The sequence below is a fragment of the Dromiciops gliroides genome, chromosome 6 (genome assembly GCF_019393635.1).
Source record: "Dromiciops gliroides isolate mDroGli1 chromosome 6, mDroGli1.pri, whole genome shotgun sequence".
In the NCBI taxonomy this organism is placed as follows: Eukaryota; Metazoa; Chordata; class Mammalia; order Microbiotheria; family Microbiotheriidae; genus Dromiciops; species Dromiciops gliroides.
In genome coordinates this window covers 91,166,287-91,310,465 of record NC_057866.1, presented here as the reverse complement: position 1 = coordinate 91,310,465, position 144,179 = coordinate 91,166,287, and the positions used below count along the sequence as shown (strand labels likewise).

The window sequence follows — 144,179 nt, the reverse complement described above, 5'->3', positions numbered from 1 at the left end:
CCCTTCTTGGACTATGTCAGTGACCTCGTAATTTATCTCCTTGCTTCTGCTTTTTCCAGCCTCTAATCCCTACCTCCCAGATCAGCCCAGATTATTTTAGTAAATTCATATTTAAGTATATCACTCATCCATTCAAGAGACTTTAATGGCTCTTCTTGCCTCAAGGATAAAATGCAAATTCTTTTGAATAGCTTTAAAGCCTTCACATTCTCATCCTAGTCTGCCTTTCCTATTTCTGTTTCTCAACTATTCTATTCTACGGATACCTTGTCTATTTGCTTCTCCTTGAATCACAAAACCACAGAATTTGAGAGGGGCTTCAGTAGGGATCTTATCTAACCCACAGAAGTGTTCATCTGGCCTCTTAACATCTCTTAAAGTCAGCCCATTATGGTTTGGGACAATTCTAATATCACCAAGAAGTTTTTTTTCTGAAATCAAACCTGAATTCCTTTCATTGAAGTGTCCACTCATTGTTCCTGATTCTCTGAGGTCATATAAAAGGAGTCTAATCTTTCCTCTGCATGTGGCCCTTTAGATGTTTGAAGATAACTATTGTGTCCACCATGAGTCACCATGTCAAAAACATGCCCAATTCATTCAATTGATGTTCATATAACATTGACCTAAGTCCCTTCACCATCCTGGTTGTCCTTTCAACACTTTCTAGTTTATCAGTGCCTTTCTTTTAACCATGGTGCCCCAAATAGATGAGGTGTGAAGAAAGAGGGTCTACCACCTCCCCACTGCTGGAAACCATATCTTCCTTAATGCAGCCCAAGAGCACAGTAGCATTGTGGGTTTCGATGTCACACTGCTAATATAAATGAGCTTACAATCCATTAAAATCCTCAGATCTTTTTTTTAAAGAACAATTGCTTTCTAGCCATGCCTTCCTTATCTTATTCTTTGACATTAACTTTTTGTGCCCATGTATAAGACTTTACACTTATCCCTATTGAATTCCATTTTATTAGATTTGACCTAATTCTTTAGACTGTCAAGATCCATTTGTATCCTTTCTCTGTCATTCTGTATCCTGGATAAAATTCCCCTCATAACTTTATATCATCTGGAAATCAGATAAACATGCAGTCTATTCCTTTATCCAAGTCACTGATAAAAAAAATATTAAACAGCATAAGAACATTAAGTTACTACAAAGAAGACTTGCTACTATGTTGACTTTGAGCCATTAACAACTTTTTTGAGTCTGGCTATCTGACCAATTCTGAATCTAGCTAATGATATTATTATCAAATGTGCATTTCTCCCTTGTTTCTACAAGAATAGTATGATATACTTAATAAAAACTGCACTGAAATCCAGTGAAGCTAGATTTCTATACCTATACTATACTATAGCTATACCATTAACCTCATTTAGTAATCCTGTCAAAACAAGAAAACAGGTTAGTCTGGCATGACCTCTTATTAATGAAGCCACACTGGCTCTTTGTAATAATTATTTCCTTTCTAGAAGTCTCTCAACCATTTCTATAATGATTCCCTCTAGAATATTCCTGGAAATTGAAGTTGTTTGCTGCTTTATAGGTTGTTAAAGTCTGTTTCTGCACTTCTTTGAAAGTTGGGACATTTTCCCTTCTCTAAACTCGTAGTGCTTCTGTTTTCCACATTCTTTCAAATATAACTTTTAGTGCCTCTGCAATCACATCTGTTGGGTTTTTTTTCCCTCCCCAGTAACAAAGGATGTAATTCTTGGAGGTAGCTAGGTGGCACAATGAGTAGAACAGAGGACCTGGATAAAATGAAATAATACTTGTAAAGTGTTTTAATCTTTATCTGCCTTAGTTTCCTCACCTATAAAATGAGAATTAATCATAATAAGTACTTGTACAGTCCTTTGCAAAACTTGTTCATCCTTCATTTTCAAAGAGGACAATGACATCACAGGTAATGTCTTAACTCATATATGAATTGGATTTAAATGAGGTAAAGTTGCACAAAATTGTCTGACTCACTTTCTCTTCTAGAGTCTTTGAAGTCCAGTGGTTGGACAAAAGTCAAGACAACTGGCAACAATTCAGGATGCAGTGTAAAACCTTGGTGTCTTTGGTATCTGACCAAACTTTAAGTACTCCACCTCACCTATTTCATCTAGCTTCATGGTGTAATGGAATGTACTAAATTTGATCATTGACAATGCTATGCTAAGGTTTAGTAAAAAATCCAGCAATTCAGTTAAAGAAGAAGAATCCAGTTTTCCAGACCAGAATCCAGCTTCCTCCTGATGACATCTTACCACTCCAAGAAGACAAGAGAACTGAGAAAAGACTTACAAAGACTTAATTATTTTTTTACTGTTTCATCTAGGAACACCTGTTCCTAGAAGAAACAAAGGGGGGAATGTGATGAAATAATGGGATTTAGCAGATACTCGAAGACCCACCTGGAGATTAATCTATACTGATTGAATCAAGTGAGAGTGATTGACTGCTAATTAAGCCTACTTCAAGTTAATTGGATTGTAATCACACCTGGCTATCCCTTAAGAAGGCATTGTTCTCAGAAACTAGACTGTGAACTCAACTTGAGAACACCTTCAAAGACAATGGATTTGGATGACGCCAACCAATCACCTTGAAGCAGTGTGTAAGGACCGCCTCTGTTCCAGATGTATAAAAAAGCTTCCACAAACAGCTTGCAAAAGGGAGTTCCTGATTAAAGCAGGCTCGTGGAGGAGAACTTCAGGAAGAACCCAACCAGGCTGGAACTCTAGGCTAGACTGGAGCTGAAGCTTCTGATTTAAGGCAACCACAATTTAGATTTTAAACATCACAATGGTCATTGGAACAAATTGTTCTCATACATGCTTGGAAAACTTAAACTGCTTTATAAATGCTAGCCATTAATTTTGTTGTTATTACTATTCTATCTAGGTCAGGTGACCTGAACTGATCAAGGACAGCTCAGGGGTCTCTTCTTATCTCTTTATTTATCTTGGGTTTTAACTCCCCCTTAAAGATTTTTAATCTGTTATTTCTAGTGCATAAGTCATCATCCTTGGCAAAACAAAAGCAAAAAACAAAAACAAAAAACCAGAAGGAAAATAAAAATTGAGCACTACCCACTGAAAGGTTATATAACATGTACATATATACAGGTGTGTTCATATATGTGTGTGTTATGTATGTGCATGTTCATGTGTATATGTGTGTGTTTATGCATATGCATACATGTGTTGTTGTTGGTCCTTCGTTCTTGAAGAAGACCATGACAGATGTCATGACTTGCAATGAATTAGATTTAAGTGAGGGAGGGTTGATGTGTGTGTGTGTATAAATGCACACACACAGAGTACTTTCTGTATAATGCACTTCCAGTATAGTGTAGCATATAGAGTACTTCCTGACATTTTCTCTTTGTTATCCTTCTCTAGTTGACAACTGAACAGAAGACTCATTCCCCTTCATCTTATGCTGAGTAGAGTTGCAAACAACTTAGTCTCTTTTTTCTTTCCTCCATTTTTCACTCTGTTTCTCTCCCTGTTAGAACTTGGGAAAGTCTGTGTGGTCTCATGTCAGAATAGGACCATTTTATTTGGGTGAAGCAATCCATTTCTATATTCATTTCATAAATAATTGTGTGCATTATATGTTTAAAATTATGGTTAAGGATCCTATTTTGTCATATACAAATTATTTTTGGTGGATTTTTGTGCTTGTACAAGGCTGGTAACTTCTCCAATAGAACATATGTTTGATAGTCATCATTTAATCTCTCTTTCTGGGGCAAAATTGTTCATTTCTGCACTAAGGGTTAGTCATTCAGGCCTCCTATTGGTCCTGTTGTCTGACTTTCAAGACTTTTAGGACATCTTGAATAACAGGGCTTTGTATATTATCCTATAGGAAATGGAAAGCCCTTTCATTTAAAGAAAATTATTTTCAGGGCAGGTAGATGATATATAGTCATACCCAAGCATTCAGAAATTACAGGAAGGGTGAGTAGATGTCATAGAGATAAATCAAGTTAACAATAGGTCAGATTTGGTAATAACTGTCCAAAGGTAGAATAGGCTAGCTCAGGAGGTAGTGAGCTCTCTGTCACTAGAGACTTTCAAACAAAAGTTAGATAATGTTGAGGAGGTAATTCCTCAGGTCAAGTTTGGACAACATGATCTCTGAGGTTTATGTTTCTACAAAGGGGAAAGCAGACACCAAATGTGTTTAGATGATAAGCTCTCTGTTCTGAGCTGTATTCTGTGAAAGACCCTCAAACCTCAGCATCTGGCTTTGATTTCAAATTTCTGAAGAATCAAAAATAACTTTTACTTAGTGTCTGTAAAGAATTACTCAATGAAATGAGCAGAACCAAGAGGACATTGTACATGGTATCAACAACACTGTGTAATGATCAACTCTGATAGACTTAGCTTTTCTCAGCAATACAGTGATCCAAGACAATGTAAAAAGACTCATAATGGAAAATATTCTCCACATCCAGAAAAAGAACTCTGGAGTCTGAATGCAAATTGAAGCATACTATTTTCACTTTTGTTGTCTTTTTGTTTGTTTGTTTTTTTCTTGTGGCTTTCCTCTTTTATTCTGATTCTTCTTTCACAACATGACTAATGTGGAAATGTGTTTCACATGATTGTAATGTATAACCTATATCAGATTGCTTGCTGGATTTGGGAGAGGGAAAGGAAGAGAGGGAGAAAGAAAAATTTAGAACTAAAAATATTAGAAAAATGAATGTTGAAAATTATCTTTACATGTAATTGGAAAAATAATATAAACAACTATTTAAAAAAAGAATCACTCAAGACAGGATTGGTGACTTAGCATTTCCATGAACATAGTTTGCAATGTCTCTTCTGTCTAGAAAACCATTCCTTCTATGACAATGATTCATTCCCATGGGGGTCAGTTCATAAAACCTTTGTATTATTCAGTTTTCTGGAATACCAAATTGACATGAAAGAATATTGGATTGAGAATCAGAAGACCTGCATTCAAATTCTAAATATGCTTAGTGATCCAAGGAAAGTCACTTCTCTCTGACATCTAAGGATCTCAATTTCTTCACCCATAAAATGAAGTACTTAGACAAGACCATCCTTGACACTTTTCTGAATGATATTCATACACACATTACATGTGTACATAGGTATATGTATATGTATACACTGAGAGGTTTAGAAGCAATTATCTGCAGAATTTCTGAAGTTAGTGATAGAAAGGTCCCACGTATATGAAAATATTCATAGAAACTCTTTTTGTGGTGGTAAAAATCTAGAAGCAAAGTGGATATCCATAAATTGCTAAGTAAGTTGTTTTATATGAATGTGATGGAATTCTAGAAACAATGAAGATGAGAAATTCAGAGAAATATGAGAAGACTTGAATGAGCTGATGTAGAGCAGAATGAACAATATGAACAATAGCTACAATATTATAAATGAAAATTACACTAAATCAAAGTCAAATACCATGTAATTCTAATGACCAATCTTGGCCAGATTTTTAACTAAGGAAATGCACCCCTACCCCAATTATCAATGGAAAGATAAATTGGCTGGTTTTCCTTAACTGTTTTTCTTTGTTGGAAGAGAAAGCTCATGGGGTGGGTGGATGGGTGGGTATATCTGGAAATGAATTGTTTCTGAAAGCTTAAAAAGAAATACTACTCTAATATCTAAGATCTCAAATAACATATAAACAAATTTCACTTGCACTGAGAGTCACAGGAAATATTCTTTTCTGATCCAAGACAGAGAAGTCATACCAAAGTGTTCTGTGTACAACAGTGAGAGCTGTCAATCTAAAGAGTAAATGTAAATCGGAGAAACAAATTTGAAATTTCTAGACTTATGGATGTGAGGTAGGGGAGGAGCAGTTAGGAGGAAGTTGAACAAACTATATTGTGTGATAAGGTAAGGAAGAGGATCAGATGTGGAATCAAAAGGCAGAATCTAAGTATCTGAATTAGATTAGTCTAAGCTGTATCTTAAGAAAATTCCTTTCTAGAATATCCTCAAATGGTCATCTAATCTTTTCTTGAAGACTTATAGGTTATCTATCTATCTATCTATCTATCTATCTATCTATCTATCTATCTATCTATCTATCTTTATTTTAATAATAAATATTTTTATTTATAGCTTTGGGTTCCAATTTTTATCCTTCTTTCCCTCCTTCTCCTTTCTCCTCCCTGGGGTGGCAAACAATCAGACTTGGATTATACATGTATGATTATGCAAAATATTACCATATTTGTCATTTTATACAAGGAAACTTGATTAAAAGAAAAAAATGAAAAGAAGTGAAAAATACCATGCTTCGGTCTGTGTTCCATCAATATCAGTTCTTTCTTTGGAGGTGGAGAGTATGTTTCTTCAATAGTCATTTGGGATTGTCTTGGATCATTGTATTGTTGTGAATAGTCAAGTCATTCACAGTTCTTCATCAAACAACATTGCTGTCTCTGTGCACAATATTCTCTTGGTTCTGCTCACTTCACAATACATTATTTCATACATGTCTTTCTAGGCCTTTCTGAAGTCATCCTGCTTGTCATTTATTATAGCACAATAATATTCCATCACCATCATATACCCCAGTTTGTTTAGCCATGCCCCAGTTGATGGGCGTTCCTTTGATTTCTAATTCTTAGGCACCAGAAAAAGAGCTGCTAGAAATGTTTTTGTACAAATAGGTTGAAGACTTATAGTTAAAGAGAACCTTAAGCCTGCTGTGGTATACTACTCTACTTTGATACAGCTCTAATTGTTAAAAAGATTTCCTTAACTTACTAGCTGTGTGACCCTGGGCAAGTCACTTAACCCACATTGCCCAGAAAAAAAAGAAAAAGAAAAAAAAAAGATTTCCTTACCCCAAATCTATCTCTTTGCAACTTGTACATATTGCTCTGGCTTCTGAATTCTGGGGTAAAGAAGAACCAGTCAAATCTATACCTGACATGACAGACTTTCACATATTTGAACATAGGTATCATATTTTTGACTAAGTCTTTTCTAGGCTAAACATCTCTAGTTCATTCAATCTATTTCAATATGGCTTAATCACCTGTCCCTTCACTAACTTGGTTGCTCTCCTCTATGATATAATGCAACCTTCCCATGTCCTTTAATAAACGAAACTTGATTCAGGAGCTTCCTCATTTTTAATTTACATGGATGGGATGAAATCTTAGGCGAATCTCCCTAAAAAGGCCAGTTCTCTCTTCTACTGTTATGCCTCCACCAGAATTTCCTTTGGAAAATCCCCAAATATAGCTTACCTCTAGTTTGTCTCTGGGTTTCCCCAAATGTGTATATCAGAGTCCCAAGTTTCTACAAGTTTACAACTCAAGTTAACACATTTATATAATGTAAAGGATAGTCTTTATTTGACCCCATCAAATTGCAATACTGCAGAAGACTTAGCACAGGTAAGGTAAGAAGGCACTTAACTGACATCTGTTACCTGAATTACTCTATTATCTGTCACTATCACTTTTTGGTAATTCCTTTAATAAGGAATTTCCTTAATAATAAGTCACATTGACCTAATGCTTGTAGGCCAGCTCACATCTCAAAGGGTTGTTGTGAGGACTGTAGAATCACAGAGTTAAAACAGATTTTTGATGCTATCTAGTCCAACCTCTTCATGTTACAGGAAAAAAATTGCAAAAAAAATCATGAGAACCAGAAACCAGAGAGAGAAAAAACACAACACGTTCACAATTGTCCATAAACAATCAACATATTTCTCCTCCCTCCCTGGCATAGCACATTTTCCACAAGGGTCCTGAGGCCTTCTGATTCAAGTCCACCCTATGCGTTATATTCCCTTCAGAAGAAAATATCTTGAGATCACCAGTGGAGCAACACCTTTGACATTAGGGTGATTCTCTCCTTATTCCTCATTTAGGTCCCATGGAGTCTCCTTCAGATACATCCTATCACCTTCTGAATGGAAACATACTTCAGAGGTGCTCAGTTGGCAGCTCCCTTCCCATCAGACCTGCATCATCTAAATAACTCTCTGTAATATGAACTCACCAAATACAGTTCCATAGCATTATCAATTGAGACCTAGAAGGAACTTCAGAGGCCATTTCCTCTAGTCTTCTCACCTTAAAGATGAGAAAATTGAGATCCCTGGAGATTCAATGATTTGTGCCAGGTCACATAGGAAATAAAGGTTTGTGGGATTTGAATCCATTTTTTCCAGAATGCAGAGCAGCCAGGTCTTTTGTTCCCTCATATCATGACTTTAGTCCTCTAGTACTACTCCAGCTATGGGAAAGAGGGGGGTGATCAGAGGGGTAATCTTTTTTTTTTCTCTTTCTTTAAGAGGTATGTTGCTCAGGTATGCTTCTTTCTCAAGGCCAGTTTCCCAAATTCTCAAACTTGACATTACTCTTGTAGCAGCCCACAAGGCTAGCAATAACAAAGAAAGGGAATAGTTCAAAGGGATCCTACTTATTTGGGGTTGAAGTTCCTGAGATAAGTGATTTGCTAATTAGTTGAGGAGAAAAATGTCCTTTACAATCCACTGAGAAGTGTGTGGCACAACAGAAAATAGAAAGAGTACGAGATTTAATACCAGAACTTGTTGTCATTTATTATTTTTTCCTACAGTCATGTCCGACTCTTCATGACCCGTTTTGGAGTTTTCTTGGCAAAGATACTGGAGTGGTTTGCCATTTTATTCAAATACCACCTCTTATTATCCATGAAAGTTGCTTTGAGCCTCAGTTTCCTCATCTGTAATACAAAGGAGATTGAACTAGGTAGTATCTAAAGTCTATTCTAACTGTATGATCCTCCAATCTTCACAACAGTCCTTCGAGATATGATCCTGCCTGCAAGCACTAGGTCAATGTGATGTATTTTTAAAGCAATTCCTCATTTTAGAAATTACATAAAAGTGACAGTGACAGATAATAGATTAATTCATTTAATTAAATCCAACAAGTGTCTGTTAAATACTTCCTACGTGCTAAGAATATGCTGGGAACACCAACCAAGATTCAACCCAGACCCTGTCTCTTAAGGAATGTATAATCTAATGCACTAGGGGGAGGGTTAAGTATATACAGAAATAACTGTGATAGAAGGGATAGCCAGATCAGCATAAAGCACAGGCATAGACAAGATGTTATATGAAAAATTAATTCAAGATGGGAGTTGGAATGTTCAGGTGGAGTGGAGGACCATAGCTGAGTTTTGAAGGAAGAGAAAAAATTCCAATAGATGGAGATAAAGTGGAAAGTTCATTCTAAGTATGGAGGATGGCATAAATGGGGCACCTTCACATTTTATTTGTTGTTATAGAAACCTATATAGGAGACATCTTCCCAAATGGACTTTAAGGTCTCTGAGGGCAGGAATTTAGCCATCTTAATATAACCCTGAGAGCCAGGCACAATGTTCACATTATTGGTGCTCAAAACATTTCCAATGATGACTGGATGGATAAATCATAAACTGATTCTGACATTCAATATGATCTCAATCTATCTCATACCAATCCCCCTTTAGATACATACATCAGACTATTCTTCATCCCCTGTTCTCTGTCATTTTCTACCTTTGTTTCTTGCCTTGGGAGAATTCAGAGATAGGAGAGCTCTTCTAACTGGGGTGGGTGGAATTGGGGAGGCATGATAGAGGAAGTAGCTTTGGAGCTATTCAAAGAATAGGTATGTAGGTATGACATGCATTGATGGAGATATAGGGGGGTAGCTACAGGAGAAAGGACTTCCAGGTAGAAAGAACAGTGTGCAAATAGTTGATGTGGTAGAAGAGTTTGGGATGAGCAGGGGCAAGAGGGATTAGGTTTGTTCTGCTCAGCCCTTTGGAGGATAGAAGAAAAAAACCTAATTTTTTTTTCCAGAAGTAGAATGGAGTTCCACCAAATGTAGTAAGCTTTCCCTCTCTGGAGGTCAATAGCTTGTGACCATTTGCCATTCGTGATCTAGAGGTGATCCTGGCTCAGGTATAAGTTGGACAAGATGTCCTCTGAAGTTCTTTCCAACTCTGAGACTGTAATTTTCCAAATGGGGAGTAATTTGTATTGGCTGGAGGACAGGGTGGATGAAGAAGAGGAGCAAAAGTCAAGGTGGAGGCAAATCATAGAGAATGTTAAACACACTAGATGAATAAACATTCTTCCAACTTAGCAGCTCACCAATTTTCCTTTACTAAATTCAGTATCCATATTTGGGAGTGGGCAGTTTCATTTCGCTGATGCCAACCGGGGAATAACAAAGTATCATGGGACCCTAGCAGGAATGAACATTCCAAAGAAACTAGACAAACAATCACAACAATCTAGTCAGGAGATGAACCTGGGTACTCTGACTTCAAATCCATCACTTTTTTCCCACCATACCATGCTGCCTAAGTAGAGAAAAACCCTGACTTTACTGCTTTTTAGAAAGTTTTGCAATTATTTCATAGCATCATAGGATTCAGATTATTCAGTCAATAAGGAGGTATTTAAACATAGACTTTGTTCCAGATGATGCTAAGAGAGTTTGGGAACTGGTAAATGTTTAACAACTAACTCTCTAAAAAGAAATGTACTAAGGACATACTTTTAGGTTTAACCTGAATTATTCATATTTTCTTCATCACTTTCTTAAGTCTAGACAATCAACAAAGCAACCAATTGAAGCTTTATTTGTAACCTTTGCTGATTTCCAAGGTGGTAATGTTCACACTGAAAATTTAACAATCAGCTCTGGCTAGGCCATTTGGAGATGGCTTCAGTATGTTCCTGCTTCATTCAATGTGAAGAAAGTGAGGCTTACACTTAGAGAAGGCCCATGACTTGCCCAAGACTGCCAAACTCATAAAATGACAGAGCTGGGATTTAAGCCCTGGCCCTCTGATTCCAAAAGTCATGTTATATTATAACATAACTTTCTACCATAACATAACTATTTTCTTTGGCAAGTCTAATTGGAGGTCTCTTTTCAGGGCTGGGCTTAGGTTTCTGATTTTCAACTTAGCTACCACATTTGATGACCAAAAGCCAAGTCCAAGGCCCCTATTAGCAGGAGGAAATTCTACCCTCAGCCTACCTCAGCTATTATTAGGAGACCCAAATTCTGACATTTCCTCTTCTGTTCCCCACTAATAGTATAGGGTCCATCAACTAACATCACAGGGTACAGAGTATTTAGGAGATGCCTGGGTGATGACATAGCCCACACTGACTCACTGACAACACTGCTCTCTTGGCCTAGTTGGGACCTTGCCTGTTTGAGGCCTGTAAACGCCCAAGCCTTACTTACTCAGGCTTCAACAGAGGCAGAGCCACTGGGAAGGGAGCAGCTGGGGTCTGAAGGCACAATTTCAGAGTCTTTTTCACAAGGGATCCCCAAAGAATTCCTTGAACAATATTGTTTAAGGAGGGCCAAATGGGCCTTTGCATGTAACTGGAGGATGTTTTGGGGAAGGAGCAGAATCAACCCTGGACAAATTGGAAAATGAAGTGCCAAGAGTTGGTACTAAGGTGTTTACCTTTTTCTCTTGGATGATGGTTTCAGTCTAAACAATGGCCCAGCTCCAGGGAACACATACTCTTTTCAGACATGATATCATCACTATTCACAACAGCATGGTAAGGTCCTTAATGGTGATGCCTTGCAGGTATACATAGTATGGTGGGCTTTTCAAAGCACTTTCCTGTACATTCTCATTTGAGTCTCCCAATTATTTTTTAAAATATTTTAAAGAAATATTTATTTGTTTTTAACTTTCATTAAAAAAATAATTTAATTCCAAATTCTCTCCCTCCCTTCCATCCCTCCTTTACTCATTGTGTAGGTAAGAAATGTGATGATATCAATTATGTGCATGAAATCATGCAAAATGTATTTCCATGGCAGCCATGTTGAAAAAAAAAAGAAAAATAAAGTAAGTGAAAAAATTATGTTTCGACCTACATTCAGACTCCATCAGTTCTTTCTCTGGAAGTGGAGAGCATTTTTCATCATAAGTCCTTTGGAATTGTCTTGGATGATTGTATTGATCAGAATAGTTAAGTCTTTCACAGTTGATTATCCTTATACTATTACTGTTACAGTGTACAATGTTATCCTGGTTCTGCTCACTTTACTTTGCATCAGGTCATATAAGTCTTCCCAGATTTTTCCAAAACCATTCTGTTTGTCATTTCTTATAGCACAATAGTGTTCCATGACAGCCATAAACTAAAACTTGTTCAGCCATTCCCCAATTAATGGGCATTTCCTCACTTTTCAATTCTTTGTCACTAAAAAAAGAGTTAATATAAATATTTTTGCACATGTAAGTCCTTTTCCTTTTCCTTTGCTTTCTTTGGGATAAAGACCTAATAGTGTTGGGGCAGCTAGGTGGCACAGTGAATAGAGCACCGGCCCTGGAGTCAGGAGTACCTGAGTTCAAATCCAGCCTCAGACACTTAACACTTACTAGCTGAGTGAGCCTGGGCAAGTCACTTAACCCCAATTGCCTCACTAAAAAAACAAAAAACAAACAAACAAACAAAAAGACCTAATAGTGTCAATGTTAGGTCAAAGGGTATGCACAGTTTGATAGCACCTTGAGCATAATTTTAAATTCTTCAGAATGGTTGGATCAGTTTACAACTCCACCAACAATGTATTTGAGTCCCAATTTTCCAACATCCCCTTCAACATTTGTCATTCCCCCCTACCCCGTCAGATTAACCAATTTGATGGGTATGAGGTGATACCTTAAAGTTGTTTTAATTTGCATTTATCTAATCAATAGTGATTTAGAGCATTTTTTCGTATGTCTATGGAAGAAATAAATTGATTTCTATTCTATTTCTAAATTTCTATATTCTATATTTCTAAATCTACTGATGCCTGTTCATATCCCTTGATGATTTATCATCTGAGGAGTGACATACATTTGAGTCAGTTCTCTATATATTTGAGAAATTAAGCCTTTATCAGAAAAACTTGCTGTAAAAATTTCCCCCAGTTTCCTATTTTCCTTTTATCTTGAATGCATTGGTTTTATTTATGCAAAACCTTTTAAATTTAATGTAATCAAAATTGCCCATCTTATATCCCATAATGCTCTCTATCTCTTATTTGGTCATAAATTATTCCCTTATCCAGAGCTCTGACAAGTAAAAATTTCCATGATCCTCTATTTTGCTTATGATATGACTCTTTGTTTCCAAATCATGTACCCATTTTGACCTTATCTTGGTATATGGTGTGAAGATATTAGTTTATGCCTAGTTTCTGCCAAACTGCTTTCCAGTTTCCCCAGTAATTTTTGTCAAATAGTGAACTCTTATCCCCAAATCTTTGATATTTGGATTTATCAAACACTATAGTCATTTACTACTTTATATTGTATACCTAATCTATCAGCTACACTACTCTATTTCTTAGCTAATACCAGACTGTTTTGAAGATTACTGCTTTATAATATAGTTTGAGATCAGGTACTGCTAGGTCACCTTCCTTCACCTTTTTTCCTCTTGATTACCTTGATATGCTTGACTTTTTGTTCTTCCAAATGAATCTTATTATTTTTCTACCTCTATAAAATGCCTCTGGTAGTTTGATTGGTATGGCACTGACCAATAGCCTTTCAAGGTGAGACAGACACAGGCTGGACTTTATTATGCCTAATTTGAAAAGAAGGAAACTATCCTAAAGAGATTGGTTGATTTTCCTAATAATGCATAGCCAATATTATAATGGAATCATATAATTTAGTGCTAGAGAGGATTTTAAAAACCGTCTAATCCAAACCCTTCCTTCCATAGTTGAGGAAACTGAAGGCCAGAGGTGGGAAGAGACTTATGTAGCAAGATTATTTAGGTAGTAGAGGCAGAAATTCATAAAATATTCTATGACAGAACTGGGCTTAGAACCAAGGCTTCTAGTCACTGAAGGCAATGCATAAACATTATAATCAATGGATAATGGATAATCAATTATGTGTGTGTATATACATACACACATATATACACATATGTACACACACATATATAAAATTGTATACACATATAATTATATACATTGTATAATAATATATTGTATAATCAATTATAATCAATCTATCAGAGAAGCAATGGTTTCAGTGTTAAAAGAAGTTTAATTGGGGCAGCTAGATGGAGCAGTGGATAGAGCACTGGCCCTGGAGTCAGGAGTACCTGAGTTCAAATCCGGCCTCAGACACTTAACACTTACTAGCTGTGTGACCCTGGGCAAGTCACTTAACCCCAATTGCCTCACTAAAAAAAAAAAAAAAAGCTTAATTTCCCTCACAGTTAGATAATTGCTGATGGTATAGACTTAAGAAAGTGATGGAGAAAATATTAATAATACCGATTAAACTTTATACAGATTAAACAATGGGATTGTTGAAAGTTTATTAGCCATCCCTGTTCTCATCCCTCTTGAAGTGAGTTCTCCTGTAGAACATTACGTCAAGAATCAGATCCTACTAATCCTTTCTCAGACCTCTCTGAAATTTGCTTTCCCTAACTGGAAAGCCAGTATGGTATAGTGGATAGAGTAGAACTGGTGTTAATAAGGCCTAGGTTCAAATTCTACTTTTGGCCCTTACTAGCTATGTGACCATGGATTAAATCCAATAAATATTCATTAAGTGCCTACTGCAGGCCAGGCCCTATGTTAAGCCCTAGGGCTACAAATAAGAAAAAGAAAGACAGTCCCTGCTCTCAAGGACCTTATGATCTAATGGGGGAAGACAACACACAAAATGAGAAGTTGTTTAACCTCTCTCAGACTCGGTTTCCTCATATATGAAACAGAGCTATTAATATCTGTAATACCTGCCTCATAGTATTACTGTAGGCTCAATTGAGAAACTGCCTTGCAAATTTTCAAACACTATGAAACTGTCTTTTATTCTAGGGTACATGGAGTCTGTGCACCTTTTCCTTCCTTATCTAGGAATAGTTTGAAGGTGGATACCTCCCAAGATTCCTGTCTCTTTTTTTTTACCTCAGCAACTAGTAGAAAGAATCATATTGGTTAGAATTTAAATTTAGCAAATGAAGACTTTGGGTCAAAAGCAAAAGATTAAAACTATCTCAGTTCCTATACAAAGTGGTAGGGCTTCTCCCATAGAAAAGGTCACCTCAGGAAGGAAAAGACAAATGTGATTCTTTTTATCAGACATGGAGAAGCCTCAGAACCTATGTAGTTCCAAGACAGATCAGGACCAGGGAGCCTCAGAAAATTTTCATATGCTTTTGATAAGTGTGCAGACATAAGGAAGATTAACTTAACCAAACCTCTAACTATTTTGGGGTTTTTCCACCCCAGTGAAATTTGCAGAGTTCAGCTGAAAAACTAAATCAAGCCATCAGGGAAGTGGTACAGGGTGGGATCAGAGTCCCAGGCAGTAAGGAGCACGTTGTTTTGTCAGTTTGCTCCATTTTCTGGATATTTCTTAGCACCCAGTGCTTGGCACTGTGTCTGGCACATAGTAGGTGGTGCTCAATAAATGTTTGTTGACTGACTGACACTGATCTTGGTTTGGGGGAATAAGGTGGAATAAAATTGGAAAGGTGTGTGTGTGTGTGTGTGTGTGTGTGTGTGTGTTTGTAAATGTCAAATGGAGGACTTTACGTTGTTGTTGCTTGAACAGGACCATGATATTGGGAGATTATGATATCATGAGTTGGATTAAACGAGGGAGGGAGGGCTGTACAAAGTCATCAGCTTCAGTTTGCCTGAGGCAATACCCGTTCAGTGATTAAGGCTAGGTAAGAAATGAGGCAAAGGGTGGCCTCCTTTACCTAGTCAAAATGAATGAAGGAAGGAAGGAATGATCGAAGGAAGGAAGGGAGGGAGGGAGGAAGGGAGGAAGGAAGGAAAAAAGAGAATGAGAGAAAGAAAGAGGACTTTAGATACTGAAGGTAAAAAAGGAGCAAATGAAGTTTATTAAGTAGGGGAGTAATGTAGTCAGGCCTGTACTGTAGAAAAATTACCTTGGCAGCTGTACGAAGGTGGGATTAGAATGAGAAAAGACTTGCTGTGGGCTGACCAGTTAGAAGGCTACTGCAGTAGTCAGTTTGAGAAGTGATGAGGTGCTGAAATTGAGTCATAGCTATGTGAGTAGTGAAGAGGGAATATTTATGAGAAATGTTGTGAAGGTAGAAAGGATAAGATTTGGATATGTAGGGTAAGTGAGAATGAGGAATCTAGGAGGCTAAAAGATTCCAGACCCAAGTGTTTGAGAGAATAGTGGTACCTTCAACATAGATTGAAAAGTTTTGCCAAGGGGAGGGTTTGAAAGGAGGGAAAGATAATAACTTCTTGATTGGACATAGGATCATAGATTTCAGTCTGGAAGAGATTTTAGAGGTCATCAAGTCTAACCCCCTTATTTTACAGATGAGGAAATTGAGGCTGAAAGTTTGTTCAGGATCACAGAACTAGTAAGTTTCTGAGGTTTAATGTGCCACCTATCTGTCTGTGAGAATGAAATGCCTTCTAGACATCAAGTTCACCAAGTTCAAAAGACAGTTGATGTTATGGGACTGTAGCTCAGGAGGGAGACTGGGGTTAGATATGTGGATCTGGATATCTACGTTTGTTGTTGTTCAGTCATTTTTCAGTTGTGTCCAACTCTTCATCACTCCATTTAGGGTTTTCTTGGCAAAAATTCTGCCATTTTCTTCCTACTTCATTATACAGATGAGGAAATTGAGGCAAACAGGGTGAAGTGACTTGCCCAGGGTCACACAGCTAGTAAGTGCCTGAGGCCTGCTTTGAACTCAAGAAGAGGCATCTTCCTGACTCTAAGCTTGGCATTCTATCTACTGTGCCACTTAGCTTCATTGAAGCCATGGGAACTGATGAGATTACTCACCAGGGAGATGAGGAAAGGAAGAAAGTGTAATTAGTGCAGAGGTGATGGCCTGAGACAGAATTTAGGAATAAAGGGAACCGTTGCCCTGGTGAGGATGAAGAACAGGGTGAGGGGTTGAAAACATGGAGTGATAAAAGTTTGTGATCAGATAAAAGCAATTCAAAGTTGATAAACATGGACTGAACACTTGTGGGTGATGGCAAGATCAAAGGTATGACCATCTCTGCATGTAGCTGAAGTGGAAAAAGTCATAGGTATTGAGTAATTTTAAGAATTGGGAAGTTAGTGTATTTAAAAAGATCATTAATATGTATATGAAATGCCCACAGTACATGGGCAGGAGTTGAGGTTAAAAGAAAAGCTACCAGGCACTGAACTCACTGGGGAAGAATTTAATTGATTGATTAATAGCTAGCATTTATATTAACATTTTTAGGTTTTCAAAACACTTTACATATATTATCTCATTTGATCCTCACAATAATACAGGAAGGCAGGTGCTAACCTTTTTCTCATTTTACAGATGAGGAAATTAAGTCATTATGAGAGCAGTTAAATGACTTGTCCAGAGTCTGCTGCTAAGAATCTGAGGCAAGAAGGAGAATGCTCTAGGAATTAGTAGGTGAAGATCATTAGGATCTGGACTGGGTGATAAGTTTGAAATAAGTACATCTTGGGGAGGAGGGTAGCTAGGTGGTGCAGTGGATAGAGCACTGGCCCTGGATTCAGGAGGTCCTGAGTTCGAATCTGGCCTAAGACACTTGACACTTAATAGCTGTGTGACCCTGGGCAAGTCACTTAACCCTCATTGCCCAGAAGGGAAAAGAAAAAGATAGAAAAATGAGTACATCTCAAAGGAAGAGGGGTACCATGAAGGGGACCCCATTTCACTTTTGGATTGCTCTAACAATTGACATTATATAAACTTATAAAACTTAATTAAGTTTATATAAACTTAATAATGTTATTCCTAATATGGGGCACTCAGAACTGAACTGGATACTCTAGATGTGGTCTGACCATGGCTGAGCACAGTGGGACTCTTGCCTCCCTGGGTCTGCATACCATGCCTCTCTTTATACAGCCTAAGATTACATTAGAATTTTTGACCGACATTTCACAATGTTGACTCAGTCCACTAAAACCACCAAATGTTTGCCCAAGTCTTGAATAGACATTTAGAACCACACACCGTAGTTAGAACATAGTTCTTTCCAGGATAATAATATGTCACCAGCCTCTGAAATGAAGCCTCTTCCTATGTGCCTAGTCTTTGGCTCTTGTCCAGCCATACCCTGAGGAAGAGGAGGAACCACAGAGCAAGACTGACAGATAAGGAAAGGTGAAGTAGCCAGACCAATACAGCTAGAGTCAGAGAGGAAACTTGGGTTTCCTAACACCCAGACTCCATTGATTTGTTTGGTAATCTCTAACAAAGTCTTAATGGCTTATAGAGATCATTTCCTAGTCCTTCCCTTACCTATGGCTCCAAAACTTGTCTTAAAGAAGGAGATTTGTGGAAGTCACATTGCTTTAACCAAAGAGTAAAATATCTACAACAGGCAGTTGGAAGAAACCAATTTTCAGCAGGGTAGGGAGGAGAAGCGGCAGAGGCTAAGTTTAGTGACTCATGAATAATAATAATAAGTTGTATTTATATAATATTTTAAGGACAACAAAGTGCTTAGAACCCTCTCAAGAAAGGCTGTCCCTTTTTTCAAGAATATCTTAAAGAAAAAAAATCAGGGTTTGGTTAGATTTGATGGCAATTCTGTAATTATAGCATTCTCTTTCTCATCACTACTGATTTTATTGAGGAGGGTTTGATATTTAATATGCTTATTTAGCACACTGATATTTAGTACATTTAATACAGGGAGGCAGTGGAGAGGTTGGACAGAGAGAGAGAGAGAGACCTCAGACAGGAAGATAATTCAAATTCTGACTGAGGCATACTGGTTCTATGATCTTGGGCCGGGCCAGTCTGAGCAGATACTAATCTGCATTGGTAAAGGTAGTTTCCTCATTGGGAACTTAATGAAATCATGTGTCTGGTTTAAAAAAAATAAGGTCATTCTTTTTTTGGTTTGTTTGTTTTGTTGTTGTTTTGGTTTTCGGGTTTTTTTTGCAGGGCGATGAGGGTTAAGTGACTTGCCCAGGGTCACACAGCTAGTAAGTGTCAAGTGTCTGAGGTAGGATTTGAACTCAGGTCCTCCTGAATCCAAGGCCAGTACCTTATCCACTGTGCCACCTAGCTGCCCCAGGTCGCTTGGAAATAGGAACATTTCCAGTTGTTTCAATCATGTCTGACTCTTTGTGATTTCATTTGGAGTTTTCTTGGCAAAGATTCTGGAGGGTTTTGCCATTTCCTTCTCCAGCTCATTTTACAGATGAGGAAACTGAGGCAAACAAGGTGAAGTGACTTGCCCAGGGTCACACAGCTAGTAAGTGTCTGAAGCTGGAATTGAAGTCAGCTCTTCCTGACTCCAGGCCCAGTTTGGTCTTCCATTCACTAGGCCACCTAGCTGCCCCAAATAGGAACATTTAGAAAATTCATTATCAATAGGAAACCTTTCTCTTGTAAGCCCCTTGCAGGCAGGAACTGTTTTCATTTCTGTCTTTGTATTTTTGGTATGTAGTACAGTGCCTGGCCCCTAGTAGAATTTTTTAATTGATGCTTTTTTAATTAAAATGAATTAATTGGGACAAACCACAATGATTGCATGCCTCTAGGATACCTCCCAGCCTTTGATTCCTTGCATTTATGTCACAAAGCTGAGTCAGTTGTCAAGAAAAATCCAAGAATTTGGGTTCTATGTTGTCTAGACTGAATATCTACGTGAATCTAATCCCTCAGATAAGTATTGAAGTTTTGACCTCATTTTGCTGAATTAGGCACAAAGCTAAAGACACGAGTTTCTTGCTGATTACAGAAGGCTGACAAACTGCTATGTGTTTGTGAAGCCAGTGTAATTTACGAGAGGAGATTTTTGTGATTTCCTCATCCCCTTGGAAGGAAGAGGCAGAAAAGAGCTGCTCTGTGTGTATCTCATGAATACTCATTCCTGAGGATGAAATTGGGTACCGCCCTACAAACAACAAGTGGCCTTCTGCCCAACACCCCTTCTCTCATCCAAACACTGGATTCAACCTTGAAAATATTGGGGGAAAAACAACCTAATAACAAAGCCAGTAGACCATCTTAAGGAAGTAAATTGAGTAGAAAGAGAACAGGACTTAGAGGCAGAAGACCTGGGTTGGCATTTGGGTTTGACCTTTACTAGGTCTGTGACCTTGAGCAAATGTCTCTATGTTATGGGCATCAGTTTCCTCCCAGTGAGCATGATAATCCTTGCCCGGCTGAGTGCTGCCCCAAACCACCAAAGATGGTGTGGTAGCTAACGAAATAATGTCTAGAAAGAATGTTATCATTGTAAGTCATTGTAGAAACAGGAGTTATTGGTATCTCAGAGTCTCATATGTGTGACCTCGGTGGCAGACATCAACAACACAAAGAACAAGTCCCCTTTCCTAGACTCCCCTAATAGAATGTAGGTTCCTCGAGAGAAAAGATTGTTTCATTTGTGTCTTTGTATCCAGTGTGTGGTATATAGTAGGGTCTTAACAAATGGGTGGTGATTGACAGATGGATTGATAGTCCCTGGCACTTAGCTATGTGAGAGTGGCAGCTCACATCACTTTCCAGATACTTTTAAAGTGACTGTGCCCTTCAGGTGAGGAAATCAAAGAGTAATAGAACAAGAAAACCTTAAAACTCTTTCCCTTTAAATACTTCACTTGATGGATAGGGAAACTGAGGTACAGAGTGGACTCAAGGTCATACAATGAGTTTGTGGGTGATGGAGCCAGGATTTGAATCCAGTGTTGTAGAGGTGAGGGAGCAATAGATAGAGAATTCAGAGATGGATGTTAGAGCATCTTCACAGATTGGAGAAAACAAAAGGTTTTCCTGGCTTAAGGTAATAATTCACTGGTAGGACTTTCCTTACTTGGTGCTTTCCTTTTTCCAATAAAATTAAAGGTTCAGACTTTAAAAAAAAAAAGGGATGATATTAATACTTCAGATGGTTTTATCTAAAAAGCCAGTATAGAAGCACTTGATCTTCAATCACAGATGTCTGTCAGAGCTGGAAGGCCTTCTAATTTAACATTCTCATTTTGTGGAAGAGGGAGCTGAGCCTGAGAGGAAAGGGGTGACTTACTCAAGACTAAACGTGGAGTTAATGGCACATCAAAAACTCAGGCCTTTTTACTTCCAGCCCAGGGCTCTTTCCATTATACCAGGCAGTCTATAGAGATAACAGTTCTTTCTAGTTCTTATGATTTTCTAACTTTCTTTCTCACATCACTCATTGATTGACACCAGCTGAATGATGGATTTGCCATCCAATATCATTGGTCCAGCCTTTGAGGCCATGGCAACTGAAAACAAGGAGAAGAAGAAACATTGACTAAGTGACTTAATATGCTTAAATCACAAGACATTTTAGAAGGTGACAAGTGCTATGTGTCTTCTTTGTTCTTCGTTCCACTCTTGTGTGTTACTTCTAAGACTCCCCACTGAGTGCCCAGCCCTTGCTTTGGGCCAGTTTAGGAAGTTCTTGGATGGATGGGCTAACCAGCTGTATCAGCACTGTTTCTTGGCTTCAGAGGCAGAGTTTGCACTGAGTTCTATAGGTTGAGTATGTAAAATAAAAAGAAAGAGCCAAATATTTATAATGTGCCTAAGCAACAGACATGGGAGTCAATGAGAATAATCCATCAACTGGGCCCTGCTGGCTGCACCTTGGAGTTAGATACAAGGAGACTCCAATTCACTGCTTGCCAAGTACTTAAAATTGAAAAGCATAACATTAGCTCAAATTTGTTAATGTGATTATTGGGCCATGTTCCACTCTTTCTCCAAATTCACCTCCTAGTTTTATAGAATATGTGAAAATGGTCTTTCTAAATTGATGGTCTCATATGTTGTGGGCAAAAATAAAGAATGAGGCCCAGCTAGGTCAGACCAAGTACATGTAGATTTGTTAGAAAGCAACGTGGAACCTGATAATGTCCAGATCTTCCTTTATAGGTTAGCCAAAGCCAGAAAATCATAGAGTTGGGGAAACCCAGAAGTGAATGAATGGATACTCAGAGGTCATCTAGTCTGACCTACCCTTGAACAGAAATCCTTTCTATAATATCCCCAACAAGTGTGTTCATCCTCTGCTGAAGACTTTCAGGAATGGAGAACCCATGATCTCCTGAATCAATCCATTCTCTATTTTTAGTAGCTCTGACCATCCCTTCTGTCCAGTCTTTCTGCAGTGTCTTACTATGTTATGGAGGTGATCCTAACTTTTTAAAGGCGATAGCAGGGAACAAATTCTGGTTGGTTCATCCAAGATAGAAAGACTTCATGACTAAGCCTGGTGATAGATGGTGTGTCTCTGGCATAAAGACCATCCTGGATTGAGGCAGAGGATGCCCAGTGGATAGAACACAGGGAATCAAGTCAGGAAGACCTGAGTAAAAATCTAGACTCAAATACTTATTAATTATGTGACCTTGGGTAAATCACTTTACCTCTGTTTGTCTCAGTTTCCTCAATTGTAAAATGGGGATGATAAAGCACCTACCTCCCAGGGTTGTTGTAAAGATCAAATGAGATAATATTTGCTAGGTGTTTTACAAAACTTAAAGTGTGTTTGTGTGTGTGTGTGTGTGTGTGTATCTATATATCTATGTGTAGCTATCCTCTCTCTCTCTCTCTCTCTCTCTATATATATATATACATATATTATTATTATTATTATTATTATTATTATTAACTAAGTTTGGAGAAGCTCATGGACAAGTTGACTGACCATGGGGTGATGAAAGTTTGATGAATTTTTAGCCATAACAATTCTTGAAGACTATCTTGTAAGCCCCATGAAAGTTTCAATCTGTCAATGGAGGGAGAAATTATATACCTTTGAAATATAACTATTAGGCAATGCTTCCTTTTATTGGTCTAAAATCTGCCTTCCTATAACTTCTACTGACTGCTCTTAGTTATGTCCTTTAGGACCATGTGGAACAAGTTTAATCTCTTCAGATATTTGGAGACAGGAACTATGCTCCTGCTATTTCATTTCTTCTTGGTTTTAAAAATCCCCAATTCCTTCTACTGATCCTTATATCATGTGTTTGGGTTCTATTACCACCTGGCACCATCCTGTTCATCCTCTCTGGGATGTGGTCCAGAGCATTAATATCTTTCCTAAAATATGGTATCCAGACCAGAGCACAGTGCTCCAAAGAGGGTTCAACCAGTGGATAGAGGACCCTTTAAAAAGAAGGGTATCATACAAATGCCCTTGTGTACAAACTCAGAGAACAACATGATGAATCACTGAAAACCAACTTAATGCTAACTTACCCTGAAAAGGGGGCTTCAGCAAGGCAGACATTACCATTTTCTTCAAATGGATTAATCCCAGAATACTAGAATATCTGAAGAATTGAAATTGAGGTTCATGTAAAGGACAAGGAAAAGGCACATGGTAGATATGAACAGGGTGATACATATGACAAATGAGGAGAGGTATGAAGGATGCCCTCACAGAAATATATGAGTGAAAAACATGTCCAGAGGGAAGGATGATTGATGAATAGCCCATGTGCTTAATTGGTATCTTCCCATGTCAGAAGAAAGTGCAGCAGCTTCCCTGAAAAGTGGGTGGGTTCCCTATGGGGAGTTTGTGGGAGAATATGGACAAAGGTTCAGGGAATGGGCAAGAATAGACTGTCACCATGCCTTGTACATTCATGAGATTACAGGTGATTGAGTATTAGAATCTACTTATTATTAGCCTAATGACCCATTTATTTAGCTGGTGGAGGCAGCTTATAATATAATAGTTTCTAGCTATTAACACATGCTTCAAAATGGTCCAACAATTACACTTTGTATCCTAAAGCTCAATGTTCTTTTCCCCCCTTCCATATCTTCCTTCATATTCTAGGAGACCCTACTGAGAACTATCAAAATAAATAAATCATTTATCTAGACTATCAATGATTCCTTGTTACCTACCCAAATGAAGTCTAAATCCCTTAGCCTGGCAACTAAGACCCTCTGTGATCTGTCTCCCAAATTTCTTTCTAATTCGTCTTCCACTACTCCCCTTCCCAGCACCTTGCTGCTAGTAAGTACTTAAAAACTTTGTTGAATCAGATTCACAAATCTATTAAGTCAACTGACTACTTGCCAACTTCCCAAAATACTCTGTACATCACCTGCCTTCGACTGCACCACTCCCTCAACTCAAAATCCTCTTATCTCACATCTTCTCTTATCCAAAGCCTTACTTTTTCTAGGCCTAAATTAAATGTTACTTCCTCCATGAAGACTTCTTTAATTCCCCCTGATAGGATTGATCTCTCCTTCCTATGATCTCCCATAATACATTGTACTTCCCTTAATGTATTCATTGTATTCTCCTCTGCATGACAGGTATCTATGTCCATGTTTTATCTCCCCTCTCAGACTATAAACTCCATGAGGGCAAGGACTATGCCTTATTCTGAGAACCCCTCCAGCTAGCACTCAAAACTGATTCTGATGCCTCATCAGAGCATGAAGGCGAGCAGTGCTAGCAGAGCATCAGCTCTGGCAGGTGCTGCCAAGGTGAGAAGGCTTTGAGTATCACGGTCAACACCTAGCATAGTGCCGTGCACATAGTAGGTGCTTAAAAAACATATGCTGAATTCAACTGAATCGAGCCTAGGCCTTGTTGAAGGATTGAGTGTACATCATGGGGGAACCAACCTAGCTAAATTGGGAGAGGTTTATCACTTTTTTGTTTGGTTGATAATCTCCCACAGCATACCACAGCAGGTATCATTTGTACGGATGGGGCAAAACCACAGCAATGAAATCAGACGTCTTTTGATGTCACTAAGCCCAGGGCCTGCATAAAGAATGACCTATATGACTCTTTCTCAACAAACAGATGAAGAATAAATGAGATTGAACATTAGATACACAGTCCTAATTAAACCATCCCTGATAATTAAGGGACCTTAGTTATGACATAAAAGTGTGTATTGGGAGAGAAAGGATAGATGCATTTTCACATAAGCAACTCTTCACGCAGGGTGGCTTGTTGCTGGCAATACCCTTTAGAGCGATTTTGGAAACACAGCTATTTATGACCCATCACACAGCAAGAGATGCCCAGAGATGCAGATGCAGACCCAGACCTCGAGGACATGAATCTTGTCAGCCACATGGCTACAAATCTAACTGGGCCTGGTTTTTTGTAGCAAGAAACCAAGGAGATAGTAATTTGGCTCTCTAGCTCTGGAAAAATATAGAGTAGTACTTATTAATCATCAAACTAAGCCCAGAGGAAGACAAGCTTATAGATCCTTGAGAGACAGGAACATTATGTTCAGGGAGAAATTGCTGTATACCAATGGCTCAAAAAAAAAAAAAAAGAAAGAAAGAAAAGCCAATGTTGTTTTCTGCCTTGTGTCTTCTGGTCCCTTTTATGAGCCTATTAAAAAATAACACAAATTCCATCATGTAGCATCTTAGTACATCTACGTTTAAAAATTTCCCTTTCATGTGGTTTCCATTCCTGTGAAACTAATCTGTTCCTCAAAATCTCCTTGTCCTTTGACCCCTCTGCACATTTTCACAGGCCATTCCCCACTCCTACCCTGAATAAAGTCTTTTCACATTTTGTCCTCTTGAAATCTTTTCCTACTTCCATACCAAACTTAGATGCCCCCTCTTCAATGAAGCCTTCCTCCACATTCTCAGTTAAAAGTTATTTCTTTGCTAGATCTAAATTCCCTTGATACAAAAAAAAATTAATGAAGTATCTCTTCTCATTCTTACTGAAAAACTAGAGATGTGTGTATTGGATAATAGTTCAATTTGATGGATTCTGAGCCGGTTAGATGTCCTGACTCAAAGCGAGGTTGTAAATATTCAATGTCACAGTGATAAGAGGTTACTGGTGGAGTGCCCCTGGAATCCATGCTTGGCCATGTAGTTTTTATGACTTTTATCAGAGACTTAAATAGAGCTATATGCGGCATGCTCATCAAATTGCAGATGACACGAATCTGGGAGGGACAGGTAACACAATGGGTGACAGAGTCCAGGATCCAAGATGATTTTGGCAGAGTAAAGAATTAGGCTGAATCGAATTAAATGATATTTAGTAGGAATATATGTAAAGCCTTCTATATGGATTCAAAAAATGAACTTCATTAGTACAGAGTGAGGGGAGCATGGTTATAAATTAGGGTTTTTTCTGAAAAATATTTAGGTTTCTTGGTGGATTGCAAGCTCAATTGAGTCATCAATATTATAGAGCAGTTATATAGCAGTACCGGACTTTAGTAAGAAGGACACAAGGTGGTGATAATAGTTCTAGATTCTACCTTGGTCAGACTACATTGGGAATACTAGATTTAGTTCTGGCCACTACAGTTTAAGAATGATATTGGTAAATTTGGGGCAGCTAGGTGGTGCAGTGGATAGAGCACTGGCCCTGGATTCAGGAGGACCTGAGTTCAAATCCGGCCTCAGACACTTGACACTTACTAGCTGTGTGACCCTGGGCAAGTCACTTAACCCCCATTGCCTCACCCCCCCCCAAAAAAAAAGAATGATATTGGTAAATTGAAGAGCATTCCCAGGAGGGCAAGTAAGAGTTTCATAGGTTCATATCTTAGACAAATTGGTTGAAGAAACCGGATATTTAACCTGGAAAGGAGAGGATTCAGAGAGGGCATGATAGCTTTCTTCAGGGATTTGAAAGGTTACCCTGAGAAAGAGGGAGTAGACTTGTCTTTATTTTTTTTAAGGCAGAGATTTTGAACACTATCGTGTTCAGCCTCCCCACTCCCAATTCCGTTGACCTATGAGCCAGCAGACACAAACCAGTTATTAATTAGAGTCCAGTGATACTCCTCAGTTGAAAGCTTTTCAGCCAGTAAAGCTCAGTTAACATTTATGAGTCATAAAATAACACATTTTTCCTTCACATTTCTTGGTTCCTAAGCTGATCTAAAATAACGTGTTTTTTTCAAAAATTTTGATGTTTATTAATATAGGGTCCCCATTTCATTAAAGTACCAGCAAACATTTATTCTTAATGGGAAAAAGTACTGATTTTTTCTGCCCTTATCCTAATTGCATATAAATCTTAGCTGAAAGTTATTACTTTCTTTCTTTAAATACTTCAAAAATTTGTGATCTTTCCAGTAGAGGCCTTTCTCTGCTCTCTGCCAAACACAGATCCCAGCCCTGACATGATTTATTGAAGGGCTATCATTACTTGTTCTGGCTGAAAAATCCCTTCACTTGGTGGCCAGTCTTCTGAGGATGAATCTCTCTGTGCTAAGCTAGTCTAGTCCATGGACAACAAACACACAATCCATCACTGGACCTGTGCTATTTAGCCTTTCCACCCTGGTGGGACTTGAAAATGCTTGCACTCTGTGGGCCTTTCTTTAACAGACACATCACAAAGAGGCATCACAGAAGGATTCTTGTCATCATATTGACTCTCATTGGAAAAGGCGGGGGGAGGGGGGCAGCTAGGTGGTGCAGTGGATAAAGCACTGGCCCTGGAGTCAGGAGTACCTGACTTCAAATCCGGCCTCAGTCACTTAACAACTTAACTAGCTGTGTGACCCTGGGCAAGTCACTTAACCCCAATTGCCGCACTAAAAAAAAAAAAAGGAAAAGGCACTGATATCAGCAAGAGAAATACATCTCATAACTGCTCTATTTAGTCAGCATCAGCAAGGCATAGGCTATATAGCTCATGGGGAGCAGTAGAGAAAGTAATTAGGCACTGTTTTCATATGGCAATGATTTGTTGGGTGGTAGTGAAAAGGAGAAATAAGTTAGGAGGCCTCTGACTTCTGACTGCCAGGGTCCCATGCCTGTGAATATAGAGAAATACATCAAAGGAATTGTCTTCAAGTTCCATTGACTTTTCCATGGGATGCTGTGCTTAGCTCATATAGGAATTCCCCTGTCATCCACAGCCCCAATGCACACGTCATAAAGGGCTGGCTTCCAGTCCTGATTCTGACACATACTGGGCAGGTCATTTAACCTCTCAGCCCTCAAAACAATTCTTTATGACTACTAGTTGCAGATGAGGTGCCAATCTGCATGGAGAAAAGGGTTCCCTTACCAAGAGGGTCCCTATACTCATGAAGTCACAGGACCAGTTTCCGAGCTCTACCATTCCCTAGGTAAGATAAATTGACAGAGCATTGGAAAACAAGCAAGAGAGAAACCCTCTAGATTCCAGTGTACACTCTCCCCTACCATCAACCCCCCTGAACCCTTCCTTGGCCTTATCTACCTATATATATATATCTACATATATCTATCTATATATATCTACCTATATATATACATATATATGCATATAGATATAATATGATACAATATGTGATATGATTGATGTGATGATATAATATATATAAATATACACATACATATATACACACACATATATGCATATATAATATATATGGAAAGAGAGAGAGAGAAAGAGAACGAACTCTGTGCCACTTCTCTAACTTGTGACTGATAGATGGGTCCTTGGGTGTATCTGTGTGTGACTATCCTCATAGGTTTTAGGGTACCCTGTGGGTATGTATTCATAAAATTAGAACTCACAAGGCCCCTCAGTTAGATTACCTTTAATAGTCAGTCAATAAATGCAATTAGCAAAAAAAGCAATGCTATTTGATGAGAAGATAGAATGGTAAGAACAGCAGTTAGAAAACATTCCCCATAAACCTAGAATATACCTTCCCACAAATATATACATCTGTGGGTCATATGAGCACAGAATAAAATGATCCTGTGGCACAGATGTGGAAAATACTTGTGGCTAAGGCAACTTTCACATCAAGTACTGCAGAACCTTGATAATCCTTTCTCTCCACAAAACGTATACATTTTGCTCCTGTGTTAGGCAAAGAATCTCTGCTGAGCTGGTTGCTCAGCTGGGCTCTAGGGTCTGCTCACTCCTCTTTGCAGTTTAACATTTAGGGGCCAGGGCTAGTTCTTTCTGCAATTCATGGTTGACTCTTCTCTGCAGACAAAGAACACATGTGGCCAAGGTAATGCCCAGACCAGAAATTTCATGACCTTCATGCTCTTCTGGGCTGGGAGAGGGTGGGTACTGGGGGTTAGGGGTGGGGAGGCAGGGAGGAGGTCAATGTTGGTGATGTGTGAATTGTTCTGTGGTTAGGCTAGGCTGGGCTTGTTCCCTATGGGGTACAGAGTCTTAGCTAGATGGGATGAACTGCTGGACTCCCAGGAATTGCTACTTGATGAGTACCATTAGTCTCCACCATCTCCAGCCTAAGGCTTATATGAGCACTAAATTCTACCATCATATTTCAGCTGGATGCTACTGTGCTCATTCAGAAAAGACAGAAACCCTTAGCTTAGGATTGGCAAAAGTCTTTCTAATTTGGCACGCTCAAAGCCTCAGCTCCAAGGTTTGCTACTTCTCAAGCAGGAGGACAGACTTGCATAGCCTCTCCCATTTGACAACCCTTCCTGGTTCAGAGCTAGGTTCCCTTGCTGAGGGACTTCCTACTAATTTACAATGACCATCAGTACATCTCCCAAGGCATCTAGGTGGTTCAGGGGATAGAATACTAGGCCTGGAGTCAGGAAGACTTGAATTCAAATATGACCTCAGACACCTATTAGCTATGTGACCCTAGGCAAGTCATATAACCCCTCTTTACCTCGGTGTTCTCATCTGGAAAATAGGAATAATAATAGTACCTACCTTCTAGGGTTAATGTGCGAACAAATGGGACAATATATGTAAAGTACTTCATATAGTGCCTAGCACATGGTAGGTGCTTTATAAATGTTAGCTATTATTTCTGCAGGCCAAACTATAACCAGACAGTAGTCATTTGCTTGACAAACACCAAGCAGTTTTCAGGCTTCAGGGTTTCCCAATTTAAAAATAAATAAGGCTAGTTAGAAGTCTACAAAGTTAGCAAGCTGGAAAATCTAGCCAGAAAGTTTCAGATACAGATGGGAAACTAAAATATACCAATAAGGTCCTCAGAAGATCATCTCATTTGCAATAACAGATGGATGGGCAAGGGAAGAGACCTGTTAAGATGCCGGTGAGAAATTAGAAGGAAATGAATCAATCAATCAATATTAATTAAGTGCCTACTATGTGCTAAGTGAATTAGCATGATGGCATGAGTGGAGGAGAAGCTGGAGATGTGAAATATACTATGGAGACAGAAATGACAGAATCTAGGAACTAATTGAATGTTGGAGAGAGGAGATTCAATGATGACACTCAAGTTTCAAGCCTGTGGGATAGATAAAAGAATGCATTCAACAGGAAGTGAGAGGGGGAGGGGGAGAGATGGGAGAGATTCGGGGTTCAGTTCTGGACGTGTCGAGTTAGAGGTGTTGTCGAAACATTAACATGAAATGGAGGTGGCCACCAGGCAGTGAACAATGTGGAATAGAGAGATTAGGTCTAGAAGTAGAGGTTTTGGAGGTATAGACATAGAGGTGATCATTGAACCCATGAAAGTAGAGAAAGATTATGGAAGAAGGGATGAGGGCCTAGGACAGAGACTGGGAGGACACTGGGAGGATATGGTTCATGGCGGGAAGGGAGGAGGGGAAGGGGGAAGAAAGGAAATCAAGAAGAAACTGACCTCACCACCACCACTAACAAAAATAAATCCAACTTTGTGAATTTGGATACGGAAAAGACCACTTAGAGCCGGAAGGACAGGACTTCAGAGATGTGACTGGAGGAAAGATTTTTGTGCTCTTGATCCAAACATTTATTCAGCTGCTGGGTGGAAAACTACAAATGTTTATTTTCTGTGGTGAAATGAATGCAAAATTCTCATACTTTGATTCTGAAGATTTGACTGGACTGCACTTACATTATCTTAGTTGGAAAGCCACCTGACAAATGATATTTTTTTTCCCAAGGCCTCTGGCTGGGGTCTCTTTGCAAATCTGACCTCAGTATGGACATCTGTTCATCGCCACTGATCCCCACAGCTGCTCTGATCTCATGGACATCAGTCCACACCAATCAATCAAGTTGTTGAAAGGAATGGAGACATTCCAATAGTAACGATGATAAGAATAATTACTTATTTTATATCACTTTGAAACAGTATAATAGATAGAATAATAAACTTACTATCAGGAAGACCTGAAGTTGTCAGGTCAAGTAGAGGAACATTTAATATTAAGTGCTTATTGTGTACCAGGCACTGTGCTATTTTCAAGGGATAGAAACAGAAGCAAAAAGAATTTATAAAAAGACATTTTCTCTCCTCAAGGAGCTTATTTTTTAATGAAGAAGACAACACATAAAAACCTGTGTTGGGGCGGGGGGTAAAGTGAGGGAGAAAGAAGTCTGAAGGGTCAGGAATGGGGCTCATCTGGCTGATCTGGGTAGAGGGCCTTAAAATAAAGGTTCTGGGAGGAACTGGATTCAAATCCTGATTCAGACACTGTGTAACTCTGAGCAAACCACTTAACCTCTATAAACATCAGTTCCCTTTAACTGTAAAATGGAGGAGTTGGACTCCATGGCCTCTAAAGTCTCTTCTGGCTTTAAATCTATAATCTTAGGACAACATCAACCATTTAATCTACAGTCATTTATTAAACACTTACTGTTTGCTAAATACTATATTTAGCCCTGGGAATACAAAGAAAAAAAATAATCAGTCCCTGTTTTGCAGGTGCTTATATTTGTTTATTATTATTATTTTTGCAACAAACATTTATTTTATTTTTTCCAGTTACATGTAAAGGTAGTTTTCAACATTCATTTTTATAAGATTTAGAGTTCTAAATTTTTGTCCCTCCCTCCCTTTCCTCCCCCTTCCACAAGACAGCACCGAACATGGTATAGGTTATATATGTTCAATCCACAAGTGCTCTTTTTATCAGTTCTTTTTATGGGTATGGATAGTAAGCTTCATCATTAGTCCCTTGGGATTGTCTTGGATCATTGTTTTGCTGAGAGTAGTTAAGTTATTCACAATTGCTCATCAAACAATACTATTGTCACTATGCACAATGTCTTCCCAATTCTGCTCCTTTCTCTATACATCATTAGTTCATATGAGTCTTTCCAGGTTTTTCTGGGATCGCCCTGTTTGTCATTTCCTATAGCATAATACTATTCTACTACAATCATATACCACCACAGCTTCTTCAGTCATTCCTCAATTGATGGACATTCCCTTGATTCCCAATTCTTAGCCACCACAAAGAATTACTATAAATATTTTTTGTATAATTTCCCCCCTTTTCTCTTTTTCATGATTACTATTGTTAACTGTTTCTCTCTATCCTTCAAAGTCCCTTTTGAGCACCTCTATGGCCTGAGACCAATTCAAATTTTTTTCTTGGAAGCTTTAGATGTAGGGAACCTGACGTTGACATCTTCCTCTGAGGGTGCACCTCGATCTTCCTTGTCACTGAAGAAACTCTCTATGGTCCTCACCTTTCTCTGTCTGCTCATCTTGCCTTTCTTTTACTTGCCTTTTAGCTCCTTAAAGTGGGGCACTGTTTCCAGGTTGCACTATCCCAACCTTCAGGAGGTCCCAGGTGGTATGATTTAAGGAGGAACAGGTTCTTCATTCACCTGGCCTGTTCCCTGGTCCATAGATGACCCCCCCCCCCCACTTGCTAATCAACCAGCTTTGTGTGTTGTGGTTGTCAGCTCTGATGAGCCTGTGCCTCTCCCCTACCTGGGCCACTGCCACTAAAGCCTACCTCTTGGTTCCTAGCAGGGGTGAAAAACCCAAGTTCTACCTCAGCACCAGTAGAGACCCCTGTAACCTCCCCTCTTCCAAGGGCTCAGCCCTCTCACCAGATTGTGAGTTTAGTTCCATATGACACTGGCACTGCAGCTGATTCAGAGGCTCTGGGGGTCTCTTTCTCTGGTGAGGCCTACCTGAGACTGCATCTGTGTTGGCATGACTGGGGTTGGTCTCCACTCCTATCTTAGCACAGCAGCTCCCTCCTTCTGACCTTCCAAGCCATCCTTGGTTGGAAAATGATCTCAGCACATTCTTCTGTGGATTTTGCTGCTCCAGAAATTGTCCTATGGCATTATTTGGATGTTTTTTGGAGCAATCGTGTAGTGAGTTTGAGACCTCACTGCCTTTCTTCTACCATCTTGGCTCTACTACATTCTGCTTTAACATTATTACCCTGAAAGAGTTTGAATGTAACTAAATCCAGGCGCTTATATTTGAATACAGCCTATAAATCCACGTGTACATAAAGGATGCATATTAAATAGATACAAGGATAGTTTAGAGAGTAAAAGTGGGGAGGGAGCATGGAAGTGGGAACATTCTCCTTCTAAAAATGAACCAAGTTTTAAAGGAAGTGAGGGAGACTAAAAGGCAAAGGGGAGGAAGGAGAACATTCTAGGCATTGGAGAAAGCCATTGAAAAGGAACAGTGTAATTTGGCTGAAGCATCTACACCACCAACGGCCAACGCTGAGTGGCCAAAATGAATTCTTGATCAAGCCTGCTTTTCTTCACCATATGAGTTTATCTGGGGCTCTGAATTCTCCTAATATACCTATAACACGACTCAACATTACCAGATATATCCTTTCTTGACATGGAAAAGCAGAATTTTCTTGTATTAAAAATAGACATACATAAAAAAAAAATCACTGGTTCATAACACCAATTGTCATTCATGTGAACAGTCTGACAAGGTAAGTTGCAGGGCAGGTGCTTGTTTACACTGGTAGAGGATGTTTCATCACTGGGACTTCACTTGAAATGTTTCCTCACAACAATCCCATTGAGTCTCTGCTGACTCCAGTCTACTCTCCACTGAACTGTCAATGTGATCTTCCTTATTGTTCCTCACACAAGACATTCCATGTCTCAATTCTTGCCATTTTGACTGGCTGTCCCAAATGCCTGGAATCCTCTCCCTCCTCATCTCTGCCTCTTGGCCTCTCTGGTTTCCTTCAGGTTCCAGGTCAAATCCCACCTTCTACCAGAAGCCTCCCCATTAATGCTCCTAGTACTTTCTATTTGTTGACTGTCTCCACTGTAGCATGTCTGGAGCTTGTTTGCATGTTGTTTCCATCATTGCTGGGATCTCCTTGAGAGGTTGGCCTTCTTTGTCTCCCCAGTGTTTAGCACATAGAGCCTAACACATAGTGGGAACCTAATAAGGGAACCTGAGGAACAGGTAATGGAACTGGTTGGTCACATAGCTAATGAGTGTCAATGTAGGGGCTTCTAAGACGAAGCCTCTTTCCAGTGTCCTCGCTGTATGCCACCCATTTTGCCATTGAAATTACATTAAACCCCTAGCATACTTATCCAGTTCCCATACTGGCAACCTCAGTTTTCCCCTTCATGTTGTTTTTCAGTCATGTTTAACTCTTGTTGACCCCATTTGGGGGTTTTCTTGGAAAAGATACTGGAGTGGTTTTCCATTTCCTTCTCTGGCTGCTTTTATAGATGAGGAAACAGATAAACAGGATTAAGTGACTCGCCTAGAGTCACATAGCCCATAAGTGTCTGAGGCTGGATTTGAGCTCATGAAGATGAATCTTTCTGATTCTAAGCCCAGTGCTCTGTCTATTGAACTACCTAGATGCCCATTCCCTACATAGTATCTCTGTACTGACTGAAGAGCTCTCTAACCCATTTCCCTGCCTCCAGTATCCTTTTACAATCCATCTTATCTACAGTTGTCAGAATTGCCTTCTGAAAAATTGCTTTATATATCTTTTCTGCTCATAATCCTGTAGTGACTTCTTGTTGTTTACAACAGAGGTATCAAACACCCATGCCTCTCACAATACTCTGGAGTGCACTGGTACCAGATGAAAATGCAAGTGGGTAATATTTAACAAAATAAATAAAAATACAAAAATAAAAGTACAGAAAACCACATATTGACATTATCTGTGTTTTGTTAAGTCAATATGTGGCCTGCAGGGATCCTTATGTAGTGTTTAGTGGCTCTATTTCTTTTGAGTTTTACACCACTGTTCTACAAAACAAAAAAGGAACTCTTTAGATTGTGTCCTGGGCCTTTAAGATGGAGCAATATGTGATATGGAGAAAGAAGAGGCCAGGTGACTGATATCTTTGTCCTGAAGGCAGAAGGGACAGCTCTGGCCAGTGTGGAAATTGTCTGATCACTGAGAATCCAGGCAGCTGGTAAATTAGCTTTGTCCCATCCTTCTCTTTCTGTCCAAGAAGAAGATTAAGGTACAATGTAGAATTTTTCTGTACTTTAAAGTTGTTTATTTGTTTTAAATAGGACTTTAAAAAACTATCTCACTAAAGATAAAATCTGATCTATTTTTAACTGCTTCATTGTTGTTCTTAATTGTAAAGAAAGGTTATGGGAAGAAAGAGCAATATTTAGTTTAAGGATATAGAAGTACAAAAAAGTCCAAGGTTTGAGCCTTTGTCCAAAAATGGAAGACTTTCTTCTGACTAGGGTCAAAGCCAAGTTGAAAGAGAATATGATGATTATAATTCCTTGACTTAGGACAAATTTTCCAAAAGGCTGAACTAAACTGAATCTGGAGTTTTCCTTTTGCTCTTCAAACTAAAATGAGTCACAGTGCCATTTTGTTGTCTGGGGGCAGAACTAGGATGTTTGGTCCTGTGGTCTAACAGTCATCCTCTCTCCAGGCATCTTCAAAGAAGGCATCTCCACAGAGATGGAGTCAAGGGACTAGGGAAGGGATTTCCCAATGGGAGATAAAAAGGGTGTGGCTAATTCAAAATAACAATACTCTCATAAATCAAAGAGCATTTCCATTTCATTTAGAGAGGATAGAAGAGACAGTCAATAAAATCATTTCATCCTCCTCTTTCAATACACAAAAGGCTACAATTTTTCATAAATTCCCATGTCAGTGGAAGGGAGCAATTCCTTGGGAAATTGTTACTCAATATCCAAAACACTTCCGTAACATCAGCTGTGCTATTTTGTTTCTCAGTTCCATCTCTTATACTTCCCTTGACATGGTCTTCTGTCCATTTGCTACTGTTGCTCCACCCTGCTTCTATAGTTAATATTCATTCACTGAAGCTCTGTCCTTACTTATAGCCCTCTGCTTCCAAAGCTGCCATTTTCTGTTTCTAGGCTGATTTGCTGTTGTCGTCTTGCTTAAGCTGTCATTTGCTTCTGTGGCTGCTTATATTTCCTTGGGACAGGGGGAATATGATGACTCTTTTGGGGAAATAATCATAAACCAACATGTCTCAGGGCTAATCAACACATTTTTAGTTATTTTTGTTAACTGATCTTATACTATACCCAACCTATGCATAAAAGAATTGCAGAGGGGGCCATCAAAACAGTTTAATTATTGTACCTTCTTCATAGAAAGGTATCCATCTTTCACTCCTTACTGAGTCAAGAAGAGGAAACAACTTTAAATTACCTCGTTCCCCTCCCCAGAGTTTAGGTTGTATGCCCACTTCTGGTTGAGTCTTTCTAGGCTGGGGATATACACACATACACACATACACCTTTACTTTTATTTTTTCTTTTTGACTCCTGCATGTCCCCTGGCACTAGGTGCCAGGGGACATGCCAATTGTCCTAAAGTTTTGATAAGCTTCAAGAAGGCATTGAGCAACCAAGGAGGAAGAGGGAGATGAATTAGTGACCTTTGCCCCTGTATTTCTTTTATCACAGCAAAAAGTCCCTGGCCCCCTTACACATGTTTTCATGCCAGAACATTCTCTTCTTCATGGCCTTTAGGGATGGATATTGGTATAGGCAAAGTCCCATGTCTTGGGGTGAAGGTTTTTCAAAGCCCTCCAGGGGACTGTAACACACAGGGGAAGAAAGAAACAAGTACACAAATCTCAGGCTTTATCCAGAGCCCAAATATTATTTGTACCCACTCTGCCTGTCCTCCTCTACTAGAGCATAAGGTCCCTGTGGGAAAGTATGTAGTCCTGTATCCCCAGCATAAAGCCTGAATGCATAAGTTTAATGAATGTTGGAGAAGATGAAGATGGAGAAGATAAAGGAGAATGAGGAGATGGAAATGGAGGAGATGGAGAAGTGTACAGAAAACTAAGATTATCCTGCAAGCCCTACAGAAATTTAGGAAAGAGATGTAGCCTTTACCTGAAGATAATGCTGGCTATAAAATGTGTCCCTTTTAGTCAAAACAGTTGTATGTAAAGGTATAGCTAAGATGTAATACAGTAACAAGAGATGCCAGATGGCGGAGGTGCCATCTTCATGTAACCTTGCTTTCCAGCCAATCCTGGTGGGTTTTACATGCTGACACTTAGACATGACTCCAGATTGGTTAAGAGAAATGCTAACACAAGGTTGTGTGAGTATGTAAGGTGGAATTGGTATAAGAGCTTTGGAGGAGACACATTCTTTGAGAGGGACAGGGAGACAGAGAGACAGAAACAGAGAGAGAAAGGGGGATAGAGGTGGGGTGTGGAGGCTTTGGAAACAACAGACATATAGGGGAAACTGACTCTTCAACATGTGTCTGATTTTCACCTTGCCTCACTAGAAACTGGGGAATTCCCTTGGGTGAGATTGAGGCCTCTTTCTTGGTTGAGCTTAGATCTCATCTTGCTCCCATTTCAAGAACTCATATTTTTCTACTACATTCTAATCTGTACATTTTTTCTAATTTCTTTTTGCTTGGAGAGGTGAGTTAACTCATTATTTACTATTTGGGTTTTTTTTGTTTGTTTTTGTTTTTTGGGGGGGAGGGTTAATATTCCCTATTTATGATGGTTTTTTTATATAACCAGCACCCTGATGCTTCATCTCCATAATAGTCTGTTGGTTGATCTGCCTGCCTCGAGTCTCTTTCCACTCCAGACAATCCTCCACTCAGCTTCCAAAGGGATTTTTCTAAAGAACAAGTCCCACCATCTTACAAACCCTCCCCTCCTCAACAAAACACTGCATTTCCCAATTCCAGGCACTTTCACTGGCTGTCTCTCATGCCTAGAATGCTCTCCCTCATCACCTCTGCCTCCCAGCTTCCTTGCCTTCCTTCCTTGCATTTCCTACCTTTTATAGGAATTTTGTTTCACAATCGTTCTTCATTCTAGTGCCTTGTTTTTGTTGACTATTTCCTATTGGTCCTATATGAAGCTGCTTTGACCAGCAATTCTTTGCATGTGTCTCCTCCATTAGAATGAGAGTTCCTAGTGGGCAGGGACTGTCTTTTTTTTTTTCCTTTCTATTTCAAGCACTTGGCACAGTACATGGCAGGTGATTAATAAATGTTTATTGTCAGACTGATTGACTGCATGTAGACCATTGAAAAACAGGTTGATCATGTTTCACTTATCTTGGGCTTTGCTCCCTACCATTTTAATTTTTTACCTCAAAGACAAAAATTGTTCTTATTGGAGGAGAAAACAAAAGCAAATCAAAGATTAACTTGTTCAGCCTTCTCATTGCAATGCATTATTATCCTCTCCACCAATCTCTCCCTAACCAACCTTCTTATGTGTTCTTCCTTTTAATTGTTTTAAAAAAATAAAATACCTGTTTTGGTTGCCCTTAGCATTGATCATCAGCTCCCATTCATTCTGAATTTTAGCACTTCTGACACAATTCTTCCAGGGCCATACTACCTATTTATAGTCATTCTTAGTTAATTACAATTGATCCTATTTCCTAATTGTGTCTTTTTAAAATATGAGTTTGTTTGAGTCTCCTCTCTCTCCTTGGGTTGCTTTGCTTTTTATTTTTTTATTCTAAATCAACTATATGCTTATCTTCAGAATTTCAATCTTAAGAGCTTCCCATCCCCCTTTCAAAATATTAGGCCACTGGATCCTACCTCTGAACCCTTTAAAATCTTCCCCCAACTAGGGTATACAAGAGAACATAGAGGGTTTTATTTTTCTGTATAATAAACTCTATGATAGAGTTGTGTATTGGATTATTTCTGAAAGATCTCAGGTTTAGGATCAAGAAAAGAATGAATACTTTCAGACTATAATAACACTAATTGCACTTTCACTAACATCATTAAAGATTGCAGTAATATTATTGAAAAATCAGACCCCAGTAACAATTGTAGTCAGAGTGAACAGATTTCTCTTCCATCTCTGTCTCTCTGTCTGTCTCTGTCTGTCTCTGTCTGTCTGTCTATCTCTCTCTATATATATATATATGTGTGTATGTGTGTGTGTGTGTGTGTGTGTGTGTGTGTGTGTGTATACACACTGTCTCTGTCTCTCTGAATGTTTCTCTGTCTCTGTGTCTCCCTCTCTTCCTCTGGCTCTCTCACCACAGAAAAATCCCTGCGAATATGTAACACTAGGAACTGAACACAATAATCTAGATGAGGCCTGACCATATCAGAATGCAACTGAATTCTCACCTCTCTCTCATCTGGACACTCTGTTTCTCAGCTCTGTTTAATTATCATATCAGCTTAAACAGTTGTCATATTGCACCTTTGCTTCATGATAAGCTACCAGTCCACTAGAACCCCTAGATCTTTTTCATGTAATAAGAAATGCCAAATCTTTGCTACCCCCCAAATTAAAACATCTGACAAGATTTCTCACACTATCTTTGTGGACAAGACATAAGGACATGGACTAGATGATATTACATATTGAGGTGAGTTTGGAATTTGTTGTATGAATAGACCCAGAAAAGTCTATACTGGGCTGATATCAGTTTAAAAGAAAATCTCTGGCAATAGGTCTCTGTACTTGGCTCTGTACTGTTAAATGTTTTTACTAATGACTTAGATATGGGCAAAAATGGTTTGCTTATCATAACTATCTTCTCTTATCTTGTACTTGTGAATTTGATTTCTTTTAATCCAAGCATAAGGCTAAATTTATTTCTACTAAATTTCATCTTATTAGATTCTGTTTAATCTTCTTCAATACCTTTTTGGAGTGTACTTCTGTCATCTGCTATAACAATGATGTCTCACAGCTTTGTGCTGTTTGAAAATTTGATAAGTGTACCATTTATTTTCATCCAAGTTTATGAAAATGTTGAACAGCACAGAGCCCAGCACAGATCTCTCCACCAGAGACATTTCTTTAAATTGACATTAACTCGTTATTGACTACTTTGGGTCACTTCATGCAAAAAATTCCAAACCCAATGAACAATAACATCATCTAGTCCACACTGTCCCATCTTGTCCACAAAAATAGCGTGAGAAATTCTGTCTAAAGTTTGAAAGATTGTGGCAACAGGGCTCCAAAAACAAAGTAGAGGCCTATCAATTGATAAGGGCTCAAAATTGTGGTATATGAATGTAATGAAACATGACTGCACTTTAAGAAATTATGAATCTGAAGAATTCAGAGACATGTATAACTTTTATGAAGTAATGCAAAGTGAAATAAGACAACCCAGAAAACAAATAAATGACTAAAACAGTGTAAATGGAAAGAACATTGGACATTGTAATTATGAGTAAATTTAGATCCTGAGAATAACTGAAAAGAAAATGCAGCTCCCTCCCTTTTTTTTTTAATTTTGTGGGGCAATGAGGGTTAAGTGACTTGCCCAGGGTCACATAGCTAGTAATTGTCAAGTGTCTGAGGCCAGATTTGAAATCGGGTCCTCCTGAATCCAGGGCCAGTGCTTTATCCACTGTGCCATCTAGCTGATCCCAGCCATGCTGATTTTTATTGTTTCCCACTTCTCCTTTGAGATGTCCACAAACTATCCTTTAATGACAAATTCTGGAATTTTTTCAGAACTTGAAGATAAACACTCTGGTCTATAGTTCGTAGACTCTTTTCTTCCCTTTTAAAAAAAATTTAAATCAAGATAGCATTTAGCTTCCTTCAGTCCTGCAGCCCTCTCCCATTATCCATAAACTCTCAAAGATTACTGAGAGTGGTTCAGTGATCATGACCTCCAGTTCTTTCCCTATTCTTGGTTTGAGTTCTTCCAGGCCTGGTGGTATGAACTCGTCAGGGCCAATTAGATGCTCTCTATTCCCAGATTAGTTTCAGGTCCTGATTGCTATTTCTATTCTGTCCTTTCCAGTTCAAAGATTATTCTTATCTGCAGAAATTACAGAGGCACAAGAAGAATTCTATTGCTCTACCTTCTCTCTATAGTCTTGTTTTAACAGCACAGTCTCCCAGAGGAGCAACGCTGTCCCTTTCTTTGATCTGCCTCTTTCCCCCAAAGTTTCTTTTTAAAAAGCCCTTTTTTGTTGACCTTAGCATTCATTACCAATGTCAACTCCCTGTGAGCTTGATTGTGCTCATTGGACTATGCCATCATTTACATCCATCCAATCTTCCCTGCTCAAGCTTGTATTTTCTACATCTTTTTTTTAATCAAAGTTGAGAGATGTATCCTTTGAGCATACTCATCAGGCTCTTTAGGCTGCTGCCCCTCTTCTTCCTAATCAGAATTACTTCAGTTTGCACCTTAAAAATGTGTTTCTTGACAGCATCCCTTCCCTCCTGGGCCAATTTTTTTTTTGCGGGGCAATGAGGGTTAAGTGACTCACCCAGGGTCACACAGCTAGTAAGTGTCAAGTGTCTGAGGTCAAATTTGAACTCAGGTCCTCCTGAATGCAGGGTCAATGCTTTATCCACTGCACCACCTAGCTGCCCCTCCTGGGCCAATTTTGATAAACTTTTAGACTCTGAGATCCCATCTATCCTTCCTATTACCTCTAAAAAATCACTCTCCCTAAATCTAGGATTCATGTGAGACTGCATCAAGCTTTCCTCCTCTTCTCTATCAGGAATTCTAAGATAAAAGAGTCACTTCCACCCAATGTTCCCATTATTTCTATCTCAGCAACAAGTTCTTCCTTACAGATCTGAATCAGGTCCCGATGAACAGTTCCTCTTTTTATTGTTTTCTCTGTGTTTTAAAAGATGAAATTATCATTAATGCGAGCCAAGAATTTATCAGCTGCTCTTGGCAAAGAGAGCTCTGGCAGATGTTCAGATAATTGATGTTCATGATCATTGCTATATCATGTCTCCATGACTCATTTTTTATCTGTTCCTCAAACTCATCTATTGTTACATAAGAACAACAACAACAACAACAGCTAGCATTTATATACTGTTTGCCAAGTACTTTACAAATATCTCATCTGTGCAGAAAGAGCACAGGCTCTGGAGTCAAGTGACCTTGGTTCAAATTCCACCTCTGACTTGGGGAAATCATTTCAGCTCGTCGGTCCTCGGTTTCTTTCAATGTAAAATGACTCTATAGAAGATGAGTTTGTACATTTTCCTCATCTCTCCTCTATACTCCATCACCACTATCAGCTGCTTTACCACTGCACCCTAAAGACCACTGGGTCTTTCTATCTCCCTTACATCTGCTCCCTCCTATATGGTCTCCCTCTATTGGAATGTGGGCTCTTGTCAAAACAAGAATGTCTCCCTTTTCTGTTGGTATCCCAGTGCTTTATTAAGAGATTTATTAAGTGCCTAATAAATACATTTTTCTTTCATTTAGATTGCTACACTATCCCATTTCGTTAATTTTGTTCATTTGAGATATAGCAAAGATGGCAAAAGGGAGTTTGGGGGTTCTATGAACTATGACTAACAGAGTTACATAACATTTAATTTAGGCCTAACTGAGAGAGTAGGGAAGGTATTGTCAAGGATGTAGCTCTCACTGACTGTATGATAGAAAGGCTTTGTCACTCATTCCTCCAGTGCTTTCTGTGTCCAAGACACCATACTATTAAAATTTCCCTGTTTGTCATTAAAACCCTCTCCCCATCATCTGTCTCTGTCTCTACTTCCTTCCCCCCATTTTCATCTGTCCATTTTTTCTTCCCTCCCTCTCCTTCCTTCCTTCCTTCCTTCTTCCTGTGCACACAGTTATGCCACAGTAGTAAAAATGAGTCTGAAGTTTCAGACTGTCTTCTTTCTAATGCTCCCTATAGGCAGCCCTTCAGAGTTGGGGAGTTTATACTGCCAATAGTTGATGACTTCTTATCCCCATTGCTAGACAGCCCTACCTCCCTGATTGTGATAAATGGGGGTGGCCCACATTGAGTTTTGTTGTACATCCTTCATTTTTGAAGAGGACCAATGACATCACAGGTGATGTCTTGACTTGGAAATGAATTGGATTTGTGAGGCTGAGTTGCACAAAGTCATCAGCCTCACTCTCTCTTCCTGAGTCACTGAAATCCTGTGGCAGGACAAAAGTCAAGACAACTGGTGATGGTCCAGGATGCAGTGGATGAGCTTGGTGTCTTCAGTGGCTGACTAAGCTCTAGGGGCTCTATAATGCCTGCTTCAGGTGCCTTCATTGGCCATTGGAACAAAGTGTTTTCATTGTCTCCATGATGGGGGTGGTGGGGTGCTTGGGATAAACATCCCCTTAACTCACTGACAGGTTTGAGGCATGTCAGTTCCCCTCAAACTGGTTTAGCCAGTCTTCCTGAGACAGGCTACCAGGGTGTGGTCATTGCACATGCCACAGCTTCTTGGAGCCACAGGTGAGAATTGGGTAAAGGGAATGAGAGTATTATAACAATGTCATAGTAGACTATGAGGAGATGGGGGGCAGCAGATTGAGATTAAGAGCCAGGCCAGAGTGAAGAGTATGTGAAAATATTGGGGGAAGGGTCGAGGGGCCATCATAACAAAAAGCCAAATAAGTGATTGGAAATTTATAGCACACAAGTCCTTCAGGGCAAAGCAGGGTAGGAGAACCAAAGCCCAACCAGGCCTTCAGCAATCAGGAAATCAGTAGGAGCTGAAGGAGTAATGGGAAGTGGGGGAGTAGTGGGGACAGACAGTATCATGAAGAGTACACTGGCAGTGGGGCTCAGGAGGCTAATCATGCCTGTGGAAGTTTGATCATATCACTCCTCTCTGGGACTCAGGGTCCTCATATGTAAGAGAAAACGTGAGTCTGGGTAATGGAACTCCGAGGTCCTTCCAGATCACTTCTAGCTTCTAAGGGATTTCTAGCTGTGTAACATGCTAAGATTCTCTGATGCTTCGAGATCCTTCAATGAAAAACGTTGTTTATAGTCAGCTGGCCCCAGATAGTATGGGTTTTAAGTCTATCCTATTTGTATGTGGGCCTGGCAACCCAATCTTCATAATTCAATACTAAATATTCTTCACTAACATTATTTTATCTTCAACTGACTTCAGCAATGGCCTCCTGACCCACAATGGGTGTGACACTATGTGAAGTCACTGGATTTGGGGAATGTTTGGCTGAGCTGTAGCTTAACAGATTCTGTTAAAGCATTCTGCCATGAGCTTGGACTAAAGGAATTCAATTATTGGTGTCCTGGGCCCCATCCAATCAGCCCAACCATTTCTGCAAAGTGGCAGATTTACCAAAGCTAAAACTCATCAAGAAACAGCCCAATTAACTCCATTAATGTGTATTTCTCTCTCCTGCCACAGCTCCTGAGCTGTTTTCAATCACTATTATCACTGGACTGCCTCCTGGCCCCTGAAAATGGGGTGCCATTAGCAGCAAGTAAGGATTATAGAATCAGAGTATTTTCCAATGATTGTAGGTAAGTCAGAGGAGTGGGGAAAGCACTGAGTTTTTAATTCAAGCGACCTAGATTTAAATTTTAGCTCTGCCACTTACAAATAGTTATTTTCTTTCTCTTGGTCTTAGGTTCCTTATTCATAAAATGAAGGGGTCAAAGCAGATCAGGAGTTTTTAACCTGGAGTCCATGAACTTTATGTGTGTGTGTGTATATACACACACATAGGTATTGTTTATGTGTGTATACATACACACATACATATACATATATGCATGTGTATATATTCACATATATATTTGCTAACAATATTTCCCCCAAAATGGTTTCTTTTGAAATCCTATCCATTTAATAAAAATTTAGAAACATTATTCTGAAAACTGCCAAAGGGATCCAACACAAATGAACTTTGAGAATCCCTGGACTAGAAGATCCCTAAAGTCTCCTCTAGCTATAATATTAGTCATTTTTTCAATCAATCAGCAGGATTTATTAAGTGATTTCCATGTGCCAGGCATTGTGCTAAGTCCTGGGGCTATAAAAGAAAAATATAAAATACTTCCTCCCCTCAACTAGTTTACATTCTATCTGAAGACACATGTCTATAATAAACATTCATAAAATATATTCAAGAGAAATACAAGACAATGGTGGTGGTGGAGAAGGTCACTAGCATCTGGACATATCAGGCAAAGCTTCCTATAGGAGGTGGCCCTGGAGCAGAGTGTTAAGGGGAAAATAAAATAAAAACAAAGAATTCTTTTTTTTTTTCATTTTTTTTCAGGGCAGTGAGGGTTAAGTGACTTGCCCAGGGCCACACAGCTAGTAACTGTCAAGTGTCTGAGGCTGGATTTGAATTCAGGTTCTCCTGAATCCAGGGCCGGTGCTTTATCCACTGCGCCACCTAGCTGCCCCCTTAAAACAAAAAATTCTAAGAGGCAGAGGTGAGAAGGGCATGCATTCCCAAACCCCAAAGTAGGAGATAAAATCCTGTGGCACCTGTAAAATAATCTAGTTTAATTCTTTCATTGCCTTGGGACAACAACTGAAGCCCAGAGAAGGTCACATACTAAGACTATGGCAGAGCTGGAAGGGGAACCAAGATCCCCTGGTTACTAGCCCAGTTTTCTTCGCATGACACTGGGCTACCCCCATTGATTTGCTCCCTGGCCTCATCTTTGCATGATTTGATCTGGAGATGTGATTCAGAGAGACTGATGCTTTTTTTAGGAATCCAGCCACGTCCTTTGTCAGGCCGGCTGGGTGGGGACCTTTCAGTGGCAAGGCAATGTGTTTTCACAATGCGGTAAAACTCCCATTACTCACTGGTGGTGAACAAAGGACATTGAGTCTAATGAGCTTTGTCTGTGGTGTGTGTATACGCAGCTCTTTATTACAAGCCCTGTCTGGGCCATTCCATGTCACATATTCCACACTCATGGCATTTGATCCTCTATTGATCTCACCCATGGCCTCCTCACCCTTGGAAAAGTTGTGAGTGAGGCAGATAAGCCAAATAAATGCCTGGCATGACAGAAAGAACACTGATTTGGGAATTATGATTTCAGCACTGCCACTCATTAGCTACCTCTGGGTGACCTTGGACAAGTCACCTTCCTTTTGGGCCTCAGTTTTCCTCCCTGCAAAATAAAGGAGTTAGACTAGACTATTTATAGCAAAAGTATCTTCCACTGCTAATAGTTCCAAATTCTGTGTGTGTGTGTGTGTGTGTGAGAAAGAGAGCAAGTTTGTGTGTCCATGTATGTGTTTGGGGTGTAGGGTGGGGTGGGGATTCTGGGGGAATAAAGGGAAAGAAAAAGGAAGAGGAAGAGAGATGAGGAAAATGAGGAGAAAGAAAAAGGGAGATGGGGCATAATGAGATAGACCCAGAATAAGAAAATGGGAAAGCTAAAAACAGAGGAGGAGAGAAAGGGGGAAAAAGAGAAGCTCAGTAGATTTTGAGCCTGCTGCTGTTCAGAGGTCTCAATCATCATAATAAAATAATAGTTATTATTACTGATATTTACATAGTCTTAAGGAATTTTTAAAGTGTATTCTAAATATTACTTCCTTCCGAATATTCTTACCTCTTCCTTAGGATGAGATGGAGGAGGCCTTACCATTGACCTTGCTACTGCTTTCTAAGGTCCTGCAGGCCTTTACTTCACCATCAGCCTCAACATGCTGCAGTCCCCCAATGCTGTCACTGACCTATTTATGTAACCTAAGCTCCCATTGATGTATCCATAGGATGGCCATGATTTTCTATCTTCTCTGTAGCTACAGTTTCTTTACATGTTGTCTTCCCAGTTTGAGATCAAATTCTTTGAACCTGGAGACTTAAATGCAACTTCTTTCTCTAGCCTTTAGCACAATGCTTGGCACATAGTAAGCACTTAAAAAAATACTCATTCATCCACTGACCTTTGGACCTTTGATCAGTAGTTATCCATTATTCTTAGGTTTATAGCTATTCCACTTCTTAAACTTTTAGTCTCTCTACTGTTAAGGAGAACTCCAAAGTTTCCTGGTAGAATAGAATTATTCTCTGGGCAGAAGTGACAGAGCAGAGCAATATCATCACCCCTTAATGGCCAGATGGAATTAAACTAAGGCATTCATATTGTAGAGGGAAGAGCATGGAATTTGAAGTGAGAACATGATTTCCAATCCTGGCTCTCCTATTTATTACCTGTGTACCCCTGGGCCAATCATAAACTCTCAAAGCCTCAATGGAGTTTTTGCTAAATTATCTCTATACTCCCTTTTCACTCTTTCTCCTAAGATCTCCATGTCCCCTGACCTAAAAGAGCCTCACCCACCCCTCTCCCAAGTAATTTGCAACAAGGCTCAAACCCTGTCTTCCCTTGGGATCAGATGTCAGCCAGAGCATAGCATGTGAACATCTGTTTGTTTTCACCAGGCAGGGTAGATTGGTTAAGACTGGAACATGAAGTCCACAGCTGGGGAACCCAGTGCACTCACACTCATCATCCATCCCCTGATTAGCATCTAGCCAAACAGCTGTTCAATGCAGCAGGGCGTATGGTGCTCAAATCAGCCAATTAATTCATCTCAGGTGGTGACAAGGTGAGGCCCACCATCCACTTTGATTCTTTGTGGCCAAGAGCATCCCACTGATTATTACACATTTTTCATCTTGGGGAATCATCAGTCAGCTGATGTTTTATAAAAATTTGACCTCCCATTTCCATTGTTTCCTCACAACAAGGTGTGTGTGTGTGTGTGTGTGTGTGTGTGTGTGTGTGTGTTGGAGGGGTGTTTCTGGGGGTGAAGAAGTACTTTTACAATGCAGACAGCAGGAATGGGGGTGAGATCAGAGGAGCACCTTTATGCAAGATTTTCATAGGGGCATCATACCTTATGAGAAAACTACTGCCTCTTTTAGTTAACTTCTCAGAGGCAGTTGTGCCAGATGTGTCTGATTCATGTTGCCAAGTGCTGGCTCTTTTTGCTCACCTGTCCCTCTGTGAGTAGTTTCTCCTGGCATCCTGATGACTCTGCTGATATCTGAGCAGGGAACCTGTTGCTTTAAAAGAGCCCCCAGGGGGCAGCTAGGTAGCACAGTAGATAAAGCACTGGCCCTGGATTCAGGAGAACCTGAGTTCAAATTCAGCCTCAGATACTTGACACTTACTAGCTGTGTGACCCTGGGCAAGTCACTTAACCCTCATTGCCCTGGAAAAAAAAAGAAAGAAAAAAAAAGAGCCCCTAAACCTCTTTATTTCAATAGTGCTTTTGAATGATGACCAATCTATGATTTCATAGCCAGTGAAAGCAAGCATGGCTGGGAGGGAGAGGGGGAGGAGAGGAAAGGAGGCATAGAGAGATCCAGAGAATGGATGAAAGAATAAGGCATTTATCAAATGCTTACTATGGACAAAGCACTGGAAATTCGAATAGAAAAGTAATCCGACCCCTGCTTTCAAGGAGCTCACATTCTAAAGGGGTGTGGTGATGGGTTGGGGAAGGTTTCACCTGTAATTCAGAATGGAGAGGTCCCATTGCCCTTAGGGTACATCAGCAAGGTGGATGATAGGGCCTCTTCATTGATTGTCATCTCCACTAAAAAAATAATATGTTTCTGATGTTGCACCATTGGGCAGTGCCAAGAACCATGGTGGCAAGAACTTTCATTGGGTCATCAGCAGTTGTGGCTGTAGCCCTCTCAGGAGAAGTGACCAGGATGCATCTCCATAGATGTTGCTTCCCAGGATGCTGGCTGAGGGCATGGGGCTGGAAGCATTCCTGTTCCTAAAGCTTTTAGATCTAGGTCCCAGGCTGTCTCCATGAGGGTATGAGGGGAGACGGTTACCAAGGTGATGCAGGTCTGTGTGTGTGTGTGTGTGCGTGTGTGTGTGTGTGTGTGTGTGTGTGTGTGTCTGTCTCTCTCTGTCTCTCCCCCTCCCTCTCCTTCCCTCCTCCTCCCTTGCTCCTTCAGCCAGATTGGCCTTCCCTGTGCCTAAAATTTGATGGGCATTTGGTGGGGATACCTGGCACCTTCTCTACAAGACTTGCTTCTCTGAGTGATGGCTGTGAGGGCAGAGCTGAAAGCAAGGCAGGTGGTCTGGGGCAAAACTTCTTAAACCCCATATGGGGTCACTTAAAATTTCTTGCTCAAAAAGGGGTCATTAGTGGAAAAAGTTTAAGAAGCCCTGGTCCTGGAGGTGGGGGTGCTGCCACTCCCAGGGCTCTTTTGCCTTTCTGGAGTGAGCAACAAAGGCAGAGAGAGACAGAAAGGGACAGAGACATCTTCAGAGCATGGTTAACTCCACAGAAGGCTAGGAGAATTGGGTAAGAGGAATGAAGGCTAAGGGGGATCAGTTCTTGAAAGAGCATTAGAATGGTCATTCCCAAAGTATTTGACTCCCCATCCAGAACCCGCAAGCAGCAAGGTGCGTTTCTTCAGAGCTCTCATCAGGTAAAGTAGAGGAGTAGACCACATGTCCCTGTCCATTGCCTGGCAGGTATTTGGCAAGAATTTTGAGCCAACAGAGGAGGAAGAGGAGGAAAGGGAATTCCCTTTGGATAATGCCTTGAATAATTTCCCAAAGTAGTACAGGAGGCCCAGAAAGGCAGTGAGCTTACAGTGAGAGTCTGGGCTCTCTATTTGTAGCAGGGACTTTGTTCATCCTTTGAAATGGTCAGAACTGGAATAAGGCCAAGGCGTGCCTATGTGGAACCAGGGCGGAACCAAGGAGCACATATAGAGGGGAGCTCTGCCTGTTATAACAATTAGAGCTGGCATTTATATAGGTATCATTTTATGAATGCAATGCCTTTTCTATGCATTCTCTCAGCCCTGAATGTGCAGCTGGGGAGCTCAGTGTACTCACACCAATCATCTCATGATTAAATGTCTAGCAAAACATCTGTTGGGTGCATTAGGGCAGATGATATGCAGACCAGCCAATCAATTCATCTCAGGTGGTGACATGTGAGGGCCACTATTGACTTTAATTCATTTGGGCCAACATCATGCCATTGATTATTATAAATTTTCCTTCTGGGTGGATAGTCAATTGGCTGCCAGTTTATTATAGCAATAGCTCACGTTTCCATTCAATCCTTAAGGTTTACATCCTGTTTCCCTCACAAAGACTCTGTGGAGTGGGTTTGGAAGAGGAGCTGTGATTTAATTGGTATTAGGAACTCCCAGCCTGGAAATTTCATCTACAAATGCAAATCTGAGCCCACTCTGCAACTCATAGTTTTGGAGAATTGCCTGGTGCACTGACAGGTTAAGTGATTTATCTGGAATCATAAAGCCAGGCTGTATCAGAAGTAGCATTCAAATCTAGGTGTCCCTGACTCTGCAGCTGACTTTCTATCCACCTCATCTTGTTTCCTTCAAATATGCTTGAGCATATAGCCACAGCTCCAATGGACTTTCACTGAATGAGATATTGATTTTTTTAAAAAATTGCTAACATTATTTTGACAGCCTGAGATGACTATCACAGAGACCCAGAGTGGAGGGGAATCTCAGATGCTATTTAGTTCAAAGAAGGCATGGAATACACATCCTTTTTGCAATATTCCTGACAAGTAGCCATCCAGACTCAACTTCAGGAATCTTAAGTAGATTTTGGATTCACTTAATAGTAGTTCCTGGATCTACTTAATAGTAGGTCCTAGATTTACTCAAATAGTAGTTTCTGGATCTACTTAAGAGTAGGTTCTCATTAATGGAGAAATAATTACTTGCCTACTAAAGAAGACTTTTATACAGCTCTAATTATTAGGGTTCTTTCTCTTCTGTTGTCACAGTTTGCCTCTAGGAAGTTTCTACCCATTGTTCCAGGTTCTGCTGTCTGGACCCAAGCAGAATAAATCTAATTCCTCTTCCTTATGATAGCTTTTCCAGTTCTTGAAAATAGCTACCAAGTCATTTTTGAACCTTCTTTTCTTCAGTGAAACATTCTCATTTCTTTTTTGCCCTCTTCCTCCTCTTTTTCCTCCTGATCAGTTACCATCATCATAGCCTACTACTGGCATTGTACTAAAGATACTTTCCATGAATCTACAGATGACCAAAAGGGCAGCTAGGTAGGGCAGTGGATAGCACTCCCAACCCTTAAGTCAGGAGGACCTGAGTTCAAATCCAGCCTCAGATACTTACTAGCTGTGTGATGCTGGGCATGTCACTTAACCCCCTTTGCCTCAGTTTCCTCATCTGTAAAAGTAGCCAGGGAAGGAAATGCCAAACCATTTTAGTATCTTTGACAAGAAAACCCCAAATGGGGTCATGGTGAGTCAGACACAACTGAAATGACTCAACAAAAACAACAGAGGATCACCTAATAATCAGCTTATCAAAACTCATATTCAATTACAAACAGCAATCATGTTATGTACCTGTGTAATAATCTGTCATGCATAAAACTTTTATGAACATTAGTAGAATGGCACTTTGTCCCAGGACCATCTCCATCTAAATTCCATGAAGATAATACCTGCTGACACATATAGTGCTTTACAATTTATAAAGAGCTTGAAATACATTGTCTCATTCAATCCTTACAATAACTTTGTAGCGTCAGTGCTCCTGGTATGGAGCTCTTGTGTCAGAGACCTTGTCCTGACAGGAAGGCTCTAGGGACACTCTGAGGCCCTCTCACTTTTCTGGCTTATTGCCATCACCCAGGTACAGGCTGTGGATGTCAAGATCTGGCACTCCCCAAGGGCTAACAAATCACTCATAAAGCTTCAGAACAGAGAGCAATTGTATTCACCCAGTAAAGAACCCCAAAAGGACTCACCTCAGAGTGCATAGGTAGTCAAGACATGCTCCCTTTGGTACACACTGGAGCATCCTTTCCCAGGAACCTATAGGGTTCCCATAACCTACAAAGCTGCCTCGAATTGGGCTCAAGCAAGAGGGAGGCTAGGTTTGACCACATTCCAGAGGTGCACTGCCTCATGTCGACTTTTACTGAGGAACTCTTCTTCCACGTTGTACCCCAGTGGCAACTCCCTTTTTGTTGTCGATGTCCCTTGGTCCTAGAAGGTCCTTCTCACCACTGCTGCTGTCCCTCATCTAGCTAATGATGCTCATTACTTCCTCTCAAGAAACATTGTGTAGCAACTAGATCATGACTCAATTACTTTGGAACTTCAGCTGACTATGTTCTTGTCCTTTCCTACCTTTGAGGTATTGACTACACCTGGCCCATTTCAACATTCTTTTGTTTCATGCTGAATCTCATAACCCCTGTGCGTCATATGGAGGACCTCTTCAGGGATCTGCGAGGACAACCCTTTCTTGGATCTATCAAGTAGATCCCTGTTTTCTACTCTGGGGTGGTTCAGGTTGGGTCTATTCTACTTAGCTCTTTCTTTCTCCAGAGCTTGAAGAGTGTAAATCCTTTTTAAGTCAACATCTCCACTGAGCCATTTGGGATTTGGAGAGGCACTCTCACTTTCCTTCCAATGCCCATTATCTTCTGGGGCAGCTGTACTTAGTTATGCAAATTACTTCCAGGCTGCTCCTGGGAGATCTTTAAAATGGAAGAGGGAAAGTTGTGGCTCAGAGCAATAGAACCAGTACCTCTCTACAAATATTAACATCTCCATTTTACAGAAGGAGAACTGAGACTCAGATAGGTTAAATGATTTTTTCTAAGGTCACATAGCTAGTGAGAAAACCAGAACTGGAACCCAGGTGTGCTGACTTTAAATTCTATTCCCCTTGTCACTGCTCAATGCTGAGTCTCTTGTGAGGGTATCCCAGATCGAGAGAGCAATGGGGATGGGATAGGAATGAGCATTCTGTGTTTATTATCCAATGAGGAGATTTGTCTGACCAGAACACAGGACATTAACTGACCTTTGTGGATCCACAGGGAATTCACAAACCATTTTAAAAAAACATATATAGAAGATGGAAACAAGGGAAGGTAATAGAGATGACAACAAAAGCATGATGTGTTTCCTTGAGAATAGTAACAGGAATGTTTCAGCTACAGGGCAGATGGAAAGACCTTAAGGTCCTTAAGGTGGGGCAGCCAAGCAGATGCTAATGTAGCTTCATTATTGATTTACTTGGCAAACCTTTTATAAGCTGTTATTAGATGATTATTGTCATGCAATCAATCAGTCCATCATTTTTTTGATCATGCATTTCCTTGATGACATCCTTTATTTTATTTCCTTATAATTCTTTATTTGTCCTGTGTGATGCCTGCTCACATTCTCTATGCATATCTCCATTTCCTATGGGAGGCTATTAAATTCTACAGTTTGTAGCCAGTCAACAACAGAAAAGTGAATACTTTACAAAGGTGATCACCACTCTCATAGCGGAGAGTGAAGGCAGAGTCTGAGTTGAAGAGGATTTCCCAATAGATAATAAAGTGTCTGAGATGCTCCTCTTGAAGGAACATCTTTAGCTGGTTGCATACAGCCTAGAACACTGCAGAGGCTCTTAGATGAGGTGACTACTCAAAAGAGGTTGGCCCAGCCATTCACACAGGAAAACCTATGTGGATGAAGAATAATTATTGTTCAGATTCTGACATCCATTTATATGGACAAACTACAGAACTTGGCCAAGTGCTTTATATGGACAAGTTGGGTTCTTAAATAAAAAATAGCAAGAGAGTGGGCTACAGTGACTTTGAGAAATTGCAAAGATTCTTTAATAGCTCCAAACTTGAAATGCATATCAATCCTTAAAATCCTCATTATTGATATATTTTGTTTTATATTTCCTACATTTCCCCCCTGCATCCTTCTTCCCTGTCCCCAAAACCATCCCAATTGACAAGGATTTTTTTTTTAAAGGAAGAAAGAAAAAAACAGCAACATTTATAGATATTTTAAAAAATCTGATGTTCTTTGCAAAGTTCCTTGCTTGTGGACATCTACTCTACAAAGGACATAGAACAGTTTTCAATTCACATTTCTTTTCTGAGACCAAGCTTAGCCTTTATAATTTAGGAACATTCAATTTCAGTTAGTTTGGAGTTGGTGTTCTCATTTATATTATTGCAGTCATTGTATATATCGTTTCTCTAACTTTAATTCACTTCTCAGTTCATATAACTATTTCCATGCTTCCTTGTATTTATCATGTTTGTATTTTTTAATACACTAATATTCCATTCATTCATGTGCCATGATTTGTTTAACCATTCCCAATTGATGGACATTTACTTTATTTCCAGTTTGCTACCACAACATTTTAAAAAATGCTTCTAAAAATATTTTGCTCTTTACAGATACTTTCTTTTATCAATGGCATATATATATATGTATATATATATATATATATATATATATATATATATATATGCTTAGTGGTGGTATCTCTGGGTCAGAGATAGGCTTTTGTTTGCTTTTAATACAAATATGCCAGCGTTCACCACCAAACAGTAATACAATTAGGTGGTTTATGAAATGATTAAAAGATTGTCCCAAAGATAAGTCATTGTGAGAAGAGAATGAGTTCTTTGAACTACAGACTGGTGAGAATGTTTTTTGAGTCCTAGCAAAATTCTAGAGTCTATTAGTAAAAAGATGATTACTGAACATCTAGAAAAAGAAGGGGGTAGTATGGGGTCCCTGTAGCTTCATTAACAACAGGTCATGACAGGCTAGGATCATTCTACTTTTTTTGGCAGTGTTACTAAACTGGTAAATCAGGGAAATAAGGTAAATGCTATAGATATATAGGGTTTGCCTAACATTACCAAAGCATTTGAAAACATCTTTGATGATATCCTTGTATAAAAGATGGATATGGTGGACTTGATGAATAATACAACTAGGTGGATCTGAAATTGAATGAATGGCTGGCTCCAAAAAGGAGTCACGAGTAGGTCAGTATTAATTTATAAGGCCTCTGATGGAATGCCCTAAGAATCTGTGCTTGGCCCTCTATTTTTAAACATTTTTTATATGTGACTTAGACAAAGGCAGAAATCATGTGCTTATCAATTCTGCAGCTCATACCAAGATGGGAGATATAGCTGACATACTGGGTAACAGAATTCGGATTCACAAAAATCTTGACAGATTATAATCTAATAAAATTACACCTGCATTTACATTCAAAATCTTATAAATGAATGGTTTGTTTTTGTTTTTTTGATGAGGCAATTGGGGTTAAGTAACTTGCCCAGGGTCACACAGCTAGTAAGTGTTAAGTGTCTGAGGCTAGATTTGAACTCAGGTCCTCCTGACTCCAGGGCTGGAGCTTTATCCACTGTGCCACCTAGCTCCCCCATAAATAAGGTTTTTTTTTTGTTTTCTTTTGTTTTGTTTTAGTGAGGCAATTGGGGTTAAGAGACTTGCCCAGGGTCACACAACTAGTAAGTGTTAAGTGTCTGAGGCTAGATTTGAACTCAGGTCCTCCTGACTCCAGGGCTGGAGCTTTATCCACTGTGCCACCTAGCTCCCCCATAAATAAGGTTTTTTTTTTGTTTTCTTTTGTTTTGTTTTGTTTTAGTGAGGCAATTGGGGTTAAGAGACTTGCCCAGGGTCACACAGCTACTAAATATTAAGTGTCTGAGGCTGGATTTGAACTCCTGACTCCAGGGTCGGCACTCTATCCACTGCACCACCTAGCTGCCCCTGCCATAAATGAGTTTTAAAAGGTGAAAGTACAAAATTAAGTAGGTAGAGGTATGCTTAGACAGGAGTTTTAAAAAGAACTGAGAATTTCAATGGACCATAAGTTTGGTTTGATTCAGCAGTGTGATACGGCCACCAAAAAAAGGGTTACATAAACTTGGTCCCTGCATTGATAGAGGCATACTTGGAAAGACATTGATAAACTAGGACATTGTGATTAATTTGTACCACATTTTAGTAAGGACATTGACATAATTTAGGTATCCTAGTGAACTGAGTGTTGGACTTGTAGTCAGGAATCTCTCTTCAGATACTTATTAGCAGTGTGATCCTGGGCATGTCTCAGCCTTAGTTTCTTCAAATGAGATGATCTATGACAATAAGGATGATGAAGATGATGGCAATGATTATGGTGATGACGATGGTGGTGATGACAATGACTCAGCATTGGCAGTAACTTCCGAATGAGAGATTTGCTTTCAGACCCTTCACAGACACAGGCTCATGTGGCTTTACCTATAAAGCTTGCCTGTAAGGTGAATTGGGGGATGGATGAGAAGAGCTGACTCCCCCCCCCCCCCCCGCCCAGGCCACATTATGGAGGAGACAAAAAACAGGGCTGTACATTCTCTTGGCTCCAAACCCTGAAGATTCCCCCTGCCCCTCATCCTACAGCAGCCAAGCCCAGTCTAGCCTGGTGTTGCCCAACTCATAACTCCTGGAAAAGATCAAGTCCTTCTCATCCATCCCCTTATGGCAGTTGCTTTTGCACTCTTGTTATTGTCCAGTCACTTGGTACTGGGATCCAGCCTGTGTCAGGAATGGGCGGTGGCTGTTTGGTTCCTGGAAGTGAGAGGTCAGAATATACTGCTGATTCATGACACTGTCCTATTCAGGATACTCCTCTTGTCTCTCTTCTTTTTGTCTCTGATCTGGAGCACTGGGATCCGAGCTCTAGGCTTCACTGACCAGGTTCAATTTTGAGGGACAGCTCCAGAAATCAGAACTCTCAGACTTACTTTACCTTTACTCATTGTAGTCCCTAGGATTCCCATTTAGCTTGTGTTTAGTTCCCTACAGATGATAAAAGGATCATTTGCTTTTGTATAACCCTTTCAACATAGCAATGAATATTTTTGGTAGAAGTCAGCTTTTGGAGATACATAAGTGACTTTATAAACCAGCTATATAACTTCCCCCCCCCCAGGGTCTTACATGGACCCCCAGGTCATCATTGACATCCTAAGGTTTGGGGTTGCGAAAAAGGCACCCCCAACCCCTTATAATTCATGCTATTTGAAAAAGAATGATAGCTGTGGGGTAGAAATTCCTGTCTTTTGCTCTCCTAGATTATAGCTTATGGGGTGACTAGACAGCACAGTAGATAGAGCATGGACCCTAGAATCAGGAATATGTGAGTCCAAATGTGATCTCAGACATTTACTTACCAGCTGTGTAACACTGGACAAGTTATTTAATACTGTTTGCCTCAGTTCCCTCATCTGTAAAATGAGCTGGAGAAGGAAATGGCCAATCACTCCAGGATCTTTGCCAAGAAAACCCCAAATTGGGTCATGGAGAATCAGACATGACAGAATAACAACAACAACAAATTATCATTCATATTTGTTTACCTCTTCCCCAGCTTTGGAGGCCATGAGTTCAGTACTCTTCTCCTCAAGAATCCAGGGCTGCCCAGAAATTTCTCCTTCTCTTGCTAAAAGGTTTAATTAATCCTTATACTCTTGACTTTGGGGTTGCTGGGGAAAGGAGAGGGGAGTGAGGCCTGAGGAAGTGTTGCAATTCCTGTCACACATGACCATTTTTTTGGAGAGAATGGACCAGGAGATGGCCAAGTATCCCAAGGAAAACCACTTCTTCAGGGTTTAGAGGTATATCCTGCTAAGTGATGGAAATAGTCACCTCTAGACTCTCCCACCCAACCCAGGAATCCCTGGAAGGATGCTGGTGGACTGCAGAGATCTGATGACAAAGAAGCCAGGACTATCAGTAGTGAAGAGTAGAAGGCAAGAGGCTTATGGAGCCTTTGAGGGAGCTCCAGCACTCCTTACCTGAGCTTCACAATGCCCAGGCCCAGCCCAGCCCAAATCTTTAGTGAGCCCATGGCTACAAGGAAGACTTTATAGGTGGCTGAAACAGCACTCTCGCCAAATGGTGCCAGAGCCCAGGCAAAGCCTTCCCCAAGTCCATGAAGGGTTGAGTGCAGCCTGAGAGGGTAGCCTCAGTGGGCTCCAAGGCTTTGAGGCAGCACCCCCAGTAACAGCCTGAAGCCAGTCCAGCCCCAGCAGGGGTCCTGGCCTGGCTGAAGAGAGTAGCCTCAGGGCTCTGTGGATAGGAGAAAGGCCCTAGTCAAAACTCAGCCTGAGCAGTCCCTGAAAACTGGAGGGAGCCCAGAAGAGGAGTCCAGGAGTATCCTGAGCCTAGCAACAGAGGGGCAGATAGAGTTACAATAGAGATGTCCTAGAGCAGTGGGACAAGAGTGAAACCCTGGGACAGGAAGGGTCCTGGCCACACCATTAATTTGTAGAGTTTGACTCAAGTCCAACCCCTCTCCTGTCCATCATGAGCAAACGAAGGATAATTCTGAACATCATGAGGAAATACCACTGCGGACCCCGACAAAATGTCAAGATAAAACCCCAGGGAGAAGAAAAAGCATCCTCATCATAGGGACTACAGAGTATTGGAGGAAATGAAACAAGAGACATAGATTGGAAAAGCTAGGAAGGAAATAATGATAATGGAAAATTGACACCTTTGAACAGATGGTGGAAAATCTTACTCTAAGCAGTAAATACCCTGAAAATTAGAATGGCTCAAAGAAAAAGCAATGACTCAACAATATGGAAAACAAAACCAAAAAATCTGAAGAAAAAAAAAACAGAAGAAAATTTAAGAAATTTAATACAAAAAACAATTTGTCCTGAAAAACAGGTCAAGGAGAAACAATTCAAGAATTATCAGACTGCCTGAAAACTATGATCAGGAAAAAAAAAGTCTGGATACCACATTTCAGGAAATTGTAAATGAAAATTGCTCAGAATTTTTAGAACTAGAGGGCAAAGTAAACATAGGAAAAAAATCTACCAGTAACCTTTTGAAAGAAACCCCCAAAATGAAAACTCCCAGGAGCATTCATTATAGCCAAAATCCACAGGTCCCAAGTCAAAGCAAAACACTACAAGCAGCCAAAGAGAATGAATTAAAATACCAAGGAGCCACAAGGATTATACAAGACCTAGCAGCTGCTACTTTAAAGGAGAGAAGAAACTTGAACATGATAATACAAAAGTAAAGAGATAAAGGTTTACAATCAAGGATGAAATGTTTAGAAAAAAATAACATTTACATAGCCCTTATAATATGTCAATCACTGTGCTAAATACTTTGCAATTATTATATCAGTTTACCCTCACAACAACCCCGGGAAGTAGGTGCTATTATTATCCCCATTTAATAGATGATGAAACTAAGGCAAACAGGAATTTAAGTGACTTGCCCAGACTTATGCAGCTAGTAAGTATCTGAGGCTGAATTTGAACTTAGGTCTTCCTGAGTCCAGACCCCCCACTCTATCTATTACACTACTTTCCTGCCTATAGGCAAAAAGTGGACCTTGAGAATGGTCTTAGAACAGAGAATATACAAGCATTCCTGAGGGAAAAGCCAGAACTGAATAGATAGTCTGAAATGAAAATAAATACAAGTACCAAGAGAAACAGAAAAAGGTAGACATATATGTTTAATTGAAAAGGAATATGTGGGAATTAATTGTTTACATGTTAATAGGAGGAATATGTGGAGATGAATTATTTACATGTTAATAGGATAAAAAAGTCTTTTCAGAATCTTAATATCTTTAATAACAATAATGATACAAACAATATTTATATAGCCTTTTAAAGGTTTGTGAAGTATCTTACATGTATGTTATCCCATTTGATTGTCATACAACCCTGGGAGGTAGATGCTATTATTAATCCCATTTTAGATATGAGGAAACTGAGATTAGAGAGGTTAATGATTTGTGTTAGTGTCACACAGCTAGTAAGTGTCTCAGGTTTTCTTGACTTTTAAGTCCAACATTTTAGCCATTATGCTCCCTAACTAACTTCTAGAATCTAAATATACTGGGAAATGACTGAAGAAAATTAGGTATTTCATAGGGTAAAGCTCTGTGGTATATTTAGATAGCACATTTCATATTTATACATTTTTATTAATTTTTTATTCTATTCCATGGATGAAATTTGGACCCAACCAGCAAGGGAACAGTTAATCAAAATGTCTTTGAGCTTGTGAATTCTTGGGTTGAACTGAGGGATACCAGCATAGGCATTTGTAAGCTGACTGCAACCTGCTGGCCACTTGATGTCTTGAAGACTCTTAGGAGAGGTTCTTCCTCCAACATATTCACTAGAAAACCATTGGCAAGGCCTTGGTTAGTGGCTCAAGTAAAGTTCCACATGATTGGCAATTCAAATACTGCAATCAGCTAAAGAAAACTCCCTTGATGGATAATTAACACAGTGACATGATGTGTAAATGCATGAAGACTTAATGAAAGTGCCACTCAAGCTATGTGACCAATTGATCCTCCTGTGGGGTCCAGGGTTATGATAATAGTAAAAATTTACATTCATATAGAAGCTTACAACAAAGGTTTTTGTAGGCACTTTCTAACATGATCTAACAAATTCTAAGAGATGGGCAGTACAAGTATTTTTTCCCCCATTTTATAAATGAGTAAAATGAGACTCACTTTTCCCAAAGTCATATAGTAAATTGCCTCTGCTCAATGAGACGTGAAAATAGACTTGTATAGGGGAAATAACCCTGATCTTGGAGCCAGAGTACCTAGGATCTAGTCCCAACTGTGCATCCTTCTTTGTAAAATGCGGGGTTAGACTAAATCACCGCTCATGTCCAACTCTGAAATGACATTCTAAAGGGATACAGTGGGAAATAAAGAACCATTGTTGGTTTTTGATTTAGGAGAACATGGTATTCTACAAAGAGCACTAGTATTAGAGCCAGAAGAGCTTGGTTTGCATCCTGGCTTTATTCCTTATTAGATAGGTGGCACTAAGCAAATTGCTTCCCCACCCTGAGATTCAGTTTCTTCCTCTAAGGGGAAAGGTATTATAAGGTTCCTCCTAGCTCTATGAGGCAATGACATTTGGGCTATTCTCCACATTCCTTTTCCTTGGGATAAGAACATGCTTATTCTGAGTCTGATGGGTCTGAAAAGGGGATTTATGAGAAGAAAACAAGTCATTCTTTTTTTTAAAATGAAAAAATAAGGTGTGTTAGAAAGATTACTCAAAAATGTTTCATCCTCTAATTATTCTCTTCATAGAACTGCAGATTTTTTCTTGAAGAGAATCATAAAATCATTGACTTGATATGTCTCTAAAGAGATTATCTTTGTCCTTCAGATAGGACTTCCCTAGCCACCCCAGACAAAGATGAGTACACCCTGGGTTTTTTTTTTTCCAGAGAAGATTCCTTAATCTCCTTAGGGAGCCCATCCCAATTTAACAATGATCCTTCCTGGTATGGTTCCATTATTTCCAATCATCCTGGACTGTTTTCACCCATGGAATTAACCCAATTACCTTGTCCTTGAAACACAACCAAAACCCCCTATGATTTGGAGACACAATAACTTGACACTTTGGGTGGGGGGTGGAAAGCAAGAATTAGAGGCCTGCCCTTGTGACTGGATTCCGGCAAGTTAGCATTCATGTTCCTTCCTCTCCAGACTGTACTCCCAAATGTCTAGACTTTCTCTATCATGGCTTTCCTGGGCATCTTCCCCATTTACCTTCCTTTAAGCTTCCTTTTATTTTCCTTCCTTCAAAGGTAAGTTCCTTGAGGTCAGGGACTGTTTTACTTTTTGCTTGCATTCCCAGTGGTTAACACATAGCCTGGTGCATAGTGAAAACTTAATAAATGCTTCTTGATTTGACTTGGGAAGTGTCAACAGGAAAGTCCTCAGATTTTCTGGGTCGAGGCATCAAACCAGAGAAGTGAGAAATCCTCAAGATTACTGGGCCTTTTTCTGTCATATGCCAGTTTCTGATAATTGAATTATACAAAGATTAAAGAATGATACTGTCCCTGCTTTCAAGTACACAGAGAAATATGTGGGAAGAGGGTGATGGGGGAAAAGAGAGAAAAGCAAAGTGTTCCAGAAAAATTTGAGGAAGGAGAGGATAGTTTCATTTGTGTGGGTGGGAGGAATCAAGGGAAAGTTCATGGATGAAGTGATCCTGAATTATATGGTGAAAGAAGAGGACTCTGAGAGCTCTAATTGAGGAACATGTTTATTTTAAACGTGAATAGGATAGCCTGTGCAAATACTTGGAGCTGAGAGATAACATGCATTTTGAGGGCAGCTGGTAGCCAAGTTTAACTAGAATAAAGGGTGTATGGAAGAGAAAAGGACTGTGAAATAAAGCTCAGAAAATAGGTTAGGGCCAGATGAAGGGTTTTAACACAGAGTTTGAATTTTATCCAAGAGGCAATTGGGAGTCAATGAAGGGTTTAGGAATAGGAAATAAGATATAGGGGAAAGTGCATTAGGAAGATTATTTTTATATTCCTTTTATTGGGGGGGGGCAGGGCAATGAGGGTTAAGTGACTTGTCCAGGGTCACACAGCTAGTAAGTGTCCAGTATCTGAGGTTGGATTTGAACTCAGGACCTTCTGAATCCAGGACTGGTGCCTTACCCACTGTGCCACCTGCCTGCCCAGGAAGATTATTTTTGTAGCTAAGTGAAAGATGGACTGGGTAGGTCAGAGCCTGGAGGTTGGGAGAACAAATAGGAGCCTACTACATTATCTAGATAGGAGGTAATAAAAGCTTGAACTAGAGTGGTAGCTATGTGAATGGAGAAAAGGGGGGTAGATGTGAAAAAGAAAGATTTTTCCTGTGGATGTAGAATCAACAGAATTTTTCAAATTGGATATGGGGGAGGGAGGGGGTTTAGAGAGAAGGAAGAGCAAAAGATGACTCAAGATGTTGGGCTTTAGTGACTAGGATGGTTCTGTAACCAATAGCTTAGGGAGGTAGGATTCCTGGAAGTGAGGGTAAGTTTTAGAGGGAAGATGATGAGTTCTTAAAACTTGGACATGTTAAAATTTCGATGCCAACAAGACAATGAGGTGGAGATATCTAGGAGGCAGATTGAATTCAAGATTAGGGCTGGATTTATGATCTGGGGATAATATCACCAAGAAAAAAGGAGAGAGAGAGATAGACAGACAGAGACAGACAGACAGACAGAGACAGAGACAGAAACAGCGAGACAGAGGGACAGAAACAGAGAATAAGACAAAAAAGAGACAGAGACAGAGAGAGACAGAGAAGAGACAGTGACAGAGAAAGGAGAAGAAGAAGGAAACAGGATCTGGGATGGGACTTTTGGGGACATGCTTAAGGGACATGAAGAAAATGATGATCCAGCAAAGGAGACTAAGAAGAGGGGGTCACTCAGGAGAAAATCTAGGAATGAGCACTATCATAGGATACAAAGGATAGGTGAATATTCAGGAGGAGAGGGTGGTCAGCAGTGTTAAATGCTATAGAATGATCAAGGAAGATGGAATTGAGAAAAGGCCATTAGATTGAGCCAATTAGAAGTCATCATGACCTTAGGGAGAACTTTTTCATTTGGGTGGTGAGATGGGACACTATACTGTAAGGCAGCAAGGAGTGAGTGGATAGTGAGATAGTGGAGACAATAAGAAACAAGCAACTCTCAGATCTTGTCAGTGAAAAGAAGCAGAGATATAGGATAATCACTTTAGGGTATGGCAAGAAGAAGAAAGAGAAAAGCTTTTGCTTGTTTTAAGTATGGAAGAGTGTGAAGCATGTTTTTAGGTAGTGGGCAAAGAGTTAGTAAATAGGGAGACATTAAAGATAGGAGACAGAAAAAAAAGAAAGAAGAGAGATATATAGGGATAGAGAAAGAGGGAGAGGAAAGAGGAGAGAGGGAGAGAGGGAGAGGGAGAAGGAAAGGAAGAGGTAGAGGTAGAAGGAAAGTTCCTAAAAGATGTGGTAAAAGAAAAGGGTGATGTAAAACTTGAAGCTTTAGTTTTGAGGTGTGGTGAGGAGATGAGAAAGGTGAAGAGATGAGAGAGCTCATGTCTGGTTTCAGTCTTCCTTAAGATCACCTGTTAGGAAAGAGAAGTATGGGAGCAGAATTTAGAAATTTGAAAAGAAATGATGTTTGGAACAGCTGCTTCCCAGAGTGTCCTGGAGTTTAATCAGAGATGAGTCAATGGATTGTCGTGTAGCACTGAAGAACAATGGATATTAAATCATGTAATTACATTAGATCCAGTATATATTATTTCAGGGTAGGAATGGAGCAGGGAGATAAAAGTTGTCACTCAGGTTGAACACGTTAGACTTTTGATTTCTTTGGTGTTGGGATTTTTTTTTTTTTTGAACTTAGGTCCTCCTGAATCCAGGGCTGGTGCTTTATCCACTGCACCACCTAGCTGCCCCCAATGGTGTTGGGATCTTCTAGGGCAGAATTCCCTCTCCCGAGGCAGGCTGGCACCTTCTCTGCAAATGAAAGTCTTAGCGAGTTACCTAAGGCACCAAGGGTTTAAGTGAATTACCCACAGTCACACAACCACTGAGTATCAGAGTTGGGAGTTGAACCCGGGTCTTCTTGGCTTCCAGGTCAGCCCTCTCTCCACGCTGACATGTTGGCAGAGCAAGACAAGGGACCAAGAGATTCAAGGTCAGAGAACAATGTTGTATTGAACTGTTTAACTCTAGGTAGAGTTAAGAATATGAAGGAAGGACAGAAAAGCCAAAGCAGGTGTGATGGACAGGGAGAAGAGGGAGGGCTTGAAGGTGATGATGACCATGAGCACATCTTAGGGAACTAAGTCAATGAGAGAGGTGGGAGGACAGGAAAGGAAATCAGAGAGGAAAATTTCAGACTTGAAGAAAGAATGATATTAGATAACAATAAAATCTAAGGTTCTGCTATCCATATCTGGAACTTGAGGGGCTGTTAGGTGGCTCAGTGGATAGAGCACTGAGCCTAGAGTCAGGGACACCTAAGTTCAAATCTGACCTCATATACTTACTAGCTCTATGACCCTGGGCAAGTCACTTCCTCCTGTTTGCCTCATTTTCTTCATCTGTAAAATAAGTTGGAGAAGGAAATAGGAAAACACTCTAGTATCTTTTGTGTGTGTGTGTGTGGGGGGGCAATGAGGGTTAAGTGTCACTCCAATATCTTTGCCAAGAAAACCCCAAATAGGGTCATGAAGAGTCAGACAGAACTGAAAAATTACTGAACATCTGAAGCTTAGACCAAGGCTGGAATCCTAGAATCTCAGAGTTGGAAAAGCCCTCAGAAGTCCTTTGAGTCTAACTTGGACCTGAAAAGGAATCTCCTTTATAACATCCTAACAAATAGTCATCCAGCCATTTGCTGATCACCAGTAATGGGGGAACTCTTGACCTCTTGACCAGCCCATGCTACTTTAAACAGTTTTAATTGTTAGGAAGCTTATCCTTATAATGAGTCTAAATCTGTCCATCTGCAGCTTTTACACATTGCTTCTAGTTCCTTCTTCGGGACCAAAAAACACCATCAAATTCCTTTTCTATATCACAGTATTTCAATACTTGAAAACAGCTGCCCTGCCTTCTCTTCTTCAGAGTAAATTGACATGGTTCCTTTAACCAGTCTGTGTGGATGGTCTTTATTTCCTCATCATCCTAGATGATACTTGTTTATTTCATATGTAACTTCATAAAAGTTTAAAGATGGAAGAAATCTAAGAGCTCATCCCTTCAAATCTCCCAATTTTAACAGAAACAGAAACTGAGGCCCAGCCCTTAGGGGCTGGCTCACCACTCATCAGGGATGTATAGAGAGAATTCTTCACCAGGATGCATTGTAGTAAAGGTCCCTTCCAGCTCGGAGGCTGAGATCACCTTCCCCAACCCTTTCCTTTCACACTTGAGGAAACAATCCTAGGGAGAAGTGACTTATTCATAGTCACACATTCGGGAGGTGACAGAGCTGGGACTTCAATTCTGATCTGTGTGACTCTAAGGCCAATGTTATTCTCTCTCTAAGACATTGTCTCTCACTCGGACACTAAAGTATATATATATATATATTTTTTTTTTTTAGTAAGGCAATTGGGGTTAAGTGACTTGCCCAGGTCACACAGCTAGTAAGTGTTAAGTGTCTGAGGCCAGATTTGAACTCAGGTACTCCTGATTCCAAGGCCGGTGTTCTATACACTAAAGTATATCTTAGAACTACAAAACCAAAAAGAAAGAGAGTCCCTGCTCTCAGAGAGCTTCTGTTCTAATGATGGAGGAGGAAGAAGAAGAGGAGGAGGAGGCAGAGGGATGCTCTAGGATGATGAGGCACAAGCATTGAAGAAAGTACCAGGGTGAAATGTTGACTAAGAGATGGGAACAAAATCTACAAAGTGAGAAGCAATACCGGGGGAGTTTTGGGGGAAATCATGTGGGAACATCTTTAAAGGCTTCCATTTCCCTTTCTCACTTATGCTCAGCCTCTCTGCACCAGCCTAGGCCTCTTTTACCCATTATGCTTTGTGCCTTAGTTTCCAATCTCCTTCCAGAAACTGGTGACAAACTTTCTCTGGAAGGGAACTGGACGCAATGTTCCTGACTTTACATTCAATGTTTCCTTACTCTTTTCTGTCCCCAGCATCCTAAACTCCATGCCAAATGTTTTCACCTTTACCTCATTCAAACAAACTCCTGGGAACTTCCTTCTAGCCCTCGAAGGTCCTAATGACTCCCATGACTCTCTTCCCTCCTAGTGTACTGCAGCTGACTCATGCAGCATGAACAAATTATTAAATTTTCACTGTGAGTATTTACATCTCAGAAATAAGCAAATGCTACCAAACAAGGGCACGACTCACTGCTTTGTTGATTTCTAGACTTTAAAAATGACGGAGAAAATGTTAATAATGTAAATTATATGTGAAAGCATGTCAGGAATACTTTTTTTCTTTTCTTTTCTTTATTTTTGGAGCCAGTTGTTAAACACTTAACCAGTACAAATTTTTGCTATTCCCCAACAAATCTATGGTCAACCTTTTTTCTGCCCTTTGGCCAAAGGACATTAACTTAAGGAGACTGGTAAACTAAGAAGCCATTGTGTTAGAAGGATCACCAAAAAGTGTAATGAAATCAGCAGACAGCATCTTTCTTCATATGCCCTTTATGGTTAATTTGAGTATTTATAATAGTCTAAATGATTTGTGAGGGAAGAAAAAAAAGAAATTTACATGATAACTTTATTATTATATTTAAAAGGTATAACAAGTTGTGCATAATAGATTTTCAGTTTCATGTGCAATCATGTTTTTATTATACTGTTATGGAAATGCTTGTTTTATTCCATAAATTAAAAGAAATCTTTTTTTTATCATGTTTTTTCTCTTTTGTTCTAATTCTTCCTTCACAACATGACTAATTTGGAAATATTTTGAATATGATTATACATGTATAACCTATATCAGATAGTGTGCTATCTTCGGGAAGGGGGAGGGTTAAAAATTTGGAACTCAAAATCTTATAAAATGAATGTGGAAAACAATCTTTACACGTAATTGGGAAAAACCCAAATACTATTAAGTGAAAATTTAAAAAGAAAAGAGGAAGGAAAAGAAAAGAAATCATCAGGGATAAAGACAGAAGTTGGGGTTGAAAGGAATACTGAACTGTTGAATTCATTAAGGAAGGAAGAGGTAGATCAAAACAAAGGTATATGGATTTCTGAATTCTTCATTCATAGGATATAACTTCAGCACTGGAAAGGACCTTAGAAAGTAATAGAATTGAGGAATGTGAACCTCAAAGATGAGATTATTGAGTGATCATGGTAGAAGTAATGTTCAAAAATAATAGTGGTGACCAAGGAGTATGTTCAGTCTACCATGTATTGAGCCAGAGGGTCATGGATTTAGAAAATCAAGAAACATGATTGGAACCAAGGTTCGAATTAGAATATTGGTGAGAAGTATCCCTTTTCAGATGGAGCATCTTCCAGTGATTATCTTCATTTTACACATCAGTAAACTGAGTCTCGGAGGGGTTTATTGACCATAGTCATACAGCTAAATAATTGTCAGAAGCAGAACTCAAACACATTGTTCAAAGGTTTCTAAGAAAATTAAAATAAGGGATGGAAGCATTAACACATATGTACCCATATGTATGCATTAGGAGGTAGCTAGGGTGTCTCAATGGATAGAGCAGTGGGCCTGAAGTCAGGAAAAACTGAGTTGAAATCTGACTTAAGACACTAGCTGTGTGACCCTGCACAAGTCATTTAACCTCTGTTTGCCTTAATCACCTGGAGAAGGAAATGGCAAACTACTCTAGTATCTTTGCCAAGAAAACCCCATGGACAGTCCATGGGGTTACAGAGTCAGACATGACTGGAGACTGTACAGTACCCATTTTTCTATCAAATACAACACAGAATGGGAAAGAACTTTTGAAGAGGGAGTGGAAAGATGAGGAAGGCTGGGTCAGGAAAATTTCATTAGGATCCCTGGGAAGTCAGAGGACTCCAATGAAGACACTCTGGCTATTGGTGGGATACATCAGAAAAGAATGAGGGGAAGAGGTGAGCCCCAAGACAAAGCTTAACTAATTTGAAGACCTGTCCTTGTAGAAAAAATTGGACTTTGTCTCCAATACTTTGTTTCCCTTCCAGCCTACTATTTTTAAACTATATCCTTCTTTCCAGCACCCCTTGAACTGTTTCTGTTTCATGGCATCAGGCAAGAGGAAGCCATCAGTGAAGATCAATTAGAAGTCCAGGGTCTTAGTTCTGACTCTGCTGTGTGATCCAGGTTAACTCTCTGAACCTCAGTGAGATTAACAGTTACTCAGGAATTCTACTATACAGTATATACCCCAAGCAAGCAAAAGACAGAAACAAAGATCCCATGTATGCAACTTCCCCCCCCCCCCGCAAAAAAAATTATAGCAGCACTTTCTGTGGCAGCCAGAAACCAGAAGCCAAAGTAATTTGCTTTGATAGGGGAATGACTAACAAAATATGGTCTATGAATATGATGGACTATTATTATACAATCAGTAATGATGGAAGAACAGGGATTTGGAGAAATGGAGGGGACTTGTGTGAACTAATGAAGAATAAAGTGAGCAGCTCTAGAACAAAATATACAGTGGTGGAATGCAACTTGGTTTTTTTTTTAAACATAGTATTGCTTTCAGTAATTGTACCAATACAATATATTATCTCACTTAAGGGTGTGCTAGAGCCCACGGGACTGGCTTTCAGGAGTTGATCCTTAAACCCCTCCCACCCTCAGCTTCCTAGACCACAGGGAAAGTTGTAAAGCACCACATGTCACCCTGGGACAATGATTGGGCCACACCCAACCTGAACTATCCAGATCCCCTAAAGGAAAACCAACCTATTGAGAACAAATCCTTAGAATATTAACCTAGCCCACAATAAAGTACTTCAGAACAGTAAATTTAGACTGTGCCTTTAAAAAAAAGTTAACATTGAATTTTAGTTAAAAATAATAAAATATTAGTCTCCTTATGAGGTCCAGCACAAAGAACTTAAAACTAAAACATAAAAGTGATTACAAAATAAATTTAAGCATTTGGGAATGACTAGAAACAGGAAAGAACAAGAGGGGAGGAACACTGGACTGAAATTTTGCTACTTCTCCTAAACTGGTTCCTCATCTGTGAAATGGGAGGATGTGACTAGTACTCCTTCCCTTAAACAGAATTGGTGGGAGAATCAAAGGAGACAAAGGTTGTATGACACTTTTATTATGCAAAGATGACATTTAAATGTAAGCTTTTATGAATATAAACCCCTGGGGAGTAGGGATGATTTCATTCTCTGTACTTAAATTTCATGTCTAACACATAGTAGTTATTTAATAAATGCCTGTTGATTCATAATAACAACAATAGCTAGTATTTGTAGAGAGTTTACAAAGTACTTTACAAATATCATCTCCTTTTATCCTCACAACTGAGAGGAAACCAAGGAAGAGCTTAAGTGATTGATGGAAAGGTCTGATCTTGAGCAAGTCACTTTTAAATTCTCTGGGCCTCAGCTTCCTCCACTATAAAACAATGGAGTTGGACTGTATGATCCTGTAAGGTCTTTTCTAGTTAGGACATTCTGTGATTCCACAGTGATGACCCTAAGTATACCTCAGCATGCTTGAAACTTTTAAAAGGTGCCTTTTCTGCTTGAATGCAACATTACATCCTTTATGATTTTTTAGTTTTCAACATTAGTTTTTATAAGATTTCTAGTTTCAAACATTTTTCCCTCCCTCCCCTCCATCCTCCCGTCCCCAAGACATCAAGTAATCTGATATAGGTTATATATGTACAATAACATTAAACATATTTCTGCATTAGTCATGTTATAAGAGAAGAATCAGAGCAAAAAGGAGAAACCTCAAACAAGAAAAACAACAGCACCAAAACCAAAAGAAATAGTATGGTTCAATCTGCAGCCATATTCTACAGTTCTTTTTTTCCCTGGATTTGGAGAGCATTTTCCATTATTAGTCCTTTGGAACTATCTTGAACCAGTGTATTGTTGAGAGGAATAAAGTCTATCACAGTTGATCAACACATAATGTTGATGATACTGTGTACAATGTTCTCCTGGTTCTGTTCATCTCACTCATCATCAGTTCATGAAAGTCCTTCCAGACATACTTTACGATTAAAAAAAATATATTTTCAATTAAAAATACATTTTAGGAATTCATCACTTGAACACACTGAAGTCTGAAGTTTTAAATTAAGGTTGAAAGTTTGTCCTGTGACCTCTTTGGCTAAATAGCCCTGTTCAGAGGATGAAGGGTGGTTAGTTTTTTACAAAGCTCGATATCGCCCCCTTGTGGTCTATAAATATGAGTCCAGCTCCTGTAAGCTAAACGGAGCCCCTCATCTGGACTCTCTCAAAGGAAAACTGGGCTTTGACTTCTTTGTACTCACCTTTCTCTCTTGAATTCTCTTCATACAAAACAAAAAAACAGACAAACAATAGGTATGTTTCCAGAACAAATCATAGATTCAGGTGTCCAATGGTACAGGCCCAATTCTGCTTCTTCAGGGAAAGGTTTAAAAAGCAAAATCCAACACTGCTCGGCTGTGGCGCAAACAAGAGTAGGGTAGAACATGCTGGAGCTGGAAGGAAGCTTAGAAGCTGGAATCCCAGAGCTCAGAGCCCCCGGAGAAGGACCTTAGAGGTTCAGTAGGTCAAAGATTTAGAGCTCAAAGTGACCCGTGAGGTCCTGTAGTCTGACTCCTTCATTTTACAGATGAAATAACTGAGCCCATAAAGATAAGGGACTTGCTTAAGGTCACACAAGTGCTAAGTTGCTTTTAGCTCTAAATCTATAGTTCCATAACCCCTTTCTCTCCCCAGACACAATTCTATAGATAAGAAAACTGTCATGAAGAAGTTAAGTAATTTGTCCAGGTCACGAGGTAGAGTCAGAATGCGTGCCAGGGTCTGCTGACTCTGAATGCTGTTACTTCTAGTCGAAATCTCTCACGTGTCCAAAACAGGACTCATCTCCCTTCCCCTTAATTCTTTTCCCTCCCAGCTTCTGTGTTGATTTAAGGCCACCTCCATCCTTCCTCCCAGTCACTCAGGCTTAAAAGGTTGCTCTCCTCACTCTCCCTGAAAATCCAGTCCTTTGGAAAATCCAATTATTTGCATCTTCTCAACAGCTCTCATATACATCCCCTTCTCTGTAGTCATACAGCTAGACCTCTGGTTCACATCTTCATCATTTCTCTCTAAAGAATCATTGCCTACTAAACCCTGTCTCAAGTCTCTCTCCAATCTAATTCATCCTCCACTCAGCTGACAAAGTGACTTTTCCCAAGTGTAGGTCTGAAATCTACCCATGTCACCTCCCTGACCAATGAGTTCTAATAGTTCCCTATGACCTCCAGGTCAAATGTAAACTCTGCTGGCTTTTAAAACTCTTTGTAACATGACCCATTCCTACTTTTCCAGTCTTCTCCAAATTATTCCCTTTCATACACTCTACAGTCTAGCTACATTGGCCTACTTGTGGTTCCTCAAACATGACGTTCTATCACCTGTCTTTGAACCAGCTGTCTGTCCCCCATGCTTGGAATGCCCCCTCACCTCCACCTTTTGTTTCCCTGGATTCCTTCAAGACTCAGCTCAAACCTCACCTTCTGCTGGAGGCCTTTCCTAGCCACTCTTCCATCTACCTGCTGCCAGTGCCTCCCTTCGGACTATTTTCCATCCATTCTATACTGATTTTGAATGTACTTGGTTATTTCATGGTATCTCCCCCATTAGAATGCATGGATCCTGTAGGTTTTTGCCTTTCTTTGTATCCTCAACTCTTGGCACCTGCAAAGTATAAGCACTTTATAACTTTGTTAACTGATTGAGACACACAAGTCATGGTGAGAACACAGTGAGGGAGCTTGAAATCCATACCCTTTCTTCCCAGGAGAGGACTTGATGCTTAGCAGAGGCTCAGAGAGCTATTTAGGAGCTCAGGATGAAAGGTGGGAGAGGAGATGGGAGATACCAAGTCTGACTCTGATCTTGAATCATAGCATCACAGAACTTTACATGAGCTCAGTGGCTAGCTAGGCTAACCCATAGCTAACCCCTAAAGGAACCCCCACTAGACTAGGTGTGTCATGGAGCCATGTGCCTTATAACTGAAAATCTCCAATACGGGTTAGTCCCTCCAAACTCAACCCATTCTACTTTTGGACAACTCTAATCTGAGAAAGTTTTTTATACAGTAAACCAGTCTGTATTATCATCCTTGATAACTTGTCTTTCCTTAGCATCTGAACAACTTCAGTACAGACCATGTCATTCCCGTCTAAAAAAATTTACATCAAATTATCGGAAAACAAATTCTTAGCTACCTCAAGAGGTCATCAGATAAATAATTATTTATTTCCTTTCAGTTGCCTTTACATTCTCTTACTGAGTTTATTTGAAAAAAAAAATGGTAGGACACTGAAGGCATTTAAATACACTGAGAATACACTTTAATGAAAAAAAAATAATCCTTTAAGTTATGGTTACCAGAAACATTCATTTTTGACACTGAATTTCTCATATATTAACAAATATATGTCTATTATCCATGTGGACCTGTTATGTCAGGTTGTTTTTCTTTAAGAGCATATAATATAGGAGATGGTTTCATGCAGGACTTTTGGACACTATCCAGGCAGCACCCCTGTAAAATCGATCCGGGGCCAGGTTGATTCTTCGAACATTCAGCTCTGTGGCAAAGGTCCTTGCTTTCTGGTAGAAAAAGAGGGATTTCTCCCTGTCCACGAGAAAGTTGTGGTAGATCGTGGCCAACCGGGTATAAATTTTCAGCTGAGCCCTCTTGTTGCCTAAATCCATAGCAGCTGCAAGTGCCAGGTGGTAATAGCCTGCAGCATCAAATGGGTCCTGAAGTAACAAAAAATAAAATTATAATGACAACGGAAATAATTATGTGAGTGTAACAAATGTGAGAAATAAAGAAATCAGGGACTCCCAAATTGGGAATTCCCTCCATAAATGTTTGCAACTGGTCTAGAATTTAGTAAATAAATCCTAGGGAGTTGCCTGAAGCACACAGAAGGAAGTTAAGCAACTTATCCAAAGTCACAGAGCTAGCATGTGGCAAACCCCACACTCTCCCCATTATGCCACACTACCTCAGAGCTGTAGGGTTTTAAAAATGCTCTCCTTCTAAGTCCTCATTTTGCAGCTGAGGGAACTGAGGTTCAGTTAAGTGGCTTGCATCAGGTCACAGAGCCAGTAAGAGTTAGATCTGGGATTTATAGGGTTTCTGAATCCAAAGCAGTTTCTATTATACTGTGGTCATTTAGCTATTATCTCCATATAGAATGATAATATGATTACCTAAATTTGTAGGCTTATGGACTAAGGAGTCATACTTTCTCCCTCGAAGGATATTCATATGCATAACACCGATTCATCATCTCTGCATCCCCTCCTAAGGTCATTTTATTCCTAGACCTGATCTGCTATAAAACCAATTACTTCCTGCTCTGGAATTCCCCATCATTACTTAGGAACTGCATTATAAAGTGCTTTATAATGACATTAGTCTGATAACCAGGATCCCACAAATTCACTTAATATTCTATTTGGATAATGTTCCATTTGAGGTTTGCAAAGTTAGTGTAATGGATTCTGGGGTTACCAGGATTAGTATTTAGAGCCCCTAATCTCCAATCCATTATGCAGCCCACTAAATTGGCCTCCATCAAGCACCTCCAACCTACTCCCCCTCCCCATGTGGGGGAAAAAATCAAAAACAAAGGAAACACTAAAGACTTTAGTTGGGATCCCAAATTTCATCTCACCCTGCTTTCTCCATTCCTGCATCTCCCCTCTCTCTCCATTCCAACATCATCACAAAATCTTGAGTTTAACATTCATGAATCTGTGATATCATCCATGACATTCCTCCTCACCGACCATCTACCACCCACCTCTACCAATGTGGATCATAGCTCCTTTTCGACTTGGCAGTAGATTGTTTCATGACCTACTATAACTGAAAGCTTTTATCCACTGGTGACCAGCCTCCTAGTGTTGAGCTCAGCTAGGATGGGCCTCACTTAAGTGCCTATATCCCTTTAATGCAGGGATTGTTGACCTGGATTCCATAAGACCTTAGAGGTATCCATGGATAGAATGGGAAAAAATTACATCTTTAGATTTCTTGGTAATCCTATTTTATTATATATCTCTAAAGATATTATTCTCAGAAGGGGTCCATAGGCTATTATTAGACTGTGAAGGTGGTCCACAAACCACACAAAATTAAGTGCATTTTATTTTATGTATTTAGAAACAAGATTCTGAGAAGGGGTCATAAGCTTCACCCAACAACCAAAGCGGTCTGGGACACACAAAAAGTTAAGAACCCCTGATTTAGTTCTACCTCCCCCCCCCAATAAATTGATCAAAGGATCCTTAATTTCAGGGCTGATCTTGCATTACTCCCAACAACATACATACATGAGCAGTACTAAATAAAAGTTGTTGGCCGACTGTCATTGAATCACTTCCTAACTCAAGGATTGTTTTTGGCTTGTATCGTGCCATAGCTCCAAGCTTAGAATATAGTGGGCCCTCAGTAAAAGCTTACAGGAGGTATAACTCACCATATAGTCTTGGGCAATAATAATAAACAACAACAAAATGACGGAACTTAAATTTATATAGTGCTTCAAGGTATGCAAAGCTCTTCATGGTAAATCACTTTATTTCTCTTGGTCCAATTTTCTTCATCTATACAGCAAAGAGGACCGGGCTAGAGGTCTAAGTTTTCTTCTGACTTTTCCATTCTTTGCTCCTAAGACTAAATAAAATACTCAAATCCCTTTTCCAATTAAATTCAGACGAGGCTGCAATGATGGATTCTAGCCACTAGCTGTCGCTGTGCACTCAGGCAGAGTAATCCTTGAGAAAACTGAGGCTGAGTCAAATGATCTAGGGATTTCAGCATCACATGTCAAAGGTAAAAGGATTTCAGAACATGGAAAGTCAGAGGTGGACAGGAGTCTCATCCAACACTCTCGGACTACATAGGAGGAAAGAGATTCTTCTTTGTTCTTTCTACATCTTCTCTTTGGGTCAATTTATCAGCTCTTATGGGTTTATATATCTTCTTTATGTTGTTTTTGTTCAATTGTTCAGTCATATCCAGTTCTTTGGGATGTTGAAGACCAGAGCACATCAATAGTGTTCAGGGATTTTGTTGTTGTTGTTGTTTTTATTTTTGGCAAAGATACTGCAGTGATTTGCCTTTTCCTTCTCCAGTGAATTAAGGCAAACAAGGTTAAGTGATTTGGCCAGGGTCACACAGCTAGAAAGTATCTGAGGTCATATTTTAACTCAGGTCTTCCTGACTCCAAGCCCATTGCTCTATCCACTGAGCCAGCTACCTGCCTTCTTCTCCATGTAGATAACTCCAAAATTTATATACCCGGCTTGAATCTTTCCTCTGAACCCCAGTCTCATATTACCAATTGCCTGCTGGACATCTCAACTTTGATGTCCTATGGGGATCTCAAATGCATCACATTGAAAAAGCAATTTATTATAATGTCCCTTATTCCCACCCCTTCCTCAAACTTGCCTTTCCTATGGAGGGCACCTGTGTCCTTCCATTTATCCAGAATCACAAACTTGGTATTATCCTAGATTCTTGGTTCTCCCTCATCTCTAATCATTTGACAGGTCTTTATAATTCTACCACTAGCACACTCTTACATCCGTTCTCTCCACATAACTGCCAATGGGATCTTCCGAAATGTAGCTCTGCCTATACTGCTACCTGGTAAACTTAGTGGTACCATATTACCTTCGGGATCAAAAAAAATCATCACTGGGGGCAGCTAGGTGGTGCAGTGGATAGAGCACTGTCCCTGAAGTCAGGAGTACCTGAGTTCAAATTCGGCCTCAGACATTTAACACTTACTAGCTATGTGACCCTGGGCAAGTCACTTAACCCCAATTGCCTCACCAAAAAAAAAAAAAATCATTACTGTTTGCATTTAAAGTCCTTCACCACTTGGTCTCATCCTACCTTTCCTTCCATCCCCATCCTTTCCATTCTTTTTTTTTTTTCAAATCATAAAGGCATTTTATTATTTTCCTGTTACATGTAAGGGTAGTTTTCAACATTTGTTTTCATAAGATTTTTAGTTCCAATTTTTTCTGCCTCCCTCCCTCCCCTCCCTCCCTTCCCTCCCCCCTCCTCAAGACAGAAAGCAATCTGATACAGGTTATATATGTACAATCGCATCAAGCATATTTCTGCATTAGTCATGCTGTGAAAGAAGAATCAGAACAACAGGAAAAACCTCAAAAAAACAAAAACAAAAGTAGAAACAGTAAGGTTTAATCTGCATTCAGAATCCACAGTTCTTTTTTTTCTGCATGTGGAGAACATTTTCCATCCCGAGTTCTTTGGAAATGTCTTGAATCATTGCACTGCTGAGAAAAGCTAAGTTGATCATCACACCATATTGCTGTTACTGTGTACAATGTTCTACTGGTTCTGCTCACTTCACTCAGCATCAGTGCATTTAAGTATTTCCAGGTTTTTTGAAATCTGCCTGCTCACCATTTGTTATAGCGCAATTGTATTCCATTCCATTCATATACCACAACTTGTTTAGCCATTCCCCAATTGATGGGCGTTCTGTCGATTTCCAGCTCTTTGCCACCACAAAGAGAGCTGCTATCAATCTTTTTGTACATGTCTTTCCACGCTTCTTACACATGACTAGCCTCAACACAGTCATACTGGCCTTCTTGTTCCTTATATGTGATACTCCATCTCTACGTCTTCACACTGGTTGTCCCCCACACCTGAGATGGTCTTTCTCCCCACCCCCACCTCTTGGGAAAACCTCCTTGGTTCTCCTTCAAGACTCAGCTTCAAGGCTGCCTTCCACATAGGACCATTCTTGTTTCTCCCAGCTGCTGGTGGGACCTTGTGCTCCAAGATCACCTTCTATCTGCTTTATATCTGTTTTCATGTACCTATCTACACCTGTCATCTCCATAATATGAAGCTAACCTTCATAAGGGCAAGCCTATCTCACTTTTGGTTTTGTAACCCCTGCATCTAGCACAGGACCTGACAAAGCAGGAACTTAAAAAATAAACATGATTGATTCTAGACTATAAGGGAAGAGACTTTGTCTAATTGATCTTTGAACCTTCAGCCCAAGAATCTAGTATGGATTGTTGTGTGTAATTAGTCTTCAATACTTATTTAATCAAAGTTGTTTTTTTTTTTAAATTAAAGTTAATAGGAGCAGCTAGATGGTGCAGTGGATAGAGCACTGGCCCTGGATTCAGGAGGACCTGAGATCAAATCTGGCCTCAGATACTTGACACTTACTATCTGTGTGACCCTGGGCAAGTCACTTAATCCTCATTGCCCTGCCTCCCCCCCCAAAAAAAATTAAAGTTAATAACAATAGTAGTAGTAATAATGATGTTACTTAATAATAGCATGAATAATAAAATAATAAAACCAATTTATTTCAAATAATTAATAATAATGAAGATATAACCATTATTACCATAACTAACATCTATAGAGTGCTTATAATGTGCCGGACACTGTGCTAAGTGCTTTACAATGAGATAATAATCTCATTTGATCCTTTCAACAACCCTGGGAGGTGGGTGCTATTATTTTGCCCATTTTCCAGATAAAGGAACTAGGGCAAACAGGTTAGGTGACACATAGTTAGTAAGTGTCTGAGCCAGATTTGAACACAAGGTTTCCTGACTCCAGGTCAGAAGCTCTATCTATCATGCCATGTCTACTATGAGTAAGGTACTGTGCTAAACACTTTACAAATATTTTGTCATTTGATCCTCACAGCAACCCTGGAAGGTAGATGCTGTTATTATCCCCATTTTATAGATGAGGAAACTGAAGCAAAGAGGTTAAGTGAATTGCCCAGGGTCACACAGCTAGTAGGCCTCTGAGGATGGATTTGAACTCATGACCGACTGACTCTAGGCTGGATGCTCAATTTAGCATTGGTGACACCTAGTTGCTGTTCAATGGTACCTCTACTAACTCCTCTAATAACATATTGAATTACTTAATCCATAGTTGAAGATTTCCTTCCCTTTCCTCAATCTAGCCCAAAGCAGTTCTTGAAAATGCTGATATGCAGGAATTGTATCTATTCAGAACCCATAGTGCCCAATGTGCTCTCCGTACCTTTAGGTCATAGAATATGAGGTCCCCCAGGATCAGATACACCTTCACATAATACAGCGTCTCTTCATCAAATTCCAGGGGTGAAGAGCACAGAGACAGTGCCTTGAGGTAAAAGTGTTCAGCCAACTCACACTGCCCCAGGCGGTGGTGGACCACAGCCAACCGATGGTAGGCCACACGCTCGTTCAACCGGCTTCCTGAGGGAGGCAGTGTGGGGGTGGGGAGGATCAGTTAGATCAAGGATGCTGACATAGCATACAGGTTTCATACGTAAGGAGGATCATACGTAAGGAGGATCTTTTGTTTTCCTTGAAGAAACCTACACATCACATAGAAAGAAAAGACCTAACGAGAGAATAAACATACTGGGTCACCAAAGCTCCAGGAGGTCAGTGATCATGTGGCTATGAGGGGTGGAGGGACAATCATGGTACAATGGGAAGAGACGTGGCTGGGAGTTCATTGAGAAACTTGGGTTCAGTTCCTAGTGGTATCACTAACTAGCTCTGGGACCTTTTAAGCAAATCACTGGGTGACAGTGTCCACATCTGTAAAGCAGGGAGTTTGAACACATGCTTGCTAAGGTCCCTTCTGGCAATAATGATAGAAAGCATTATATAGTGCAAGACACTTTTCATGTTAGCTACTTTGATCCTCAAAGCCACCCTGGGAGGTAGGTGCTGTTATTATTATCCTCATTTTATAGATGAGGAAACTGAGGTTGTTGTTGTTCGACCTTCATCCTAAAAGAGGACCAATGACATCACCATGTTGGAGTCAAGCTACAGTGTCTGTGACTGTGATTGATTAGTCCAATACAAGCTCAAAATGTTCTACAACAGGTCAGAAACAAATAATCCATCTGAACATTTTGGGGGGGATGTCTCTAGATTTGTACATCTCACATTTCCTTTGTGCTACTGCAATTCTGCTTTACTCATAGAGCACAGCACCTTCTTTGATGGGGGCACACCATCCTGATGGTCTTGTGTCAGCATCTCCCATGTCTCACAAATGATACTAAAGTTCTTCAGAGAGAACTTGGGAGTGTCTTTGTATGGCTTCTTCTGAACATGTTAAGTGACTTGCCTGGGATCATAGTCTAAGGCTTCAAACTCAGGTTTTCCTGACTTCAAGTCCAACACTCTATCCATTGCAACCCTTAACTGTCTTCTGCCAGTCTGTAGTCTATGTTTTAGGATTCCTTTAGTGGGTAGAATCTGGGCTCTGAAGCCAGGAAGATCTTGTTTCAAATTTCACTTCTGATACATCCTAGCAATGTGACAATGGGTTAACTCTTCTGAGCCTCAGTTTCTTCATATGTACAAGGAGGACAAGAATATCTATTTTGCTTTTTCTTGCAGGGTTGTCATAAGAGTAAAATGAGATGATGTAGCTAAAGCATTCTGTCAACTTTTAAAAGCACTATATAAATATTAATGGTTAGTATGCCAATGATGACATCCTCCTTCTAATGAGCAAATGAGATTATATCTGTAAGGTGAATTAGCATAGTACCTGGCACAGCATAAACACTTAATAAGTATCTCCCTTCCCTTCTCCTTGTCCCCACCCTCTTTCCCCCTCCCCCTTTCCTTCTTTCCACTTCCCCATCCCATCCCAACTCATCTCATCCCACCCATGCTATTGCTACTACCACTCACTAACCACCATAATTCTAATAGCTGGCAAAGGTGAGGTAAGGAACAATGAATAAGAGTTATTTTCTCCTTCACAGAAGGTCATTAAGGCCCAGGGCTTACCTAAGCTTATACTGAGGGCAAGGGAGGTATGTGCAAATTCTAGACACTCCTGGTAGGACTTGAGAAAGTATAGCAATTCCACCAACTTGTTGCATAGTCGAAGCTCAGTCACCTTGTTACCAGTTGTAATAGCTAGAGGAAGAGCACGGTCCTGGAAAAAATAACCATCACCCACGAGTAAATGACAAGCTCTAAGAAGTGCTTCTTTCAAAGATCCAGGCTCTCTCAACCCTGGAATCACCATCAGGCTTTTGTATCTAGTAAGTTGTCAGATCTTTCCAATTTCACCTCCACATCTCTCAGATCTTTGCCCTTCTCTCTAAGATGATATTTGTAAAGTACTTGACACAGTGCCTGGCACATAGTGCTATATAAATGCTAGTTGTTATTATTATTATTATTATTATTATTTTCTCACATGATCATCAGTCTAGTTCAGATCTTATATCTTTTTGTCCAGATTAGTGAATTAGACTCCAGTTGGTCTCCCTGTTTCCAACTTCTCTTCCCCTCTCTAGTCTATCCTCCACACAATTTCCAACAAAAACTTTCTACAAAACAGGTTTGATCACATCACTTTACTACTCAAGAAGCTTCAGTGGCTCCCTATTGCCTTAAAGATAAAATGCACACACCTTTGTTTGACATTTAAAGTCCTTTAGGGGCAGCTAGGTGGCACAGTGGAAAGAGCACTGACCCTGGAGTCAGGAGGACCTGAGTTCAAATCCAGCCTTAGACATTTAACACTTACCAGCTATGTGACCCTGGGGAAGTCACTTAACCCCAATTGCCTCACCCCCCAAAAAATGTATATAAAGTCCTTTACAGTTTAGTTCCAAACTAGTTTTTCAGACTTATTTCACATAATTCAGCATCGTATACTTTTCATTCCAGATAAACTGAACTCCTTCCTATTCCCCACACTCAATATTTTAACTCCCACCTCTAGACATTTGCACAGGCTGTGTCCCCCCCTCTCCCCATGCCTTCAATGATCTCCCTTCTTACTTGAGTCTCTTGGAATATCTAGCTTCCTTTCAAGGCTATGTTCCGATGCCACATGTAGCATGAAGCCTTTCTTGATATCTCTCACACCCTTCAGTTGTAAGTGCTGTCTTCTCTCCCTCAATTACTTTGTATTTTGCATTTTCTTATCTATGTCCATATTATCTTTGAGGTAATATGGAGCCACTAAAGCTTCCTGGATATTTCCCAGTAGAATATAAGTTCTTTGAGGACAAGGGCTATTTGATTTTGCCTTTTTTATTTCCAGTACCTAGAACAATATTTTGCATGTGGTAGGTATTTACTAAATTGAGAATGTATAATTGATTCTCATTGATCATGGATGCAGTGACTGACTTGGACACCTATGGATTTGATTGGGGATGAATTGGTTGATTCAGACTGTTGGGGTTCACAGTTACTCCTTTGTTCTGGGGCTTTAAAAAAGATCAGCCTTGTCTACATGTCAAGCTAAATATAGACCAGAGATAAGCAAAGCTAAGAGCAGGCCAGAACCCCAAAAGAGGAACACCTGGGCATTTATATAGCATCTCCCTTTGCCCAGAGGCAACTCCTGGTTGACGTGAAACAAGAAGTTAGTGTGTTCTTGCCTACATGGCCCAACAGGATAGTTCCTAGACCCAAAGTTTTTCAACTCTAGTCCTCTTGTGATAGGAGGGCTATTTTCTTAAACATTGTTGAGATCTTAAAGAATTCTTGGCTAATAAAACCCTGGAATCTAGCCCTAGTGAAGGAAGGGGTAGTTCTTGAGTAGTGCAACCACTTTGGGAAGAGAGTATCATGGGGGAAGACTATCATCACAAAGTCAAAGGAAAGGCAAAGGAATAAATCTGTGATGCAAAGGATCAAAAGACCAGGGCCAAGGCCTCTGTCCTTACTGTGAGTTAGAACAGTAAAGATAGGATGGGTTGCCACACTAGAATCTCCAAGTTTATTTTCTTTCTGAAGGAGTCCAAGTCCTTTGGGTAGTTCACAAACTGCCCATCAGAATGTCAGGGTGTGTTTCCATTTTGGGAGAGTCTAAGACCCTTAGGGTAAGACCATCAGGCAGGAAGCCTGTATCATCTTCTTAGGTAAAAGTACATTTTGCCAAAATACTGGAGGGTTGCCACTCTATCCACATCACCTGTTCCTGTTCAAGCCAGAGAATAGAGATATGAGATTAGAAACCTCCTTCTAGGGCAAACGTGGGACTCCTGTGAAAGAATTCTATTGACTGTTTATGGATTTCTAGGAGCCCTCTTTCGTGTCTTCTGAACTTGTCATGGAGTACACTCACACCTGCACTGTTATCTTGAGTACTCACACAGAAGCAGGAACTCTTTTTTTTTTTTTACCCATATCTGTAGCAACCTAGACCCCAGTTATATTGGATTTATATTCTGAAATTTCCCAGAGGGAACTCTGGGTAGGAGAAAAATGAGCCAAGGACAGTGATTTTTGAGAAGTGACCAAGATCAAATACATCCCATGAAAGCCCAGAGCCTAGGGCCGTACAATTAATTATCGTACAAAAAAGAGTGATATAAGACATAAAAAGTCTGTTTGAGGCAGATTATGGAGGGCCTTGACTGCTAATGTAAAGAGTATATTTGATTCCGTATTGAGTGAGGAACCACAAAGGTTTCTAAGGAGAGAAGTGACAGTGAGATTTGTGCATTAGTAAGAACAACTGATAGCTGTGTTAGCCATACTAGAGAATAAGATACTGCTTTAAGGTGTTAAAAAAGGGTGGGTGGAGGGACTTCATGTATTATTGCATTTGATCCTCATAACAATCCAGTGAGGAATATGTATGTGTATCTAGGTAGCACAGAAGAGAGAGTACTGGGTGTGGAGTAAGGAAGACCTGAGTTTAAATGTGGCCTCAGACACCTACTAACTGTATCATTCTGAACATGACATTTAACCTCTGTTTGCCTCAGTTTCCTCAGCTCTAATGGGGATAATAATAGCAACTACCTCCCAGGGTTGTTGGGATTGAATGAGATGATAACAGTCAAGTGCTTGGCACAGTGCCCAACACATAGTAAGTACTGTTTACATGCTAATTCTTACATGTACACGAACATATGTATATGTGTATATACACATATGCAACACCATATAGATGCAAACATGTATATACATGCATATCTATGTATGAATATATGTATGTGTATCTATTATGGTAGTATGCATGCGTGGATATAACCATACACACATACTACCATAACACCTATGTGCCTTATGATCCCTATTTTTATAATTGAGGGAATTAAGACTCAGAGAGGTTAAGCATCTCATTTGTGGTTGCACAACCACCAAATGCCAGAGGTGAGTTTCAAACCCAGATTTCTCTTAACTTCAAGTCAAAAGTCTTTCCACAAGACCTCACAGCCTAGAGGCAGGAAAATACACTAGGAGATAATTAAAAACAAAGCAAAACCAAAACCAAGCAGGTAATACTGAGTGCCTTTAGCAGTGGGAGTGGAGAAGAGATGAAGAATGAATATTACCAGGGTGGACTCTGTAGCATTTCGGCAGCTAATTGGGCATTTGAGAGAGAGACAGCTGGAAAAAGGGGAAAAGGAGAAGCGGGAGTGAGGGGGAAGAGGGGTCAGAGGTTTCTAGGGTTAGAGCTGGAAAGCACCTTAGAGCCCATTTAGTCCAATCCACTCATTTTACAGAAGAAACTGGAATAAAGGACAGAGAAAGGGGTGGGAGGATGAAGAAGAGAGAAGAGAAAGTCGAAGGTGACTCTGGGATAGGAGAACAAGACAAGCCCTGATTTTTTTTTTTTTTTTGACAAGCCCTGATCTTAAAGAGTTTACAAGCATGGGAGAAAAAGAGAGTTAAGTGAAAACAATTCCCTGCTCGGATGTAGCCCGGTCAAGGTCAAAGGGAGTTTAGATACTCTGGTTCATTCCTGGATCCACAAAAGCTCTTTGAGCTCTGGCTCAGATCCCTAGTTTTCAGTCTTCTTAGACATCAAGGAATACTAGCGCCCACTCACCCTGTAGAAAGACACTGCCTTTTCTCTCTCCCAAGAACCATTGAAGAATATGTCTCCAGCAGCTTCAAACATTTCCAAGCCCAGAATGGGATCTCCAGTGTAGAGGGCAGCATCTTGAGCCACCTACAGAGAATAGGGAGCCTTTTAATGATTCCCAGCTTGTCAGAGTCATAAATCCCTAACCCAAGGGGCCCATTCCCAAGCCTATTAATGGTTCAATCTGGTTTCAAAAGTAACCCTTCTCTCTGATCACACATGGAGACCTCCCTCCTCCCTCCCATTTTACAAGCCACAGACCCCTGCCCCACCCTCACCCCCCCACCCCCACCCTAACTCAATACCCATATACACATCAGAGAAATAAATTGCTCTTATTTTTAAGTCATAACCTCCTTCTGGTGGTCAAAATGGAATAGGAGAATAGAATCTCTTTGACCACTGTAGTTATCTCCCATTTCTTGAGTACTGTAATGTGCTTTATACATAGCAGCCTTATGATGTAGGCCATGTAAACATGATTATTTCCAGTTTACAGGAGGGGAAGGTGAAGCTCAGAGAATTTATGTGACTTGGGCAGGGTGACACGGGTAGAAAATGTCAGAATCAGGATTTAAATGCAGGTCTCCTGACTTCAGTCTAACCATATTTTAAAAGCTGAGCACAATTAGTTAGCCTATTAGTAAGCCTGAAGTGGTGGTGTAATGCATAGGGGCCTAACAAAAGGCAATAGGTACTATTAAGCTTACTAGCATAGTTCCAACATGATTTAGCTTACAATGTTCTTTGAGGACAAGGGCTATTTTATTTCCCTTCTTTTTATTTCCAGTACCTAAAACAGTACTTTGCATGTGGTAAGTGTTTACTAAATTGAGAATGAGTAATTGAGTCTCATTGACTATGGATGCAGTGACTGACTTGGACACCTATGGATTTGATTGGGGATGAATTGGCTGATTCAGACTGTTGGGATTCACGGTAACTCCTTTGTTCTGGGGCTTAGAAAAAAAAAAGATCAGCCTTGTCTATGTGACAAAGCTAAACATAGACCAGAGAGAAGACTTGATTTCGAATCTATCCTCAGATAGGTACTAGCTATGTGACCTTGGGCAAGTCACTTAACCTCTCTGAGCCTCTGTATCCTCCTCTGAAAAATGGTGATAATAATAATAACTACCTTCTAGACTTGTTGTGAAAATAAAATGAAATATTTGTAAAGCACTTTCCTTAAAGAGATATATAAATGCTATTATTAGTAGTATTAGTGTTAACTTGCTCTATACCCCACCAACATGGCATACTTAAGTTTGGCTTCAATAATCACTCATAAACTCAACTCACCTGAATGTATAGATCTACTAATTCAGTCTGCCTTAGAATGTAATAGATTTTTCCTGCCTGGAGCCAAGCATATGCCTCTTTTTCTTTCTTCTGAAGGTCTATAAATATTCCAAGACTTCTCTTAGTGTATTCAAGGGCTGACTTGTAAGCTCTGAAAAAAATAAAATTATCAATAGATAGCCGTCATAAAACTACTTTTCCCCTCATGAAATTTTAGAGCAAGATTTTAGACTGAGAAGGGAAATTGGAGATCATTTAGTTCCACCTCTCATTTTATATAGATATAAACAGTCACACAGAGTAAGGGAAGTGACTTGCCCAAGGTCATACATCAAAGGACAACTAGGTGACACAGTGGATAGAATGCCAGGCCTGGAGTCAGTAAGACTCAACTTCTTGAGTTCAAGTTTGGCCTCAGACACTTACTAGCTGTGTGACCCTGGGCAAGTCACTAAACCTTATTTGCCTTAGTTTCCTCATCTGTAAAATGAGTTGGAGAAGGAAATAGCAAACCCCTCCAGTATCTTTGCAAGAAAACTCCAAATGGAGTCACAAAGAGTCAGACACAACTGAAAAATAAGTAAATGACAACAACTAAACATATATCAAATGAGTGATAAAGCCAGGATTTGAACCCAAATCCTTTTTACTACAAACCCAGTGCTCTTCCTATCATAGGCTACCTTTTGCCAAAGGCTATTTCTCAGATACACTGTCAACGTTTTCTTGGTAAGTCTTCAAGAAAATAAATAAATTTTCTTGTATTCTGCATTATTTCTTTCTTTTAAATTAAAAAAAAGTATTTTATTTTATTTTATTTTGCGGGGGCAATGAAGGTTAAGTGACTTGCCCAGGGTTACACAGCTAGGAAGTGTCAAGTATCTGTTTCCGGATTTGAACTCAGTTCTTCCTGAATCCAGGGCCGGTGCTTTATCCACTGTGCCACCTAGTTGCTCCCCTGCATTATTTCTTTCTTCATTCACTACCCCACACTTCTAGGAGTTAAATTCTCATTTAAAGTTTCTTTCCACTAAGCACATTGTGAGAAGCAACAGCCAGAAATCCCTGTGTTGGGTGGTCTCCCACATTAGGGCTCATAATTCATCTGTTGTAAGGAAAGGCTTTAATTAGGGAGAATGAGAAAAACAGCATTAAAGGAACAGAGTTCACATTTAGAGAGTACATTCTACTTCCAATGTACTTTATTTGCATCATCTTGCATCAGAGATGATCAACCTGGTATAGTGAAAAAGAACATCAGAGGATATGGGTCCAAAGTTAGGCACTGCCACATCCTAACTGGTGTGATCTTGACTGAGAATAACTAGTATTTATGTAATGGATGCTTGGCTGATGCCCAGATCACCTAAGATGGAGGTGCCCAAGTGGAGATGCCAGTCCTCTTGTCTCCCAGAATCAGACTCTAAATGGGCACCTCTGTCTTAGGAAATATGGGCATGTACCAAATACTCCCTATATTTAAATAGTTTTCTTTAAGGTTTGCAAAGTGTTTTACATATGTTATCTCCACTGATCCTCATAATAATCTTTGGAAGTAGGTGCTATTATTATCCCCATTTTATAGATGGGGAAACTGAGGCAAACAAGTTAAGTGACTTGCCCAAGGTCACATGGCTAGTAAGTGTCTGGGGCCTGATTTGAACTCAGGAAGATGAGTCTTCCCAGCTCCAGGCTTGAAGCTCTGTACACTATGGTGCCACCTAGCCGCCCACTTTTAATTCTAACATCCTATACCTTATGGTCTCTTTCAGTGCTGACATTCTAGGGATCAATTACTCTTTTCCATAAGACCACATGCAAAAGCATCCAGCCACACCAGTGAGCTCCCAAACTATCCAGCCTATTTCATGCTTCTCACCTTTCTGTCCCCAAGGAAAGGTACAGTTGACTGATGGTTTCCAAGAGCTGCCCTTCTAGCCCTTTGTCTGACATCCTCCTTGCCAAGGAGAGCTGGTATTCATTGTAGATGACACACTGGGCCTCGTTTGGCACAACACTGCTGTAGAAATGACACAGGAACTGGATGGCTTGGAGTTGGCCTGGGAAAGTCAACAATAAAAGAAGCAATAGTGAGGAGCACAGCCCAAGAGCACGGCTGTCTAGCCACAGGTTTGGTTACAGTTCAGGAGTTATGATCAGAAACAAACATGGCTTGGAACAGATAATGGGGTGAAATCTCCACAGTACCTGACAATGGCAAGGCATATTTCTTTTGCACTTTACAATGAAAGTTGACTTGAATTTGCAGTTAAAAAAAACCTTTCCCTTCTAGCAGCCTTGTGTGGTAGGTTATACAAGTATCATTATGCCCATTTGAGGGATGAAGAAACTGAGATTAAGAGATATGAAGCTTACTAGGTTAATAGTGGCTAAATGATTCCTTTGGGATATGACATTTTCAGTCAACATTCATGAAAAGTTCCATAGGGGAAATAAGCATGAGTTTAAGATGGGTTTGTAAAATGGGTCTAAGGAAGCCCTGGTGCCCTAGAATAAGTTTTTCTAGAAGCCCCCAGAGTTGCCTGATTGTCTCTTAGGGTCCATTTTAACTCTAATGATTTCATGTTGCATGTTGTTATTCCCTCTTTGAATCAAATCTGATGAGGGTAGGGTTGAAACAATGTTCACCCCTCCTTTCTTTCCCTCTATTGTAATAGTTTTTTTTCACCTCTTCATATGATGCAATTCACCCCATACCACCTCCCCTTTCCTCTCCTCCCCATAGACTCCCTTTTTAACCCCTTAATTTTCTTTGTATCATCACATCAAAGACAATTTATATGTATACCCTCTGTGTAGAGTCCTTCTCTCTGCCCAAACACATTTACAGTTCTTAAGAGTTATGAGTATTATCTTCCTGTGTAGGGATGTAAAAAGTTTAACCTAATTGATGTAGACATGTAGACATGGCTTTCTACTTAACTATTAGAATGTCATCTCCCAACTATATCAAATAAAAAAGAAATAAATTGAAAGCATGGCAAAATAAAATAAAAGAAAAGTTGGAAAAAAGTAAAAGAAAAAAAAGAAATTATAGGAAAGGGAAGAAAAGAGGAAAGGAAGACAATAGAAATGAAAATGGAAAGAGAGGAAATGAGAAGGGGAAAGAAGAGGGAGAGGAAAAGACAAGGAAAGGGGAAAGGAAGGAAAGGAAAAGAAAAGAAAAGGGAAGGGGAAGGGAAGGGAAGAGGAGGAAAAAAGGAAAGGAAAAAGAAAAGAGGGGGAAGGTGAAAAAGAGAAGAGGAAGATAAAAGGAAAGGGAAGGGAAAGAGAAGAGAAAACAGAAGGAGAGGAAAGGGAAAGGAAAGGGGAAAAGGGGAAGAGGAAAGGGAAAGGAAGAGGAAGAGGAAGGGAAGGGAAGAGGAAGGAAAAGGGAGGGAAGGAAAGAGTAAGAAAGGGAATAGAAAAGGAAGGGAAACAGAAGGGAGAAGAGAAGAGAAGAGAAGAGAAGAGAAGAGAAGAGAAGAGAAGAGAAGAGAAGAGAAGAGAAGAGAAGAGAAGAGAAGAGAAGAGAAGAGAAGAGAAGAGAAGAGAAGAGAAGAGAAGAAGAAACGAGAAAGCCAAATGTGGTAGAACTTCAGGCAGGCCCAAAAGGGGATAGAACAAAAGCATTTCTTTTGCTCGTTTATTTTTGCTTCATTTGGTTCTCATCTATTTTAGAAGTGTCATCTATTTAGAGGTGCAAGGACCTTAGATATGGTCCAGTCCAGCTCCCTCATTTTACTGATGAGAAGACTGAGGCCCATGTAAGTTAAATAACTTGCTCAAAGTCATTTGAACAATACTTAAGTATTGACAGAACTAGGATTTGAACTCAGGTCCTTTGACTCTAAATCCTGTGCTCCCAATGTACTCCCTCTCTACATAGATATTCCGGGCCCACTACTCAGCACCACTGTCAGTTGTCTGCCGGTCAAAATAAAAATGTGCCCTGAACTAGAAGAAAGATGAATATGTTGTGACTGAGTAGGTGGGCAGGGGGAGATGGGACCAACACTTACTTTCAAAGTGACTCATTTCCATGGCCACCAGGAAGGCCCACTCATAATAGCATTTTCCTTTCTCCTGCTGAGCTCTGCTGGTATAATGCTGCCCCAGCCAGAGGAGAACTTGGACAAATTCTCGGCCACACACAGAACTTGGAAGCTGGGAGAAGAGTTTTACTGCTTCGATGAAATAGTGTTCAGCCAGACCCCTAGCGTTCAAGCCAAGACACAGAGCCCCGAAGTTCGCCAGCACAACCGCCTGGTTCTGGACGGCTCCGAGCTCTTTGGCAACACGGAGAGCTTTGTAGTAACTCTCAGCCGCCCTCCTGGTGCTGTTCATCTTTTTCAGGGCAATGGCGGCCATGTTATAAACAATCCCTAATTGTTGAGGGCTGCTTCCGGAGGACTCTATGATGCAATCTAAGATCCCCAAAGCTACTGGATTTTGTCTGTGAAGAATGTGCAACCAAGCGAAAGAAACTAAGTCGTTGATGACCTGGCTGATGCTGGCCGAGCCATCGGCTTCCACGGCTTCCCATCCATACTCAATGGCTTCTTCATATCTCCTATGGTGGCTATAGAGTTCTGAGAGGCTACGATAGATGGAAGCACAGAGCTTTAGCTCCTGGGAAGTCATGGCAGAGGACAGCGCTTCCTTGAGGTAGTGCGCAATCTGGGACGGAAGCACACTGTCCACCTTCCGCAGGCCGTAAAGCTTGGCTGTGTTCTGAACGACCAAGTCGACGCTCTCCAAGGAGCTCATGAAGGTTCGTGAGCTCTGGTGCGAGGCGACTTTGATACAACTCAGCGTAAGGTGGGGCAGACACTTCCTGCTGTAGATTTCCCCAAGATGGAGGTAACAATCTGTGGACCATGAGCTGTCCCACAAGCCTAGTTCACCAATCAAAAGCAGCAGTCTCTCTAGGAAGGGCAAAGCCTCTTCTGGCAGTTTGAGGTTAATATAGTGCTTGGCCAGCAGGAAACAGACCCTGGCTTCGGCCCACTGGCTTCGCTGGCTCAAGATGACCGTCTTCAAAGAAAACTTGAGGAGGTCAGCCTCCGTCTCCGTGCTGCAGATATAGCTGGGAGTTCCCAGGAGCAGAGCCGCGACCTTGCCAAACACGTGTGTGCATTTCTCTCTGTTTTTCTGTTTCAAATAAATGGCAGTGAGATTGGTGTAAATAGCAACTACGAGGAAAAGGTCACTGAAACTACCTCTCAAGGTTCCCAAGGCTTCTTCAAAATAAACCCGAGCCTGGGAGAGCTTGAGTTTCTTGACACACAGCCTTCCGAGGAGAAAGCACAGCCTCGTCAGGGCCATGGGAAGGTTGGCCTTCTTGGCAGCTACCCTGGCCTGTCCAAAGTAACAGACGAGTTCTTCCTCCTCACCGTAGCCATCAAACATGGTGTTCAGGCATGGGAGAGAGAGGTCATACAGCCTCCTGTAGCAGGGCTTGTACTCATCCTCATTTAGGAACAGTAGCAACGGGAGAAATCTCTCCAGGCTGTTGTCATTTTCTTCCACCTTGAGGCAAAAATGGGGTTCCTCAGGCACCGGCGGGCTCTCTGGAGCTGATGGCCGATCATCGTCCCCTTCCTGGCTAGCTGTCTCTTGAGGGCAGAAATCAAGGGCCTTGCACCTCTCTAACATGGCTCTCACCTTGTCAGTCACTGGACTTGGGTCAGGACTGAGTGGAGGCTGAGGCACTTCTGCAAGATAGGAGACAGTTACAATGTGGAACACACTTCACATTTATATGGCTCTTTAAGGTTTACAAATATTTTCTCATAAATGCTCTTCTTATCTTTTTTTTAAATTAATAAAGTATTTTATTTTTTTTCTGTTACTTGTAAAGATAGTTCTCAACCTTTGTTTATACAAGCTTTACAATTTCAGATTTTTCTCCCTCCCTCCCCTCCCTCCCCCCTCCCCTAGACAGCAGGTAATCTGATATAGGTTATATATATATATATATATATATATATATATATACATACACATACATACATATACATATATATATATACACATACATACATATACATATATATATATACACACATAATAACATTAATCCTATTTCTGCATTAGTCATGTTATAAGAGAAAAAAAATCAGAGCAATGATGGAAAACCTCAAAATAGAAAAATAACAACAGCATCAAAAACAAAAGAAATAGTATGGTTCATTTAGCTTCTATACTCCGTAGTTCTTTTTTTTTTTTTTCCTGGATTTGGAGATCCTCTTCCATCACGAGTTCCCTGGAACTCTTCTGTGCCATTGCATTGGTGAGAAGAATATAGTCCATCACAGTAGATCAACACTCAATGTTGATGTTACTGTGTACAAAGTTCTTCTAGTTCTGCTCATCTCACTCATCATCAGCCCACCCAATACCCTCCAGGTTTCTCTGAACTCCTCCTGCTCATCGTTTCTTATAGCACAATAGTATTCCATTGTATTCATATACCACAACTTGTCCAGCCATTCCCCAATTGATGGGCACCCCCTCAACTTCCAATTCTTTGCCACCACATAAAGAGCAGCTATAAATATTTTTATACATGTGGGTCCCTTTCCCCCTTCCATGATCTCTTTGGGAAAAAGACCCAAAAGTGGTATTGCTGGGTCAAAGGGTATGCACAGCTTTATTGCCCTTTGGGCATAATTCCAAATTGCTCTCCAGAATGGTTGGATCAGTTCACAGCTCCACCAGCAATGGATTAGTGTTCCAATTTTCCCACAGCTTCTCCAACATTTATTATTTTCCTTTTTTGTCATTTTAGCCAATCTGATAGGTGTCAGGTGGTACCTCAGAGTTGTTTTTATTTGCATCTCTCTAATCATTAGAGATTTAGAGCATTTTTTCATATGGGAATAGATAGCTTTGGTTTCTTCATCAGAAAACTGCCTGTTCATATCCTTTGACCACTTCTCAATTGGGGAATAACTTGGATTCTTATAAATTTGATTTAGTTCCCTATATATTTTAGAGATGAGGCCTTTATCAGAAGTACTGGCCTCAAAAATTGTTTCCCAGCTTTCTGCCTCCCTTCTAACTTTGGATGCATCTCTTCTTATCTTTAATGAAGCTAGGTAGCATAATGGACATGGTGCTGATCTTGGAGCTGGGAAGACATGAGTTTGAATCTTGTTTAGGCACTGAACAGCTGTGTGACCCTTGGCAAGTCACCTAACCACTCTGCGTCTCGGTTTCCTCATCTATAAATTGAGTGTAATAATAGTATCTACCTCCCAGAGTTGTTGGATTAAATGGGATAATATACTTGTAAAGCATTTGCAAATCTTAAACTGTTATATAAATGCTAGCAATTATTATAGATGAGCAAACTGAGGCTCAGAGAGATTAATTGACTTTTATTGGGTCACAAAACTGATAAGTGAAGTCTAAGGCAGTATTCAAACTCATTTATTTCCAATTCTAGTGACAGCTTCTATCCACTACAAAAACCGAAGGTAGAGAAAGGTGTTTTTTGTTTAAAATAGTCTCATTCTGAGGACAGATACTGAAGAGCCGCCCCACTGATTTAATAAGAAAAGGTCAATAAATATGCTTTGCTAAGCTAGGGACAGATTGGAGAGTAGTCTGAGACCTAATTTTTCTGTAACTAGCAAAGTGTTTTGTAAACAGTAGGTACTTAATAAATGCAGCCCCTCCACCCAAATATCAATCAAGTAAGAAGACATCAAATTAAAGAGGAAAGTCTTTGGAGGGGAAGAATAAAGACCAGAAACAGATTTGTCTGCTTTAGTTCTACAAAGGGGAAAAATATTCAAAACAAACTGTCTCTTCAGCAGTCTCTATAGATTTAGGATAAAAGTACAAAATATTGTGGAGCAGCCAAGTTTTAAATTGTTTTTCTATATTAGATTAACTCATCAAGATGTGGCCACTTCTGACAGCCAGGAAACAGCTGCCAAAGTTTATGCTTTGCATGTCATCCTCCAGGCATTTTGCTATCCAAGGAAGTCACAATTTCCTCTCTTGCCAAAAGGAATTTTGCAACATGTAGAACTTTACACCTTAAAGAAATATCATCCTGTTTTCTCCTTTCCTCCAAAGATAGAGTCTGAATCTGAGCAGGGGAGGAAAAGCATCTAAACCAGATTGGTTTAGGTCAATTTCTAAAGTTCCTACAAGATTGAGAAATTTCTTAAGAGCCACAACTCACATTCCCCTAGGTAAGGAAAGGAGAATCTGGTGTTTGCCTTGATTCTATGCTTCTTTTTGATGTTCATCACATTTCTGGAGACAAACTGCACTTTCTTTTCAGACAAGTTAAATCTGAAGAGTGTCAACCACCAAATTACACACCAGAGGAAAATAATCATTGCTCAGCCTTAAGTGGGGAGTTTTCACCACCATTCTTGAGGACAGCATAAGGAATTTGGCTCACTTCTAAGGAGGGGCTATTAGTGCCCCAAGTTCTTTTTCAGCACCAGAAGAATTTGTCCAATCTCAATTGTGAAAATTATAAAATCTCAAAATTGGAAGAAGCCTTTGGAGTTTACTAGTCCAACCCAACCCATCCATTTTCCATCCTTGATGCAAGAATTCTCTTTTACTTGTTGAAAAGTTGTTTGAACCCTTCTAGTAAGGACAGGCTTACTATCTTCTCAAGTAGTCCAATCCACTGTCAGCTCTGATTGGTTAGGATTGGTTAGGACTTTTTTTTTCTGCTGCTGAATTGAGACCTTCCTCCCTATGATTTCTACCCATTGCTTCAGATTCTGCCCTCTGAAGCAAAAATGGAATAAACTGATTCCCTCTTCCATATCTGAGATATATAATTGAATATATGAATGCTTGTGTGACCCTGCATACATCATGCCACATTTCAAGATTTCTTTTACTTTATATCTAAAATAGGACTATATTTCCAGGACTGAAGGATCTCTGAAGGTATTTTCTGGTTAGAAATTCTATGATACTTGGCTGCAGGCATGTTCTCTGGCTGTCCCCCATGCCTGGACCACTCTGACAACTGAACTTTAAATCTTAACTAAAATCCCATCTTTAACTGGAAACCTTTCCCAGCCCCTCTTAACTCTAGTGCCTTCCTTCTGTTAATTATCTCCTCTTTATCTTGTATATTGCTTGCTTTGTATATGTTGGTTTGCATTTTGTCTCCCTTATTAGATTATAAACTCTTTGAAGGCAGAGACAATCTTTTGTTTCCTTTTGTATGTCCAATGCTTAGCAGAATGCCTGGCACATAGCAGCCACTTAAGAAATGTTTATTGATTGATTGATGCATGGATCTTATATATGACTGAATGACTGAATGAAAAAAAGCATTTATTATGTGCTATAATAAACTTAATGTTCTAAAAGCTTATTATGTGCTAAGCACCACATTATACTTTGTGTACAACTAGCTCCCAATTCTTTTGGATAAGGAATTCCCTCTAAAGAGGTGGAATTCTTTGAATTCACAATACCTATATCCATTGTGCTGGAACCAATGACCATATTTTACATAAATTATAACTTTGTAAATCCAAATACATGTGACCACTTCATAGAACCATTGTTCACACTAATTGGGCCCTAACCATAGACTCAAACACAACAGCCCCCTTTCCTTGAGTGAAAATCTACATCTCTACCTTGGTCTAGTGAACACATTTAGTAACTGCACCATTTCAAAGGTCATACCTTGTTCTTGAGATTTCTGAAATTCTATTTCTTCTAGTAAGTCTAAATAAGAAAGAGAGAAAAAAAGAAATGAGTTAGCAGCTGGGATATAATGGAAAGAGCATTAGAAATGGAGTCAGATAAAATTGAATGGAAAAAAAAAATTGAGTAAGAAGAGCTGCTTTCAAGGACCACTTACTAGCTATGTGCCATTAACTAAATGACTTCCCCTTCATGACTCTTAATTTCTTGGTTTCCTTGTCTGATAAATGGAGATGATGAGAATAACAAGACCTGCCCTGTTTGCCTCATAAGGTTGTCATGAGATCCAATGAGGTCTAAGAGCTTTTGCATGGTATCTGGTGAGTGGAGTTGGATTGTGAATATATGATACATGCTACATTCTTTACTAAGGAGTCACATGGGAGCCATTTATGAAAGTGTTGATGGCTACACAGTCCTGTACTCTAGAACTTTCCTTGGGATATGCTATAGGAAGGACACCACACACATGATATACTCACCCATACTATATGCTGTACAAACAGTAGAAGTTGCTGTTTTCCTTAATAACCGGATTACATCATCTTCAGAAAAATTCTTTTTGTTGATAAAAAATGACCTTTCCTCCTCATCCAGAAAGATCACATTTGCTAACCTACAAGTTAGGACATATAATACATTAATTTTATTCCAAGTAACTCACATGTCTCAGTTTTCCTGAAATTTTATTTCTACAAAACCAGATCCCATTTCTAAGGTTCTTTGGGGGCTTAAGGTCCTAAGTTCAAAATCAAATTTAAGACCTTTAACTTTGGAGCCAATGCTATATCACTTGAAAATCAGGGGGAAATCTGATATTTTTACTTCAATTAAAACATGTCCATATTGGCATAATACAAAAGGCAAAGCAGCTAAGATTTAGGGGGCAACATCTGTTGACAGTACCCCTGATAAGGGCACAACCTTATTTTCCGCTGAGGACAGATTTTTTTTTAAAGGAGAACCAGAATCTCTTGGTTTGAGTTTGTTTTATATTACATTGTAAACATAGAAATTCTTTGAAAAAAGACAGTAAGAGAGCTAGGTGAGGTCTTAAGAAAACAGAACAGTGCTCCTCTGGGGTCTAATGCTCTTGGGTAGCTTCCCAGTGTGTAAGTCTGGGCTCTGTGTGTCCCTGGGAAACTTTGTAATGGAGGGCCAAACTGTGAGCTGGCTAAGGTCTTGAGCAATGGTGGTTCTGTGACTTGTATGTCTGAATAATTGAAGAAATTAAATCACAGCTGAATGGTCCATAGATTATTGTATATGTAGATGGGTGGCCCCAGCCATAAAGAGACATGAATGCAGTGGATGGATCACTAGATAGACCTGAAATTGGGAGCAAGCTCTACCACTTACTAGCTTTGACTGGTCATTTAGCTACTCTATCTCCTCTGCGTGTCCTCTTCTGCAAAATGAGGTGTTGAACTAAGTAATAATAATCGTATCAATGATAATAGCACCTGCCTTTTACAAAGTGCTCTAATGTTTGTTTGTAAAGCTCTTTCTATTATTTTGTTTAATCCTCACAATAACCTTATAAGGTAAACACAACAGTTGTTATTCTCTCCATTTTGCAGATGAAAGGATTGAGGCATAGAGATACTAATTCACATAGTAAGTATCAGATGTAAGATCTGAACCCAAGAATTTCTGGCTGCAGGTATAGCTTTTTAAAATATATATATATATATATATATACATATATAAAATATATATATATATATACCATGAAGACTATCAGAGATAATCTTTAGTCTTTTTAATTTTTTTAAATTTCTTTTTATCTTTTTTGGAGGAAATTGGGGTTAAGTGACTTGGCCTAGGATCATACATCTAGTGAGTATCTGAGGCTGGATTGAACTCATGTCCTCCTACCTCCAGGGCCAATGCTCTATCTATTACGCCACTTAGCTGCCCCTCTAGTCTCTTTTAGCTTTAAGTTTTATGATTCCAAATTAATCTCTCTCAGGAAATCTATGGCTGGGCCATCTCTCAGTTGATGTTTCAGTCTAAACAACACCTATAAGTCTGGGTAGTAGCAAACTACTGCCCATCACTGCACAAGAGGATATAGCAACAGTCTGAAAAAGGATGTGTACTTCTCTACTTACCTAGAAGCTTGGGTATGTATTTGAATGTGACTGGTCTTCACAAAGCCGACCTCTCCAGTCACTGAATGTTTCCCCAGAAACCACCCCAGGCAGGGAACAAGGACGCCCAGGATCTCCATCTGATCCCCATCCTGGAAACTCATCTCCTCTGGTACTTGACTACAGTGATCCATTATGGCAAAGCAGGTGCCTATAACTGTAGAAAAAGAACCATCTTCTAAATTAATGCCTTAAGACAACAGAACAGAGGCTTCTACAAAGCCAGAAAATTCCCTCCTGAACCTGGCAAACGTATGGATGTCTACTGGGACAGCAGTGAGCCCTGTTCCTACTAATGAGATTGCTTTCAAGACCTCTGCATTGTTTCAGGGCAAGAAGATAGAAGGGGAAAGCATGGATATAAAGCAGTCTCAGAATTGGAGGGAATTTCTGTAGTTTTATTTTTAATACTTAGTTAAAACAGGAATCCTTTATATGATATCCTCAAGAAGTGAAAGGTCATCTAGCTTTTATTTGAAGACTTCCAGTGACAGAGAGCTCTCTAGTCATTCCACAGGAGAGAGAAGGGCATAGTAGAATGAGTGATCTATTTGGAATCATAGTACCTAGGGGCAGATCTTGGCTATGCTATTGACCTTGTGACATTGGGCAAGTCACTTGGACTCTTTGAATCTAACTTTCCTCATCTCTGAAATGGAAATATCTATATTTTTGCTACCCACTTCACAAAGTGGTTGCAAAGAAATCATTTCCATTAGTTTTTAAAGCTCTATAGAAATACCAAATGTTATTCCATTTCTTCCAGATTAAGGCCATTCCATCGTTGGACAATTCTGTTAGAAAATGTTCTACTCTGATTTACCCCAATATGCCTCCCTCTAATTTTACTGTTCCAAGTTTTGTACATTTTTATGGGGCCAAGCATAATCAAGCTAATCCTTCATACCTCAAGTATTTGAAGGTGACATCAAATGACCCCACCAACTCTAAGTAGTCGATATGTAGTTCTTTCAACAGACCGCCATTTAGCATACCTTCCAGTTTGCTCCCCTTCCTGTCTCTCTCCAGTGAGTTCCAAATTCATAAAATCCCAGAAATAGAAGAAACCTCAGAGACTGTTTTGATTCAACTTGTATCTAACCCATGATCTATTGTCCAATAAACACAACCTCTCTAGCCATTCCTTTGTTTTACGGTTTCAACTTAGTGTGCAAGCATAAAATCATAAACTCTTGGAGCCCAGCGGAACCTTGGAGATCATTGTCCTTTAGCCCTCTGCCTTAAGAAGAGAACCCTTTCAGATACACACACCCCACTCTGACAAGTGGCAATCAAGTCTTTGCTTCAACAGTTCCAGGGACAGGAAACTTATTCCTCAAGAAGGCAACCAATTTGTTCTATTTTTGGACAGGCCTTATCATAAGGAATTTTAATGTAGAACAATAATGATATCTTCAGTACAGAAGTCAAGAGTGATGGTAAAATTATAGTCCTAACATATTTGTATAAAGATATAAATTAATCTGTCCATTATACTGACTTTTCACACCATTTTTAGGAACGGGAATTTCAGGGGTGGTTATAAAATTGGGGGATATGAGGAGGTATGGTGTAGTGAAAAGACCAGGGGAGTAGTTAGAGTTACTTCTGACTAGCCATATTAGCATGAGCAAGTCACCTCACTGAAGTAATATGGCAAAGTGAAGAGAGTCCTGGATTTGGAGTCAAAGAGCCTGGGTTCAAATCCTGCATCTTGAGATAGTTAATTAACCTCTCCAGGCCTCAGTTTTGTCCTTTGTAATTTGAGAATGTAGGATAGATGGCCTCTAAGATCCCTTCAAGTATTAGCTATATTCATTTCAAATTATTTTTCTTCTTTCCATTTCAGTTTTCTCTCCTCCAAGATATAAATATCCCTGACAACTGTTGTGAGCAAAATGCCACATAAAAAGTGGGAAATGATTGAGTTGCACATTTGAATGCAAACTACAGCATCTTAAGTCCAGGGTGGAATGAAATTCCATATCGGTTGAGTATCTAAAAATGAATGAAATAGACATGCTCACAAAACACAGTAAAATTAATATGATTTAACTTCTTGGTACAATGAGATTTTTATTTTGGTTTTGGTCTAAGAATAGTTTTTGTTTTGGTTCTGAGATTGGTTCAAGAGTTTGTACGAAAAAAAAAATAAGCAAAGAGATCTACTTAAGGGTAAAGACCAAAAAACACCCTCGAAAGATCTAAAAAATTAACACTACATGAAAGAAAATTTGGAGCATTTCCTTTCATTCATTATTAGAAGGAAAAGGAACAAGCATTTATTTAGCATCCACTGTGTACCAGGCACTGTGCTAAGTGATTTACAAATATTATTTCATTTGATCAAAGGTTCTGAATTCATCAGTACTCCTCATATGAACTTGATACAATGTAATCATTGTCTTAAGAGGAGAAAACATTTTTTTGAAAGGTCCTGATGAAGACACTTAAGCTATGTGATCATTTAGGAGTGGCGAGAACACCAGCTTTGAGAGATGAGAGGCCTAAGTGTCTGTCTTGGCTTGACATTCTCTATATGACTATGGGTAAAAGTTGCTTCACTTCTGACTCAGTTTCCTTCTCTGCAAAAATGTGTATAATATCCACCTCCCATAGCTGTTCAGAAAGATATGTCTATTAGACATTTAAGATATATATCTAGAAGACTTGTAAGATATAAGCTTCCATAGATATATTGAACTAATGATGATTCACAAATTTGAAAGTCACTGAATGTCAAAATCGGAAGAGTCCCTTAGCAACAATCATTTGGTCTCAATTACTTGTTTTATGGAAGGAGAAACTAAGGCTCAGAGAAAAGGCTTTGCAAGATCATAACTGAGGTTATTAATTATATTATCTTCCTATAATGAAATATAAGTCCTTTTTTTCTTTTTGGGGGGAGAAAAAGTTATAACAGCTTTGCTGGGTCCCACCCAGCATCAGCATGCCATTGCATTATCTTATCTATCTTAGGTGATTCATTTACCCTTGGCAGCTCTTCCAGACACATTCAGTCCAAATTAAGCTTTTCAGTCCAATTGAAATTAATAAGGCAAGGCAGGAAAAAACAAACAAGTTATTTATTTATTTTTTTTACCGATTTGATTGCAGATCATGGATTCAGCAATAAAGACATCTATAGGATCATGCTGCACCTTAAGAGACCACCTGGGGAGAAAAAGAGAAAAATCTCTGGAAAACACACATGCACACCATATGACCTTGCCAATGCCTTTGACTCCCTAAGAGGTTTGCTGAACAACTGAGTCCTATCAACATTCATCTTTCCAGGCTGAATAGAAACTGGAATCAATCAAAAAATTTTTTATTAAGTGCCTACTGTATGCTAGGCACCACTAACAAAAGCAAAAACAGTTCCTTCCCTTTGCGGAGCTGACAGGCTAGTGGGGAACAACATGTACATATGTAGCTATGTAGAAAACAGATAAAAGGTGATTTTGGAAGGGAGAACAATAGAATCTGAGGAGGGAGGAGATAAGGAAAGCCTTCATATAGAAGATGTCATTTGAGCTGAGCCTTGAAGAAGAATGGGAATACTGAGGGATGGAGGTGAGGAGATAGTACACATATGTATCCTGCAAGTCCCCATTTGGTATAAATATTAAGAATGATCATGTAATAATAGATTTAAAGGGGGAAGAAACCTTAGAAGTCATCTAGTCTGAACTTGCTACTATCACCATTTTATAGATGAGGAAACTGATAGCTTAGTGACTTGCCCAAGGTCACATAGTAAGGGACAAAGCTGGTATCTTTTGAGTTAGCTCTCTATTATGTTATGTTTCCTCCTATCTCTGGTATTCTGTGTTTTAAGATCCTTTCTCATTTACCCCTCATTAACTGAACCTCAATTTTCTCATTTGTCCAATGAGGATAATGAACCCTGCCACATCTCCCTCAGGGGGCTGTTGTGAAAATCAAAGGAAAGTCACTCAATCCAGCAAGCATGTATTAAGCACTTGCTGTATACAAGGTCCTGTGCTCAGCAAAGTAGAAAAAAGATAAAAACTAAACAGTAAGATATTCCTTATCATTACTCCCCTGTTCCCACCACTGCCACCACCCCCCAGGCACAAAATTTTAACCCAATCACAAGAAGCTTTTTTTGTGGGGGGAGGGGCTAAGGCTCAGTAAACACAAGAGAAGATTAATTTCGGTACCTACTGATGAAATGGAATCAAGAGCTCTTCAGAGGCCCCTTCAGCTGACACAGGGAAGCTCTCAGACAGTGGCTGGACAGTCTGCATCAATGTCCCCAGACAGCTTGGCGATGCAATACGGCAGGGCTGGCCAGCCTTCCTTTTACCTCTTGGAGTCATGATCTCTCTTATTTGGTTGTCAGGACACAATACAAAGAATGACCCTTAAAATGTACCAGAGGATTTTCTTTCAAGTCAGCAAAAAGAAAAAAATGTATTGATAGATCATATGGTTTCATTTCTTGTGACAATTTTTTAAAAGCCTTGCTTAATCCTCTAAACATTATTATTAGTTTAAGGTGGCTCTGGCCTTTGGGTAAGACCTTTAATGGATCAAATTTGTCTTCACACCCTATATTTTAGGTAAACTAAATCATTCCTCCCCAAAGACCACCCTTCATTTTTCAGCAGCCTTGCCTTTTTTCTTCCCATCACAAGAGAACCATCAGCCAATAAACATTTATTACTATGTGCCAGGAACTATAGCAAATACATTTTAGATATTATCTCATTTGATCCTCAGAACAATCTGGGAAGTTGTATAACCATATGTAGAGTATACAGGGAGATGTCAGAGCTGTATAAAGTGATGGGCCTGATTTTAGATGTGTTACTCATGGGAGTCGGATCTCATCCTTTTCTAATTTAAGGGACTCCTCCTATTTCCCCATTTCTGTCAAAGAGAATGGAGACTTCAAATGGGTCAGTGGGGAATGAGGCAGGCTGAGTAATTCAGCACCTCCAAACCTGGAAAGCTCCCAGATGATGATAGAATCTGTAGAGTATAGTAAGAACACTGAACTTAGAGTTAGGAGTCTGGATTGTATAATGGAAATGGGAGGGTACAGTGGAAAGAATACTGCCCCTGACGTTACAGAACCAGGGTTTGATCTCACATCTGTCCCTTATTACCCAAGTGACTTAGAGCAAATCCCTTTACCTCCATGAGCCTCAGTTTTCTTATCTGTAAAATGCAGGGGTTGGACTAGATGACCTCTTAAGGTCTCATCTGGCTGTAGGCCTGTGATCCTGATAAACAAGCCACAAATGACAACAGCCTCACAGGACTCCTACCCAGACAACAGAGTACTTCCACACTCCTCCCCCCCACCTAAAGCTTGTACTGGGAATGTGCAAAACTACGCTAACGTAGATCAAATAATATAATATGCATAAATGACAATAGTAGTGAGACATCAGGGCCAGATCTGATATTTGGGGATTGATGGGGGGTGGGGTGGGGAACTAACATCTGAGAGTATCATGGAAGATGGGAAGAGAGAAGCTGTATCTTACTGAATCCTAGGGAAAATTGAAATTGAGCTTTGTTGGTGTAGGAGGCTTGTTCCCCATAGCTATTGACTTTTTCTAGTTGGGCTTGAAAAAATACTTGGATAAATCCAGTTCTTTTTTTTAGTTTATTCTAGATCCTGAGAGACTACCACAAAGGAGAGAGACAGGGAGCAAAAGGTTCTGATACTGATACCTACTAGCTGTAGTACCATGCGAAAATTTACTTAATCTCACTGAGCCTCAATTTCCTCATCTGTCAAATGAGAACAATAATACTTGTCCAGCTTATTTTGTGCAGTTGTTTTGAGGAGAGCCCTTTGTCCTTAAAACTCCATAGAAATGTGAGTTATTATTGTATTGTTGTTGAGAGGCAGTGGATAGAGAGTTAACATTGGATCAAGGAAGACCTGGGTTCAAGTCTTGTCCCTGACACATTTGGCCTATGTAACTCTGGGCAAATAACTTAACCTCTCAATGCCTAGGGCAACTCTCTTAGACTGCAAGTTGCAGTATTGCTGCTGATCCACATTAGTAGAGGGAATTTCCTCACTAGGAAGGCCCCTACGCCAATGAAATCAGAGGTCCTGATCAAAACAATGACTGTTATTAGTAAATGTTTCCTAAGATAATTTCAGCCTCCCAAGTCAAAAGAAAATAATTAAAAAGAACAAAGTTTATTAATAAATGAACCACCATCTTCTATCATTAAGCAATGTCATAGAATTTTAGTGCTAGAAGGGATAGAATGAGTAAAGTAGTTCAGCCCTTCACTTTAATGTAGCAGAAGTCAACTCTGACAATCTTTTCTCAGTCCTCATCCTTTCTGGACTCTACTACCTTTGATACTCTTGAGTACCCTCACCGTTACTGAATATTCTCTCCCCCCTGGGCTTCCATGACACAACTCTCTCTAGGTTCTCCTCTTACCCATCTGATCAATTCTCAGTTTTCTCTGGTGGATCTTCAACTATGTCCTACCATCTAACTGTGGCAGTATCTCAGGGCTCTATCCTGGGTCCTCTTCTCTTTTTTATTTATATAGTCTCTTTCAGTGACTTCATCAACTCCAATGTGTTTGATTATAATCTCTATAAAATTGTTCACAGTACATAGCCAGCGTAGATTTCTCTTGGGTCCTAGCTCCCCATTATTCACCATTAATCAATGACATTTCAAATTAGACATCTTAGAGACATCTCAACTTCAACATGTCGAAAACAAGTCATTATCTTTCCCCCAAAGCCCTTCCCTCTACTAAACTCTTCTAACTATGTGAAGAGAATCACTTTTCTCCTAGTCTCCCAAGTTTATCACCTTGGTATCATCCCCAACTCCTCCTTTTCTCTCACTGTCTATATCTAATTGGTTATTAAATATTATAGTTTTTATATATGTAGTATCTCTCGAATCCAATTCCTTTCTATTCACATAGCCATCACCGTCAGACCTTCATCACCTACCTCCTGGAAAATTGCAATGGTCTACTAGCGAATTACCCTACTTAAAGACTCATTTTACTCCAATTCATCTTCCCTTCTTGCCTGGACTATTTCAGTAATCTTCTAATGAAACTCTCTGCTTTAACACTCTCTCCATGTCAATGCATCCTCCACTGAGCTGCTGAAGAGATTTTTCATTGGCTCCTTCCAATCACATCACTCCCTTATTCAATAAACTTTAGTGATTCCCTATGATTACTAAGGTAAAGTCTTCTTTTGAATCTTTTAAAGACCTTTAACCTATATTTCCAGCCTTCTTGTTTTCTGACATTCATCCAAAACTCACACTTTACAATCTAGCCAAATCGACCTTCTCTTTGTTCCTTACTTCCGTCTCTATTTGGAGTGGCCATTCCCCAAGCCTAGAATCTACTGCTCTGTCACTTCTGCCTCAAAGAAACATTATGTTCCATCAAGACGCCGCTCAAAAATTGTTTTCTACAATATTTTCCTTTCATCATCCTTCCAAATGATGGTGCCCTCCTTCTTGGTCACAGTTTTAATTATCTTGTGTCTGTTCTGAATACACTTTTATATGTGCATATTGTGTCCCTCAATAGAATGCAAACTTTCTGAGAGCTGAAAGTATTTAATTTCTTTTTCTATTTGTATCTCCATACCCTGGGACATTTTCTGGAACATAGTATGTGCTAAATAAATTCTTGCTGGTTGATTAATCACCTCTACAATGGACCTCATGGTGCTGGATTTTTACTTAGAAAGCTGTGCTATTTACTGGCTGAGGGACCTTAGGCATGTCACTTAACCTTACTAGGACTCAGTTTCCTCATATGTAATAACAACAGCAATAATATTCATCTAGATAGAACTTTAAGGTTTGTAAAGAACTTTGTAAATGAGAAGGCTGTATTTGATGGTCTCTAAGGTCCTTTTCAGGTCCAAATATATTATCTGGGGCAGCTAGGTGGTGCAGTGGATAGAACACAGGCCCGGGAGTCAGGAGGACCTAAGTTCAAATCCCGCCTCAGACACTTGACACTTACTAGCTGTGTGACTCTGGGCAAATCATTTAACCCCAATTGCCTCACCAATATATAGATCGATCTATCTATCTATCCAATCTGAAGTAGTTAGCCAAGCACCACATGAACATTTTCAATGACAGGCAACTCACTACTTTGCAGAACAGCCGATTTCATTTTTATACAGTTATTATTGTTAAAAAGAACTGAAAAATCCAGGGCCTCAAAATTTCAAGGTACACATAGGTTTCATTTCTACCCTCTTTCTTCCTAGTTTCCCGAGGGAGAAAAAAACAACCACCTTCTAAATATACCTTTATTCAAGCAATCCTCACCTTCCTGGATTAAGAGGCTTTTGTGCATTAACTGTAAAGCTTCCTCATCAATAAAGACATCAATCCCAGCGTCGAAGTCTGCACTGTCCCCCCTGCTCTTGTAGCTGGAGAGAAGCCAGAAGTCTTGGTCCATCAACAAGTTTTCCATGCAGTGGTTTATGAAACCTAGCCAACAGAAAGATAAAATTAGAAAGCCTTTCGTGTTTCCTAGACCCCTTGTAAAAGGGAGGTAAATGTAGCCGTCTGCTAAGACTCCAGTTGGAATTTGGTGCAGGCAAGTGATTTCAAAATTAGCAAAGAAGGAACACGTCTTAGTTAAAAGTGAACTTTAAGAGAATGGGTGCAAAATTACAAGAAAATGGGTTGGGAGCCAACAATAAGCATGTTGATGGACCATGGCAATCACAGTAATTTAACACATGAAGCATTTCTGAGTTCACAAACCTTATCTTATTTGATCCTATGAAGCTCAGTATGAAGTAGAAAACGTGTTATTATTACCCATATTTTAGAGATAAGAGAAGAGGGAGAGAAGGGACAAAAACCAGTGCCCAGAACTCCGGACGCCAAATGACAGTGTGGGGGAGTGGGAAACAGAATTAGGAATGAAAGAGCCTGGACTCAAATTTTGGCCTTGGCAATTATTACTCATGTGATGCCTTTGTGAAAGAAAGGCAGTGTAGTATAGTGAACACAGAGCTGACTTTGGGGCTGCTGACACATAATGGTGATGTGACCCTCTTCAATGCTGGTGCTTTAGTCTCCTCTTTAAGACTTTGATGCTCACCTGCATTAGTAGAGGGGATGTCTTCATTTGGAAACTCCCTATAACAATGAAATTGTAGGTCCAGATCTTATCCCTGCCTGCTATCTCCTTATAGGACTGGGAAAATCTTGAACCTGCCTTCACATTATTGTTGTTCAGTTGTATCCAACTTTTTATGACTTGTAGACCAACTATCCATGGGGGTTTTCTTGGCAAAGATACTGACGTGGTTTCTAGCAGATTAGGAAAACAAAGGTTGAGTGACTTGCCCAGAGTCACACAGGTAATAAGTGTCTGAAGCCAGATTTGATCTTAGGTCTTTCTGACTCTAGGTCCAGTTCTCTATCCACTGAGCCACCTAGCTGCCTCCTAAGCAAACAGAGGTTAAGTGACTTGCCCAAGGTCATATAGCTAGTAAGTGTCTGAGGCAGGAATTGAACCCAAGAAAATAATGAGAAACAATTTAACATTTCTTCCTAGGATTATAAGTGCCTTACCTAGACAGTAATAGGTAGAAAACCTCCATATTTCTTCAAAAGTTTTAAATGTCACAACAATAAGGTCCTGGTCACTGTGAATGGACAGCAGCCTGGCTGACAGCTCCTGAAGGAAAAAGGGAGATATTTTAAAACAAAGGTGGCATTATTCAAAGGTTACTTTTTTACTATTATTACAGTACCAGTGGTCAAATAGTCATGGTTGTTAGTGGCAAACAGGGAAACAGCAAATGTCAGATTACAAATTATCTTTGATACAATTTTTCAAAGGTCTCTAAGTTTTTATTTGTGATACCAATCTACTTTCCTTTCCTTTCCTTTTACTTTATTTTTGTTGTTCTTCTGACTCTTTGCGACCGCATTTGGAGATTTCTTGGCAAAGATACTAGAGTAGTTTGCTATTTCCTTCTCTAGCTCATTTGACAGATGAGGAAACTGAGGCAAACAAGGTTAAGAGACTTGCCCAGGATCACACAGCTAGTATGTGTCTGGGGCTGGATTTGATCTCATGAAGACAAATCTTCCTGACTCCAGGCCCAGTGCTCTATCCACTGTGCCGCCTAGTTGCCCCTTCCTTCCCTTGTCTTCCTGCTTGAAGTCAAGGGTGGGTTATATTCCTGAAGCCAGATTTGAACTAAGGAAGATGAGTCTTCCTGACTCTAGGCCCAACAGTCTATCTATTGCACCACCCAGATGCCCATTACAGTGGGTAGGATCTAACAAAATTTAGAGATAAAAATAAAATCCTAGAGTGGTTTTAAAAAACCAGCTTCACAAGTTAAGATAGAAAAGGCATGTCTGGACATTTGTTTCTCTTGAAAAACATTTGAGTTTTTAATGGAATGCCACCTTGATAGGCTTCAGTGATATGACATGAATACCCCAACATGAAATCTTAAGTCACATGAGGAGAGGCAGAGTGTGTGTGTGTAGGAACATACTTGAATATTAGGCTCAGTTCTGGGTACCACATTTTAGAAAAGACATAAATCAGCAAGGGGACAACCAGAGGAAATATCCAAGGAGGTAAAAAGCCTGCATGCCCTGCATACCAAGATCAGGAGAAATGACCTTCGAGGGATAGCCTGGGGAAGAGCAGACTGATGAGGTGCTTGACAACAGTGTTGGAAGGGCTATCACAAAGACATCTTACTCTACTTGTTTGCAGAGGGAAAATCTGGGAACAAGAGATGGAATCAAATCAACAATCATTTATTTATAGCACCAGCCAGGCACTGTGCTAAACACCCTGGGGAAACAAATTCAAAGAGTGAACCAATTCCTATTCTCAAGAAGCTCATATTCCAATGGAATATGGAAATTTCAGGATAGATGTAAGATCAATGTTAGCGAAAATGATTCAAGTGATCTAAAAGAATGGATTATCTTGGGGATAATGGATCACTAGAAGTCTTCAAACATAGGCTGGATGGTATAGAAGAGATTCTTGTTTAGCTAGAGTTGAGTTAAAAAAAATCAATTTCACAAATACAGGATGGTGATGGTAACTAAATAGCAGCCCATCTGAAAAAGATCTGAGGGTCCTTTCCAATTGTGACATGTTGTGACTTTGCAGAGGGGTAGCAGATGTGGAGGTAGCTAGATGGCTCAGTGAGTGAATAGAGCACTGGACCTGGAATCAGGAAGACCTGAGGTATCTGGCCTCAGATACTTCCTTGCTGTGTGACCCTGGGCAAGTCACTTAACTTCTGTTTGCCTTAACCCACTGGAAAAGGAAATGGAAATCTACTCCAGTATCTTTGTTAAGAAAATTCCATGGGCATTATGGTCTATGGGGTCATGAAGAATCAGACATAACTGAAGAACAACAACAGTGAACATGGAAGGGTGTATCCGGGGTTGAATTTCTGTTCTTGTACTCTTTAGCAAAGTCAATTTGGGCCAAGCACTTCCCCTTAGGCTCATTTTCTTCACCATACTTCCATTTCTTACCCCACAGGGGTGTCTGAGATATTAGAAGTATGAGCTGTCACTACCACCATAAGAGAATCCAAGGAGGTGATTATGAAAGGACTTTGGTGGGGCAATATCACAGAAGACTTGCCTTAGATATGATTTGACAAAATCATTTCTCCCAGCAAAGATGAGTAAGCATAAATTGCACAATTGACAAAACAACCAGAATTGCACATGTCAAGGAAAACCAGCCCCTTCCCATCATGTGGATCAGCTTCTTTAGCTCAAAGTTCAGCTTTTTGGAAAAAAGACATTTTTGAAAAAAAATCACTAAAAAATGTTTCAAGAAACCCAACATCTCCAGCATACTTAGCATCCTTAGCCAGAGTAGTTAGCCAACACACCCATTGTAGCAAGCTTAGTTTACAAAGTGGATTTGATAAAATCCCCAGAAGGTTTCATGAAATGATTAGTCTATCTTTGGGGTGGTGTTGTTGGAGGTCGGGAATACTTTGGACTAGAGAGTTTGTAAGAATATCAAAACTGGAAAAGACCTATTTTCTATGAGCTAGAGTTGCTTCCAGCCCTAACCTTCCATATTCTAATGGTTCTAAGGTTTCTTCCAACTCTAATATTCTATATTCTATGGCTCCTTTCCAATCTGGACTAGCAGGAGTCTCACAGCTTAGCCTTTGTCTAGTGGCAGATCAAGTTCCAACAATGGCCCATGGACAGGGCTTACTTTTTATTATTTATTTACTTATTCACTTATTCACATATTTATTTATTTGTTTGCTTACTTCTTCCTTTCCTTTCCTTTCCTTTCCTTTCCTTTCCTTTCCTTTCCTTTCCTTTCCTTTCCTTTCCTTTCCTTTCCTTTCCTTTCCTTTCCTTTCCTTTCCTTTCTTTCTCTCTTGGCAGGGCAATGAGTGTTAAGTGACTTGCCCAGGGTCACACAGCTAATAAATGTCAAGTGTCTGAGATCAGATTTGAACTCAGGTCCTGCTGAATCCAGGGCCTGTGCTTTATCTACTGATCCACCTAGCTGCCCCCAGGGCTGACTTTCATTGCATATGTCCCCAGGATATGATGTGAGAGCTAGGACTAAGCCCCAGAAATGAAGGATGAACAGCAAACAAATCCAGGGCAGGGAAAGACATTCAGGTTCATTTAGGAGACAGAAGATGATTTAATTGGGATAGGAAATACTGATTTTCTGCAATTTCTATTCTTAGAGAGTCATCTAGAGCACTAGAGCAGTTAAGTCACTTGACCTAAGTCACATAGTTAGCTGCTAATAGCTAACATTTATATAGCACAGATGATCCTCACAACAACCTGAGAAGGTAGGTGATATTATTTTACAAATGAAGCTAAGAGAGGTTATGTGACTTTCCTGCAGTCACAAACTAGTGGGCATGGATTTGAACTCAGGTCTTCTGGATGACAAGTTCAGCACTCTATTGTACTATTTAGCTGTCTCAATATATAAATGATATTTTGTCAGAAGTGGCAACTGAACCCAGGTCTACCTGGTTTTAAGGCCAGCCCTTTTTTCATTACACCATGACCTGGGAAGGAGAGTTAAGAGAATATCTTAGCACTCTAAGCACCCAAATCATTAGGACTTACACTGAACACAGAAGAAACCTCCCTGCTGTCATTTTCCAAGAGACGGAGTCTTCGCCTCAACTCTTCTTGTAGACAGGGGTCAGGAAGGCCACTCTTTGGTTGTACCATGATGAGCTTCAAGGAAATGTCTGGAAGAGATTAGACTGTGGTCAGTTATCATGAGGAAATCTCATTGCAGAAAAGGACAGATCATATGGCCCAGTTAAGCACCAGAAGAGGCCAGGACTAGTGATAGTGGGAGAGCCCTTTCCCATCTTCCCTGACTTCTGGGGGCCTGTGATCCTGTTATAATCCTTTTCTAGGATCTGCCTTCCCTTTTAATTGGTGTGTGGTAGGGGAGGGGTGGCCTAGTGTAGGACAGAGAGACTCAGACATAGTGATCTCTGAAATACAGCACCTCGGGAAGAAGAGCTGCAAAGTTATAGAGGGCTTGCGATCTGCTCTGAGCGAAGGGAAAGTTCATAAAAATAAAAGCACGGACCCTTGAACTCTGAAGGAATTATCACCAGTGAGGATAATAATAACAATTGATGGGCATGCCTTGTCTTCCCAGTGTGTTAATATGGAATAAACGGGTCAGGGGAAAAATAGCCTGAAAAACATTATAATACGTGGTTGCTTCCAAAGTACTCTGAGGTAACCTTGCTCCAGATCTCACTGAAGCTATCTATTACAGGAAGTAAAAAAAAATCATTGTTTTTGTTATTTATTGTCATCATCATAAATATTATTATTAAAAGCATAATTTCTATACATGGGGCAGATAGGTGGAACAGTAGATAGAGTGCCTGGCCTGAAGTCAGGAAGACCTAAGTTCAAATCCAACCTTAGATCCTTACAAGCTGTGTGACTCTGAGCAAGTCACTTTAATCCTGTTTGCCTCAGTTTCCTCATCTGTCAAATGGGCTGGAGATGGAAATATCAAACTACTTCAGCGGAGAAAACACCAAATGGGGATGACTGAAATAACTGAGCTGCTCTACATGAGTGCACTAACCTCCCCAGATAACCACACAGACTATTCCATTAGTCCTACATCATTGAGTTTCTGTGCAAAGGGCGCTAGAGCATTTATGTCTGTGTCCTTTCTACACACAGCAGGATACCACCATGCCACTCCCCCTTCCAAGTGGGGTTCTACAAATGGGAATCTAGAAATAAGTTCGTTTCAGAGTGTGGAAGCCAGGAATACCTAGAACCTATTTTTAATAATTATATAAGGACACATGTAGTGACTAACCATCCAACCTCCCACCAAAAGTCCCTCGAGAGAAGCAGGATGGTTCAGTGGATAGACCCTTGGACTAAAGAGTCAGGAAGACCTGAGTTTTAATCCTGCCTCAGATACTTACCAGATGTAACCCTGGGTAAGTCAGCCTCAACTTCCCCTTTTGTGAAATGAAAGAGTTATATCCAATGGCCTTTAGGGTCCCTTTCTTATATTATCCTATCATCTTGCAGGTTTCCTTTTCTGCAAAATGTTGGAATAGGTATATCTGACGTCCTTCTAGCTCTAACTTTCTCTATTCTAAGGGCCCTTCCTGCATTCTATGATAATTCTTCCAGTCAACAAACCAACATTGTGATACACAGGGGGACCAAAAAGAAATAGAAGCCATGGTTACTACTCTCTGGCAGCTTATAATCTAGTTAGGGAACATAAAGTACCTATGTTAAGGAGTGTCAGGTGGGGCAAGGATGTTTTAGTCATGTTTGAGTTCCAGTAGTTAAGGACTGCAATGATTTCTAATTTGGAATTAACCCAGGAGAGTTTGGCAGCAAGTATGGTCATGGGAAGGTCTACTTAGCTCTTAGCCATGTAGAGAAATTGACTCAACAGGGAAGCAAGACAGAGCCATGAGAAAGAGAGGCCAATACATGGCAGCAGTTCTCTTCTTTGCATGGGGGGCCTTGTGCATTGTGCTGGGAGGACCCAAGAAGCCTAACCCTATAGCTTTTACAATTTCTTCCAGTGAAGGAAGAGGAAGAGGTAGATAGGTCAGCAGCAAAGCTATACACAGGCTCCCTTTTCAATAGGTTTTGATGTTTACAAAGCACTTTCTTTCCTCACAACCACCTCATGGGTCAGGGAGTGTAAGTGAGACTGAGGTTTAGAGAAATAAAATGACTCACAGATGACCTTAAGCAAATATCAAAGCTGGGATTCTCTCCATTCCCAATCCAGTGTTTTGTTTTTTCTTTTTTACTCTACTGTGCTTCCCCTCTCCAACTTGAGGTCTTATAAACAGTTTCCATCTGTGTTGTAAATCTTAAGACACTACTTAAATTCAAGTTATTATCACCATCTTCTGATTACTTGGGAGTTTAGCATCTAGTTGTGGTTTGGTGGCTGATTAAAACCTAGAAGACCTTATCACATAAGCTCCAAATCACATCTTAAAGCCAGCAGGATTAAGGTGGAAGCAGTGCTCTATTTGGAGGGTAAGGAGGATGACCTTACCTCTCTGGGCCTCAATTTGCTCATTTGTAAAAGGTCACTTCTAACTGTCTATAGTAATAGTAATAAATAATAACAACATCACTTATATTGCTTTTTTTTTTTTGGTGAGGCAATTGGGGTTAAGTGAATTGCCCAGGGTCACACAGCTAGTAAGTGTTAAGTGTCTGAGGCCAAATTTGAACTCAGGTCCTCCTGACTCCAGGGCCGATACTCTATCTACTGCACCACTTAGCTGCCCCACTTATATAGCTTTTTAAAGCATTCAATGTACCTTATTAAATATCATCTATTCGATATGTACAACCACCTTACAAGGCAGGTGCTATTATTATCTCTATTTTCTAGATGGGGAAACTGAGGTGACAGAGGTTAAATGATTTATCCAAGGTCACACAGCTAGTAAGTGGCCAAGGCTGAATTTGAACGCGTTTTTCTGACTACAGATCCAGTGGTCTATCCATTCTACCACCTAGCTGACCCTATGATACTGTGAATCCATCAGTTCTCCACCTTAAATTCCAGAGGTCCTGAGTTTTAAAAAGAGAATAATCATCAAGCCCTTCAGGGGAGGGGGAAGGGAATAACGGTAGAGAAGAAGCCAGACTAACTCCTTCACTAAACTTGGGGACCTCTAAGCACATGCCTTAGGCATCAACTGACTAATTGTTTCTGCATCCATTTGAAGAATCCTTTGGACTCTTGAGATGCAGAAGTAATATAGTTTAGTGGAAAGACCACTGGATTGGGACTTAGATCTGAGTTCTAATCCCATTATGCTAATTACTACCCCTATGACCTTGGACAAATCACTTAACTTACTGGGTTTCAGTTTCCTGATCTATAAAATGAGAAGGTTGGTTTAGATGACCTCTCTGTCCCTTTCAGCTCAAAATCCTATGATTCTGTCACTATGAAAGACTAGGATCCCTATTGATTGTTACTTAAGAAAAACAAAAAACACCAGACTATCTCAAGATCACACTATTCAGTGAGAATAATGTAGTTATCTTGACTCTTTGGTCTCTCATTGAGTACAATGAGCCCAAATTAATGAACTCCAAAATTAAGTCCCTCTTTTTCTACACTCCTGTAGTACTTACTGGCTTTACCTTTTTTCCTCGTTGAACAGTTATTGAAGGATTTGTAGGGATGGTGGTGCTCTGGACCAATATCACTTTAGAGGCTACTTTAAAAAATACATGGATAACTAAGTGGCGCAGTGGATAAAGCACTGGCCCTGAATTCAGGAGTACCTGAGTTCTGATCCAACCTGAGACACTTGACACTTACTAGCTGTGTGACCCTGGGCAAGTCACTTAACCCTCACTGGCCTGAAAAAAAATAAACAAACAAATAAATAGATAAATGAATGACTGAATGGATAGATAGATAAATAAGTAAATAAAGAAGCAAACGAACAAATAAATCAATGAAATTTAAAGCAAATAAAATAAAATAAAATAATACATGGAGAAAAGACCAGATACTGTGCTCTGAAGGGCTTCATCCTTTCAGCTCTGGAATTTCTACCCTAGGATCCTTTTCTCTTGATTGGTGAGATCCTGACATGGCCTGTTATATTTAGGCAGGTTCCAGCCATGCTTCCCATTACTTGGTCATCTTTTTGTCATTTTCCTCACCTCTCCTTCCCACCTGCTTTCCAGTTCTGGAATCATAATCAAATCAATATATCCATTTCAACTAGAAAGAGTGTGTGTCAATCAACTCTTCCATTCATCATCCCACACCCCCATCATTCCAAACCAAAGTGGCCACAACTCTATTATAAGCATTGTCTCCCTCTGTCTATAAGCTCTTTGAAAACAGATACTACCTTCACTTTTCTATGTGTAGCACCACTTCTTAGAATTTATGTTGATTAATAAATGTTTTTAATTCATTTCTCTCTTCATTCTCATAAAAAGAAAATTCATAACCTCCTCTGATGAGCCCCAACAGATGTTTGGACCATTAGGAAGCATTTCTCAATATCTAGCCTAGCTTCTTCTTTCTGTTCTTCATAACCCTACATATCCCTACTCTCACTCAGGAACATATGCCCACTATTTGCTGCCCCTCCCAAGTACACAAAATTTCAGTACCACTTTGTAAGGCCTTAGCTCTTCAAAGAGTTGAGATGTTGGAAATGTGCCAGAAGCCAGCACCGGAAGGGACCTGAGGGCTTAGAATGCCAGTCAGAAGAAATCTTATAAACCATAGAGTCCAAACCCTTCATTTTACAGATAAGAGAACTGAGACCCAGAGAGGGAAGTAAGTCAGCCAAGGTCACAGCATGTTACTACTTGGCAAAACTTCTGAAAAACTTCTTGTTCTAAATACAAAAGGCATCATTTAGCTTAATAACTGTTACCCCAAACAGAAATTGTTGTCACAACATACTAACATATGTTTACAGAGATGCTTGGGTTTATTTTACCTAATCCATGAAAGGGCATTTTGTTTCTGAATTAACCACAGGGGAATATTTCTGATTACTCACCAGCCATTCAAAGGACTAAAAAATGCAAGAAATCACCATTCTCATCCTATGCTCACAGTATTCCCTTCTTCCATCTGTCCAATGAAAGCCTGCCCTTTGTATTTTCTTTCTGGACCTAATTCAAGATCCCATGGAGTCTTCCCTCATCCCAGATATATAAAAAAGATGGATCAGGGAATAGATTATTTGGGTATGCAAACAGATTCACCTGAGGTACTCTTTAAATATTGAGTTTTCTGGGTGTACTGAAATTGATTCAGTTTCCAAAAATTAAATTTTGATGAGCTTCTCCAAGAACACCCCCATTATAAGTAGTGAGGGAGACCTGTGTTGTGTCTGAGATAGATAGACCCTGTGCTAGGGGTTTAGAGAGTGACTGGCCATGATCCCACATACCTTTGTTTTTTTTGTTTTTTTTTTACAGACAATGAAAAGAGCCAAAGAGAAACAGACAGGATCCCATGTTTCATGCAAACTTAGATTTGGAACTGAAGCTTAGATTTGGGCCCTTAAAATAGAGAAATGATGTGATAAAAGTGACATTAGAAGAGTTTGTAAATCTGAACTAGATATTTTGGTGCCCAGGAAAAACAGTATGTAAGCAAAGCAATTTATATACACACCTTCTAAACTTCTGTGACCTGGACAAAACTCTAGTTTCCCCACCCTAGTTAAAACTCTGCTGCTATGTAATGTTTGGTACCTGTTGGAAAATTTCCCATCTGGCCAAGAGATGTCCCGACAGTAGCCCTGCAGCCATCAGAGAGCCGAGTATCTGTAATAAAAAGAATTGAGAAAGTGAACAAATTTTCATAACAAGGTTAAGAATACCAAAGTTCAGGGACAGGGAGGTGGCTCACTGGATAAAGCACCAGCCCTAGATTCAGGAGGACCTGAGTTCAAATTCGGTCTCAGCCACTTGACACTTACTAGCTGTCTGACTGGGCAAGTCACTTAACCCTCATTGCCTTGCCAAAAAAAGAATACCGAACTTCAGCAGCATGTGGAACACTGCAGGTATGATCTCTCTCTCTGTCTCTCTCTCTGTCTCTCTCTGTCTCTGTCTTTCTCTTTCCAGCAGAGCACTCTAGTCCAATACATATAGACAGAGGATTAAACATCAGAAGGCACTGGTCCAAGAACACACAATCAGTTAGTACCTGAATCTCTGGCCCAAAACTCAGTCTGAATCCAAAGTGTTTACGGCTACCATGCTTTCTCTCCTAAAAAGAAAATTATTCCCCCCAACACACACATACACACACATACACATACACAGACACACACACACAAACACACACACACACACATACACACCACCTTTTTAAAATCTCTGCTTGCTGCACACTAGAGAAATTAGGTCATTATATGGAGTATGAATCTGATGCTGGACTCTGTCCATTGTTGAAGAACCAGCTCTGATAAGTCTGTAGAGACTTCTCAAACAATATGCTGTAGTGGACAGAGAGCCAGCCTTGGAGTCAGAAACACCTGTCAGGAACTCCAGGTGTAGTTGTTACCCTGGACAAGTTACTCAGTACCCCAAGCAATCCTCTAAGATTTAAATTGCAGTGGAGTCAATCTTTAAGTTCCCAACCTAGAGCTCCCTATACTGAGGAAATCTTGGGTCCACAGTGTGTGTGTGTGTGTGTGTGTGTGTGTGTGTGTGTACACATATGTATACTTATACACATATATGTATGTATACATATTTTACATATATCATATGTATTTTTATATATTGTCTTTGCATATATGTATATGTATGAATATTGTATATATAAACACAAATACATGTCTGTTTTTCTTTGTCTGTCTGTCTATATCTATCTATCTATCTATCTATCTATCTATCTATCTATCTATCTATCTATCTATCTATCTATCTATCTATCTATCTATCTATCTATCTATCATCTACCTGTCAGCAGTCTTTGATAGTTGCTAACCTGGATAGGGCTTGTGATCTGCCTCGATTAGCAGAGCTCACCTTACCACTTTATACACCCTCGAAGCACTGAAGTATGGGGGAGGGTAAGATGAGCATCGCTGGCCAAAGACTCAGAATGTATTGACTATAGATTCAAGAGTAGTGTTGCTTGTTTGATTAAATCCTGCTTTCTACTCAGCCTCTGTCTCCTCAAAATTGTGAGTGAGGCTTTGCTTAAAGGATCACTTTCCTCATGTGGCTACTGTTAAGGGCTAAAATTCTAGCTAGTCTGTCTAAAATATCTAATGAGTGGTCACCAATAAATTATAAGCTTTAGCAAGAGTTAGACTTTTAAGCATTTATTAAGGAGAATAAGAATTTGGTAAAGAGAGAGAGAAAGGCCTACATTCCTATCTATTAAAGGGAGAGCACATTTCTAGCTCAGCTCTCCACCAGAGTCCAGAGAAAGAGAGCCAGATAGAGTGCTAGACTCTTCCTTCTTCCTCCCACTACCCAACGTCACTTCCTGATGCCAAAGAAAAGACTCCTGGTCTTGCCCTCAAAGACCTTTGCTTCATGGGCGGAACTCTTCTACAGTAAGTCTCCAGCAGGTGGCATCATTCCAATCGTTACACTACTGTGTTTAAACTTTTGCTAGCTCCCCTTTGCCTTCCAAAGAAGCTGGATTTGGAATCAGGGTACCCGGTTTGGCATCTCAGCTCTGTTATTTCCTCTGACCTTAGACTGGGCTCCTTGACCTCTCTGGGCTCTTTTTCCTTATCTATAAAATAAATGCTTTGGACAAGATGACTTCTAAAGTTTCTGTCCCCCTACCTCCCCCCACCTCTAAATCCATAATCCTATAATTCCTGTGCTTGACGCTCAAGATTTCTCCAATGAGACTACAACCAAACTTTCCATCTCTTCTTATCTCTCACTATTCTCTCTCTGTGTCTTCGTCTCTCTCTCTGTCTCTCTCTGTCTCTGTCTCTCTGTCTCTTCCTCTCTTTCTTCAGGCAATGAGGGTTAAGTGACTTGCCCAGGGTCACACAGCTAGTAGGTGTCAAGTGTCTGAGGCTGAATTTGAACTCAGGTGCTCCTGAATCCAGGGCCGGTGCTTTATCCACTATGCCACCTAGCTGCCCCGACTATTCTCTTATACATAAGCAATTTCCTCAAGGGGGACAGCTATTTACTGCCCCTCTTACTCAGAAATCATTCTGTTCCCCTAGAAGACTGCTTCTATATCTTCAGTGATGTAAAGCCTTCCTCTAAGCAGTAAGATGTATTTTGGTGGATAGAGCACCACACATATCCGAAAGACCTGAGTTCAAATCTAGCCTCAGACATTTACTAGCTATGTAAAGTGAATAATTAACCTACACCTGTCTCAGTTTCCTCATCTGTAAAATAAAGATAATTATAGCACCTATGTCCTAGGGCTATTATGAGAACACAATAAGCTAATATTTGGAAAGTGTTTAAAAAGCCTTGAAGTGCTATGGTGGTGGTGGTGGTGATAGTGAAGACAACATCTCCTTATTTTTTTGTTTTGTTTTGTCTTTATACTTCCAATGCCTGGCATGTTGCCATACTTACATTTGACACTTAATAACTTTTACTTAATGGACTGAATCGATTTACAATCCCCAGGTCAAATTTCCTTTCCCCCTTTAGCACCCCCACCACTCCAGCCCAGGCTGATTGGTCTCAGCTGAAAATTTCTCTAGCCTCTAATCCCCACCTGCTGCTTATTTTGAGCATTTAGCATCTTAGTTGCCTTTCACAGCTGTTTTCTATCTCCGTTAAGAGTGGATTGCAGGGGGCAGCTAGGTGGCACAGTGGATAGAGCACCAGCCCTGGATTCAGGAGTACCTGAGTTCAAATCCAGCCTCAGACATTTAACACTTACTAGCTGTGTGACCCTGGGCAAGTCACTTAACCCCAATTGCCTCACTTAAAAAAAAAAAAAGAGTGGATTGCAGGAGAAGCTTCTGGAGGATGAGGCAGGTCTTAGGGTATTTATTGCCACCCCCCACCAGTCCTACCTCTCTAGCACTTTTCTGTTCAGAGAGCACTTCATACCCATGATCCCCTTTCATCCCCATGACAACTTTATACAATTAGCAGGCTGTGTATGATTGCACGCCCCTTCCATCCATGGAGGAAAATGAAGGCCAGATGGGGTTAAAAAAAGTGACTTGCCCAAGTTCACCCAAGTCACAGAGACCACTTGACCCCAGTTCCTATCTCCAGAGAATTTGGAACTCAAAATTTTAAGAAATAAATGTTATTTTTTACATGTAATTGGGAAATAGTTTAAAAAAAGAAATAAAACTATGTTTTTAAAAATAAAATGCATAGGTTCAAATCCTAATCTCTGCCACTCATTGGCTATAAGATTTTAGACTATTTCACTCAATTTCTCACCTTTGTCCCAGTCCTGACTGGGAACCCCAGAATACAGATGCCTTTTCCCTAATATTTTAACAGTTAATTTAGTATAGAATGTCAAAACGAACTCCTCAAAAATGCTTCTGTCTGTCAAGAGCAATTTGGCAGGAACAACACTGGATTTAGAATGAACTATGTGACCAGCGTCAAATTACCTACCCTCTCTGATTCTCACTTTGCTCTACCTCCTTCAAAGGGTTCTTGTATGGTTTGAGAGAGATAACATATGTGGAAGGGCTTTATAAAATATACTACATGCGACACAAGTATGGATTAATTGTTTGAAGTGCTGCAATGAAAATCAGAAGATCTGGGCTCAAGTCTGGTCTCCATCACCACCCACTAGCTATGTGGCCTTGAGCAGGTCACTTCCACTCTCTGGCCTCAGTTTCTCCATTTGCAAAATGGAGTGGAAGGCACTAATGCATCATAAAAATGTTATGACTGAGGAATTCGTGGAAACTTGGAAAGACTTGTATGAAATGATGCACAATGAAGAAGAATGAGGAATTATAATAAACAAAAGATAGAAATGATGGAAGCTAAATTTGGATAAATTGTGATGAGCAATCTCAATCTCAAAGAGATGATGAAACACACCTCCCTCTCTGATTAGAAACATGGGGAGCTATGGGTAAGGTGTGCACCATATACAATCAAGGTAAGGTTGATGTTTTCATTGGTTTTGCTAAATTGTTTTTTTTTTTGTTGTTGTTACAAGCAAGATTTCGAGGGAAGGATGGGATCATACCTAGTCATGTACCATACACAGTCAAGACAAGGTGGGACGTTTGAACTATTTCCTTTGTCATGAGTAAGGATTCAAGGGAAAGGTGGGGGGTGGAATATACTAGAAAATAACTGATATACTAAGAAATAACTGATAAAAGTAAAAGGCATAAACATTTTTGTTTTGTTTTGGATCAGATTTGTTATTTCTTTTGTGTGGGATATGCCTGGTGAAGAAACCATGTTATGCAATTCATAGTCTTAGAGAATTGGGGGCAGAGTGGGGAGTGGAGGGGCACAGTAACTTGCTTAGCGGTGTACAGTTAGTATGTATTGGGTGGGTCTTGAAATTTGGTATTCATGACTTTGAGGCCATCTTCTTATGAATTTATGCCATGTTATCTATCACTAAAAATAAAAATAAATTGGGGTACAGAGGAGGGGAGAGAAGATAATTAGACTCTCTTGGCTCTAAATCCTATGATCCTCTATTTTGTTTGGTTACAGCATATTTCTGTAAAACTTTCAGAGAGAACAAATCTTAGTTTGACACAAAGGCTGGTTCCCACAGGCCAACCTTCTCTCCTCCCACTTGACTACCAATGATTGGAACACTCCTATTTGGACTGAGGGTTTGGCTGTTATCTTGAAGGAATTTATACAGGACAAATACAGGCACAAGAATGTATGTGAACATGGGCAAGTGCTTTCTCCTTTCACTCAGGGGTGGAGAGACAGGGAAAAAAAAGAAAGAAAGAAAACAAAACCAATGCACTAATTCTGGGGCTATCAGACTTGGGCCAGTTTTGGTTTGTCACATTTTCATCTGTGGCAAGAGAGTGAGTTGAGCTTACAAGGTGCTCAGACCGAGCTGTAAATCACGTCATTTCCTAGCCAAGCTGCTACCTATCTTTCTCCATCAGCTTCCTCTGGGTGAGTCATAACCACAAGGGGAGGCAGTTGAAGCCGGCTCTTCTCAGCTCGCCCCTGCCTGCCTGTCTGCGGGAATGGAGAGAAGGCCATCCTGAGACACAGCAGGTCGAGTCTGAAGCTTGGATTTCAGAGGGTCTCAGGCTGGAGAGCTGAGATCAAGCATTTTTAATATTTTGTGTTTTATGGACCCTTGTGGCCAGCAGCTGCAGCTTAAGGCCCCCTTCTCAGAATCACACTTTTCAATGCATAATCATTTTTAAATAATCATGCTTTTAAATGCATAAAAGAAAATGCCTAGGATTATAAAGGGAAACCAATTATATTGAAATACAGTCATCAACATGTGTATTAAAAAATACCCAAGGTCATGGACCCAATATTAAGATTACCTAAATTCCACCCCCACCCGCATTTTATAGTTTTAGGAGCTGAGGCCCAGAGAGGAGAATGGATGTGTTTATGGTGACATGGGTAAATTCTCTAGCCTTCAAAGCTGAGAGCTCTGCCAACAGCGAGTGGTTTACAATCCTATCACTTTTGTAAGGACACTGGCTCCTAAAGATTGACCTATTCAGAGAAACCATATAGAAACAGACATTCTTGGCTTCCCCAAATGGCACCAGAAGCCCCGCTGCCTTAATCTAGGAACAAAGGACAAGTGGGTTGAGAGGTGATAAAAGGACCTGGGTTCAAATCGCAGCTTTGTTATTAACTGTTAGTGTGACCTTGAACAAGTCCCCTCCTCTCATTTGGCCTCAGTTTACTCCTCTGTACAAGGAGGGACATGATCTGAATAATCCATAAGGTTTCTTCCATCTCTGAAGCTTTTGATTCTAAGAAACTATAGCAAAACACCAGTGTATTAAATCTGAGTCTGACATTGAAGGAGCATGTCATAACAGTCAATCTCCTGTTGTTTGAGCCTCCTAGACTCATCCAAAAATCATCATTGGTACATGCAGTTGGCCTATGTTATCCTTCACATCTTCTTCACATCTCTACTCTCCCATTCCAACTCAATTGAAATCACCACTAAGACCATTCCAATATGCCTTCTGGAATCCCTGTTCTATCAGCAGTAAAGTCCTCAATGTCTTAAATCTTTTTAAATAATGGAAACCCTGCTCTCCCCCTAAGGACAGATATACCCCTGACAACCCTCTGGATTGTACTTCTCTCAATACTCCCAATCTGCTGAGCTAGAGGAGAGATAGGCATCCTCCTTTCTCTTCAATGATACAACAGAAAAAGCCCTGTATGTGCAATCAGAAGACCCAGGTTTAAATCAGCTTCTAAACTTCTGTGACCTGAGTCAAAATTCCAGTCACCTCACCCTAGTTATAACTCTGGTATGGTGTAATACCTGCCACTTGTTTATCTTTTGCCAAGTATTATATATCCATATTACCAAATTACTTCCTCTCTCTTAGACATAACTTTCTCCTCTTTAAAATGAGATGGTTGATGGGGCAGCTAGGTGGCACAGTGGATAAATCACCGGCCCTGGATTCAGAAGTACCTGAGTTCAAATCCAGCCTCAGACACTTAACAATTACTAGCTGTGTGACCTTAGGTAAGTCACTTAACCCCAATTGCCTCACCAAAAAAAAAAATGAGGTGGTTGGAATTGATGACATAAAGTCCCTTCCAGGTCTAAATGATGGTTCCCCTTCCACTATCACATAGCAAATGTCCATATGGATTATTGGCGCCCAAGCTATGATAGAACCTTTCAAGCTCATATTGATCTGATCAGCCATAGTTGGACACACTGTACTTTGACTCCAACATAGTAATGTCATTTTAGTTGTCTTTGAGAATGATGAACATCAATTCATCATTCAGTAACCAGCTTTTCATTACATATCAGGAACATGTGTTGTATCAACCATTCCCCACCCTTGTTGATGTCACATACCAACTTCCAAGGCACTTTTTCCAACCTTTTTCAATGACTTCAGTACCTGGTTTTTGATCTTCCTCTACACTCTACCTCAAGTCACCATTCTCTGGAATGTCAATGTTGACAACTCTACTAAAATCTAATCACTCAAACCCTGAACTTCCTTGATGTCTGAAGCCTTTGATTTTACCAAGTACCACCTCCCCTAATAGATGCCCTCTCCTTCCTTATAGTGTCAAATATGCCACACTCTCTTAACAGGGAGGTTCTCCTCTTCCATTAGTTTCAGTTCAGGGACAGAATTTGTCATACCTTTAGAAGTTAACAGAATCATAAGGGACCTCAGATGTCATCTATTATACCCTTGCTCAACTCATTAAACAGTCTGGACTTACCAAATAAATGACTATCTGTGCTCTATTTAAAAACTCCCAGTAACATGGATCTCACCATCCCATTCTAATTTTGATAGTGACAATTCGAATTTTCTCATGATGAATCATGATATACCTTCCTGAAACTTTTACCTTTTGGTCTTCATTCTGCTCTCTAGTCTTATCTATCTTCTTCATAGTAGCAGTTCAAATACCATTAGCTGTCCTCATTATATAGCTTAATAAGCCTGGTCATCTCAGCATTTGCCCTTGGACATACCCCAGCTTGTCAGTCACTTATAATAATAACTGGGTCATGTATAATCCCAATGTGGCCTAACCAGGGCACCTCCCTCACTCTGGACAGTACTCCTCCTAATGTTTCCCCATCACCTCCTTCATTCTGGAAACTTTTATTTCTATTCATGCAGTATTAGGGTTATTGGGGGAGGGGGGCTGCCACATAATACTGCTGACTCATTGAACTGAAAGACTACCAATATCCTTAGGTTTTATTTGTAATGACACCCCCACTCCATATTTTGTACTTCTGCAAGTAATTGCCTAATCCCAACTCAAGACTATATATTTATCTCTGTAAAATTTCAGTTATTCCCAGCCTATTGAAATCTACTGACTTATGGTCTTCTTCTCTACACCTCTCCCTGCATACATTCAGAGCAGCAAGGGGCACAGTAGATAGAGCACTGGGTTTGGACTAAGGAAGACCTGAGTTCAAATACAGCCTCAGACACCTCCTAGCTATGTGACCCTGGGCAAATCACTTAACTTTTCTCAACCTCAGTTTCCTCATCTATAAAATGGGCATAATAATAGCAACCTCACAGAACTGTTGTGAGGCACAAATGAAATGATATTTATAAGGTGCTTAGTACAGCGCCGGGAACATATTAGAGACTTTATTAACACCTATTTCCTCCCCTCTCCCCCATTTACCCTTATTCTTTATATGAGCACCATGAAGACAATAAGTTAATAAAGATTATTGATTTGAACTGAATTCAACAGGGGTTGGGAGAGATACTGAGGACAGGCTACATTGTTCCAGGCTGTCATTGTTCCCTTCTCTACCACCTTTTAGGTCTCCACATAGAACAAGTTTTTAATATACCTAATTATAATATCATGAAGTACCATTCCCCATCTTGTTCCAAAGGATATAATGACAGATTTTGTCAAACATCTTCCTGAAACACAGGTGGATTATATTATTATATACATGACACTTTTCTGATCTGCCTAACCTTTTTTGTGTGTATGATGGTGGGGCAAAGTCTGAACCTGGGATTTTATCTACATGGGGAATTCCTGGTAAGGAAGCTCCCTCACCTGCACAATCCCTCTGTATCTTATCTGTAACTTAAAGAGTTGCCTAGGCTACTTACTTATGGTCACACAGCCTATTCACATTGAACCCAGGACTTCCTGTATCCAAAACCAACCCTCTACCCACTCTACCACATCACCTCTGCTGAGCCTAATGACCATCTCCAAAAATGGAAATGAGATTAGTCTCAAATGACTTGCTCTTGATGAGCTCAGCTTATCTCTTAGTGATCACTGGTTCCCTTTATAAGTGGGTACAAACAGTCCTATTAGTGATATGCCCTACAGTTCTGTCAGGAATTGATAACAACACCCATAGGCAATCTTCTGAAAATTTTACCTTCTTCCTTTAAAGAAAAAAAAGGTTGTATGTATAATATTTGCACATTGCTAGTCACAGGATTAAGATATAGATACGCCCACTAATTTTACAGAAGAGGAAACTATGACCGAGAAAATTGAGTTGACTGGCTCAAGATCATACAGGTAGATTCAAATTCAGATCCTCTGACTCCTGATTCAATTCTCTTTCACTTATACCATGTTGCCATCACCTTTCTGCCTCCTTACTTTTGAAACATTTTCATCTTGGCTCAGCCATCAAAGAATCACAGACTTTTCCTGTTGGAAGGTATTTTCAAAGGTATCCCCAATTTATAGGATACCTGACCAGTGGTCTTCCAGCCTCTGCTTGAAGACCTTCAGTGAAAGAGAGCCCTACCACAGGTCTCCAGGCAGCCCATTTCACTGTGGAACTGTTCTATTTGCTGGGAAGCTTTTTTCTGGAGCCCAGCACAGAAGCCTAACCTTTCTTCTGAGGGTGGGGCTTCAAATACTCAAAGAGAACTATCCTGTTCCTCCTGAGTTTTCTCTTCTCTAGGCTAAATACCCTCAGTTTTTTCCTCTGGTTGTCAGGAGACATGGACTCCAGATTATCACTGTCCTTTCAGCACCACGGAATAGAACATGTTCAAGATGGGTGCTTTGACTTGACTGAATGAAGCTCAGTATTCTTTGGTCATCAGTTATCTTAGCCAATTCACTTCATCTTGTGTTTTAATTCCTTCTACTATTTTTGTTCACAGCATCAAAGAATTTCAGAGTTCAGAGACTCCCAGAGTGGGAAGGGGAACAGACTTTAGAGAAATGTCCTAATCTCTGAAGCTGTCCCAAGGCAGAAAAGGTTAGCCTTGATAAGTAATAAGTTCCTTATTACTGGAAGTGTACAAGTGGATAATAGGATACTGCTTCTCTTCATGTTCAGTGAATGAATGAAAAATGAATGACAACATTTATTAAGAACTTTTTATGAGACAAGCACTGAGGATACCAATAGAAAAAGCAAGTCTCCACTCCCAAAGAGCTCATACTCTGATTGAGCAAGAGATCAAATATTAAGAGTGTCTAGTTGAAGGGCAGATGGAAAGGCCCAGAAATATGAAGGGTTCAGAAGCAGGGAGGGTGGCAAGGGCTACAGGTCATTTTTCAGTTATGTCTGGCTCTTTGTGACCTCTTTTGACAATTTCTTGTCCAACATACTGGAGTGGTTTTCCTTTTCCTTCTCCAGTTCCTTTTACAGATGAGGAAACTGAGGCAAACAGGATGAAGTGACTTGTCCAGGGTCACGAAGCTTGTAAATGTCTAAGGCCATATTTGAACTCAGGAAGAAGAGCCTTCCTGACTCAGGGCCTGGTATCCATTGACCCATCTAGCTGCCCAACAACAATAGTGGCTTGGGTTAGTTTATGGCTTTAGTTTGATAACATTTATTATATATTATTTTAAGGTTGGTGAAATGCTTTATGCATGTGATCTAATTTGATCCTCACAACAACCCTGTGAAGTGGGTACCATACTATATCTATTTTACAAATGAGGAAACTGAGGCTAGGAAAGGCTAAGAGACTTGCTTAGGGACACATAGCTAGTAAGTGTTTGAAGCAGGATTTGAAATCAGGAATTCCTGCTTCCAAGTCCAGCACTCCACCCACTGAGAACTCTGAAGTAGGTAGCACAAGTTAGAAGACCTGCCTTACCACTTACTAAATCTGTCAACAGAGATAAGTTACTTTATCTCTAGAAGCCTCAGTTTTCTTATCAATCAAGTGGGAATAACACTGCTCAATGATCCTAATAGTAACTGATGTTTACATAGTGTTTGCAAAGCTCTTTCACTATATCATAACAACCTTGGGAGGTGGATAGTGCAGTTTTGGTTATCCTCAATTTACAGGTGAGGGAGGTGAAGCTGAGGTAGGTTAAGTAACTTGGATATGAGGGGTAGCTAGGTGGCGCAGTGCATAAAGCACTGGCCCTGGATTCCGGAGGACCTGAGTTCAAGTTTGACCTCAGACACTTGACAGTTACTAGTTGTGTGACCCTGGACAAGTCACTTAACCCTTATTGCCCTGCCCCCCCCCCAGAGTAACTTGTATATGATCATGCCCCTAGTAAGTGTCAGAGGTGGGGTTCAGACTGATCTCTGGGACTTCAAATCCAGTTTTGTGTCTATTCCATCATGCTACCTCTCCTTCAGTTTGTCTCTGTCTCTCTAACAGGAGAGTTGGAAGGAACGCATTTTAGTAAATGTGGACTGCTTCAGAAATAGGAACTATTACTGTCATACTGTTTGGACAGATGGGTAATCTGAAGCTAGGTTAAGTAACTTCTCCAAACTCACAGAGATAGTAAATGATAGTTTAGGATTCAAATCCAGGTGACATCTTCTCCAGGTTAAAAATTGCCAGTTACTTGAAGCAAGCCAGAAAATCTGAGGTAGAGGTGGGGAGAAGTGGGACATCACAGCTGCCTTCAAGTACAGGAAAGGGCATAATATAGAAGAGAGCCAGAACTTGTGGTTGGCCCCCGAAGACAAAACTAGGGGGTCAATGAGAGCAAATTTCAAAGAGACTGACTTCAGTACAATGAAAGAAAGTACTTTCTGACAGTCAGAACTGTCCAACCATTTAATTAAATGGATATGAGGTATTAAGGTCCCCACAAAAGACCCTAGATGGTGATAAACCTAGGTGTGAAAGGGAGCTCAGAGGCCAGTTCACCCAACACCCTCCTTGGACACATGAGAAAATAGAGTCAGGGGAGGGGAGGTGTTGCACTTAAATGACTTGACTTGGAAAAAGTTACACATACATAGATAATAAATGTTAAAGGTAGGATTTGTACTCAGGTCTTCTGACTCCAAAGCTAATGCCTCTTCGATTGTACCATGTTATATTAATGACAGCTCACATTTTTATAGCTCTTTAAGATTTTCAAAGCATTTTAAATGTATTATTATTTTTGATCCATTAAAGAGATCTAAAGGTATCTATTATCTTCAATTTACAGATAAAGGAACTGAGGCATCAAGAGGTTAAGTTACTTGTCTAAGGTCACTCAGTAACAAATATCCAAAGCAAATTAGGGGCTAAACTACATATCCAAGGCATCCTTCCATTTGGCAGTTTCCACAATTCTATAACTCAAGGATTCTTTGGAGCCCTCAACATTGCTTCTCACTGGGTCTGTTCCTATCAGGCTCCACTTTCTCAGGATGCCTTGAGGACAGGTGGCAAAATTCTCCAGCTTTTCCTCACTTTTTGGCTACTGGGGCAATGAGGGTTAAGTGACTTGCCCAAGGTCATACAGATAGTAAGTGTTAAGTGTCTGAGGCTGGATTTGAACTCAGGTCCTTCTGAATCTAGGGCTGGTGCTTTATCCACTGAACCACCTAGCTGCTCCCGACAGGCACTCTTTAAAAAGCTTTGTCCTCATGGTACAGTGGAAAGAATGTGAACTTGGCTTCTATAGACTTAGGTTTCAGTGCTGACTTTGCCTTATTAGTTGTATGACGTGGGGCAGTCTTCCTTGTTTACTGCCTCAGTTTCCTGAATAAGGGAGTTGGACTAAATCAATGTTCTTAACCTTTTTTTTTTTCATCCTTTGTTTCCTTCTTTCTTTCTGGCATCACGGTCCCCTTTGGAGATCTGGTGAAACCTACGACCTCTTCTCTGAATGATATTTTTAAATGCATAAAATAAAATTTTTAGGATTACAAAGGAAACCAAGTATACTGAAATACATTACATAAATATAAAAAACCCACAAGTTCATGACCCTCAGATTACTAACCTCCAGATCAGATAGATGATCCCTAAAGATATCTCTTCTAGCATTCCAGTCCATTCTGGCATATTATGGGGATTGTGTTCTAAGCTTTCTTCCAATTGTAAATATTTGTCCCTCTTCTATGTTCTAAAGGCTCTGAAGCTTTATGAGTTTGGGATCCCAACATTTTTCAATTCTGTTAAGCACAATAAATGCCACCCCTCTCCTTCTTCTCCCTATCTCTCAACTCTAACAACAGTTTTAGAAAGAAAAAAAAAAGTCATGACTAGGAGAAGATATGTTTCCCTGTGGGGATGAATAAGATGAGAGAAAAAACACAAATAAGAGAAAAGGAAAATCCGGGAGGGAAAAAAGACAGTGAAGATGAATGGAGTTCCTACCCATCTTTCCAGACCCAAAGGTTTCTTCATTCTCCTTTTCTCCTGGAAGCTTGGGAGCCTTGATGGGTCTGGTTAGTCCCTGGGGGCCATCAAGAATATTCTTCCTCCAATCCTGTTCTCTCCTTTCCAAGGACCCCATTGGCTTTCTTCCCATCAGAGGAGTCAAGCGCTGCTGCCATCTTTTCTCCTCTTCCTCCTCTTGGTTAGCCCAGGGCTCAATGTCTGGGATGAAGCCCTTTTCTGTTGTGTTAGCTGGGACCACCGGCCCCTCCATGACTTGTCACTTCACTCCTTGCTATAGGATCTGCATGACCAGCTGTCCAAAGGAAAAAAGAAAAAAACACACACTGCTTTCAGAGAAGAGGACCTCCTAGGGAAATATCCTGTTGTTGAAAAATCATCATCAGGAGAACAGGAAAGAACTTTCCTTCCTTCCCGATTATGTGCAAACACTTTGGGATTCCATGTGTCCTGTTTGACTTGTCTATCCCCAGTATCATGGGGGCCCACTGTTTGCTCCCACAGACAGTTCACAACCAGCAGCAGGTTGAACTGTGAAGGGCAATCACAGGGCAGCAGAGACACTCCTTTTACAGATTAGGAAACCGAAACTTGCTCAAGTTATTAATATTATGAAAGCAACAGGAACTGACACTGACGTGCTGCTTTAGGTGTACAATGCTCTTTTCTCACACCAACCCAGTGAAGTAAATAAAACAAGGGTTACTATCACCATTTTGTAGGTGAGAAGATAGGTTCAGTGCCAAAAGTCACAGAGCTAGAGAATCTCAGAACCCAGTACTAAAACCCAGTATTATGATTCATCCTTGGATCCATTGATCAACAAGTAGTTGTTGAGTGTCTGCTAAGAACTGGGGACTCTGCTAGGTGCTGGATACAAAATACAAAATACAAAGAATAAAACAATTCCTATTCCCAAGAAGCTTGCAATCTAATGATGAAAATAATATAATCCTGACCTTTGGCACCTTAGAGAATTATTTATAACCTTTGGCACTGAATCTATCTCTTCACTTAAAAATTGGTGGTAGTAACACTTTTTTTTATCTACCTTACAGGATTGGTGTGAGAAAAGGGCATTGTAAACCTTAAAGCAATATGTAAATGTCAGTTGCAGTTGCTATTATAATAATTATAGGGAGCTAGATTACTCAGTGGTTAGAGCACTGGGCCTGGAGTCAGAAAGACCTGAGTTCAAGTCAGACCTCAAGATACTCCCAGACGTGTGACCCTGGGCAAGTCACTTAATTTCTGTTTGTCTTAATCCATTGGAGAAGGAAATGGTAAACCACTCTAGTATCTTTATTAAACAACAACAACAAAAAAAAAACCAAAACAGGACCATGAAGAGTAGAACATGATTGAAAAACGGTGAAATAATTATGATTCAATTGTTCAATTGAATATTCAAATTCATTCAATTGAATAATATTCAATTCAATTTTTGAATAATTTTCAATAATGATAATAATTTCATTATATCCTCACAATAGACCAGAGAGGTAGGTGTTATTATTACCCTCATTTTACAGATGAGGAAACAGGCAGACAAGGGTCCACAGCTAGTAAGTGTCTGAGGCTAGACTTGAACTCAGGTCTTCCTGATTTCAGGTAAAGTACTCTATTTGTCTACCATGACATTCAGCTGCATAAATATAAAGTCCATGAATATAAGTGTAAACAAAAGAGTTAAATACAAGATAGTTTAGGAGGGAGGGCACTAGTGATTGAGGGGGCCAGGACAGGCTTTATGCAGAGGATGGTACCTGAGCTTCATCTTAAAGGAACAGAGAGACTTTTACGAGGCAGAGAGAAGGAGAGAGTGAATTGGGGGCATAGGGGACAGCCAGTATAGAGACAGAAGAGAGAGGAAATGGAGGGTCATGTGTGAGGAATAGAGAAAAGGGCAGTTTGGTTTGGGGAAACCCCAAATGATACATCTGAAGCCCCCTTTTCCTCGTGCTTCTCTATGCCCTTCTTTCCCATCTTCAGCCCCAAGTTGGTCCGTCCTCTCTTGCAAAACAATGACAACAAGCATTTCAAATCTTACTTTCTCTTTATTTACTTTCTCAGTGCCCTGATGATTATAAAACATGCCTGATGATCAAAAGTGGAAGATAACTTAGAGATCATTTAATCTAACCTCATTTCACAGAACATGGCTTATAAGAACATGGATTTAGGGGGCAGCTAGGTGGTACAGTGGATAAAGCACTGGCCCTGGATTCAGGAATTACTAGCTGTGTGACCCTGAGCAAGTCACTTAACCCTCATTGCCCCCCCCCAAAAAAAAAGGAACATGGATTTAAAGCTAGGAGGGACCTTCATAGTCATCAAGTCCAATTACCTTATTTTATACATGAGGGAATTGTAGCCCCGGAAAAGTGACTTTTCTAAGAGCATACAGATAGTTAAATGGCAGAGCAAGGATTTGAACCCAGGTCATCTGATTTCATACCCTTGTTGATCTTCAGATGATATCACTGAGATCTAAGATCACATAGTGAGCTGGGGCGAAGCTATGATTATGAACCTAGGTCTTTGGGTTCTAAGACAAGTGTACCTTTGATTAGAGTTTATCACCTTAGGGACTTTCCCCAATACCAGTCAGTCCACAAACATTTATTAAGCATCTACTATATTTACTTTATTAAATAATGTTCATGGGGACAGCTAGGTGGCGCAGTGGATAAAGCACCAGTCCTGGATTCAGGAGCACCTGAGTTCAAACTCGGCCTCAGACACTTGACACTTACTAGCTGTGTGACCCTGGGCAAGTCACTTGACCCTCATTGCTCCGCAAAAAAAAAAAAGTTAGTAATGTATTATTAAGTAACTTTATTGATGCATTATTAACTATCAATGTGTTATTAGGTAATTTTATTAATGTTTCATTAAGTAATTTATTGATGCCTTATTAAGTAACCAATGCTTTTTAAAGTAACTTTATTGATGCTTTATTAATAACTTCATTGGTACTTTATTAAACATTTACTATATTTACTATATCGGGGACACAAAGTGCTGGGGGTACACAGAAAGGCAACAGCTTATGGGGCTCCCATTTGAATGGGAAGGAAGACAACAGCCAAACAATTATTTCTACAACTTATATACAATGTAAATTGAAAGAAATCTCAGAGAGAATGTGGCCTTTATGTGGCATGCTCTCAAAATGGGCTTTTGCATTTGAAATGACCATGGGAGTTGATGACTTAATCCAAGAAGAATGGAAATGATGTTGAGAACTTAAGGCCCAAGCGAAGTCTTGGTATTTCAGCCGCTAACACAAGTGATGCCACCTGGGCAGATGCCAACTAATAGTGTTTTAGAGCAGAAAGAACATTGGGCCAGGAGGAGTCAGGATGCCTGGGTTAGAATCCTTGTTCTGTTGAGAGTTCACTGTGGAACCTTGACCAAGTCCCTGCCCTTTGGTGAGTCTCAGTTTCCTCATGTGTAAGAAGAAGAGATGGGCATTGGACTAGACCTGTGACCCCATTGATTTAGAAAGCTCCTGAGGGAGAATACTCCCTCTACCAGTGTTGGTTGACACCATTTCTGCTCCTTAAGATCTTATAGAATGGCCTGGAGTGATGAAAGTTTAAGTGGCTTGCCCAGAGCTACCCAGTCTGTATGTGCCAGAGGCAGGTCTTAAACCCAGGTATACGAAATGTTGTAAGTGCTATAGCAACATGTGAGTTAACACATCCCTACTGGGTCTTAAGGAAGAGTCAACACCAAGTTCAATTCAGTCATAAAGTACATTAGACACACAATAAGCACCTTGTTGTTGTTCACTCATTCCAGTCATATGACCCTTTGTGACCCCTGTTGGGGTTTTCCTGGTCAGCATACCAGAGTAGTTTGCCTTTTCCTTCTTTAGCTCATTTTACAGATGAGGAAACTGAGTCAAACAGGGTTAAGTGACTTGTCCAAGGTCACATATCTAGGAAGTGTCTGAGGTAAGATTTACTCAGGTCTTCCTGACTCCAGGCCCAGCACTCTATGCACTATTATCACCCAGTGCCTACTGTATGTCATAATGCTTCAAGGATTTTATTGGCATCTATTCGATCTCCTCCTCCCCTTGCTTGGCAGATCACTTGCTCCCTTATCTTCATAAAGGACTCTTGCCAAAACTTTTGTCACTCTGATCTCAACCTTTAGCCAAAGTCTCTTCCAGTTTGCCTAATCCCTGGATGCCAGACACACAGTTTGTTGCCAGTCATTACTCAAAGCTTTATGGACGTGGTGGGACTTCCTATGGAGTATTTGGGCCCACATTTCCATGTCTCCATCTCTGATGAACAAGTGTTAGGTCAGGGCAGATATCAGCATTTCACTCTTCTCATCTCATGGAGTTCAGATAGAAATAGTCCCAGGACAAGTTAGTATCTTAAAAAAATACTTAATGTTTTAAAAATATTTAAAAAAATACTTAACATTCAAATTAAAGGAATGGGATGGCAGTTTATCTTCCTTTGGGCTCCCTGAAAGCATCCTTGGGATGATCCAGCTCCAGAATGAATGACATGTACTTCATCCTGTCTCCATAAGGTTTTGCTTTCCTCTACTAGGCCTGTCTACTCTTAGAATCTCTTCAATCCAAAGATTATGAATATCTGGCATGGGAACATTGCTTTTTTTTGTTTTTTGGTTGGGCAATGAGGGTTAAGTGACTTGCCCAGGGTCACACAGCAAGTAAGTGTCAAGTGTCTGAGGCCAGATTTGAACTAAGGTCCTCCTGAATCCAGGGCCCGTGCTCTTATCCGCTGCACCACCTTGCTGCCCGTATTAAATTTTTATAGATCAATATTATGTCCAGGAGATTGTGGAAAGCAGTTTGTTTTGGTTTTAGTGTGTGTCCACACCCAATTCCACTACAGTTTATTTGTTGAAATTCTTAAGGCTATTTTAAGGTCTCTATTTGTAATATGGGGATTTGACATCCATTTGTTTGTGAAAGATGGTGAGCTTCTGACCACCAGGTCATGTCTCACTTTGTGTTTTTGTAGGTGCTAAGTTTTTAATCTGCAGTGATGCATCCAATGTTTCTTCCATTCCCTTACATAATATGTAGTGATAATTGTAACATTATTATTATATTGATTATATTATATTATGTTGAATTTAATCCTTATCAGGGTGGTGGTGGGTGGTTTCTAGTATGGAAACTCATTCCACGGATGCAGATTAACAATATATTTGTAATTTAAATTCTTAGAGAATTACTTGGGTTTATAGAGAAGTTAAGTGATACACAACTACTGTGTATCAAAGATGGGAATGGAACTCAGGTCACACCCAGCCTTTTATTTAGCATTAATTAGCTTCCTCTAGTATTTTATATAAAATTATCAGATAATTAGCATCATTGTGGGCCACTCCTTCCCCCTGGACTCTCTCCTCCTTTGGATTTTGTGACTGCTCTCTTTCGGTTCCCTTCCTGATTGACCATTCCTTCTTAGTCTCCTTTGCTCAATCATCAGCTTTTTCCTGACCTCTAAGTTTGAGTGTTGATCAGAGCTCTGTCTTGGACCTTCTCTTGTAGCTATACTTTCTCCCTTTGTGATTTCCCTCACTTCCTATGAGCACAATTGTCACAACCATGCAGATGACTCCCAAATCTACATGTTGAGGCCTCACCTCACTCTTGTGCTCCAGCATCAATTGCCCAAGGACATCTCCACTTGGAGGTTTCAATCAGGATTTCAAAATCAATATGTTTAAAACATTGTTTCTCCCAAACCTTTATTCCTTCTCCAAACTTCTCTATTTCTGCTGAAGTCTATCCTTCCAGTTACTCAGACTTGCCACCCTGGCGTCATCCTCAACTCTTCTCTCCCACTATTACAACATATCTAATCAATTACCAAGTCTTCTTGGCTCTAACTCCCCAATACCTTTCTCATCAATTTCAGCTTAACTCATATAACCTCTACCCTATCTTAGTCTCTCTTCACCTCTCACTGAGAGCATTGAAATAACCTCCTAATTCATCTTCCTGCTTCTAGTCTCTTCCTATCCTCAAATAGTTGTCCCAAATATATATTTGATCACATATATACCTCTACTCAGAATCTTCACTATTTCCTACTAGCTATTGTAAAAAAACAAAAACAGAAACCTAAAAACCCTCAGCCTGGCATTTAAAGCCTTCCTCAATCAGAATCCCCACCTGTTTTCCATCTATCCCCTACATGCATTCTTCATCCTAAACTAAGTGGCCTAGTAGCATATTCTCTATGCATGATAATCCATCTCTTGCCACCAGGATCTTTGCACAGATGAGTTACATTTTCTCCTCAATGATATGTCTTATAATCCCTAGTTACCTGCAAGGCGCAGTTCATGTGCCACCCTTTAGTTAAGGACTTTCCTGATTTCCCTAATTGTTAAAGCTCTCACCTTCCTGGGATTACTTTTTATTACTTGTATGCACTTTCATTAGTTTATCTGTGGCTATGCCACCCAAGTGAATATCATCTCCTTGATGTCAGAAATAGCTGGTTCTGTTTTTTCTGTATCTAGCACAGTGTCTGAGGAATAGTTGGTATTTCACATCAATCATTCAATCAATCAATAAATACTAATTAAATGTCTGCTATGTACCAGGCACTGTGCTAATAAATGTCAGGTTAATTTACAATTAATTGTTGACTTTTAATGTAGTATGTTAAGGTTTAGGAGCTACTTTCACATGCATGATCTTCTCTGATCCTTACAATACTCCTGAGAAGGAGACAGGGCAAGGATTATTAATCCCATTTAACAGAGGGGAAGGCTAAGTTCCTGAATGGGGAAGTAATTTGTTGAGAGTCATGGAGCTAGTCAATAGTCAAGCCAAGACTTTAATCCAAGTCTCCTGACTCCAAGGGCCAATGCCCTACTTTATTCTAGATGGGTCTTACCATCTGTTGGCTCAAGTAGGTTGTGTATCTGAGTCAACATGGCAAAAGTCAGGGCCTTGAAAGAACACCTCCTCCAATCCTCTAGCCCTTACTCAGAGTGGTCCCTGCCATGTCCACTCTCTCAGCACTTAAATGACTTCAGCCGCAGCCAGGAAAGGAAATTGACTGGCCCCGATTTTCCCTGGTGCTGAGAAGCCACCAGCTGTGGGAGGGAAGAAAGGAAGGAAGCCAGTAAGCAGATCCGTTTTTGCAGAGTTAGATAAAAAGTTCCACCAAATGATCCTGCATATTGGGAAACATCTTCTGAAAGGCGATTTATCACATGCAGGAAGAAGGAATCTATGTTATAAGGGGGAGCAAGGTAGCGGAATTACAAAAAAAGCAATTTGAGTTAACAAATATGCTTTAAGGAGCTACTATGTCCGCGGTGCTAGGCTAGGTGCTGAGGCTACAAAGACAAAAATAAAATGGAACATTCCTTAAAGGAACCTAGGGTTGACTGTGGGAGCATACATGTATGTGTATATATATACATACTCATAAACACATATGTATATGTGTGTACACACACACACACACACACACACACTGTTGAACCAACTCTATGAGTTGCCCATCCAACTACATGGCATAGTCTGAGCAGTGGGCATTCTTCATCCACTTAGTTTCTCCTGTATAAATAGCTGAACCAACCCCTTTTGAGTTGTTATGGATCTCTTTTAGGAAGTAATGCAATGTCCTAGGGCTTGACAAAATCAGCGCATCATTTCCAGAGAGGAGGAACTAGAAGGTTGTTTCATACAGATGAAATCCTTCCATTTGAATTCAGCCCTGGACATCTTCTGTGATGCTGGCACACATGTTTATCTAGTTAATCCCTCAGTAGATATTAGTAATGAGTGAGTAATACAAAGTTCTCTATGGTTATATCTTTCAAGGGATGTTATATGATTTTGACATATGAATGGGAGACATTTAGTTGTGGAGGACAGCCATTAAGACAGGGTATTTTTTTTGTGCATGAAATATACTCAACAAGCAATAAGCACAATAGAATCTTGTGTTCTTTATACTTTGTACTTTTTTTTCTGTAGATACAGTTTGCTACAAAACAGCATTTGTTAATGCTTGCCTATTTTCTTCCCAAACCACCATCAAGGACATATGGATTACTATCTCAAAAATGTTATAGGGCTAGAAAAGCAGGCATATGGATTAGTCACTTGATTTTTGAAGTTGATTTTTTTTGAGTAACAATAATGTTTGAATTTTTTTAAAAAATCAATAAACAGGTATTTATTAAGCATTGGCCATGTACTAGGTACTATACTATACTGGGAATCCAGAGACAAAGATGAAGAAGTGGGAGGCAGCTAGGTGGTGCAGTGGATAAAGCACCTGCCCTGGATTCAGGAGGACCTGAGTTCAAATCTGGCCTCAGACACTTGATACTTAGTAGCTATGTGACCCTGGGCAAGTCACTTAACCCTCATTGCCCCACAAAAACCAAAAACAAAATGAAGGAGTACCTACTCTCAAAGAGCTTACATTCTATAGGAAAACTTATAGACTTCCAAGTCTTTGGTATCTTCCCTCTTTTCAGATACACTGAAACTTGGTTTCCCAGTGCCCTCAAAATTATGGTGGTTTTCTGAGCTTTCACTTCACACTAAACAAATTGGCAAAAACTGGGGATGGTCAATGTTGTGAGGTGTTATGGAAAGAGAGGGGGTACTGATAGACCATTGGTAAAATCGTGAATTTTCACCACAATTCTGGAAAGCGTTTGGAATTATACTAAGAAAGAGAGTAAAATGTCCATACCCTTTAATCCAGAGGGCCTAGCATTGGGTATATCTCCCAAGGAGGTCACTGAGAAAAAGAAAGATTCCATGTACAGCAAAATACTTGTAGCAGCACTTTTTGTATGAATAATAACAAAAAAAACTAGAAACAAAGAATGATGAATGTGGTGACTACAGAGGAGTATGGAAGGTTCATATGAACTGATGCAAAGTGAAATAAGCAGAACCAGGAAAACACTATATTTACTGATTACAACAATGCTATTGGACAACAACAAAACAATCTGAATGCTGTGACTAATCCTGGCTCCAAAGAATAACAAAAGCTACAATAACACTAGCTTTAAGGTTTGGAAAGCACTTTACAAATATTATCTCATTTGATCTTGAAACAACCCTGTGAGGAAGGTACTAGTATTAAGCCACATTTTGTAGATGGGGAGGGGAGTGTGAGGGGAGCAAAAAAGCATTTTGTTTTGGATTTTTTTGTAGGTAATCTGGGGGTTGATTTGCCCAGGGTCACACAGCTGGTAAGTATCTGAGGCATGATTTGAACAAAGGTCCTCTATCCACTGTGACACCTAACTGCCTCAGAAACAAACATTTATTAAGCATCTAATATGTGCCATGCATTGTGCTAAGCACTTTACAGTTTTATCTCATTTAGGGAAACCTCATAGGGAAACTGAGGTTGAAAGAGGTCATACAACTCGTAAGTATCTGAGGCACAATTTGACCTCAGGCCTCCTTTACTCCACTCAAGTCCAACACACTATCCACTGGGCCACCTAAAGAAGCTGTACAAGAATTTACCTCACCAGTGCAGTTAGATGGTGCAGTGGTTAAAGCACGGGCTCTGGATTCAGGAGCACCTGAGTTCATAACTGGCCTCAGACACTTGACACTTACTAGCTGTGTGACCCTGGGCAAGTCACTTAACCCCCATTGCCTACAAACAAACAAACAACCCCCAACAGACAAGAATATGCCTCCCTCCCTTCTTTGCAGAAGTCAGGGACGAAGAATATGAAACACTGCACATGATGTTGGACTTGGTGGATGTGTTGGTCAGGTTTGGAATAATGGTTTTTTCCCTTTTTATTTTATTATGAAGCAGGAATTTTTAACCTTTTCTATACTGCAGACCCCTTTACCAATCTGAATGAAACCTACAGACTCCATCTCAGAACAATATTTTTAAATCTATGAAACAAATGCAGACATGATTAAAAACAAACATAATTATGTGAAAATACAGTTATCAAAGTATTTTTTGAAAAGCTCATGGACCTTCCCTTTAAGAGGATACCACTTTGGGAGGGAGGGAAGGTTAGCGAGAAGAGGAAATTACATTGGTAAATATGATATAAAAACAAAAGACGCCATTTTAAAAATGTGTTACCTTAAGTAGGGAATCTTGGAGCTGGAAGGGAATATAATGCTCATCTGGTTGAACCTGTACCTGAACAGGAATCTCTTCTCCATTATCCCTGACAACTGGTCATCTGGGCTCTGCTTGAGAGGTTCCAGTGTTTAAGGAGTCACTGGAAGTTTAGCCCTTAAAAATTATCGCAGGAATGCTGCTGTTAGCATTAACCCTGTTATTTTCAAATCTCTTCTGGTGGCTTCCCCTGGTCTCCTCATGTGCTCTGGCACGACATCGTCATCAGCTGGTGAGACCTTTCACTTTGAGGTCCCTCCCCATGAAGGCTTCTTGATTCTCCTCAAATCACATCCAAAGCAATGCCCCCAACGAATCTCTCCCTCCTCTGAACTCCCTAGCACACTGCAGGTGGGTGTATCTAAACCTTATCTTCCCTGTAAGAGCAACTGGGATGTCTTCTTTTTACTTCCTCTCTCCCCACAGTGCCCCACACGAGCCAATTCTGTATAAGTTTGATGAATGAACACATTTCAAATTCCAAACAAAAAAAATAAGAGGACTGATTGGGAGGGAGAATTTTTCTCACTGTGCTTTTGATTTTTATTATATACCCTCCAAAAATTGTAAGCAGAAATTCCTTATCCCTTAGTAAGTTAAAGATAGTCAGTTTACCTCTGCTTACTGGCTCCCTTTCTGGAAAATCAGCTTTTGTCACGACTATGTGCATAGCTCTAGTTTACTCTTTTTTTTTTTTTTTTTTAGTGAGGCAGTTGGGGTTAAGTGACTTGCCCAGGGTCACACAGCTAGTAAGTGTTAACTGTCTGAGGCCAGACCCGAACTCAGGTCCTCCTGACTCCAGGGCTGGTGCTCTATCCAGTGCGCCATCTAGCTGCCCTTCTAGTTTACTCTTTAAAAGCCTAGGCTCTGTGTAACATAGCAGAAAGAACACTGGATTTGGAAAACAGCAAGACCTAGTCTCAAATCTCAGCTCTGGCAAACTTGGTGACCTTGGCCTTCCTTTGCCTTGTTTCTATATCTGTACAATGGTGATAATAGTATCTTTACTATCCACCACCCAGGGCTGTTGTGAAGATCAAATGAGAATCCATTCAACAAACATTCATTAAGTACCAACCATATGGTGGGCACAGGGAGTGCAGAGACAAACTTAAATCAGGTCCTGTCCTCAAAGATCTTACATTCTATGATGAATATAAAGTGCTACTTAAAATGATTTATTTTTAGTATTTTAGTATTCACTACAATGTCTTCTACCTTTTGATTTTATACCAGAAATTTTTTCTTCAAACTGTCACTGCATGTTGATAGTTTTAAGACCAGAAACTCAGCCTATAAGATGGGGTAGGATAGAAGGAAGGTGGTTACCTTGAAGATGAGAAGAATCAATAACTTTTTTGTAATCTGCACAGGAGAAATAGCATGATATAGTAGAAAAAGGGGCAGCTAGATGGTGAAGTACATGGAGTGCCTGGAGTCAGGGAAGAGTCATCTTCCTGAGTTCAAATCTGGCCTCAAACACTTAGAAGCTGTGTGACCTTGGGCAAGTCACTTAACCCTACTTACCTCAGTTTCTTGCTCTGTAAAATGAGCTGGAGAGGGAAATGGTAAAGAACTCCATTAACTTTGCCAAGAAAATCCCAAATAAAGTCACAAAGAGCCAGACATGACCGAAACAACATAACAACAAACACAGTACAGAGAATGCTGGACTTGGGCTCAGAAGATCAGAATTACTTAGTCAAAAAGCATTAATTAAGGATCTACTATGTGCCAAGCACTGCCATAAATGCCAGGGATATAAAAAGAGGCAAAAGATAGTCCTTGCTGTCAAGGAACTCATTGTCTAATGGAGAAGACAATAAGCAAACAAATATATGCGAACAAGTAATCTACAGGGAAAATAGGAAATAATTAAGAGGGAAGGCACTAGAATTATATCTTTTTTTTTTTTTTGCAGGGCAATGAGGATTAAGTGACTTGCCTAGGGTCACACAGCTAGTAAGTGTCAAGTGTCTGAGCCCAAATTTGAACTCAGGTCCTCCTGGGTGCTTTATCCACTCTGCCACCTGGCTGCCCCCAGGCACTAGAATTAAAGAAGAGTTGGGAAAGGCTTCTTATAGAAGGTGTGATTTTAGTTGAGACTTAAAGGAAGCCAGTAGGCAGAGATGAGGAAACAGAGCATTCCAGTCTTGGGAGACAGCCACAGAAAATGCCCAGAGTCAAGAGATGGAATATCTCGATCACAGGCCAAGCAGGAAGCCAGTGTTACTAGATCAAAGAGTACAAGTTGGGAGTAAAGTATAAGAAGACTGGAATGCTCAGAGGCGGAGAGGTTGCGAAGGGCTTCAGACACCAAACAGAGCATTTGTATTTGCTCCTGGAAGCAATAGGGAGCCACTGGAGTTTATTGAGTAAGAACAATGAAAAAGCCAAAATAGTACTCGAAGATAATCACTTTCAGGGCTGAATTTAACTAGTCAAGTTCTCTTGGGCTAATCATGGCCCCTCTCTAAACCCTAGTTTCCTCATATCTCCTATTACTGGATTGGATTAAATGATCTAAGGTCTCTTCCTGGGCTAACTCTGGAGCAAACATATGCATTAGAGATCAGCAGGTGGGCAATACTCATTTGTTTATGTCAAAACAGCCATCCAGAATTTGAGGGGAAGTGAGTCAGAATAAAAATTAGGAAGCTAGACAGAAAATAAATAAAATATGGGGGAAAAGAGTGGGGGATGGACATCACCAGCTGTTGCTCAACGCTTTTGTCTTTAAGCTAAAGAACAGAGAACTTTCTTCCCTAAACACATGAAAAGAATGCCTGGGCATATTTATGTTATATCATATTTATGTGTGTATCTTCTGTTAAGAAAATCTATTAACTACTATCTATGATCTAAAATCCATAATCCACCATCATGCATAGTATACTGTACAGAGTAGTGGGGGAAAAATAAAAAGTAATAGTCTCTGTCTTCAAGGAGCTTATGATTCCATTGGGCAGTAGAAATGAGAAATGTCCACAATTATATGCTTAAGAAGAGTCAAATAGTGGCCTAAGAAGTTTATGGGGGGAAATGGGGGGAAAAAAGTTTATGGAAGGAAAGAATCACTTCTAATAGGGGTAGGGAATAACTTTAGTGTACAATCCTATGGCCCTAGCTCACAAGTAGGAATCTCTGAAAAATGCCTAATCTTGGTTCAAGGTATTCTTTCAGTCTGTTTCCTTAAAATTATAAGTTATGAGCCCCTACTTGTATATTTATCCTCAATTGTAAGACAGAGCACAAAGTTAGCTCAAAGCCAAGGCATTTACCAAAAATGACATAGTAAGAAAGGTAACAACAGAACATATTTTCCTGTGCAAAAGAGGTCCATCATCCTACACCTGTCACCATCAACACCAATTATTGCTGACCACCCTGCCATAGGTAAAGCAGGCAAGTTAGTCTACTTGAATTAGCTAGGCACCATGAAGGAGAGACAAGAGGCAGCATGTGCCAGGCAGGCCAAATACTTGCTGCCATGTCAGTTACCACTTCCCCATAACAGCCTTGTGCCCAAGAGCCATGAGAAGAGCAGTGCCACTCCCCACCAAGACACATTCTCCTAGCCTGGCCCCAACAGTCATCATCTAGGGAAGCAAGATCTTAGAATATAAGTTTCTTGAAGTCATGGACTTGCTTCACTTTTTAAATTTGTATTGCTAATGTTCAGCACACAGTAAACACATAATAAATGCTTTTATTCATTTATTCATTTATCAGGGATGGATGGAAATGTTTGCCTTGTGATTTCCCTTCCTACTATTATTATTTCCAATAATGCCAACCATTAAGCTCATTGTAGACCCAGAATGAAAATCTCCATTTCTACTCTCTACCCCTTACCATTCCTTTTGTGGTATATGGCAGAGTATAGGAGCCAAAGAAGCGTGGTAGAGCTGCATGGGAAAAGCCTGGGAAAGGAGGAAGCCCCAGCCACTGCCCTCTCTGGCTGACTCCTCCCTGGGCAATGGAATGTCTCCAAACACATTCCAAAGATACCATACCTCTGTGCTTCCCGGAGTGGGGTGTGGAGAACCTGAATAACCACAAGGATTTAAGTAACCAATTCAGTCTCACTTCAGGGGCTCTCTCTGACCCCCTAAATCTTTGTAGCTAAAGATCAAATTCCTGTTCAAACAAGCTGCTGTGAGGCCTCTCTGGTTAAGCCACTACCCCCATACTCAAGTGCAGGCTTAGAGTAGATTCCAGCATCTCCCCACTGGGTTTCAAGACCAAGGATAAATTGGATCATAGGGTTTAGAGTGAGGTGGGACTTCAGAAATAACCTACTGTTACCCTTCTCAGTTTATCTACA

At 40.0% G+C, this 144,179-nt stretch overlaps 1 protein-coding gene across 1 annotated transcript; it reads right to left on the bottom strand.

The window, feature by feature from the left end:
• Window positions 1–72,688: 72,688 nt before the first annotated feature.
• On the bottom strand, window positions 72,689–129,958 carry SH3TC1 (SH3 domain and tetratricopeptide repeats 1). Its single transcript, XM_043971689.1, has 17 exons — window positions 129,675–129,958; window positions 116,200–116,271; window positions 110,536–110,663; window positions 106,987–107,092; window positions 105,724–105,888; window positions 101,579–101,777; window positions 100,491–100,561; window positions 97,349–97,544; window positions 95,717–95,850; window positions 95,214–95,255; window positions 89,549–91,243; window positions 87,406–87,586; window positions 85,527–85,677; window positions 84,189–84,311; window positions 80,168–80,318; window positions 78,405–78,601; window positions 72,689–73,078 (listed from the first exon to the last, which is right to left on the bottom strand). The coding sequence occupies exons 1-17, from the start codon at window positions 129,946–129,948 to the stop codon at window positions 72,821–72,823; spliced, it is 4,143 nt and encodes a 1,380-aa protein (XP_043827624.1). The 5' UTR covers window positions 129,949–129,958; the 3' UTR covers window positions 72,689–72,820.
• Window positions 129,959–144,179: the final 14,221 nt, after the last annotated feature.

Excerpts from the sequence above, each read along its gene's own strand:
- SH3TC1 (XM_043971689.1), bottom strand. The coding sequence starts at position 129,948 with ATGGAGGGGCCGGTGGTCCCAGCTAACACAACAGAAAAGGGCTTCATC. Across the intron at positions 97,545-100,490 it reads CATGATCTGCAATCAAATCG|TTATAGGCACCTGCTTTGCC; the intron begins GTAAAAAAAATA and ends CTTTTTCTACAG. Across the intron at positions 73,079-78,404 it reads TCATATTCTATGACCTAAAG|GACCCATTTGATGCTGCAGG; the intron begins GTACGGAGAGCA and ends TTGTTACTTCAG.